A 137,879-nucleotide genomic window follows, 5' to 3' on the forward strand; every position below is an offset into this window, starting at 1 on the left:
GCTGACTGGTTGGTGGTGAGGTAATCAGGAGTCAACTTCATCAGCCTTCTGGTTCCACGGTCTGGGGTCTATGAGCTTGTGGGCAGCATAGAGTTAACTTCTTCCACCTGGTGAGGGTTTCGGTGTATGAAAAAACAGCTCAAAGGACATGGCTCAGACTATTATCTATACCCCTTGAGTGGGAAATAAGTTTCTTGACTTTGTTTAATGACTAAACTTATTTTGTCTTGCTTGACTCCTTTCTTCTGGCATTTTCTCAGTTCTCTGATTAAATGTATTCTTTGGAACTCAGGGAAAGCCTACGAGTGTTACTGAAAGCGGGGTCCAGATGCTTGCCACTCAAAAGCCAATAAACAGGCCAGGGTGGTGAAAAGGAAAATTCGCTATATTTTGGATGCAGCGGACATCTATCCAAAGGTGACTCCCCCCACCCCTGATAATCGAGGGTAAAAGTTTTTATAGCCAGAAGGAAAGGGCTACATGCAGAAGTAGTACACTCAGCTGTGACAGTCATCTTGAAATTGGTCATCAGTGGTCTGACCAGGGTCATCTTAGATTGTTTGAGGTACAGTTAATCTTCAGTTGTGATCCACACAGTCAAAGGCTTTAGCGTAGTCAATGAAGCAGAAGTAGATGTTTTTCCGGAATTCTCCTGCTTTTTCTATGATCCAGTGGATGTTGGCAATTTGATCTCTGGTTCCCAGTAGTCATGTACAAATGTGAAAGTTGGACCGTAAAGAAGGCTGAGCACTGAAGAATTGATTCTTTCGAACTGTGGTGTTGGAGAAGACTCTTGAGAGTCTCTTGGACTGCAAGGAGATGAAACCAGGCAGTCCTAAGTTAATCAGCACTATTCATTGGAAGGTCTGATGCTGAAACTGAGGCTCCAGTACTTTGCCACACGACGTGAAGAGCCGACTCTTTGGAAAAGACCCTGATGCAGGGAAAGATTGAAGGCAGGAGGGGAATAGGGTAACAGAGGCTGAGATGGTTGGATGGCATCCCTGACTCAATGGACACGAGTTTGAGCAAACTCCGGGAGATGGTGAAGGAGAGGGAAGCCTGGTGTGCTGCAGTGCATGGGGTTGCAAAAGAATCAGACACAACTGAGCAACTTAACAACAACTCTTCAGTTCTGGGGTTGGTTTGTTTCCATGAGGCCAGTTCTCAGAATTGTGGCAGCTTATGTCATAGGTACAGTCTAGTCATCATGTAGTTAACTTCATCATGTAGTTAATTCAGTATTTATAAAACAGCTCACCGGATATGGTCAGAATATTATCTACAGCCCTTGAGGAGGAACTAAAGATCCTTGACTTTGCTTAATGACAACATTATTATTTTTTTAATGACTACATTATTAATATTATTTGGTCTCCTTTGACTCTTTTCCTCTCTTTCTGCATTTTATCACTTCTCTGATTAAACTTATTCTTTGGCTAAAGTTTTTTCACGACAAAAGGCAGGCTGAGGACATGGGGAGCAAGGACCACAGGGTCCAGTTCTGTTTCAGGAGGTTAACATTTTCTACAGACAAGAGGCAGGTGGAGGACTGAGGGGGGTCTGTCCTTGGAAAGCCCCACAGGGTCCTGCTTGGTTAAACCTGGATACTTTGTCTTCTTTAACCTGGCTCTCGGTCAGTAAAGATGAAATATTATTTGCCGCTCTACTCACAGCCAATGAAATCCGACAACTTAAAAAGAAATTTTTATTGAAGGACTTCCCTATTGGTCCGGTTAGTACTGATGCTTCCAACCCAGGGGACACAGATTTGATCCCTGGTCTAGGAACTAAAGTCCTGCATGCCACACAGCGTATGGCATGTTTTTATTAAAACATAGTTGACTTACAATGTTGTGTTAGTTTTGGGTGTACAGCAAAATGATTCAGTTCAGTTATACATATCTATATAAATATATTCTTTCTTTTTTACAATCTCTCCCGTTACAGGTTATTACAAGATATTGAGCACAGTTCTCTGTGCTCTACAGTAGGGCCTTGTTGGTTATTTAATTTGTATATAGTAGCGTGTATATTTCAATCCCAAACTCCTAACTTATCCCTTCCCTCCCTCTCCTTTAATAGCCACAAGTTTGCTTTCTATGTCTGTGAGAGTATTTCTGCTTTGTAAATAAGTTCATTTGTATCGTCTTTCCACATATAAGCGATATCATATAATATTTGTCTTTTTTTAAAAGAATTATTTATTTATTTGCCTGGGCCATGTCTTAGTTGTGGCATGTGGGATCTAGTACCCTGACCAGGCGTTGAACCTGGGCCCTTTGCATTGGGAGTGCAGAGTCTTAGCCACTGGACCACCTGGGAAGTCCCTAATATTTGTCTTTCTTTGTCTGGGTTACTTCACTTAGTATGATAATCTCTAGGCCCATGCGTGTTGTTGCAAATTATATTATTTCATTCTTTTTTATGGCTGAAGAATAGTCCGTGTGTGCGTGTGTGTGTATGTAGATATCACATATTCTTTTTTCTTTACAGCCTTTTTTATTGGAATATAATTCTTTACAACATTGTGTTAGCTTCTGCTGTACAACAGTGTGGATCAGCCGTAAGTACACACGTGTCCTCTTGCTCTTGAGCCTCCTTCCCACCCTCCCATCCCGCCCCCCAGGTCATCACAGAGCACCGAGCTGAGCTCCCGGCGCTACCTACAGCAGCTTCCCGCTTGTCCATTTTACATGGTAGTGTGTATACGTCAGTGCTGTTCCCGCAGTTCATCCCACCCTCTCCTTCCCCCACCCGGTGTCTACACGTCCATTCTCTGCATCTGCGCCTCTATACTTGTCCTGCAGATGCTTTCATCTGTACCATTTTTCTAGATTCCATATGGATGCATTAACATATAATATTTTTCTCTTTCTGACTTACTTCATGCTGTATAATAGGCTCTAGGTTCATCCACATCACTACAACTGACTCAGTTTCATTCTTTTTGTTTTAAGGCTGGGTAGTTTTCCATGGTATATATATATATATACCACATCTTCTTTATCCATTCATCTGTCGATGGACAGATGGGTTGCTTCCATGTCCAACAAAGTTTAACTTTGAACTTCCATGTTCAAAGTTTAAAAACTGACAAAAACTGTGAACAATATAAAGTCAAAACAATAACATGTTTTTATCAATCAACTGCCTAACATTCTTCTATAATACCCTTTCCCTTACTTTTTTGGGCGGCACATCCTTTTATCCCTTCTATGACAACACTGTATGAGATTTTCCATAACAAGACTAGAAAGATAATTCAGTCTTTCCTTTAGCATGACTGATCAAAATCAGTTTTTTTATTTTTAATTAGTGATGATTTAGACTGTTTTTTCCTCAGCTTTGCAGTTCATTATTATTAGTAAGATTATTCTCTTAAGGATTGTTGTCAAACTTGAGATAACCTCTATCAAATTTCTTACCTATGTGAGCTTTAATATTGGCTTCATACAGTTCAAACCTTATTTCTCCTTCAATCCCCTCACACTGCGAGGCCAGGCACAATCACGACCTCTGATTCTGTACCTTCGTATCACAACACCGGGACAGAGAGCATACAGGGCATGAGGAAGATTCCTGGAAGGCATTCTGGGGCATTCAGAAATAATAAAACGACACCTGGAGGAGCCAGGACCCCTAATTATACCCTCTGCAAACCCAAGCTGCAAACCCACCTCCCTTAGCCAGATTTCAAAAATGCCCATGGCCATCTGAAGAGGGGTGTGATGGAGGAGACTGGGGTGGAAAGAGACAGTGATCTGAATTGATTGTGGTTAAAATAGCTCACTTTTGCAAATTTTATGAAATTATGAAATAATCCCATGCAAGTAATATGTCCTGATGCGCAAGCCTCACGAGTTTCATGACAGATCCACTCCTGCCAAAGGAGTTCCCACGGCCTGGCCTTGGACAACACACACAGCAGGGTACGCAGGTGACATCGAATGTCGGTTCTCGAAAGGAGAGCATTAGCAGTAGGGCCAACAGTTTTAACCTTCCCATAGAGTCCTCAGACTCTGAGGTGCTGTCTCAACGTCTGAGGGGGGCGTCTTGAAACACAGAAGATCTGTTTAAGTAATAACGATGGGAGTCATCATCCAGCCTGACAAGCGTTGGGCACTTTACTGCAGTGACAGACACTGTTCTAAGTCCCCCACTTGTATCAAGTTACTTTTCCTTTATAATACACCTGCAAAGTTAGATCTACCATCATTCCATTTCGCAGATCAGGAAACTGAGACCTGAAAAGTTTCAGTGTTATAGATTAAGGTTCTATGTATGATGCCTTTTGAAAAAAAACTGTCCCACTAATTATAATTTTTGAAAAAAGCCTGAAATGGTCCAAGCCCTTCCTTTTACACATGAAGAAGTAAAACCCAGAAAAAAGGAAGGTCATTTGTTCAATGCCACATATTAGATCTTTTTTCCTGGATTTTTGCTCTATGCCAGGCACTGTGCTATGATCTAGGGCTTCAGAGAACAATAAGACATGGAATTTTAGTTGGGGGGGTGGTCAATGGACAATACATATAACAAGATAGATATAAATAAGCAAAGTAATTCCCTTCATAGCTCAGTCGGTAAAGAATCCGCCTGCAATGCAGGAGACCCGAGTTTGATTCCTGGGTCAGGAAGATCCCCTGGAGAAGGAAGTGGCAGCCCACTCCAGTGTTCTGCCTGGAGAATCCCATGGACAGAGGAGCCTGGTGGGCTACAGTCCATGGGGTTGCCAGAGTCGGACATGACTTAGCGACTCAACCACCACCACCACCAAAGTAATTTCAGTGAGCACTGAGATAAATTCCGAGTGACAAGGAGGGAAAGCACTAGTTTAGACTGAGAAGTGTCGGGGAAATGTGATCTGAGCAGGTGACCGTGAGCTTGAAATCCGAATGACCCAGAGAAGCCAGCCATGGGCCACCGTATGGGGGAGGGGCAGTCTGGGTGCAGGAGCAGAGGGGGCAAAGGCCCTGAGGCAGGAACCCTTTGTAAGAGAGCCGAGTCCTGGGCCAGCGCGCCTTCGCCACCTGCTGCCCCTCTAGGCCCTCGGAGAGGCCCGTTTGGTGTCCTGGGCCTCTCCCTTAAGCTCGGCCCTAAGAGGCCAACTTCTCCAGGAAGGCGGCAGCTCTCTGAGGCTGTGGGACCCCCCTCCCAGAAGCCGTGTGGTCGAACCGGATCTGAGTTTCCTGGTTCCTGTCTGGCAGGGGATGAGCAGGCATCCTCCCCGCCTTCTCTCCCCAGGCTCCTGCCCCAGCCCCAAATCTCCATGGCAACCCTAGACACAACCCTGATCTGAAGAAGAGTCTGGAACCGGGAGTGCAAACATCTCTGGAGAGACCAGAGGAGCTGGTGTACTTGCTTCCTCTTGCTCCCTGAGTCCTGCCAACTCCTCCACCCCAGTCTCCCCAAAGACCCCAAACTGCGGATTCTGCCCGTCTGCCCCACTGCTGGGCACAGGACAGCCGGGATGGAAGTCTGTCCTCCGCAGTTGCCCCAGAGGCTGCTCCTGCTGGGGGCAGCCGCGCTGACTGCATCAGCTCTGCATACAGGTGAGTCCGAGGGGGCTTGGCTGGGCAGGCAGGAGACTCAGGCCCACCACCCTTAGAGCCTGTTTCCCCAGTCAGCATTCACCCTGATGGGCTGGGATCCCTTGGGTTGGGGGACACTGGGAAACTCTCAGTCTGCTCTTGCCTGGCACCCGCAAATCCACCCCAATCCCTGTGGGTGGCTGGAGCTCCAAGTCACCCAGAAGCAAGGGCCTGGGGGCAAGTGGACTGTGGACTTCGGAGTCAGATAACCCTGCATTCACACACTCAGTCTACACTTGACATTATTTTTTTCTTTTTTGGCCTCACCCCCAACCAGGGATCGAACCTGTGGCCCCCTGCATTGGAGGCACAGAGTCTTAACCACTGGATCCCCAAGGGAGTCCTGCCATCACTGTTTCTAAGTCTTCGTTTCCTCAGCAGTAAAGTGGGAAGAACGATAGGGTCTTGCCCCTTAAGGGACTGTTATTATTTTCCATATGTGATCAACCATGCAAGACACACAGACAGCACCCCACACATAGGGGGTGCTTGTTCACTCACTCTCTGAAACTCCCCCTGTCCCACGTCCCTCCAGGGCAGGTTCTGGCTTTAGTTGAGCTGCACAGATATGAGAAGATACTCCTACATCCTGAGCCCTAAAGGAGAATTTCTTCCCCACAGACCCAGATCCTGGCTTGTCCTCAAGCACCACTGGTGCCCCTACCATGCCCCAGAAAAGCCTCCTCCTGTTCTCCCTCTCTCCTTACAAAAACCAGAGATGGTTTGAATACTTGCACATTATCTCATTAATCCTCATAACAACCCAGTACTAATGAGGAAGTTTGGGACTGGAACAGATACCAAACTAAAGGGAGTGTTTAACATAAGGACATTTATTATTTCACTTAAGAAGAGAGGCCTTAGGTGAAACCAGAAATGGTTTTCAGCAGCTCACCTGTGCCAAGGCTCCTCCATAATGCTCATGACCTCATCCTTGCAAGGTGGCTGCTGCAGCTCCGGGCATCACATCCTCAGTCAATGACTTTCAAAAGCAGGAAGAAAAAGAGGTTCCTCATCACACAGCTCTCACTCCCTCTTTTTTTTTTTTTTGGTTAAATTAAGGAGGAAAATCTTTCTCAGGAACTCTCAGCAAGCCTCTCCTTAAATCTCATTGGCCAGAATCAGGTCAGATGCCAATCCCTAAACCTGGCAAATAGAATTAGGATTACAAGACTTGGATTAGGTTAATGACCAGGGGGCTAGCATGTTGCTCCTTGATAGCTGAGGGGAACTGAGTTTCTTTTAGCAAGGAGAAACAGGGAATGGCTGTTGGCTGGGCAGGTGCCCAACTGTGTCTCTCCCATCCTTCCTTAATAAGATAAAACTAACACTTCTGCAATGCTCATTAGGTGCTCCCCGAAGCACTGCACCCATACCCATACATGTCCACAATCCTTTAGTTTCCACTCCAAAATATGGAAAGGTCTGACAACCAATATTTGTTTTTTAACTTACTGGCAACACCTTGACCTGAACTGATAGGAGTCTGTGTGTTGTCTCTATTTGTCCTACTTAGGGTAAATGTTCTGTACAACTGCTCTAGAAAATGTGTTTGATCACAGAGGGATGCGGCAGACTCCATCTGGGACTGTATCGTATTATCTTTCTAAAATCTGGGAAATTCTGAAACCGCATCCGAAGATTTTTTGTTTTAAATGTGGACCATTTTTAAAGTTTTTATTGAATTTGTTACAATATTATTTCTGTTTTATGTTTTTTGGTTTTTTGGCCACCTGGCAGGTGGGATCTTAGCTCTGATTGCAGGGGTGGAACCCGCCCCCACCTCCACTGGAGGGGGAAGTCTTAACCACTTGGCCCCAGGGAAGTCCCTATCCTAGGGTTTCTGAATTAGATAATGAGGACTTGAATTACATCTTGTAGCCCTCACAAATATTCTGAGATGGATCAATCACCTGCCATTTCCCCAACTAGAAAACTGAGGCTCAGAGAGGGTGAGCGACTCGCTCCGGGCCACCCGGCGGGCAGACGGCAGGGGCCAGGCCGGGCACCTCGTCCAGGGCCGTGCTCTCCGTTGCAGCTGACCTGGTGGACCTGTGCGGCCGGACCCGGCAGGCGGACGGGCTGCTGTTGCGTTCGCACTCCGCGTCGCGCCGCTTTTACTTCGTGGCCCCGGACACCGACTGCGGGCTTTGGGTGCGGGCGGCCGCCCCGGGCGACAGGATCCGCCTCCAGTTCCGCTTCTTCCTGGTCTACAGCCTGACCCCGCCGTCCGTGCCGCCCCTGGCGCTCAACGCCTCCGCCCCGCCGCCGGCGGACCCCTGCGCCCCCGGGTCCTACCTGCAGTTGTACGAGGGGCCGCCGGGGACGCCCCGGCCCCTGGGAGCCCCCCTCTGCGGCCTGACCATCCCGGCCCCGGTGACGACCTCCGGGGACCTCCTGGGCCTGCGCCTGGTCACCAGGGGCCGCCAGCCCCGCGTGGACTTCGTGGGCGAAGTCACCTCTTTCCGGCTGGGTGGGTTGGGGGCAGTCGGCCCGGACCCGGAGGGGCCCGGGCCAGCGGGAGAGAAGCCGGTGGGGCGGTTCAGACCCAGAGCCAACCGCGGGGACTTGACTTCGCGCACCTCACACTCCAGCATCCACTCCCTCATACACACGGCGCAAGCACATACCTCACACCTCGTACACACGGCTCCACAGACCCGGCACACACAGACTGCCAATGCACGGCCCACCTGGCTCACATTCGGCACACTCCCTCGCACACACACTTCGCATCATGCACACCTCATGCACAGTACCACTTTGCACACTTCCAGGCAACTCACGCCCACCTATGTCCACACACCGGCTCCTCTGTCCCGAGTCCGCCTCTCAGACGATTGCAGAGGGGCGGAGAGCGAGGACTCCTGGTGATGGTAAGTGAGGGAAGCCTACTTGGGCAAGGAAAGGGAACTGATGGTGGTGTTAACAATAATTCCTTGTTGTCTCCTGCCCTTGGCAAGCCTCTGTTCTCACAGCAGCTCTGCTGGGTCATACCCTCGTACTGATGGATGGGAAACAGGCTCAGGGAGGTTAGGCAAAGTGCTGCAGGCCCCCCAGATCACAGGCTGAGCAGCGGGGCTATAACTGCTAGAGCTGGTCCTCTGCTCACATTGAATCGAGGCTTTAGTCCCTGCAGGTCTGACACCTACACATCTTGTGCGTATGAGAGCATTCACTTTCATTTTCACATGTAAGAAACCCAATTCGAGCTGGCTTAAGCCAAAGGAGAATTTGGGGGGCTCCTATAACTGGGATACTAAGGTGTTGGTTCAGGTATAGATGGATCCAAGAGCTCAAATGATGCCTCCTAGGCTCTCTCTCTTTATTCTTTCCCTTTGCATTGCTTTGGGTCTGTTTGGCTTTCATCTCAGGCAACTCTAGCTCCCTCTTTCTACTTGGCAGCAAGGTGATCCTGCAGCTCCAAGAACGCAATCTCTCTTATAATTCTCACCTCAATGAAAAAAAAGAGTGAGGACTTTTTCTCTATTGGCCACACCATCGTGTGGCTGGCAGGATCTCAGTTCCCGAAGAGGGACTGAACCCGAGCCCCCTACAGTGAAAATGCCAAGTCCTACTCACTGGACTGCCAGGGAACTGCAGGGATCTTAAGGTTCTAGCAAAAGTCCTCAGGGTCAAATATGATTAGTCACATGGGCCATGTGTCCATTCCCAGAACCAGGAATGGAATGCTCTGATTCCCATGCTCAGCTCTGAGCCATGGTATTGGTCAGTCCTGCCTGACTCAGCTTTTTTCCGCAGAATGGGGTGCTGTGTAAGCCAACCTGTCTGCCGCACCTGGGCACCAAGTCATCCCCTTTTCTCATCTGTGTGTGTGTTCATTCATTTAACAAGTATTGAGTAGCTGCCAAGTACCAGGTGCTGTTCTAGGTGCCAGGGATTCACTCAGCAATGAGTGAAAGAGAAAGTCCCGGCCTCATTTGAGCTGACGTTCTAGTGGGCGAGACAGACCACAAAGAATCAAGCAAATCTGTGTTCTGCAGAAGTGGTAAGTGCTGCAGGGGAACCGGAATCAGGATAAAGGGGTGGGGGGTGGGGAGGGGTGGTGTGCTGTTCTTGTGTGGGGGTGAGGGCAGGCCTTCGGGCAAGATGACATTTGAGTGGAGACCTGAGAGGAACAAGCCATAGAGTTGCAGGTGGGCTGATGGCAAGTACAGTGCTGAGGGTGGCGAGGTGCTTGGAGTGTTCAGGTCGCCAGGCATACACATGTGCACGTACACACTCACATGCTCACGTGAGCATGGGGCGGAATTCCTCCCCTGCCACTTAGATACAAGCTATGAGGCCTTGGTCTAGTGACCTAACCTCCCTGTGCCTCAGTCTTCTCATCTCTAAAATGGGGTTGATAACAGTAGTGAAGCCACAGGGTTGCTGTGAAAACTCAATGAGCCGGGATGCAAACCGCACCGGGTCTGGCATAGGAGCTCCGTAAATCTTAGCCACCATCACCCTCATCATCTTTATGATCACACCCCTGTCTCATCCATACTCTTATCTGCACGTGCCTGGAAACAGCCTCTCCTGCTCACACCTCCTACCTTCCCTCCCCGCCGGGCCACGCCTGCCCCGGTGCCCGGGGTCCTCATTGCACGCCTCCCCTCTTGGCTGCAGGATCCTGTGGTGCCTACTTCCCGTGTCGGAATGGCAGGTGCATCCCCCTGAGCCTGGTGTGCGATCGCTGGGGCATGGACAACTGTGGCGACGGCAGTGACCAGGCTTCCTGGCCACCAGCCAACTGTGGAGGTCAGTGGGGGGGGTGTGGCCTGGGCCCCGCCAACAGCTGGGATGGAAGCTGGAGGCAGGGCTGTGGCGGGAGAGGAAAAGGGGAAGCAGCGGGGACTCTGTCCAGACCAGGCTGAGGACCTGTAGCCTGAGGACCAGAGGGCGTTAGAGCTCGAAGATGCCGGAGGTGATAGGGTCCAGCTGCTTCCGACTGGTGTTTCAGTGGTGGTGAGGGTGCGTGCTAAGTCATTTCCAAGAAGAACTGACTCATTGGAAAAGACCCTGATGCTGGAAAAGATTGAAGGTGGTAGGAGAAGGGGGCGACAGAGGATGAGATGGTTGGATAGCATCACCGACTCAATGGACATGAGTTTGAGTAAGCTCCGGGAGTTGGTGATGGACAGGGAGGCTTGGCGTGCTGTAGTTCATGGGGTTGCAAAGAGTCGGACACAACTGATTTACTGAACTGAACTGAACTGAAGACATTTCCATCAAGTCTGACTCTTTGCGACCCCATGGACTATATTCTATCAGGCTCCTCCATCCATGGGATTCTCCAGGCAAGAATACTGGAGTGGGCTGCTATGCCCTCCTCCAGGGGACCTTCTAGACCCAGGGATTGAACCTGCATCTCTTATATCTCCTGCATTGGCAGGCAGGTTTTTTTTTTGTTTTTTTTTTTACCACTAGTACTACCTGGATCAGGGTTCAAACCCATGTCTCTTACAGTGGCAGATGGATTCTTTACCACTGAGACACCAGGGAAGCCCTCCATAATGACATTTCTGTCTATTTTTCTCACTGTCATTTCCCTTAGTCCCCAGAGCAATGCCTGGGGTATAGTAGATGATCAAAAAATACTTGTTGAATAAGTGGAAGAATGAACCTCCCTGTCCCTTCATTTGTTTACCTGTAAACTGACGATGACAAATCTAGCCTTTTAGATCTGTCATGAACTTTAAGTGAAATCCTGTGGGTGAAGAGCCCAGCGCAGAGCACATGTTGGGTGCACTGACAATGCTCAATACAGGTACTTCCTTCTTGAGAAGTAGCTCCATTCATCCACTGCAGCCCCTGGAGCTAGACTGTGAGTTCAAGTCCACCCCTGCCACTTCTAGCCATGTGACCTGGGCAAGTGACTTAACCTCTCTCTGTGCCTCAGTTCAGTTCAGTTCAGTTGCTCAGTCCAACTCTTTGCAACCCCATGGACTGCAGCATGCCAGGCTTCCCCGTCCATCACCAACTCCTGGAGCTTACTCAAACTCATGTGCATTGAGTCGATGATGCCATCCAACCATCTCATCCTCTGTCGTCCCCTTCTCCTCCTGCCTTCAATCTTTCCCAGCATCAGGGTCTTTTCCAATGACTCAGTTCTTCACATCAGGTAGCCAAAGTCCTGGAGTCTCAGCTTCAGCATCAGTCCTTCCAATGAATATTCAGGACTGATTTCCTTGAGGATGGACTGGTTTGATTTCCTTGCAGTCCAAGGGACTCTCAAGAGTCTTCTCCAACACCACAGTTGAAAAGCATCAATTCTTTGGCGCTCAGCTTTCTTTATAGTCCAACTCTCACATCCGTACATGACTACTGGAAAAGCCGTAGCTTTGACTAGGTGGACCTTTGTGACAAAGTGTTGTCTCTGCTTTTTAATATGCTGTCTAGGTTGGTCATAACTTTTCTTCCAAGGAGCAAGTGTCTTTTAATTTCATGGCTGCAGTCACCATCTGCAGTGATTTTGGAGCCCCCCAAAATAAAATCTGTCACTGTTCCCACTGTTTCCCCATCCATTCCTTATCTGTAAAATAAAAATACTAATACTTGCTAAGAGGTTTTAGGAGGATTAAATGAGACATAATCATTTAATCATCAAATCTCAGTGAGTTAGTGGTTATTTCCCCCTGCAGGTCCCTCTCCAGTGCCCAGCCTGGTGGGGAATCTGGATGATGGTAACTCCCAGACCCTGACTCCTTACCCAGCTCTTCAATCGTCAGGACCCCTGGGGACGGCAGCTGAGATGAGCCTGCCAGCACCCTGGGACCCTGCCCAACAGGGTGTAGCTCTGGAAGGTAGGTGGCTCTTGGTTACCACCCACTGTCGCTCCACCCACCAAGATCATACTTGTCCCACTCCAGGGGTGGGCAGGGGGCAGCAGGCCCAGGCCGAGGCCTGAGTGGACACTCTCTTTCTGCAGGGCCCTGGCTGCAAGGGGTGGCGCTGGCCTCCTCACTGTCCCTGGCCTCTGCTGCCCTCCTCCTGGGCCTCCTCTGGTGCTGTTGCTTCTCCGGCCAGCTGGCCTCCCGGGCCCGGGCCCGTGGCCTCTGCTGCACTGTCTGTTACAGGTGTCCTGGCCAAGTGGCCCCTGGGGGGCTGCGGCTGAGTGAGCCAGCCTTCCAGCATCAGGGGGTGCACTCCTAGAGAGGCTTCGGGCATCGGAGGGAAGAGAGTGTTCTCTGGGGTCAGATGGCCCCTGGGTTCTGCCCCCCACCCCGCCACAGGGCTGTTTACCTTTGGGCCCATCACATAATCCTCCGAAATTCAGTCTGCCCCTCTGGAAAATGGGATGATGCCTGCCTCAGAGGGTCACAGTGAAGGCCACTGGGACAGCTGACCCTGCAGCTTGTTTTGGCGGCTGGCACCCTGCTGGGTCCGTGGAGGGCAGGGAGCAGGGGCCTCACACGCCTGACGCTGTCTCACTTCACCCCTGGAACTTGCTGGTCCATCCTGCTTGGCCCCATCCTGACCCACCCTCAGGGACCACGAGTCCCGCTTGAATCAAAGACATAGGAGACGACAGCCCTGGCGGGGATAGCACCGTTTATTAAGAAAGATCAAGACAAAGACCACAGGAGGGTCCCTTCTAGGACACAGAGGCCAGGCGTCCCGGCCCCACATCTGGGGGGACTGCTGGCGGGGCGGGCCCTCGGGTGCCCACAGATGGGGCAGGACGGTCACGTCCTCTCCCTGTCCCTCCCAGTCGTGCGTCCCAGCTCCCCCACCCAAGGCACTTACTCTTTCTGACCACCAAGGCTTCCTCCCCCCACGTCCCCTGGGCCTTCACTTCCAGATCCGTGGGGGGGGACGCGGCCTGGCACGGGCAGGGAGCCCCTCTCAGTGCTGGGCTCTGCCTCTAGCAGCTCCTGGTACGAGTTGGGTGGTTTCCCTTGCAGCCCCTTGAGGGCTGGGGGCCCTGGGCTAGGTGTGGGGTTAGTGGGGAGGGGGGGCGATGCAGGCCAGGAGGGCTTGGTGGGAGGGGGAGGCTGCCAGGGGCCAGGGGCCCGGCTGGTCTGGTGGGGGTGGATCGGGGCTAGGACGTGGGCTGGGGGGAGGGTGGGGGTGCCCGCCCAGGGGTGAGCTGCCTTTTGCTCCACAGTTGGCACTAGAGAGCCTGCCCAACCCAGAGGAGGGTGGCCAAGGCCAATTGATGCCCTCCACTCCAGTAGCTGGTGAGGCTCCAAGGTGGCTGGCAAGGTGCCGGGCTGGAAGCCGAGGCTGGCTCCGCAGAAATGACGGCCGCTGCCCTGGGGCTGAACGAAGGGGCGGCCCAGCGCTGCCTTGGTGGGGCGGCTCCGTTGGTGGGGGCGGTTCTGACCCCACTGAGCCACCGCGCCTAACCCCGAGTCCTGGTGGCCCCCCGAGGCACCGGCTCTGGTGCAATCTGCTGTGCCCGCGGCCTGTGGCTCTGCCCAGGTGTGTTTGTGGGTGGGGGCGGGGGGTGACGTGCCCACCCTCCAGTCCAGCCCAGGGCAGTAGCAGCAAAGCGTGGCATCGCCTCAGTTTCTTACAAAATATTCATCATCATCATAATAATAATATTAATAATAATATAGTTGCCGTTGCGGGGCTGGGGCGCGGCCCGGGAGTCCGTGCAGGGCGGGCCGCGCCTACGAGGGGCAGGGGCGTGTGTTGGCCCCCGCCTGGGCACGGTGCTGCAGGTCCACTGGTTGTGCGGGGGGGCCGCCGGGCCGGGCGGAGTGCAGCACCAGGTTCTTGATGCAGCCCGTGACGCCCGAAGAGAACCTACCCCCGGTCAGCACGGCCACGTCGGGGGCTCCGCCTGCGGGGGGAGAGGGCGGACCCATCAGCTCGGGGAGCCCCGGGAGGGGGAGCTCCAGCTCTGCGGGGGGGTGCAGGGGCCCCCAGTCCCTCCCTCGCCCCCCTGGAGGAGCAAGGCCCCAGCCTGCCCCGAGGCCCGCCTTCAAGACTTACCAATGTAGATGCTGCCCTTGGTGTTGACCGCCACATTCGGGCCTGGGGACTGGCCGCTCACCAGCTCCTCTCCGTCCACCTGGATGGAGCCTTTCTGGCCCTCTCTGCATCGAAACGGGGGTCAGGCCCTCACCCCTGATTCCCCATCCTCCCCAGCCCTGTGAGGGTCCCCTCCCTTAATGACAGAGGTCCGCCCCCTGCTCCCCGAGTTCTTTCCTGCCCCCCCCACGCTGGGTGAGAGATCTGGCCCCACACACACAGCTTCCGAGCACCCCACCCGGGTTTCCCCCATCCCTTGGGGTGATCGTGCGCCCATCCCTGCCCCCCAGGAGTCTTGTCCCATCCTGGAAGTCTGTGCTCTGGGTGGTGATCTCCCCGCTGACCCCGCCCTCAAGTTCTGTCTCCCCAGAGCTCAATGCCTGCCCCCGACATGGGATGGGGGAACTCTGGCCCCTTGCTCCGGTGCCTGGGGGGGGCTCCCTTACCGCAGCGCTGTCACGCGATGCCACTCGCCATCGTTAATGGGGTCTTCAGAGACCAGGCGGGCCTCCCCGCTGCCCAGCTGGTAGCTGCAGGCACATGGGCCCAAGAGGGTGTGAGCGGGGGGTAGGACTGGGGGTGGGTAGTGGGGGGTGTGGCTGAGGAGGGGACCCGAGGGAAAGCTGCTGAAGGATAAGGGGGGTGAGGGAAGGGACAGGAGGGGCCAGGACCCACCTGAAGACGAGGTGCCCGTCCTGAAGCCCAAGGCTGATGAAGTCCTTGCCTCGGCCAGACTGTCCCGCCTCCTGCCAGGGAAACACAGCATCTCTGCGGCCCCAGCGGTGGTGACCGCCTCCTTTCTCTCCCCCACTTCCCCGGCCACAGAGAGGCTGGGGAGTCTGAGATCCCCGGGCCAGACGCCCCACACTCACCTCGCCCTGCCAGACCAGGAGGCCGCTGGCCGTGCTGGTCCGAACCTCCAGCTCGATGGTCTCAGGCACCTCGGGGAGGCTGCGGTGGGGAAACAGGGTGAGGGGCAGAAGTCCCACCCCGGGGCCCACAGACCCTCCCAACACTGGTCTCACCTCCTGGAGAAGACGCGGCCCGGGAGAGCAAGGAAGCCGTTGTCATAGAAGTAGGCTCCGTACTGCCCGGGGGCATCTGTGGAGGGGCAGTGGGAGTGATGCTGGGAGCCCCGTCCACCCCATGGAGCATCCATCCCGCACAGGTACCCCTGACCTCCATCTCCACCCCGGCCTGTACTGCTCCTAAGGGGCTCTGAACCTGTGGTCCCTGAGGACCCGCGGTGGGGGGGCGGGTGCCGTGGGCAGAATTCAGAGGCCTCTGAACTTGGCGGGAAAACTACAGTTCTGGTCTTGCTCACTTCTTCCTGAAGGTAGCCGCTCCTTCAATTAGGCAGGTAGGAGCCACTCTGAAGGTGACTTGGTCCCCAGTGGGAGATTTCCATACCCCTTGTGGTAGTTACAAGTACTTAAAAACATTGTTCATGCTTATTGCAACTTTGGTAGCTGTTGGGACTAACAACCCTAAATCTTGTATTTAATGGTTAATAAGAGAGTTCGACTGTGAAGAAAGCTGAGCACTGAAAAATTGATGCTTTTGAACTGTGGTGTTGGAGAAGACTCTTGAGAGTCCCTTGGACTGCAAGGAGATCCAACCAGTCCATCCTAAAGGAAATCAGTCCTGGGTGTTCATTGGAAAGACTGATGCCGAAGCTGAAACTCCAATACTTTGGCCACCTCATGCGAAGAGTTGACTCATTGGAAAAGACCCTGATACTGGGAGGGATTGGGGGTAGGAGGAGAAGGGGACGACAGAGGATGAGATGGTTGGATGGCATCACCGACTCGATGGACTTGAGTTTGGGTAAACTCCGGGAGTTGGTGATAGACAGGGAGGCCTGGTGTGCTGCAGTCCATGGGGTCGCAAAGAGTCGGACACGACCGAGCGACTGAACTGAACTGAACTGAAAGAAGCAAAAAATTTTAAACGTTTTGATAAAAGTGAAAGGGTGAGTCACTCAGTCATATCCAACTCTTTGCAATTCCATGGACTGTAGCCCTCCAGGCTCCTCTGTCCATGGTATTCTCCAGGCAAGGATCTGGAGTGGGTTGCCAGGCCCTTCTCCAGGGGATCTTCCTGACCCAGGGACCGAACCCAGGTCTTCTGCACTGTGGGTGGATTCTTTACCCTCTGAGCCACCAGGGAAGCCCTTTGATAACCTTGTTTCAGGATAATTGGTTTCCTTTGAAATCCTATGTGCTTCATTCATTCTTTGTAGTCAACAGGGTCAGGTAGGGTGATCACCCATCCCTATTTGCCGGTTCCTGTTCTGGTTCTTTTTCTGACTGTGATGGGTCTTCCTTGTGGCCCTCAGGCTCTAGAGAGCACAGGCTCAGTGGTTGCAGCGTGTGGGCTTAGCTGCTCCAAAACATGTGGGATCCCAGTTCCCCGACCAGGATTCGAACCCGCGTTCCCTGAATTGCAAGGAGGATTCTTAACCACTGGACTGCCAGGGAAGTCCCCTGTCCCGGTTTAGCTCTGCAAGTCCCTCATTCCCAGGAGCCTCTCAGTTCTGAGCAGACTGGGACAGCTGGTCACCCACGTCAGTAGCACATAAACGGTTCTGAACCCTTGAGTTCCCTCCATCTTACAGACGGGAAGGCAGGCTCAGGGGTGAGGGACTTGCCCAGAAGTGGGAAGCCTGGATGGCAGCCCAGACCTTAGGAACGCATCACCCAGACTGTGTGTGTGGCTGTAACATTCCCAACCCTACCTGCTCAACGCCATTCCGTACCAGCGCCGGCCCCTGGGGCCTGGCAGCTACCAGGGTAGGGGACAGGTCGCAGGCCTCCACCAGCTGGTTAAGTGAGCAGCTGACAGTTTCCGAGCACCTACTATGTGCCAGTTACGGGGCAGGAGGTTTCACATCATCCAGCTACAAACGTCATTTTTAACTGGATCCTTGTCATAACCCTGTGTCTTTGCTACAATTCACAAAAGCTAATAGTCTGCATTTTCTCGTACTCTTGAGAGTATCTTGGACAGCAAAGAGATGAATCTAATCAATCCTAAAGGAAATCAACCCTGAATATTCATTGGAGGGACTGATGAAGCTGAAGCTCCAATACTTGGGCCACCTGATGCGAAGAGCTGACTCGTTGGAAAAGACCCTGATGCTGGGAAAGATTGAGGGTAGTAGGAGAAGCGGGCAGCAGAGGATGAGATGGTTGGATGGCATCACCGACTCAACGGACGTGAGTTTGAGCAAGTTCTGGGAGGTGGTGAGGAGCAGGGAAGCGCGGCATGCTGCAGTCCATGGGGTCACAAGGAGTCGGACAAGACTTAGGGACTCAACAACAACAATGTTCTGTGTCCACTGTGGACCAGGCATTGTTTGAAGCGTTTTAAATACAGTAAAGGATCTTATTCTCACACGAAATTTTTTCCAAAGCTTTGTGGAAGGATGTTACTTCTTTCTATTTAATACATGAGGAAACGGAGGTCCAGAGAGGTTAAGTGACTCAGCCAAGTCACACAGGCAGGAAGGGGCAGAGCTGGGATTTGAATTCAGACCTTTACGCACTAGACCACTACCTCTCCTGTTGTGTTAGTGATAAATAAGATACGTATCTAGAAATCAGGGAGCACAAGCCCTGTAAATGATGTTCAACAAATAAATTTTTAAATTGGAGTGTTACTGCTTTACAGTGTTATGTTAGTTTCTGCTGTAGAATGCAGTGAATCAGCCACATGTACACTTATACCCCTTCCCTTTTGGACCGCCCCTCTCCCCCGTCCCCCCATCCCCCCACCCCCAATCCCCCCCATCCCCCCCATCTAGGTCTTCACAGAGCACTGGGCTGAGCTCCCTGCGCTATACAGCAGGCTCCTACCAGCTATTTATGTTACACGTGGTCGTAAAGTCATTATCACTGCCTTTAAACAAATTGTGGAATCCTTGGGAACGAGCGTCCTGCCTTATGTATATTTACTGTTCCCGGGGCAAGGATGGGCACACAGACACTTTTGTTGCTTGAATGCATGAATACAGAGCAGAGAACGGAAGTGGGAGTGCCGCGCGGTCACCCAGCCTGTAAGCCCCGGGCGGGACCCGGCTCTAGGCGGCTCATCTCTCCTTATCCTGTCTCTGCGCCCAGGGAGCCTCTCCCCCGGACTGGTTTTATTTAGAGGCCAGGATGGAGTGGTGAGGGGGGTGGGGGTCACTGGAAGAGGGGCTGAGGGACCCAGAGTCTGGGAAGGACAAGTCGGCTCAGCTCCTCTGGCTGCTCACGGCCAGTACATACCGTTGCCCCCGCTGCCTTCAAGATGCCAGTCGGGCTCCACCATGCCGTGTCCAGAGCCTGTGGGGAGGGGCAGGCTCCAGTTGGCGGGCTGTGTCCAGCTCCTGGAGCCCCAAGGGGGAAGGCGGAGAGAAGTCGGGGCGCTTACTGTGCTGGCAGCGTGGGCCCGAGAAGCCGGGGGGACAGAGGCAGAGGGTGCCCTGGCAGGTGCCCCCGTGTAGACAGGGCTCACGGAGCCGGCAAGGGTTCTCCTCGTGCTCGCAGAGGTCTCCTGCGGGTCGGGGCAGAGGTGAGCGGCCAGGGGCCGGAGCGGCCGCTGCCCACGCCGCACCCCCGCCCAGCACCAGCCCGGGGGCTCCCCCACCTTTGAAGCCGTCTCGACACAGACACTGGAACTCGTATTCGCCCGCGGGCATGCATGTGGCGCCGTGGCGACAGGGCTGGCGCTCACACGGCGAGCCGTCATAGCACTGCCCGACGCCCCGGCTGCCCAGGAAGCTGTAGGTGAGGTCCAGCCGCTTTCCGTTCACTGACACCTGTGGGGACAGGGACACGGAGGGGCCTGGAGAGCGCAGCGGGCAGCGGCGGGCAGAGGCGGGCAGCGGCACGGGTGCCCCAGCAGACGGAGGGGAGCGGGGCCCAGGCTCGGGCTTGAGCAGGGAGGTGGGAGACTAGGGTGGGGAGCGTGAGGCAGCCGCGCAGTCACGTCTGACTCTTTGTGACCCCCTGGACTATACAGTCCATGGAATTCTCCATGCCAGAATACTGGAGTGGGTAGCCTCTCCCTTCTCCAGGGGATCTTCCCAACCCAGGGATGGAACCCAGGGTCTCCCGCATTGCAGGCGGATTCTTTACCAGCTGAGCCACAAGGGAAGCCCAAGAATACTGGAGTGGGTTGCCATTTCCTTCTCCAGGGGATCTTCCCAACCCAGGGATGGAACCCAGGGTCTCCCGCATTGCAGGCGGATTCTTTACCAGCTGAGCCACAAGGGAAGCCCAAGAATACTGGAGTGGGTAGCCTATCCCTTCTCCAGGGGATCTTCCCAACCCAGGGATCGAACCCAGGTCTCCTGCATTGTGGGCAGATTCTTTACCAGCTGAACCACCAAGGAAGGAGGAACACCTTCCTCCTTCAGGGCCCCGGAACACCCATCACAGTGGTCCCGCCTCGGGACGAGCTTTGAAGGCAGGTGCAGTCATCCCATTTCCCAGAGGAGGAAACTGAGGCTCGGAGGGGGAAGTGTCCAGTCCCCAGCACCCGGGGCTGCCGGCAGACGAGGGGAGACCGCCTTGCCCTCCCCGTAGGTAGGCGGTCGAGGAGTCTGCTCACCTCACCCACACAGCCGTGGAAGTGGGCGGTCACGTTGGTGGCCGGGGGCAGCTGCACAGACGGCTCCACGCCACCCAGGTAGAGCAGGGTGTGCAGGTTGAGGCCCTGGCTCTTGCCGGGCGAGGAGCGCAGCACGGGCCGCCCGCCGTTCACCCGCAGGCTGCCGTCCTTGTTGAGACGCTCCGCAGACGCGTGATGCCAGCGGCCCAGGGCCAGCGGCTCGGCGCTCCGCAGGATGGCCAGGCCTGGGGAGGACGCCGGGCAGTGTTGGCAGATGGATGGGCCCCCCTGCCCTGGCTCACACCCCCCACGGGAATTTGAGCAGGCGCAGAACCTCCTTCAGCCTCTCTGTGCCCCCCGAGGAACCCCCCAAAGAGGTCTAGGGACTCGAATCGGGTCCCACGGAGAGAAGGAATGCAAAGATCAGGGGCCTCCTGTTGGTCTGACGTCAGAATTTATTCCTCCTGCCTCTTGGGGCCCCGGAGGGCCTGGGATGCGGGGGGCACGGAGCCTGGTGCCCATGGCCCGTCTGCGTTTGGTGTCCACACTCACCCGAGCCCAGCTCGTAGCGGAACTCCAGGTGGCCGCCGACCATCGCCAGGGACACGAAGTCCTCCACCGGCCCGCTCTTCCCTCCACTGAACAGCAGCACCCCGTCGGGCGCCAGTGGCTTGAACTCCACGTCCAGGCGCAGCTCGTGGTGTGTGTTGGTGAGAGCGGGCAGTGCCAGGTAGGAGTCCGTGCCCGCCAGGGAGGGGGTGGTCACGGTCACACCTGCGGCAGCCACGGCTCAGCAGGGGCAGTGGGAGCCCCAGGGCCCCGGGAGGGCTCCGACCAGGCAGCCTTCCTCCGGGACCCCTGCTCACCCCCACTGTCCAGTACCAGGGGCTGGGACCTGCTGGGCAGTGGCTGCAGCCGCGGCCTTCAGACTCCCTGGCCCCTGGCACTGCAGAGCAGGCCGATCTCCAATCAGATCGGGTTCCTCTCTGGGGCCCTTGCTTAAGGAATGCAGGCTCCGGAATAGCTGTCTCATGCACAGGATCCGTCGGGGCCTCAGGGTGCCCTGCCCGGCTCCCCCGGCCCCCCTGGGATCCCCGGGGTCTCAGGCCCCCGCTCTGCTTACCTTCCTCACACCTCAACCCCGAGCGGCCCAGGTGGCAGCGGCACGTGTAGCCGCGGCCGTCGGGCCGGTTCACACACGTGGCGTCGGGCCCACAGGCCTCTGAGGTGGGGGACACAGGGGGCGGTGAGTCGGGGGGACGTGGAGGTGTCCAGGGAGAGAGAGAGGGGTCCCGATGCCAGGGTCCTACCTACTGCACCCCCTTGGCTGGTTAGGGCCCGGCCAGCCAGGGGGCGCTGCGTGGGGAGACGGCGGAGGGGGAAGGGACTTAGGCCAGGGGCACAGCAAGGTGGGGAGTGAGCTCGTGACTCCGGGTGTTGTTCCTGGAAGGCTGCACCCGCCCGCACTAGTGTGGGGGTGAGGAGTCCCTGGGAGGCGGGGAGTGGGGTGAGCGCTCTGGTGACAGGTAGTAGGTACCCGGGAGTGGTGATGGGGGCCAGGGGCCATGCCTGGGTGCAGTGAGCAGGGTGAGGCCTTGGGTGGCAGAGACGCGAGGTGGAGGGGAGGTTAGTGTAAGCGGTGACGGAAGTCAGAAGCCAGGAAGGTGCTAAGTACTTGGGGGAGGACTCACGAGCCTGGTGAGTACTCAGCCGCTGTGTGGGCGGTGGTTGGGGGCGGGTATGCGGATGCAGCGACGGGCAGAGGGAAGAGAGAGGCTGGGGTGGCAGCCACGGCCGGGGCGGGGGGTACCCACCTGGGTGGCAGTGCAGGGCCTGTGAGTGCTCACAGCGGCTCCCGGTGAAGCCGGCCGGGCACACACACACGTAGCTGCTGCTCTCCGAGTCCTGGCACTGGCCCCCGTTCTGCGAGGCAACCCCAAAAGTCAGGCCAAGGACACCCGGGCCCTCCCCTACTTCCTGCGGGGTTGGGGGGTGTCTGTCCTGGCCGAGGGCAGTGGCTGGGGGCAGCCGGGAGGACAGTGCGGCCTGGGGGGTGTCACCTGGCAGGGCCGGTCCCGACAGGTGGGGCAGTGGGAGATGCCGTGTGCCGTGAGGTTGAGGTCGTGGAAGACGATCTCCTCGCCTTGGATGCGCAGCTCTCGGACACAGCCTGGGGTGGGGGCGGTGGGTGGGCAGGATGAGCCGAGGTGGGGGTGCCCGGAGGAGGCCCGTCCTCCCGGGTGACCACGGGCTCGGCCAGCCCGGGGGGAGGTCTGGCCAGGGCTGCAGGCGGGGGCGGGGGGGGCTCACCTACGAAGCCGCTGCTCAGCCCTGCCTTCGGGATGGCGCCGTAGTCGGGGTAGCCGCCCAGGTAGAGCTCCTCGTTCAGGTCCAAGCCCTGGAACTTGCCCTGGGCAGAGGGGACATCGGAAGTGGCAGCCAGGCTGGGCGGAGGTGGGGGAGGGGCTGGGCCCAGGGGGACGGGGCTGGGTCTCACCTGCGAGGTGCCATTGACCGGCGCCAGGCTGCCCACGATCAGAGAGCCCTGGGTGAGGCTGCGCAGCAGGGTCACGGTGTGGAACTGGCCCAGGGCCAGCGGCGTGGGGTGGCGGATGGTAGCCATGCCCGAGCCTGCGTCAAACCTGCTCCACGAGGCAGGGGTCGGGGGGCAGGGCAGGAGAGAGAGGATGTGGGGTCTGTAGGGAGGGCCCCAGGCTGGCAAAGGGGTCATTGCCCGCCCACCCCGCCCCTGCCCCTCCCCAAGCCTTCTCCCTGTTACACCGTTTCCCTGGGAACTTGTCCAGAGCCCCCCGGGGGCTCCAAGTGCGCCTGGCTCCAGGCCCCTGCAGCCTAGCACGTGGCCTCACTCCTCGTCTGAGGATCCTCTCTCTGTGATCACGTTTCTTTCCTTCTTAGTTTGCGGCTGGTCTCCCCCAGCCGGGACATCACATTCCCACAAGGGCCAGAACTTGATCCATTGTGTTTATCTCTATTGACGCCCGACACACAGTAGGTGTTCAGCAAATGACTGCTGAATGAATGAATGAATGAAGGAGCTCTGGCCTGCAGCAGCCCTGCCCCGGAAGGTCGCTCTCAGCATCCTTGAGTGTTCCTGCTGCACTTTTGTGCAGGTCAGAGGCTGTCTCCTCCAACACCGGCCGGTGGGCTGTGCTGGCCCCGGCAGAATGGACGTCATCGAGGATAACAGCCACATCTCCTTCTTCCAGAAGCCGGGGGTGGCACGCCCCTGATGGGAAGTCCTGCAGTCTAGTCCCCCAGCGCCCCCTCCCCCCATAAATGCGGAGGGTGAGGGTCCTCACCGGAACTCGGGCCTCCCGCCCACGAGGCCGAAGGAGATGAAGTCAGGCTGCCTGTTGGCCAGGTTGGCGGGGCTCCCTGGGATCCGCTTCTGCCCATTGTATAGCAGCATCCCTGGCGGGCATGGCTGTGTGAGGGTCTCTCTGTCCATGCCCACCACCCCACCCCCCGCCCCGAGCCGGGGAGCCCGCCCCTCCCTCATGCACACCCCACGCAGCCAGGGCGTCTCACTCTCAGGGCGGGGCCCGAGATAGAAGGGCCTTGCTGAGAGTCCCTAGAAAGAAGCTGAACTTGCTCCACTTACGAGGGAGGGTCAACCTGAAGGAGAGGGAGGCAGAGAGACTCACCAGAGTAGAGAAGAAGGCCTGGACAAGCAAGTCAGAGACCCGTAAGAGGAGGGAGGAGACAGATAAGAGAGAGAGAGAGAGAGAGAGGGGAGGAAAGGGTGAGGGGGGGAGGAGGGAGGCGGGGCAGGAGGGCAGGGGCAGCTGCATCCGTGGCAGACTTGGAGGCAGGAGGCTTGGGTGCAGGCATCTCAGAGGAGTGGATGGAGAAGCAAGGCGGAGGAGACAGCCAGAGAGGGGGTTCCCAGCAGGCCTGGGGGCCCCAGGATGGCGGGGGGTGGGGGTCCGAGGACCAGCGGCTGCCAGGGCTGGTGCCACGCTGGCAGGGATCGCGGAGATCCCCAGCGTCAACTCCGCTCCCGCGGCTCACCGTCCGCAGAGTCTGGCCGGAAGGTGATCTTGATCTCAAACTTCCTGTAGGCGTCCTTGATGGTGGGCAGTGGCAGGAAGGAGTAGGGGGTCTGCGTGAAGTAGGGTACCACGCGCTCTGCGGACAGAAAGCACAGTTGGAGACAACACTCCCCCCAGGCGGCGGGCAGGGTGCGGCCACTCCCCTGGCGGGGCGGGGGTGGGGGTGGGTGGGCTCACCTGGCACCTGCAACTGGGCGAAGGCCTTGACCTTGCCCTGGCGGTTGGAGGCGGTGCAGACGTATGTGCCCGCGTCCTGGGGCCGCACCGAGGGCAGCAGCAGCATGTGGTTCTCCAGGCGGCTGTCGGGCGGCAGGTTCCCGTCCACCTGCAGACACGCCAGCACCATGACCCCACCTCCTTGGGGCCTGCCCCTCACCGCCCGCCCGGGGCCCCCACCCTCAGACCCGGAGCGCAGACTCTGTGCCAAGCCTGGGGGTCCCGGGGACAGCGACACGGGGAAGACCTGGTCCCGGGCACTCAGGCACGCCCAGCGGCCCCCTGGCCAGCCGTTACCTTGCTCCAGGTGATTTCAGGAGCGGGGTAGCCAGACACCATGCAAGGGAAGACAGCTGTAGAACCCGCGGGCACGCGGACCTCAGGGGGCGTTGAGATCTGGGGCAAGGCTGAGAGGAAGGAGGGAGACGCAGGCCATCAGTCTGATGACGGCCACTGCCTGACTTTTAATCCTCACACCCTCCCTGGGAGGGAGGCACTGTGTCCCCATTTCACAGATGAGGAAGCTGTGTCTGGGAGGGAAAGTAGTCATTCACTCCTGGTTGCAGCGATGGAACCAGGCAGAGCCAGGGATCAGGGACGTGTCCAACTGACTCCACAGACCGAGCCGCGAAGACACAGCGGGCTGGAACATTGTGCAGCCCTCGGGGGACCTGAGAAGGGGGTGCTAGGGCAGCAGGGGTAAGTTTGGGGGTGAGTCAGAGGGCTTGGGGTAAAAAGGAATAGTTTTTGAAGAACACACAGATTATAACTGCCTGGCATCATCTATGCCCAGGTTTCACTTCTCTGTTTTAATTTTAATTTTAAATTTAATTTTAATTTTAAAATCTTTCATCTTTTTTGCCATGCCATGTGGCATATGAGATCTTCATTCCTTGACCAGTGGACTGAACCCTCACGCCTGGGAGCGGAAGCATGAATTCGTGACCACTGGACCACCAGGGAAATCTCATGTTTTACTGTCTGCTTTGCATCTGTGTTGTCTCTGCCATCAGTCTGGGCTGCAGAGCCCTCATAGAGCAAGGCTCTCCTGCAGATGAGGACTACGCGTCTGATTTTCTTTTGATGCCCCATGGCTCAGGTTTCCCTGCAAGTTCCAGCCGCCCCAGAGGACCACTCATGTCTATCCCCCGATGCACTTGCTTGTTAGGAAAAGTGAAAGTGAAAGTCATTCAGTCGTGACTCTTTGTGACCCCATGGACTATAGAGTCCATGGAATTCTCCAGGCCAGAATACTGGAGTGGGTAGCCTTTCCCTTCTCCAGGGGATCTTCCCAACCTGGGGATCAAACCCAGGTCTCCCACACTGCAGGTGGATTCTTTACCAGCTGAGTCACGAGGGAAGTCCAGGAATATTGGAGTGGGTAGCCTATCCCTTCTCCAGGGGATCTTCCCGACCCAGGAATTGGACTGGGGTCTCCTGCATTGCAGGTGGATTCTTTACCAACTGAGCTCTCAGGAAGCCCCGCTTGTTAGGAAACCCACTCCCTAAAGACACTGAGCTGAAAGCCCCCGCTACAGCGGGAGGAAGGAGGAGGGCAGGGCGGGCAGGGCAGGGGACGGCCGAGCACCCCCGGGCGGCCCTCACCCTGGACGAGCAGCAGCACGTGGGACTGGGTGCTGCCCGCGGCGTTGGTGGCGGTGCAGCGGTACTGCCCGGCGTCGGCCAGCTCCACGTGCGCGATCCTGACGACGCCTCCGCTCTGCACGATGCCCGGCCGCAGGCGCCCGCCCACTTTGCTCCACGTCACCTGGGGCTTGGGGTCCCCCAGGGCCAGGCACTCGAACTCCACGGCGTGGCCGACCACCACGGACTGCACGGAGGTCCGGATGTTGATGAGCACGGAAGGCAGAGCTGGGGAGGATGGCGGCAGATGGGGTGAGCCCGGCCGGCTGGGGCCTGGGCTCAGGGAGGCCGCAGATGCCCCCGGGACAGGTGGACACTGCAGCCCCAGGTCGCCAGCATTTCACTCGCCTTCGCCTGCGCCCACTCATTAGCACACGCACTTGTTTGCTCTTTTGTTCATTCGCTTCCTCACGGGTGCATCTGTCGTCATTTTCACTGGTTTGCCTAAGCACCCACAAACTCCGCGCATCTTCCTTCTCCCTCTCTCCCTTGCAAGATTCTTAAGCCCCCTTACGCTCTGCTAGTGAAAGTCACTCCGTTGTGTCACTCCGACTCTTTACCAGTCCCTGGATACTATACAGTCCGTGGAATTCTCCAGGCCAGAATACTGGAGTGGGTAGCCATTCCCTTCTCCAGGGGATCTTCCCCACCCAGGGATGGAACCCAGGTCTCCTGCATTGCAGGCAGATTCTTTTCCAGCTGAGCCACCAGGGAAGCCCAGATGCAAGCAAGATACAATTAAATAATTCTCTTTATTTGTACACATTTAAGGGGTTTCTTTGGAGAAGGAGATGGCAACCCACTCCAGTATTCTTGCCTGGAAAATTCCACAGACAAAGGAGCCTGCTGGCTACAGTCTGTGGGGTCTCAAAGAGCTGGACATGACTGAGCGACTATCACTCACTCACCCAAGGGGCTGCTTGGGGAATACGGTCCCTACACCTTTCCTCTCTGTCCCCTGCTCTTAGCAGAAGCCTGAAGCCACCCTCCTACCTTGGACAACCAGCTGGGCACTGGCCTGGGCCTGTCCCCATGGTCCCTGGGCCTGGCACACATAGGTTCCTTGGCAATTCTGGTCCAAGTTCTGGATTCTGTGAAGAAACAAATAAGACATCAGTGAATAAAAACATTTGCTGAGAATATGTGGCAACGGCGCAGGAGTTAAAAGCTGTCAGAGATCGGCGCAGGATGTAAATCTCTAGTCTCCCCAGAACCCTGGGAGACAGGCAGGCGGGCAGGGTGACTGTCACCACACCCATTTCACACCAAAGACCTTCTCGTCCAGAGCTCAAGACCACGCAGTTCTCAGGCCGCAGAGCTGTGATCTGGGCCACGTGTCTGTGTCTGGCCTCAGAGCCCGTTCAGCTTTCCTTTAACAACAGCACAAACGTGGGCCGCTGGGGGCTGCAGGCCCCTCCTGTGCTGAGCGCCGAGCTGAGCGCTCCGGGGTCTCGCATAACCCCCTGCACGACCGACCGCTCTGAGGCCCAGGGAGGTGAAGTCACGTCCCAAGGCCGTCGTCTCACGCTAGGCCCTCCCCGTGGGGCAGGGATCCTAACAGCCCCCCCGTGTGCCTCGGGCTGGCGCGCCCCACCCCCACTCACCGGAGCACCCCATCGTGCACGCTGTGGCCGGGAGGCAGCGGACCCCCTTCCTTGACCCAGCGGAGCTGGGTGCCTGGGTCGCTGGGCACAACACAGTGGAACTCCACGCTGGCCCCTATGCTCTTGGTCTCCAGCTGAGGCGTGACCTGGACCGTGGGTGAGGGCCCTGCTGGTGCGGGCGTGGCGGGGAGAGAGCCGGAGGGGCCTGTGGGGACAGGTACAAGGTTGTGAGAATGAGTGTGTGTGTGTGAGTGTGTGTATGTGACGTCCCCGATGCTGCGCCAGGACCCAGGAAGCACCCATCCTAACTTTCAAAGGACCTTCTTCTCCCGTTTGCCTCTCTGACCAGGGTAAAAAGACCTTTCACTGGCAGATTCATTCACCCGCTCACTTGGTTAGTCATTTAATCAACACATATAAGGGTCCGTGGGGACTTCTCTGGTGGTCCAGTGAGGAAGAATCCACCTCCCAAGGCAAGGGACGCAGGTTCAACCCCCGGTCAGGGAACTGAGGTTCCGCGTGCCGCAGGACAACTAAGCCTGCAAGCCACGACTGCAGAGCCTGGGTCACGACTAGAGAGATGACTGCCCGCTGCAACGAAAGGTCCTGTGTGCTGCAATTAAGACCCAATGCAGCCAAACAAATGCGTATGAAAGAAAAAAAGTCTGTGAAGTACTGGACTGCACTTTCACAAGCTCCTGGCCTTCAGGAGCAGGGAGGGCAGCCCAAGGTCAGAGCGGGAAGGGTCGGTCTTAGAAAGATTCAGACATTTGAAGGAAGGACAGCAAAGGCTATTCTGGCCCTAGTCTAAAATAGGAGGGGGCTTCCCTGGTGGTGCAGGGGATAGGAATCCGCCTGCCAGTGCAGGGGACACGGGTTTGATCCCTGGTCCAGGAAGGCGCTACTTGCCGCCAAGCAACTAAGCCCATGCACCATAGCTACCGAAGCCTGTGCTCTGGAGCCCAGGAGCTGCAACTACTGAGCTCGCAGGCCACAGCTACAAAAGCCCCTGTGCCCCAGAGCCTGTCTTCCGCAACAAGAGAAGTCACTGCACCACGAGAGAGAAGCCCCCACTCGCTGCAACTTGAGAAGGCCCTTGCAAAGCAGTGAAGACCCATCACAGCCAAAAATCAATCAATCAATAAGTGAACAAAAATTTACAGAAAATAGGAAGATCCCAGGTGAAGGCACCTACCTATTAAGGTAGGTGAGCGGGTCAAATGCACGTGACCACCATTTACCAAGTGCCTACGACCTGCTCTAGGCTCTACGTCTGTGTATCTTTCTAAGTCAGCTTATGTGCTAGACTTGTCCTCTCTACTCGACAGGATGAAAACTACGAAGCTTGAGGTCCCCTGACTTGGCCAAGGTCACACAGCATCAAGCAACAGAGATGGGGCATTGAACCCAGGACCTGGGCTCACTCTGGCCTGGGGCTCCCAAGGAGACCATGGAGATGCTGGATTCCCTGGCAACCTGCTGAGACCCTGGGCAGCCAGGGCTGGGTGCTACTCCATCATACATTCGTTGTAGTCACCGTCCGGCATTTACACAGACTATTCTGGATGCTGTGGGTGGACGAGCCCGGGGCTGCTAGGTCTGGATTCGGGCCCTGCCCTGATCATCCAGTCGAGGAGGTGAGGCAGGCTGGGGTGCTTAGTAAGCACAGTAGTGTGAGGTCAGTATCCAGGAGGGGGTGGGGACACAGCGGTGAGAGCTACAGGTGCTGAGAACAGTGAGGCGGGTCTTTCTGGAGGAGGCAGGCCTGCCTCGGGCCTTGGGGAACAGGGGAAAGGCAGGCGTTCCCGCTAGAGTAATCAGGGGGGGTCTTTATGCCCCAAGTGAGGCTCCAGCTGTGGGGTAAGTGAAGGGCTCCGACAAGCGCCTAGAGGAAAAACGGACCCCCGTCCTGCCCAGCCTGAGCCGGGGCCGCTCACCTCGGACGAGCACCTGGGCGAAGGCTTCGGCCAAGCCCACCTTGTTGGTGACCTGGCACCGGTAGCGGCCCGAGTCCTCGGGGGTCGCGGCCTCGAACAGGAGTAGCTCGTTTCTGGTGACGGCCCCTGCCGGGAGCCGGCCCCCCACACGGCTCCACTGGAAGGTCAGCGGGGGCGTCCCGTGAGCCAGGCACTGCAGCTGCACGGCCTCCCCGGCTCTCACCGAGGCCTGCTCTGGGACGGTGGTGGCGTAGGGCGGGCCTGGGGTCGGCGGGGGGACACAGAGGTCAGGGCGGCGGCTGGCCAAGAGACCAGCGAAGCTGAAGGACGCTGAGCCCCGAGGACAGGGGGTGAGGGAGGGCCAGGTCCCGGGTGGGGATGTGGGTGTTTGGGGAGGGCAGGCTCCCGGGGCCTGAGGGGCCTGCGACCCTCCAGATGGGGCTCCCGGGGTTCCGTCCGGGGTGGAGCCTGGCTGGGGGGTGGTGGGGGGTGCTCGGATCTCCATGCGGTGCAGAGAAGGTAGCCTGGGGAGGGTGGGCCAGGGCCTTACTCTCTACGTGCAGGACGACGGTGGCCTCCGCGTGCCCGGCTGGGCTGGAGGCGTTGCAGATGTACTGGCCCGAGTCCTGCTGGGCTACCCGCGGGATGATGAGCGTGTCTCCTTCCAGCCGGTGCTGCCAGGGCAGCGGGGAGCGCAGCTTGGACCACTGGATGGTGGGCTTGGGGCTGCCTGCGGAGTGGGACGGCAGAGGTCGGCATAGGCTGTCCCCCAGGACTGGCTGGGGGGGCGGCGTGGTCAGGAAGGGACCTGGGTGAGCTTCCTCCTTCATTGGGGCCACTAAGTGGTCCCCTCAGCCATCGCCGGGTGACTGTCCCGTCCCTGGGCATGACATCGTCTTTGGGTCTCCAAAGATGCCTAAATTCCGGGCCCGCGGCTCCGCCCGCCTCGTGGGCCCGCGCCCGTCCGCACCTGTGGCTGAGCAGCGCAGGGTGGCCGTGTGTCCGGCTTCCACGGTCAGCTCGACTTCTTCCACCTGGACCTGGGGGGCCCCTGGGGCCACGGCGCCCGTGTCTACAATCACTTCCACTCGCTTCTGTGCTGTGCCCAGTGCATTCTGAGCTAGGCAGACGTAGGTGCCCGCATCTGACGGTTTAGCTGATGAAATCTGAAAGAAACAAGGGTCTTGGTTATGGGGACCGCGAGGGGGTACCTTGGCATCGGCCCCTAGCTTTGGCTTGGTTTTAAACTCCTCTACTGTTCATCCGTTTTTAGCTTTCCTATTTGACTGGCTGCTTGAGGGATCACACTCAAGATGTCCCCCCAGTCCATGCATTTACTTGTCCATCCCCCACCCTTCTGTTCATCCATCCATATACCATCCACCCATCTACCCTCCCATCCATCTACCCACTCATCCATCCATCTACCTACCCACCCACCCATCCATCCATCTACTCACCCACCCACCCATCCATCTACCCACTCATCTATCCATCCACATACCATCCATCCATCCACCCATCCATCCACCCATCCACCCACCCATCCATCTACCCACTTATCCCCACCCCCATCCATCCATCTTACCCACCTACCCATCCATCCATCCACCCACCTACCCATCCATCCATCCCCCACCACACCCATCCATCATCATCCATCTACCCACTTATCCATCCATCCATCCATCCATCACCCACCCACCTACCCATCCATCCATCCACCCACCTACCCATCCATCCATCCACCACCTACCCATCCATCCATCCACCCACCCATCATCCATCCATCTACCCACCCACCTACCCATCCATCTACCCACCCACCTACCCATCCTCCATCCATCTACCACCATCCATATCCATCCATCCATCCATCCACCCACCCATCTATCCATCCACCCACCCACCCCACCACCCATCCTGCAAGCCGTTCCTTCCTCCTTCCCTTTTCCCCACTTTCCTTCTTTCTTCCTGACTGTCTTCCAATCTACCCATCATCCACCTAACCCTCCCTTTCTCCATCAATTCATCACCCGTCTGGTGACCCACCACTCTCTCCTCCAAGTATCTGCTCAAGGATGGGCTCTGACTGGGCCTCGGATCCAGAGATGAGACGCCCCTGGCCTCACCTGCAGCACCGTGTGACTGTCCAGGAGCCCATGTGCCCGCTGCTCCAAGTGGGTGGGGGCGCCGATCCGGGTCCAGCGAGCGGACGAGCGGGGCTCCCCGCCACTGACACACTCCAGGGTGACGTCCTTTCCCAGCTTCACGCGCACTGGACCCTCGGGGAGCACGGACACTGTAGGGGGCCCTGTCCGGAGGAACGACACCGCTGGTACACATGTGGGGCCCTGCTGGTCACGCGGACTGTCACAGGCCCTTGTGGGCAACTGCCAGTGGGCACTGGTCTCCCCACTGTACCCACGAAGAGACTGAGGCTCAGAGAGGGAGCACGCCCCAGAGAGAGGCAAGGGGCAGAGGCGGGATTTAAGCCTGGGGGTTCTGAGCTCGGAATTGGGGCTGGAAATGGGGAGGCAGAACCATGGGGCCGAAGGCTCTCACCGTGTACGCTGAGGTTCACAACACTCTGGGCCACGCCGTAGGCGTTGGAGGCCACGCAGCGGTAGGCACCATGGTTGCTGGGCCGGGTGCCCACGATGGTGATGATGGAGCCGTTGGGGCTGATGCGGACGTTGTCTGGCATCAGGGAGGGTACGGTCAGTGAGGGTGTCCTCCTGGCTGGGAGCTGCCAGGAGGCGCACCAGCACCCCCTGCCCCGACCCCTCCTGTCTGGGTGTATCCAGCTCACGAGGTCACAGATGGCCGATGAAGATGGAGACACTTCTGGGTCCGGCCCTGTCTCCATCCACATCGGGGCACCCAGACCCCAGGGGGAATGGCTTTACCCAGGGTCACACAGTGAGTCTGGGGCCAGGGTCAGCTCTGCCCAGCCTCCAGTGGCGGTCATCATGCATTCGTACCCATCTCCAGCACCCCCCGCACGTGGTCTGGCTCACCCTCCAGCTCCTGGTTCCGAGTCTTCCACTCAAGGCTGATGGGGGCTGCCCCGTCATGGATGAGGCACCTGAAGCTGGCATCCTGGCCCTGCTGCACGGTGCTGCTGGGCGGGTCGATGGAGATCACAGGGCTCCTAAGACCTGGGGGGGCAGAGGGCTGGGCTGGGCAGCGCTGTGTGGGTCCCAGGGTCCCCCCACCTCCCCCGGCCCATGGCGTCTGCCTCACTCACGGTAGGAGGACCCCGCAGTGGGTGGGACAGTGACGGTGAAGGAGGCTTCCTGCTCGGACCCGGACCCGCCAACCACGCGGCACACGTATTCTCCGGAGTCAGACTGGGAGACGTGGTGGAGCCGGAGCCGGGAGCCGTGGGTCTGTCGGAACGAGGAAGTGTGGCTGTCGTGCCAGAGCACTCGGGGCAGGGCAAGCCCCCAAGCCCAGCCGTGCCAGCGTGTAAGGAGTTCTCCCTTGGGTCTCAGGAGCTCAGAGCTCCAGCTGCGGGGGGCGGGGGGGTGGTTCATAGATGCCTACAAGTCCCACATATCCCCCTTTGTAGAGGGAGAAACTGGCTCAGGAGATGATTCAGCAGCAGAGCCAGGAGAAGAACCCAGGTCTCTTGACTCTCCAGCTGGTGACAACTCCTTGCGCAAAAGTATTTGATCTCCTGGGGTCCCCAGGCAGGCCGGGGTTTGTACAGAGAAGGTCGGGGAGGCAGAAGGTAACCACAGGTCAGACCTGGCCCTCTCTGGATTCCTCCCCATCCAGGGCACCCGTACCTGGTGCCGGGCGGGCAGGCTGCCCCCACGCTTATACCACGTGACCTGGGTGTGGGCCTGCCCGGGTACCACACAGTTCAGATCCAGGGTCTGCCCTTCGGTCACGTGAGAGGAGGAGGCCTCGATGTGGATGGGCTGGGCGAGTCCCGGGGCTGTGGACACAATGGGTGGTGGGTGAGAAAGGCGAGGCTCTGGGGGTGCAAACAGACACCGAAGGTGATGGGGGGGCAGTGAGCGCCAGCTGGTGTTCCTAGGAGGTGCGCTGGCTTGAGAGCAGCCGACGTGGCTGAGTGCCATTGACTTGAGAAGGGGGGCTGGGATGCCACGTGAGACTTTGGTCCCCACTGGTTGGGGGCCTTCCTGGAGCCAAGGGCTAGAACCCTGCAGGAGAGCAGGAGGAACAGGGCCAGGAAGGGGCCCCAAGCCTGTGCCCCAGCACCAACCCGCGGCTCCTGTCACTCACCAGGAATGGGACTGGGGCTGGCAGCCTCGATCGTGACCAGGACGGAAGCCTCCAGGGTGCCTGAGCTGCCGGTCACTTGGCAGGAGTATTCGCCAGAGTCAGCGGGGGACACGTGATTCAGCCTCAGCAGGGGGCCGTGGACCTGGCCAGGGTGGGGAGGGTGAACTGGGGCGGGGGCTGGCGGCCAAGGCTTTCAGCTGCCTCGGCCCTCTGACACCCGCACCCCAGAGCCGTCCCGGGCCACTGCGGAGGCGGTCTCCTGCCAAAGGCGACCCCCCTTCTGACATTGGACACTGCGGAGGATGTTTACTATTACATTTTTTCCTGGCGGGAGAGAGCAGCATCATGAGTAAGAGTGTCCCTCTCTCTTTTCTTTTTTTTTTAATTTTTGGCCATACTCTTCAGCATGTTGGATATTAATTCCCCAGCCAGGGATTGAACCCACTCCCCCTGCATTGGAGTCTTAACCACTGGGGAAGTCCAAGAGGTGTCCTTTCCTAATTCATACCAAGGTGCTGGACAGCCCTTGGTATGAAGGGTTTAGCACAACCATGTCCACCTTGCCCTTGACCCCCTGACTCCCAGTGATCTTCTGCTGCCGTTTTTCCTGGAGCCTTGAATATGCCAGGGCCACTTGCCCTCCTGAGCAGGGGACAGAGCGGGGAGGGAGTGCCCGTGCCCTGCTTTCTCCAGCCTCCGTACCTGGTGCCGAGCAGGAAGGCTGCCTCCACGCCTGTGCCAGGTGACCTGGGCGTGGGCCTGGCCGGGCACCACGCATTTCAGATCCAGGGTCTGCCCTTCAGCCACGTGGGAGGAGGAGGTCTCGATGCGGATGGGAGGCGCTCCGCCCGGGGCTGGCCCACAGGAAGAAGTCAATGAGCTGGGACTCCCTTCGTCCTCAGCCCCTGCCCCCGGGTGCCCAGGTGTTCAGACCAGAGGCTACGGGATGACAGTCCCCCCTCTTCCCGTTCCCCTGAGGCCTGGGGCAGCTGGGTTAGCCAGGGGCACAGAGGCGCCTCATTCTCTAGACGACGGCCTCCGTCTCCTGAGCTCGCAGCGTCGCTGGCGGCCGGGGCTCAGGGCCGGGCCCCTCCACACGAATCACTAATGTTTCCTGGACTTGCATAGTATGTGGCTAAGAACCCAGACTCTGGGGCCACACTGCCTGAGCTCAAAACCCAGCCCTGCCATTTATCAGTTGTGTGATCTTTGGAAAAGCTATTTTAAAAAAACAAAACAAAACAAACAAAAAGAAAACCTCTTCATGCCTCAGTTTACCCATCTGTAAAACAGAGAGAACCATCATACCAACCTCAAAAGTTTACTGCGAGGGTGAAATGTGTTCCTATGTGTAAATACACAAGGGCCCACCTCCTGGTAAGCGTGTATCATGTTCATTACCTAGCAGCTCAGGTACTGTTATCATGAATATCCTCTTACAGCCACATGCTCCCTGAGCTGTTAATTCCTTTCCATTTTCCTTTTTAAAGATGACCCTTAAATACACAGCCCCATTATAGGCAATGATTTCCACACAATTATGACAGGTCTGACATGTTGCTGTTTCTTGCCTAGTATACCACCATCAATATAAAAGATGTTTATCAGGGTACCACCTAAAATCACCCTCTCTGACCCCAGAGGTGCAAGCTGCTGCATTGTTGCAAGGGCTGTCCCAGCCCCGCTTTACAGAGGCGGAAAGGGACACACAGGAGTCCCTCGTGTAACATTTCAGAGTTCGGACAGAGGGGTGGGGGGCTCAAGCCACACAAGCCAGACTCTCCGCTCCGTGTTCTCGGGCCCCTGGGGACGAAACCCGCTGGGTCTGGCTCCTGACCTCGGTCCCCTCCTCTCCTCCCTCCTCCAGCCTCCCAGCCCCTCCGCAGGGATCCTCACCGGGGACGACAACGGTGCCAGAGCCGGAAGCTTCAATGGTGACCAGGACGGAGGCCTCCAGGGGCCCCGAGCCGAGGGCCACGCGGCACACGTACTCCCCCGAGTCGGCTGGGGACAGCCGGTGCAGCCGCAGCCGTGAGCCGTGGGTCTGGGGGGGCGGGGCGGGAAGGAAGCAGAAGTGAGGCGGCGCGGAGAGTCAGCCCTCGGAGGCTGGGGCCCAGGGTTCAGCCTCTGACCCCGGCAGGCCCTGCGTCCCACGGGGGAGCTCCCAGGTCTCCTTCCCGGGCAGGGCGTGAGGGACAGGCCCCCACATCCAGCCGGGGCCCCCACGTCCAGCAGCCCTCCTACTAGATCCTGCCCCCCACTCACTCCCTGACCTGGTGGTGAGCAGGGAGGCTGCCTCCACGCCTGTGCCACGTGACCTGGGCGTGGGCCTGGCCAGGGACCACGCAGTTCAGATCCAGGGTCTGCCCTTCAGCCACGTGTGAAGACGACGACTCGATTCTGATGGGCATAGTCCCACCGGGGCCTGGGGGCGCAGAGACAGAGAGCCAGGGCTTTGGTCCTAAGTCATGTTTGGAAGCCTTAACTGTAGAAACTCCCACTGCCCCCAGGTAGGAATGCTGCTGCTGCTAAGTCACTTCAGTCGTGTCCGACTCTGTGCGACCCCATGGACTGCAGCCTACCAGGCTCCCGTCCATGGGATTTTCCAGGCAAGAGTACTGAAGTGGGGTGCCATTGCCTTCCCCGGGTAGGAATGCTAGCTAACAGTTATTACACACTCACAGGATGCCGGGCACTGTTCTACATGCTTTCTGTGTATTATTAACTCATGTCAACCTTACAAAATTCACCGACTTCCTACGATGATGGGAATGTTTATCACCCACACTGCCTGATGTAGTTGTGGCTACCAGCTAGTGCATCTCCTGCAAACTTGGTTATTGAAACATGAAGGTGTGAATTTAGAATTTGAACTAGTTTAAGTGACCAAGCGTGGCTGGCTAGTGTCCACTGTAGGGGACAGCTCTCTGAGGCTGAAATGACCCATATCCCCGCTTCACTGATGAGGGTACCGAAGCCGAGAGGGGAGTCTCTCTCTCAAGGTCCTTAGTGGCGCTGGCAGGACGTGAACCCAGGCATCTTTCTGTGGAGCCCTCGTCCTGGACCACCACCTCATCTGAGGGCCCTGACTACAGAGCCCTTCCTCTTCAGGCAACACGGGTACCAGCATCTCCCACTCCCTTCCTGGGTCATTCATTGGACTCACCAGAGGGGCCACCAGTGCCGGGAGAGACTGAGACCACGATGGAGGCCTCCAGGGCATCGATGTTGTTGTTGGCCCGGCACACATACTCGCCTGAGTCCGCCACGGACATCTGGTGCAGCCTTAGGCGGGAGCCGTGGGCCTGAGGGTGCAGAGACGGAGGGGGTTGAGGGGCTAGGGGTCTCCATCAGACCGGCTGAGGCCACCCTCTGTCTGCCTCAGGCAGGAGGACGTACCGCCAGCTAAAGCTTTGGGCCGTTTGCCCTGGGGGCTGTCCCCGAGCTGCCCGCCCCACGGCCGGGCTCCACTCCATACCTGGTGTCGAGCGGGAAGGCTGCCCCCACGCTTGTACCAGGTGATGGTGGCCTGGGGCTGCCCAGCAACCACGCAGTTCAGATCCAGGGTCTGCCCTTCGACCACCGTGGGGGACGAGGACTCGATCCTGATTGGCGGGGAGACGCTGGGCACTGCGGACCGAGGGAAACAGACCACACAGCCAGAGTCAGATGGCAGTGACTGGACCAGGACCCCACTGCCTCCCCCAGCACCCACCTGCCTGACCCCCTGCCCCAGGAGTGCTCACCGTGGGAGGAGTCACTGCCCTGGATGGTGACGATGAGTGAGGTCTCCTGGGAGCCAGCGCCGTTACTGACATGACATACGTACTCACCCGAGTCTGCGGGTGTCACCTGGGGGATCCGGAGCCTGGAGCCCACGATCTAAGGCGGAGCGGGTGTCAGTGGGTTGGGGGGCGGCCCCTCCATCTCTCCCAGACTCTGGCAGCCTCGCTGCCTTGCTGGGCGGGCCAGCCCCCACCCTGGTCTCCTTCTGAACTCCGTCAACGGCCTTCCTGCGCTTCTGGGCTGGGTGCCCGGCGCCTCCAGCCTTTGCACTCTTTCTCAGCCGTCACCCCTGCAGCAAGCCCGCCGAGGCCCTCCGTGGGGACTCCTACTACACTGCCGTCCCCCGGCACACCTGCCTTCCCCGTTAGTCTCTGAGCCACCCGAGGCCATGCCCTGCTCTCGTCCCCTCAGAATTCTCAGTGGCGGGAGTGGGACGTGGCCTGGAGCAGGTTCTCAGGGAAGGGCCAGGAGTGAGTGAATCACAGAACGTTCTCTACAGGACCCACGGAGGTCAGTGGGACTCCTCTCCGTGTCCCCAGCACTGGCCCAGGGCCCCTCGGCAAGAACGCTCGGCATGTGTTGGATGACTCAGTGAGCACAGAGGGGGCTGTGCGGAGCTCCTCCCGATTCCCGGTGGGGCCGGTCATGCTCCCCCGGCGTGTGCCCTCCCCACTTGCTGGTTCCGTACCTGGTGCCGGCTGGGGAGGCTGCCTCCGCGCTTGTACCAGGTGATGGTGTGGGGGGCTTGGCTGGCCACCAGGCAGTTGAGGTCCAGGGTGCGCCCGTTGGCCAGGGAGTCAGAGGAGGACTCGATGCGGACGGGGTATACCACGTTCTGGTCTGGGAGCCGGGGAGAGACGGGAGTCAGGGCGTGGGAGCCAGCGAGGGTGGCGCGGCCCCTCCCAGCCCGTCTGCGGGGACCCTGAGACACTCACAGCGGGTGGGGCCGCGGCGCTGCTGGATGGTGACCAGGACTGAGGCTTCCTGGGTGCCTGAGCCGCTGACCACGCGGCACACGTACTCCCCGGAGTCCGCTGGCGTCATCTGGGGCAGCCGCAGCCTGGAGCCGTGCACCTGGGAGGGCGGGCGGGCTCAGAGCTGTGCTTGGGGCTCACAGTTCAGGCTACCTTCCCTGCCACCACCCCCCCAGCCTGATAGAGCCTAGGAGAGCTCTTCCTGGGAGAACCAGCATTCAGGACCCTTCAGCTCCCTTGATGGGGTTTTGGGACTGGGTCTAGTGGGAGGAAGTGGGGGACCAGCATTTGTGGATGTCTGATGGAGCAGGTGGATTCCCTAATAGCTCAGTTAGCAAAGAATCTGCCTGCAATGCAGGAGATCCCGGTTCGATTCCTGGGTCGGGAAGATCCCCTGGAGAAGGGAAAGGCTACCCACTCCAGTATTCTGGCCTGGAGAATTCCATGGACTATACAGTCCATGGGGTTGCAACGAGTTGGACACGACTGAGCCACTTGAACTTTCACTTTCACTATGGAGCAGGTGAGCTAGGCAGTGTGAGCCCATTTGACAGATGAGGACACTGAGGCTCAGGGAAGTCAAGGGACTGGCCAGGCAAGTAGGCAGAGCAATATCTGAACTCAAAGCTCCTCACTCCACAGTCTCGAGGGTCCTTCAGGCCCCCCTCCCCCCTTAGCTCCCTGCCTCCTACCTGGTGCCGGGCGGGAAGGCTGCCCCCACGCTTGTGCCACGTGACCTGGGCGTGGGGCTGCCCAGAAACCAGGCAGTTCAGATCCAGGGTCTGTCCTTCAGCCACGTGTGAGGAGGATGACTCAATCCGGACCGGGGGGGTGACCCCCAGCGCTGGGGACAGAGGCCAGAGAGTGAATCCCCAGCTGGGAGAAGGCAGGGAGGGGAGGGTGTGAGTGGAGGTAGGGGGCTTCTGGTCTCTGGGGTCCTGCCTTTGCTGGAGTGGGCAGCCCCCCCTGCCGAACCCCGCACCACTCACCAGGCACAGAGTCTGCAGGCTCGATGCTGACCAGGACAGAGGACTCCAGGGGCACTGAACCGCCCACCACTCGGCACACGTACTCGCCCGAGTCGGCTGGGGACACCTGGTGGAGTCTCAGCAGGGAGCCGTGGGTCTGGCCAGAACGGAGGTGGGGTCAGAGGGGGGTCTCTCGGGACCCTCACACCGATCACCTGCAGCCCTGCCTCACTCTGAGCCTGAGAACGGACTTTTAATTCCCTCCTGCTCAGAGGTAAAGTGACTGTCTCATCCCAGGACCATAGGGTGGCCAGGAAAAGCCATGGGGAACTGAGCAAATACTAACACCACACTCCATCAACTTCTGGACACATTAAAAAAAAAAATAGGATGGAGCTGGTAACATGCATGATACTTTTGCTTTATTATTATTTTTGGGTGGCACCGTGTGGCCTATGGAATCCCAGCTCTCCGACCAGGGACTGAAACCAGGCCTTGGCAGTGAAAACACAGAGTCCTGACCACTGGACAGCCAGGGAATTCCCTAGACACACTTTTACACGCCTCTGAAATCAATATGCATCTTATAGTGAATTACAATTACAAATGGCAGGTTTTTTTTTTTTGCCTCAGAGGTACACAAAATAACAGTGCATTTTGCAATCAGTGGCATCGTAAATCCTCTAAAATATATCAATACTAGCAGCTAATGATACTACGCTAATAACAGCTCACAGCACTCTCAGTGAGCCAGAACTCTGAGCTCTTTGCAGGTAAATTCATTCACTTCACCCTTAAGATAATTCTGTAAGGTTGGTATGATCGTTACGGTTTTACAGATGCTGAGAATGTGCTACAGAGAGATTAAGTGCTTTGCCCAAGGCCACAAGCGACTAGGTGGTGGAAGCGGCAGTCACACTCACACCGGGGCTGACCGGTCAGAGCGTCTGGGTTCTGAGCATCACCTGCACAGAGGGGTCCGGGGCCTCTCCGTCTCAGAGGAGGCTCCCGCTCTCCCGCCCCGACCTCCACTCCCGGCGGCCCCCATCCTGTCCCCTTCCCGGTCTGTCCATCCTCCAGGCCTGTACCTGGTGCCGGACGGGCAGGTTGCCCCCGCGCTTGTACCACGTGACCTGGGCGTGGGCCTGCCCGGGGACCACGCAGTTCAGATCCAGGGTCTGCCCTTCGGCCACGTGAGAGGAGGAAGGCTCGATGCGGATGGGCTGGGTGCCACCAGAAGCTGCGGGAGGAGACGGTCACTTGGTCACTCCAGTCCTCTGCAGCAGCCCTGGCCTTTCCCCCTTTTCCCTCCAAGCCCAGGCCGGCTGGCCCCACTCACGGTAGGCAAAGTTGGCACCCTGGGTCTTGGTGACCGTGACTGTGATGGAGGCCTCCACGCCGTTGCTGGCCCTGCAGACATACTCGCCCGCGTCCGCTGGGGAGGCCTGGAAGACGTACAAGCGGGAGCCACGCACCTGGACAGTCGTGGGCAGGGGTGTGAGCGGAGGGCTTCCCAGAGCCCGGCGGGTGCCCCGTACCCTGTTCCTCAGAGCTCAGCTCCCTCTGTGCCCCGTGGTCCGCCTCGTGGTCCTGACCGGCCCCCTCCCACCTTTCTGCCCCCAGGTACCTGGTGCCGGGCTGGGAGGGTGCCCCCACGTTTGTACCACGTGACTGGGGCGTGGGCCTGGCCTGCCACCACGCAGTTCAGGTCCAGGGTCTGCCCCTCGGCCACCGTGGGGGACGAGGACTCAATCCTGACGGGCGGGATGGGTCCCGGGGCTGCGGGGAGAGGGGGCAGGTCATAGATGCCTCCCAGGAGAGACGGTCAGAAATGTCCACCCTGGAGCCGGCTCGGCCTGATGCGTTTAGAGTTAGAGGCCTCCTGGGCTTGAGGTCCTCAGCGGTGCAGCCTCGGGGAGGGGGCTGGGGTAGGAGCCCAGGCTTGCAGAGGGGCATGAGGAAGAGGGAGTGATGAGGGTAACTGAGGCTGGGAGGGAGGAAGAGAGGCAGGGGCAGGAATACGCCCCAGTGGGCCAGACAGAACAGAGATGTGAAGATGGCGGGTTATTCAGGAACGTGGAGGCCGCCTGGGCCGGGCCCTGTGGCCCAGCCCCAGCCCCGATCTCCACGTCAGCAACAGGAGTCATGAGCCCTCGGGAAGGCCCTCGGGGCCCTGTCAGCCTGTCACTGATCGTCCACTCACCGGGGATGGTGCCGGCGTCGGAGGCCTCGATGGAGACTAGGACGGAAGTCTCGAGGGGCCCAGAGCCCAGGTCCACGTGGCACACGTACTCTCCCGAGTCAGCCGGGGACACCCGGTGCAATCGCAGCAGCGAGCCGTGGGTCTGAGCGCAACCAGGGAGGGTCAGGAGGGGGCTGGAGCCGCTCCGACCAGCCAGCCCCTCCCGCAGGCTGGCCTGGGGCCCGGGGTGGGGCGGCGGTGGGGGGGGTCACTGTTTTACCTGGTGCCCAGCGGGGAGGCTGCCACCACGTTTGTACCACATGACCTGGGCATGGGCCTGCCCGGGGACCACGCAGTTCAGATCCAGCGTCTGCCCTTCGGCCACGTGAGAGGAGGAGGGCTCGATGCGGACGGGCTGGGTACCGCCCGGAGCTGGGGCTCCACCGGGAGCTGGGGCACAGAGGAGCTGGTCAGCAGATGGGGCTCCTGAGCCGCCCCCCCCCCCGCCCTGCAGCCCTGGGGTCTGACCAGGCCCAAGCTTGGGAGGACGGATGGGAGGCCTGGGGGCTGGGACCACACTTTTCTGCCTCGGCAGAGCCAGCTAGACCCTTCTTTCCCCTCTCTGACCTTCAACTTGCCGTTCCAGGCCCATCTGCCTGCCCGCCTAGAACTTGACCCGTGACGAGCTGCTCTGGCTCGCAGGGAACCAGGGTCTTTTGGCACCCCGGGGTGGGGTGGGCCACAGGGTGCTGACAATCACTCCACAGCCCCTTTCTTCAGAATGCGTGCTCTGCACTTGCAGCGCACTAGGGATGCTCTCCCCATTTCACACATGAGGAAACTGAGGCCCAGAGGTACAGTAACCAGCCTGAGGCTGGTTGAACCAGGACTGCCGGGACTTGAACCCAGGTCAACCTGACTCCCAGCTCAGAGCTCAACCCTGACTCTGCTGCTTCCTGACGAATTCCGGAAACAGTACCCGCACCATGGGGGTCTCTGTAAGTCAGGTCAACCTGTCTCCACCCTCAGACCGCTCATCTCTCCTCGTGGGGAAGGACGGGATCGGGGCCTGCCGGGAGCGCCTCTTCCTGTCCAGATGGCCCCGAAGAGACCCCGGGGCACCATCCTCAGGAACACAAGGGGGGGTCGGAGGGCTCAGCCCTCACCCAGCCCCGCTGGCTCCTCACCTGGGGTATAGCCGGGGCCCGGATGGCGGCTGTGGAGGACAGAGACGATGATGGAGGCCTCCTTGGGGCCTGAGTCATTCTCCACTCGGCACACGTATTCTCCAGAATCGGCTGGTGATACCTGGGGCAGACGCAGCCGGGAGCCGTGCACCTGGGCCGGGTGAGGACAGAGGTTTGCAAGGATGGGAGGGGCTCTGGCCACCATGCCCTCTGCACCTGGCTCCACCCAGGACCGCCCCCCAGAGGGGGCTGCAGAGAGAGGGGAGTAAGGGCGGACCCTGCTTGTGCAGAGGGCCCTGGGGGCGTGAAGGACTGCCCCACCCCGGGGTCTCCTGCCACAGGGCTCAGGGACCCTCGTACCTGGGCGTGGGGAGGCAGGCTGCCCCCTCGCTTGTACCACGTGATCTGGGTGTGGGCCAGCCCTGCCACCACGCAGTTGAGGTCCAGGGTCTGTCCTTCGGTCACAGAAGGTGAGGAGGACTCAATCCTGACAGGTGGGGTGGTGGCACCTAAGACGGGAGGCGGGGTTGCGGGGGAGTGAGGCGACCTCAGGGGGGCCCTGGCTGGTCCTCCTACTCCTCCAGCCCCTGGGGGCCCCGCACCTGGAAGGACAACCACTTGAATCCGGGCCTGGGCAGTGCCCGCGGGGCTGGTGGCCACACAGAGGTAGAAGCCGGCGTCGGCAGCCGTGATGGCAGGGATGAGCAGTGTGGCGATGTCTGTGCGCTCTGCGCGGGCCTGCCACACGGGGAGAAGGGGTCAAAGGCAGCCTGGCAAGGGCTGGCCAGGGAGGGCAGGCAGAGGGGTACAGGCCAGCTCAGAGCCGGGACTGGGGCCCTGGGTGGGCACCCACGCAGCAAAGCGGGAGGCTGACAGCTGCCCCCTGCCAGGACGCCTGGAGCGGGACGTTTGATCAGGGCATCCTCTGGGAAGTGGAGGGAACTGGAGGAGGAGAGGGGAGGGGGCAGAGGGCAGGTGCTGGGACTCGGCCGAGCCGGTACCCTCACCTGCGGGGGTAGGCTGCCCCCTTCCTTCCTCCAGGTGATGGTGGCGCTGGGCACCCCCGCGGCCCTGCAGTACAGCCTGACGGTGCGGCCTTCGTGAACCTGGGTCCTCTCTGGGCTCACCTGGACCCTGGGCCCGCTGCCCCCTGCAGACAGAGCCCTGTGAGAACACCTCCCCAGGGCTGCCAGGGCCCCCCCGTCCTCCCCACTCAGCCGGGTCCTCTCACCGTGCACGTGGAGTACAGCCCTGGCCACGTGCTGCCCGGCGCTGCTTTGGGCGCGGCACAGGTACTGGCCTTGATCTGAGGCCTCGACGGCCGGCAGGCGTAGGATGCCACCATGCATCTGGGCTTTCTGAGGGAGCTGGCCACCAGAGCCCCCTGACGGCAGGGAGGCGGGGTCAGCACCCACTGGGGTGGGCATTGCCGGGCCCCCACTGCGTACCGAGAGGTTGAGGTCCTAGCGTCCCGCCCCCTGGCCCCCACCCCCGCCACCCCACATCCAGGAGAGCCAGGCTCTGACGGTTGTTCCCGCCATGGCCTCACCTGTCCACTTGAGGCTGGGCGCGGGGTGCCCCGTGGCACTGCAGCGGAACTCGGCCGTCTGGCCCGGCTGCACCGTGAGCTGCGGCGGGTGGATGGAGACCACGGGGGCGGACGGGGTGGCCGAGGCTGAGGGGCGAGGAGACACAGTGTGCAGTCAGGGAGGGGAGGGGCCCGCGCCAGCAGCCTGCTTGCTGCTCCCTTTGCCTCCACTCCAGCCCTTTGTGGCCATTTGTCCACACAGCAGGCAGAGGGAGTCTCTAAATTGTCAATGGGAGGGATTTCCCTGGTGGTTCGGGGGTTAGGACTCTGCACTTTCACTGCTGAGGCTGTGGGTTTGATCCCCGGTTGGGGAACGAAGATCCCCACGTGCCTCTTGGCCCCAAAAAAACCAACATCTGAACATAAAACAGAAGCAGTATTGTAACAAATTCAATAAAGACTCCAAAAAAAAAGTCAAAAAAAAAATAAATGTCATTGGCGGTGGGGGGGCGGTGGGGACTTCCCTGGCGGTCCAGTGGTTAGAAGTCTTTCCTTTCACTGCTGAGGGTGTGGTCAGGGAACTCGATCCCACCCTCGATCCCTGGTCAGGGAACTAAGATCCCACAAACTGCACGCGGCCAAAAAAAAAAAGAAATGTCAATGGGATCTTGCTACTTGCCCACTTATGGCCTGTTCGTGGCTTTCAGAACAAAAACGTCTGAATTCCCTGCTGTGCCTCAATGTGTGCACTCACCTGTGCCCACATCTTCAAGTTCCTCACCCACCCTCCCACGCTGGCCTCTCTTTCCCTCAAACAGCACGCGCCTGCCTCAGGGCCTTTGCACAAGCTGCTTCCTCTGTCAGATCTTGCATGGCTGAACACCTTCTCTTCCCTTCAGGTCTCAGCTGAGATGTCACTTCCTCCGGGGGGCCCTCCCTGACCAACCCATGGAGAAGAGCTCTCACCTCAGGCCCACCTCAAGCCTCACTTTCCTTTCGCTCCACTCCCATCCCAGCACCAGTGTGACTGTGTTGTTTGTCCACTGTTTCCCGACTCCCCACTGAACACGGAGGGTGGGAGGGCAGAGATGCTGCTTGTCTAACCTCCCACCCCCATTTCTTCCGAGTCTGGGACCTGCCGTTTCCAGTTCAGAGGCTGTCAGCTGAATGGAGAGACGCTCACTGGTCCCGGAGAGCGTGGAGGAAGGGCAGGGCCGCGTGGGTCGGGCGTGGACGTGAACAGCACGTACCTTGCACGTGCAGTGTGGCTGTGCCCTGGTCCATGGCGAACATGTTGGAGCCGGTGCACACGTAGGTGCCCGCGTCACTGGGCTGTACGTTGCGAATGGTCAGGATGCCGTTGAAATCCATGGCTCGGCTTGGCAGTTTCCCATTATGTAGGCGGGTCCACACCAGGGTATAAGCCGGAGACTGCAGGCGGGGGAGGCCAGTGAGATGGGCATGGGGCTCGGACTGCAGCTCGGAGACCCCCAGAGACAGACCCTCGCCAATGCCCACTCCCTGCCCCGCCCACCTTGCTCTTGGCCGTGCAGATGAAGGTGACGTCGGCTCCGGGGCGCACGCTCTGGCTGCGTTGCTCCTCCACTGTGACCGTGATGGGCTTGCCGGGAGCCTCTGTGGGGGCGGGAGTTTCCCCGGGGAGCTGGGTGCTGGCCAGGCCCCTGTCCTGGGTCCATTTTCTCTCTCACCCTCTCTCTCTCTCTATCACCCAAGTCTGGCTTAGCTTCCATTCCGCTCCCTGACATCTCCCTCCCTCCTCCTGGCTCAAATCCATCATCTCCTTTCTCCTCCGCGGGCACCGAGCACCCATCAGGCTGTGGCCAGGGAACGTCACACTGTGATCCCCTTGGCTCCGGTTCACCATCACAGACCACAGACAAGCTCTTAGCAATTCACACTTCACCCCAGCGGGGCTCCTCTGTCTGGCATGAGTTTCTATCTTCCTAAACAACCATTTCACACCTCCTCCCAACTTCTCCACCCTCCAGAATCCTCCTTCCACTTCCATGGTTTCAACTCAACTTCTGGAGAGAACTGAAATGGCTAGTAAGGAATTTTCCACGATCCCCAATCTCCCCACCTCCCTCCTCCCTGGTCCCTGAAGGGCGAGCCTTCTCCCCACCTCCAGCCCACCCTCTACTGCCCTTCCTGAGTGCTGGACCCTCCTGAAGACCCCCTCCCCCAGCTGTGCCCTCTCTGGCTCCCTCCCCGTGGGATCATCCCACTCCACAGACAAATGTATTCTAGAATTTCCCATATCTGAAAATGACCCCCTGACCCCACATGTGCCCTCCCCCCCCCCAGCTCCTGCCCTATTTCTTGCTCTCTCTTCAAAGGCAAGACTCTTGAAGCAGTCGTCTACACTGGTTGCCTCCCCATCCATTCTTCGCCCCAATCCAATCCAGTTTCTCCCCCTTCTCTCTACTGCAAACCGCTTCTGTCAGAGCATCATCTCCGAGAGTTATTTCTCTGCCTGGAGCTGACCTCCTGGGAGCTTCTGACGAGGGGGCCACTCTCTCCAGGAAGCCGTTTCCCCCTGACTTCCAGCCACCCCTCCCCCAGCCTCCTCCTGTCTGCGGGCTGTGCCCACTTGCTCCCTCTTCCATCTGACAAGCTCAAGTTGGGGGTCCCCAGGGCTCTGTCCTGGGTGACTTCATCCTGCCCCCACTCCTGTACCCACAGTTCCCAAATTCATTTTTCTGGCCAGGGCTTCTTTCCTGAGCTCCAGACTCACAGCTCCAAAATGCCCACCTCATGTACACACTTCAGTGTTTCCCCAAACATCTCAAACTTTTAACAGGGCTAAAACCAAACTTGTGATTCCCTGGGACCTGCTGGTGGCCGGGGCTGCCGGGGTCCCGCGCACACGCCCTGGCCCGGTCACTCCTACACCCGCCTGCCTGAATTCTGCAGCAGCTGCGTTTCTTTGCAGGAGGGTTTTCTCAGGTCACTGTGCCTGCCCACAGGGTGGGACAGAACGCAGCAGCCTCAGTGCTCCTGGAACAGGCCCCAGTCAGTGACTGACGGGAGCTAGTGCACGCGTAGCCCAGCTCCCTTGGCCCTGGGGCAGCGGGTGGGCGCTGGGGCATGGTGGGGAGGGCTCCGAGGAGCTTGCTTTACTCTGGAGTTCCCCGGTGCTGCCCCGGCTGTGTTCAGCAACACTTGCTCTAAGTGGTAACATGCTCAGGGATATGACACACGCTTTACTGGGTGCCTTCTCCTCTCCATTTCATTTCCCAAATAAACTACATGCACACAAATCTTCGTCTCAGTCTCTGCTTTTGGGGCAGCCCAAATGAAGAAACTGCTGTTGAGTCTCTCTCATCTCAGTAAATGGTGCCCTGTGTACCCAGCTGCTGGAATCCAGACCCTTGGGCATCTTCCTAGACTTTTCTCTCTCTTGGTATTAAGTCCTGCCAGTTCTGCCTGTATCAGTTCTACCATCTTGACGCCATCATCTCTTCCCCTCTTTCTGGCCAGTGTCCTCATCCAGGAGACCACTGTCCCCCTCTGGTAGATGAATGCCCCAGCGGCCTGGGTCTGCAGTGTGCAGCCCGGCCCCAGGACAGGCAGTGCTGGGGACAGGGGACGAGGAACTCACCAGTGACCAGCAGCTCTGCCCGGCTGGTGTTGGCATGATGGAGATTCCGACAGGTGCAAATGTAGACTCCAGCATCCGAGGGCTGGACGCTGGGGAAGTGCAGCTCTGAGCCTGGTGGCGAGGATGGGGGGAGTGCGGCTCATCAGTGAAGATGCAACCCTTTTCCGACCCAGTCCTGCGTGTGGGTCCCTACAGGATCTCAGTAGGGTAGGGGCAGGCCTGTGTCTCCCCTTCCACCTGGGTGGCTGAGGGGCCTGGGGCCACACGCACCTTGATGTCGCTGCTGGGTGCTGCTGGGCAGTGGCCGTCCATCTTCACGAGACCAGTAGAAGTAGTGGGGTGGGTTCCCACTGACCTGGCATCGCAGGGAGTGGGGGCCCCCCTGGGGTACCACACTCCGAGTTGGATGGACCTGCACCACCAGCGGGGCTTGGTCTGCTGGGAGAGGAACGGGGAGGACACTCAGGCAGGAGGCCCCCGCCAGGTACCACGGTCTCAAATCTCCCTGCCCTCCCAAAGACTGGCGCACCCCCCACTCACCCTGCTCCCCAGACCTAGTATCTCTCAGACTCCCTGGGTCCCCTGCCTTGCCCATCACCTCTGACCTAAAACCGCGGACCCACTTACTCTGCGGCAGGCACCGGCCCCCTGGCACATTGGGGTTACCCACGTATCCCGGGGCACACCTGTGAGGAGGAACAACGACAAGCTGTGTCAGGCCCCAGGGGACCCAGTGCCTCTTGGTGGACTTGGGGAGTCAGCTTGGCTCTCTGCCCACCACGGGGTGAGGAGACTCAGCTCAGGGAGGGTTTTCAGAGACCAGAAAGGCCCCAGCGCAGAGCCTCTGTGAGCTGAGAAGGTGGAGTGGGGCAGGGGGAAAGATCAGCAGGTTGGATTCAGGGAAACAGTCATTCAACAAACATTTGTGTCCATGGGGTCGCACAGAGTTGGACACGACTGAGTGACTAACAGACACACACACACGCTAAGCAACGTTATGGACGCACAACAGCAAACATGATAAAATCCGTGCCCTTAAGGAAGCACATAAATGAGAGTGAGGGACATGTATGGGGGCTGGGGGGGGCATGGTGGGAGAGGGGGCACCCGTCCAGCCCTGAGAATCAGGATGCTTCCCAGAGGACGAGACTCCTGAGCTGTTCTGTTCCCTTCGAGCAGACTGTACTCAGCAGAGAACGTATCCCCGTTTGTAACTATTCACTTGTAGGCTTACCCACTGTCTTGTCTCTCATTACAGGCAGTAGACTCTATAAGGGTTGGGACTGAATCTGCTTTGCTCATCACTTTATTTCCAACACATTGCCACACTGCATGGCGTACAGTAGAGTCTCAATAAAAATGCGCTGAACAAGGGAATATAGCTGAGCTTTGAAGGCCAAACAGGAGTTAGCCAGGATGAGAGGGGGTGTGTGGACGGAGAATGATCCATGAAGAGCAAAAACAGCACACGTAAAGAACTGAACACGAAGAAGTCAAGAAGGGAAGCCCAGCTAGAATATGGAGTGAGGTGTCAGAAGTGGGATGAGCCTGGTGAATGATAAAGCTACCACCTAAGGAGTTTGGGCTGGTCCCAAGGGCACCGGGGAATCTTGGCAGGGTTTTGGGCAGGGGAGGGACATGATCCTGGTTGGGACCTTTCTGAGCAACATCATCCAGGACTCTCACCTAGGAGTCTCCCCCAGGCCCCGCTCCCTGCATCCCTCCCATAGCAAACTTACTGCTCACAGTACTGGCCGGTGTAGCCAGGCTCACAGGCTGTGCAGCGGTACCCTCCAGCTCCCAGGCTTTCACAGGTGCGGGAGAACCTGGGGTAGGAGGCAAAGCTGAGGCTCTCAGCACCCGCCCCCCTTCCCTGTTCCCTCCACTTTCCCCCAAGAGTCAGTGCGACGCCCTCCACTCCCCAGGGCCTTGAGCAGGGGCACCCACATGTTCTCTGGGTTGGTCAGCGGGCAGGCGCAGGGCTGGCAGTCCTCGGGTGTTCCAGCCGTGGCATCTCCGTAGTAGCCAGGGGCACACTGCTCACAGAACTCCCCGGCAGCGTTGTGTTGGCATTGCTGCAAGGTGCAAGGATGTCAGCCACTTGCTATTTGGCAAAATTTATCCCAAATCATACTATTTGGTAATCCCTTGATCTGGAAATTCCACATTCGTGAGCTTATCTTAAAGAAATAATCAGGGAGGGGCACAATGAATTCACTACAGGATGTTCCATTCATCTCAGCGGTGTTTTTAAAAGCATAATGCTGGAAACATACCAAGAAAAAAGAACCGAGAAAATTAAAAAAGGAAATTCCATCCAAAAAGCTATCAAAAAGGATATTGATTGCATTTCTTACATTTTTCTATCTAAATACCTGGTATCACAGAAAAGTACCCACATGAGTATATGGGGGCAGAGTTTTGGAAATAAGCCTTAATTGTAAAAAATGTGTGTGCGTTTTATGTTTTTCTCCAAAGAGATCTATTTTTTCTTTAATTAGTGTAGCATAATCCTCGTTTAATATTTAGTTGGTGGTTCTGTCAACCACCTGGTCCTTGCCCACATATCCTGGAGGGTTATACATATATCACTCTGAGAAGTTCAGGTATAAAAAATATTGAAATATTGAAAGATGTCAAGAAGTGAAAAAAAGTTTATCATCAAACACAATGATCCTAGGCATATTTGCAAAACAAAAGGTATATTAATCTGTGTAAATATTTGCCCAGAAAAAAGAACTCCACAGTCTAATGTTGACAGTGATTACCTCCAGATGGTAGGATTTCAGGGAATTTTAACTTTGTTTTTAAGTTATCTGTACAGTCTGATTCTTTCACAGAAACATGTGTCACACTGGTGACAGGAAATAACAGGAACCAACGTTCTCTAGTTTTCTTGATTTTTGGGGCTGTATCACGTGGCTTGTAGGACCTCAGTTCCCCGGCCAGTGACCGGGCCCATGCCCACTGCAGTGGACGTGTGGAGTCCTAACCACTGGGCCACCAGGGAAGTCCTCTAAAGCGTTCTTTATAAAGAAGGATGCTAAACAGCTCTGTTCACCCCACCGTGTCTGCGACCCCTCAATGCCTCAGACCTGCTGGTCCAGGTACTCTGCCCCATAGGATGCGCCCTGTGACTTTGGCCCTGCACTTCCGTCTGAACACACCAAAGCCCACCCACCCCCCAGCCAGCCCCGATACCCCGCCCGGCCCCAGCCACGCGGCCCCCTGCCCTGGCCCTGCGTGCGCCTTACCGAGCAGGCCCCGGTCTCCGGGTGGCAGAGGTCTGAGTGGCCGTTGCATTCACACAGCTCACAGTGGCCAAGGTAGAGTCCACTCCCGGTGCGCGTGTAGCCCGGGGCACAGTCCTAGGGGGCAGAGGGCAGCGTTGGTCTCCATCTCCAACGTGGTCCCACCTGCAGCCAGCAGACCTGGAACTCCCCTCTCCTGCCATCTAGACTCCCACTGGCTCTTGGAGGGGAGATTCCAGGCCCAGCTCCCCTGCCCCAGCATCCCCTCTCAGGAGCCCTCCTCTCCTTTTCCCAGCTCTCCAGAGCTGGGACAGTGTCCACCCCTGTCCTGTCTAGCGTATCCAGTCACGCACATACTGAAATAATAGTTCATCCTTAATGGAGAGGACTCTTGAGAGTCCCTTCAAGAGCCAAGAGATCAAACCAGTCAATCCTAAAGGAAATCAATCCTAACTGTTCATTGGAAGGACTGAAGCTGAGGCTCCAATACTTTGGCTATCAGATGCAAAAAGCTGCCTAATGGGAAAGACTGAAGGCTGGAGGAGAAGGGGGCGACAGAGGATGAAATGGTTGGATGGCATCATTGACTTGATGGACACGAGTTTGAGCAAGCTCCGGGAGGTGGTGAAGGACGTGGGAGCCTGCCGTGCTGCAGTCCATGGGGTTGCAAAGAGTCGGACACGACTTGGTGAGTGAACAACAACAGTGCAGAACCCTTTTCCAGCCCCACGGCTTCGTTCCTAAAAATTCTTCTAGCAGGGTCTTTATGGAAAAACAACCCCTACATGGAAAAAGGCGGGCTCAGGAGACCTGGAGTTGGGGTGACTCCTTAAAGACCTTTATGACCATGTTTACATTTGCCCCATAAAGTGAAGGAGGCAGCACCCACGTAACCAAGGAGGTTTTTACACATCCTAAGTGAGTAATCAGGGGTTCTGAGAACAATGAATTTCTATTCGCTGCCACTTCTTTGAAATCTCTCCAGGCTCTCCCTCCCCGACCATTTCAAAGGGATGTTTATAAATCTGTTTTGTTTCACTGGGGAAAATGTGCACCAAGGATTCTGCCTTCTCTGGGAGTTCTCCTTCAAAATGTGTTGCTTCACACACACACACAAAAAGTGTTGTTTCATAACTTCAAGGGACATGAAGTTCATCTCCTTGGATGTGAAAGTGCTTGTGGCCACGGCAAGCGTGAACAGATACAAAACTGTAGGGACACAGGCTTCTCACCGGGACGTCCCGAGTTGGGTTGGGGGAGCTGGCTGTTCCACGCTTGACCTCCCTGGTGCCCACCTGGCTCCGCAGCCCTCCCCACTCCCCTCCCGCGGTCCCCCTGTCCCCCTTCCACACCCACTCATCCAGTGTTAAGCGGCTGCCTGCTCTGTGCCTGGGGATTCAGGGGTGAGCGGTCAGTGCAGGCCCTGCCCTTGCGCTGTCTCCAGCCGAGCCCTGTAGATGTTCTTGGAGTCCCTCCAACCGCCTCTCCTCTCTTCCACTCCCCACTGCCCTTCCCTCCCAGGCGCGCTCCCTGTCTCTCCCCTGGCCCCAGCCATCTCAGTCACGGTGGGCAGAGGAATTTTCCCGGGGCCCAGTTCCAACCCTAGCGTTCCCTCTGCAGCTTGGCAGTCATCCCTCCTGTGGGAGCCTTCAGGCCTGAAGAAGCAACCCCCCCATCCCACCCAGCTTCCCAGGGGCAACCCTTCTGCTTTGCAGGCTCTGTCCCCACACATTCCGCCTTCTGAGACTTCTGTGTATTCTGTCCTCCTGCCTAGAAGCCTACTCCCATCCACGCTGTTCGCCTCTCGGAGGCACCTCCAGGCTCTGCTTTGGGCTAACTGGTGTCTCCGTTTGTCACCCTGTCTCTGGCGAGCACCCTGAGAGCGTGAGCTGGGTCTTAACTCTGCGGGGTGTAGCCGTGTGCCCTTGGGTAAGTCACACACCTTTCAGAGTCTCATTTTTTAAAAAAATCTGTTAAAAGGGGACCATTGCACCTCTCCCAGCGCTGTTGGGAAGAACATACGCCATGCTGCCAAGCATCTTAAGGTTATGACAGTGATCACGTGTGTGTGTGCTCAGTCGCGATTGACTCTTTCAGACCCTGTGGACCACAGCCTACCAGGCTCCTCTGTCCGTGGGATTTTCCAGGCAAGAATACTGGAGTGGGTTGCCACGTCCACCTCCAGGGGATCTTCCTGACCCAGGGATTGAACCTGGATCTCTCACATCTCTCCTGCATTTGCAGGCGGGTTCTTCACCACTAGTGCCAGGTGGGAAGCCCCATGGTGATCACAGGCCATGGAAATCCCAGCTGACCTCTTGCGGATCCAGCTGTGCTGGTGCGGAGGCGGCTGGGTGGGCCACGCTCACCTGGCAGGACGAGCCGACGTAGCCTGGGGGGCAGCGGCATTCCTCCACCTCCAGGGCCCGGGGTCCCTCGGAGGGGCCGGGCTGGGCGACCTCAAGGCTGACCCCGCTGATGCTGGCCGCCAACGGCACGGAGGAGAAGGTGGCTCGGACCAGGACCTCGTCCAGGTCGGCCAGCGCCATCAGGAGGTGCTCGCGGGTGGCTGGCTGTCCGTCGGGCCGGCGCCAGAATTCCTGGGTCGGGGGGGACGACAGCAGATGAAGGTGAGGGGTTGGCCCTGCAGCACCCCCACCCCAACCCCTGCCTCCCCGGCACTGGCTGAGGACAGTGAGGTCAGGACCGGGGTGGAGTAAGAGGCAGGGGAAGCTGGCGTTGAAGCCGGGCTCCAAAGCCGGGTAGGGAGGGTCAGACATGGTGTGGCTGAGTGCCTCTCACCTCTCGGAAAACGACCTCGTAGCTCCTCCTCTCTGGGCCCTGCAGCGCTGGCTGGGAAGCTACCAGCATGATGTTGTTGCCCTGAGGAGACACCAGCAGGATTGGAGGGGAACTGAGGCATTCTTGGGGACAGTAGGACCTCCCCCAGTCCCAGCCTCCCATCTCTCCAATCTCCCAAGCTCCTATGCCCTAAGTAGTCAGGTACAGGCCCTGTAGCTGGGCCTCAGCCTCTGTAGTGTCCAGACACATGATGGGGTGGGGACACAGGCCTAACCCGTGGGTGGGTGCCGGGCCAGCTGAGCGCTGGACTGAAGGGTAGAAACATCAAGGATGCCCCCTGGCCTCCACTGTCCCCCTTCTTCCCACCTGGCGTGGAAGCCCCATGCTCACCGTGATCTGGACGTCGGGGTCAGACAGCGGGCTGCCCTGTGCCCCTGCCGTGTAGGACAGGGTGTATCGCAGCTTCCCGCCATAGGCCGCCACCTGCAAGAGGCAAGCCCTGCAGTCACGCCCTGACTCTGCCCTCCTCTGGGATCTGCGTGACCCGACAGGTGAGGGGGCGGAGCCTCGGGAGGCCTTTCTGCACCTGTGCTGTGCCCCCAGCCAACCAGAGGCCCATGGTCACCTAGGTGACGACACCCATCAGCCCCCTCACAGTCTCAGACCTGGGGGCAGCATGCCCCTGAGAAGCCTCTATTCCATTTTGTAGGGTTCCCCCTTTCCCACGGTCTCTGATCCCAGCAAACAAGCTCTAAGCTCCTTCCAATAACAGAATTTCTTATAAAGCAGACAGGGGTAATGACCGTGAGCACCACGGGGAGGTTGTAGAAGGCTCAGAAGTTCTCAGCTATGGCAGAGGCGGCAGGCGAGGCTGACAGCCCCTTAGAACTCCTGCCGTCTGGGTAGGCGGTTTCTGTTTGCTCAGGATCCATGTCCCCCGTTTTTGCACACTGCAGTCCTGGCTTCCTCCAGAGGAAGCTACGTCCTACAGACGGGCTGTGTGGTTTGAGGGGCCCGCCCCCTCCTCCTCTATAGGATCGGCCTGAGCCAGGTCTGACCAGTCTGCATATTCCACCACTTCCTTTCTCTGTTCCATCACTGATGAGCATGTGAACCTGGCATGTCTGCTCTACTGGAACAGAAAAACTCCCCTGACAAGTCAGATGGGAAGCTAGAGGATGGTGCCAAGTGAGATAAAGTCCTAATGAGTCGCTGGATCCAGCCATGCCTGACAGCAGATACCCTTGGGTTCTGTAGTTGCAAGAGCTGATAGATTCTTTGTTGCAGACAAGCCTGCTAGAGTTGGCCTTCCCACTGCTCACAACTGGAAGAGTCCTTCTGTTTGCTGCTGGGGGCTTCCCACGTGAGTAGCCAAGACCCCAACTCTGCCCCACATGACTTCCCTTTCTCTCTCTGCCTCCAGGGCAGAGATCCGGATCAATGCCACACTGTGTCAGGCCTACTCCATTTGTTCATTTGTGTTCATTCAGTTGGCGAGCATTTAATAAACGCCTACTGACGACATGCCAATCCCTGGGCTACACAGGCCCCGAGGACATTCTCCACAAGCTCAGGGTGAGGGAAGGAATCTATGGGCATAACCAGCAAACCATGAAACAACTGGTTTCCCATTTTCTTTGGATGCCAGCAAGCTCACTGCCATGTCCAAGGTCAGGTTACAGGTTGTACATCAGGGTAGCTAAGGGAGTGGACTCTGTAGTCTAATATGGGGGTTCAAGTCCAGCTGTGCTGTTTGGACAGCCTTGGACACGTCACTTAATTTCTCTGAGCCCAACTTGCCTCCCATGGAAATGGGAATAAAATTAACATTAATACCTACGTTAAAAGGTAGAATGAGGATTAAGTAATGAAGGCCACGTAAAGCCCTGCACTCAGCACAGAGCCTGCTGACTCCTCTCTGCACCAGCTCCACTTTGCTTCCAGCAGATTTTTCCTATCTTCATGGCCCCCTGGACCAAACTGTCTTGTCCTCCTCTCTGAACAATATTTTATTGCCTATTTTCTGTATTCTTAAAAGGCACTCTAAATCATTTTTGGAACAATACAAATACAAATGCCATGCGAGAACTTCCCTAGTGGTCCAGTGGTTAAGTATCTGCCTGCCAATGCAGGGAACATGGGTTTGATCCCTGGTCTGGAAAGATAACTGAGCCAATGCACCCACTACTGAGCCTGGGCTCTAGAGCCACTCTGCAACAGAAGCCCATATACAACACAGAGACCCTTGGAGAGCAAGGAGATCCAACCGGTCAGTCCTAAAGGAAATCAGTCCTGGGTGTTCATTGGAAGGACTGATGCTGAAGCTGAAGCTCCAATACTTGGGCCACCTGATGCGAAGAACTGACTCATTGGAAGAGACCCTGACGCTGGGAAAGATTGAAGGCAGGAGGAGAAGGGGACGACAGAGGATGAGATGGTTGGATGGCATCATCGACTCAATGGACATGAGCTTGAGCAAACTCTGGGAGGTAGTGAAGGACAGGGAAGCCTGGTTTGCTGCAGTCCATGGGGTCGCAAAGGGCACTTGGACACGACTTAGCGACTGAACAACAACAACGCAGCATGTGGTAAGTACTTAATGCTCCCTGAATGAATAAGTACAGCCCAAGAGCTAGGTCAGTGATCTGAATACAGGGTAAAGGCAGGCCAAAGAAGACGTGTCTTACCTCCCAGTTCAGAGAGGGGCCTGCGGCTCGCTGAAGGGTAAGGGCTGCGCTGGGTTCAACCTCAGCACCACTGGGACCTGAGCGTGGATCTCTGCTCTGGGATTTGGTCTACCCAACTGTGTCATGAAACGTCTTGACAAGGGGCCCTCTGACATTTCAGGATCTGATGACACCCCTATCCACCCCTCCGCAAATCCTTGTTACCTTGTTCCCCAGGAAGGTTCTGGGCAGCTGCCAATAATAGAGCCTTTCAGGAAGCAGAGGGAAGCCTTTGTAGGAGAGAGAGAACTAGGACAGAAGGACAGGTGGTGAGAGTGGATGGAGCTGGCCAGGGGGCCAAGAGGGCAGAGGTGGGCCCGACAGGGGGCGAGCACAGACCCTGGAGGGAAGCCCAGGAGGGCGGAGGGATGGAGACCCCACCCCCGCCCCCACAGTGCAGGCCCTGGCCCTGCCCTCTGGACATCCTGCTCCCCACCGTCTGGGTCCGGACACCCCGCAGCTCTCGCTGGCTGCGGCTTGGGTCAATATCTGCTTATATCTGGCAGTGCGTCCCCTGTGGACCCCAGGATGATTGACGGGGCACCCCAGAGAACGTTTTGAAATTTGGTGGCTGTTCTGGTGTGGATTTAAAAATGCAAAACTAGCATAAATGAGCTGGTACAGGCTTGGTATAAAGAAAAAAAAAATGGGAATAAATATCTGTCCAAGTAGGGTGCAGAAACGGGCAGAATTTGTGACGTTGGTTCAGTGACAACTGAAAACGTGGTGCTTGAGGGAGGGGTCCCTTGGTGGGTGACTCGGCACATACCTGAGCGCCCGCTGCAGAAGACAGGGAAGCAGAGAAGGCAGAGGAGGAGGGGGAGAAGGAGGGGGAGGAGGAGGAGGGGGAAGAGGAGGAGGGAGAGGAGGGCGGCGCTGCTTGCAGAGCAGCTGCAGGCTGAGGATGGGGCGAGAGTCTCTGGGGAGGGGCCGGGGGCTGGGCGGCAAAGCTGGAGAGGAGCTGCCAGATTTCAGCATCCATCCGCCTTTGGGCCTCATCCACCTGGGGGACCGGGAGAGGGGGGACAGAGGAGAGGAGCAGGGGGACAGAAAGGAGCCCGTGAGGCCCTGCCGACACCCGGGGGCCCGGGGCCCGCCTGCCGCCCACTGCCGTGGCCTCTGTTTCCACACGTGGACGCCTGACGCTCCGCCTCTCATCCCTACTGCCCCCTCGCTCCTCACGAGCCTAGGGGGGGCGCCACCTGGGAAGGGCCAAGGCTGTGGGGAGAAGCTCAGGCAACGGGTGACCTGGCAAGAGAGGTGCGGCAGACAGCTCTGGCCAAGCCTGGGCTAGAGGGGCTGGAGGCAGCCCCAGGGCCACGCGTACTGGGGAGATGGCTCCCCGGGTCTCACGCTCCATGCGGGCCCATGGTACCTGCCTAAGCCACTCGCAGCTCGGCAATGCCTCTCAAGGAACACTGCAGTGGTCCAGGCATCAGGCTGGGACCCAGCCTGGGGGAAAGTGACGCAGGAAGGCCAGGGGCTCAGCCCCAGGCTCCTACTTGGGACTCTGCTCTCAGGGTTCCTCCCCGGGGCCCCAGACGCAGCCTGTCCCCGGGCGGGCCTTGAGTTACCTGTGAGAACCGCTGTGCCCGGCCCTTGCCCTGTGGGGGCCCCGGGATCCTGCCAGTGGTCATGGCTGCCCGCAACTGCTCCTCTGAGAGGGACGTGCGGTTCTGATGGGCAGAGGGCACAGGCCAGCTCAGGACCACCGCCCCCCACCCCCAGAGCCCTAGAGCTGGAGCCCTGGGGAGCGTCCTCTCCCCATGGACGCAGCGGCCAGGAAGGCCCACCCGGGCTGGGGAGCAAGGCGCACGTGCCCCTCTGCAGGCTGGCACACAGAAGTCCACTCCAGGCCGCTGGAGGGCTGGACACACAGGGGGTTAACGGAGGCTGCTTGGGAGGCAGTGCTGGGGTAACCTGGCGGGCCAGGGACCATGACGTGGTTTAGCCTCCAGCTGGTGTCCCTGCCTACCAGCCAGCACTCTGGCCACAGGCAGGGTTGGCACTAGCACCCAAGCACACGGTACGTGAGGCACCCTCCCGGCTCTAACTCCTGGCATCACAGGGCGTGGGCGCAGCCCTGCCCCGGCCGTGGGCCTTCAGGCACCACCTGGGTCCATGCGCTCCCACATTGTCTGGGGTGCCGGGTGTCTCGCCATGCGGGGCGGAGGGCATCCAAGAACACACCATGCCCAGGTCACATCATGGTCACACCACTCAGATCGCAGGCCTACCTGGTGAGCCCGTCGCATCCGAGCAAAATATGCCTCCCTCTGTAGGACACAAGGAAATGCCAGGAGAGGGCGTGAGAGAGAGAGAGAGAGCAAGGTCTGGGAGATGCAGGGAGCAGACACCATGGCCAGGAAAGGAAGAGAAGGGAGAAGAGACTAGAAGGAAGGAAGCCAGTCCTGGGAGGAGTCTGGCATCTGTGAGTCTGTCCAAGGAGGAGGGACAGAGGAGCCTCAGAACCCTCCATCTGAAGTGTCCCTGACTTTCCTAGGACCCTGGGCTTGGGGACACATCTGCTTCAACGCTGGCCTCAACCAGCAGGCGACACCTGAACCAAGACCTGCTTTCCCTGGGTGTGGCCAGGTGGCCTCGACTGCTCACGGAACCCGTTTAGGTGGCCACCCTGGAGTCCACCCCAAGAGCCTGAGACCCACAGCACCTCCCTCACCATCGTCCCATCATCCCTGCACTAGACCATGACTCTGGAGGAGCAAAGCCTGTGAGCATCTGTGACTAGTGTTTAAGGGTGGCCTCTGAGCTGGTTGGGCTTCCCTTGTGGCTCAGCTGGTAAAGAATCCGTCTGCAATGCGGGAACCTAGGCTTCCATCCCTGGGTCGGGAAGATCCCCTGGAGAAGGGAAAGGCCACCCACTCCAGTTTCCTGGCCTGGAGAATTCCAAGACTGTATAGTCCATGGGGTCGCAAAGACTCGGACACGACTGAGCGACTTTCACTTTCACTTTTTCAGAGCTGGTTTGCATCCCAGCATTGCCATCTTCAGGCTGTGGGAGCCCAGGCAAGTTCCCTAACCTCTCACCCCAGTTTCCTCACCAGTGCAAAAGGGCAGCAGTTGTCCTTAGCTCCTAAGTTGTGACTTACGACCTATACTGGGTTGGCCGAAACATTCATTCGGATTTTTCCGTAACAGTTTACAGAAAAACCAAATGAGTTTTCTGGCCAGTCCGATACAAGGCCTCACAATCGCACCCAGCACACAGGAAGAGCTCAAAAAGCATGACCTATGATAAGAGCACCCAACACCAAGCAGAGGGCCGACAGCACGGAGCGAATTCCATGGGAGCCAATGAATGAAACTGAAACCGCATCTCGTTTGTCCAAGTGTTTCCCGGGGCCTCGCCCAGGACCTGTTGGTTGACTAATTGTGTGAAAGGTAATAATCATAAACAGGCGAGCACTTACTCTGCGCCAGGCACCAGCTCTAATTCTCCAAACTGCCCTGGAGCTGAGGTTTATCACCAGGCAGCCAGCTGGGAAGTGGCAGGGCTGGGTGGAGGCCTGTCTGACCCCCAAAGGCAGCAGCCACGACGCGGCCGTCGCCTGCCTGCCAGCCCACACTGCTCTGAAGCCAGCTCGTGTCTGAGTCCCTGCTGCCCGGGGCCTGGCTCAGAGCTGGTGATTGGGGAGGGTGGTCTGCCAGGCCCTGCGGTGCTTCCCACCTTGTCTCCCTGGAACGTCTCCGGGAGCTGCCAGTAGAAGGACTCGTGGCCAAGGTGGGCGAAGTTGCCGAAAGAGAGCTGGGTGCCCTCTGTCACGGGTTCCACAGTGAAGCCTGCGGTCAGGCGGCTGTTCCGCTGTGGGTTCACCAGGGCAAAGCCTTGGAAGTCCCCAGGGGCAAAGCGGGTGGTGATCTGACAGCAGGAAAAAGGAGGGTGGGGGTCAGTCTGGGCCCTGGGCAGGCCCCTGGGTGGGGGAGGGACACAGGAGGTCCCTGGAGTGGGGAAAGTGAAGGGGATCTGGTAAAATCGGGCCTGGGACAGAAGTCGTGGGGGAATGGAGACCATGGCTGGGGGGAGGAGGGAAGGCTGGGATCGGGGCTGACCTGAGCAATAATGGGGCGGTGGGGAGAGGGCCTGAAGGGGACTGGCGGGGGTGGCTGGGACCTGTGTTTACGTGGGCAGTGATGAAGGCACGGGAACAGGGATCGGGGATGCCGCTGGGCCAGGCGCCTCACCGGCCCGGCCCCAGGGATGAGCCAGGAGAGGCAGGCAGGCGGCCCCCCGGGCTAAGGGAGCGTTCGGGATTCTTACCAGGTGGCGAGTGTAGGAGGAGCTGGCGCACTGCTGGGTGACGCCCATGCAGAAGCAGGGCAGGCAGCCGTCCGGGTTGCTGGCGCTCAGATGGAAGTGGTGGGGACGGCACTGGCTGCAGGTGAGGCCTTCCACCTGGGCCTGCAGGACGGACCGAAAGGCGGGGGCGCAGAGCCTGGATGGGTCTTTTGCACGGCTGGCAGCCTTCGAGGCCAGTCTTCCCAGCCATTTCTGGGGGTTCTGGGGGGGCCCCTGCTGCACCCAGGCCTAGGTCCCAGCTCCCATCGGATGCTGCCTGACTTACCTCGAGGCCGCGAGCAGTGGGGCGGGGACGGGCCCCGCGAGGACAGGGGGGCAGGGACAGACCCGAAGGCAGGGCGGCAGGGAAGGCCGGGTGCCCGTCTCGGCCGCGCTTCGGGCCCCGTGCGGGCCGGGGCTGGGACTAACCTTGCACTGGCATTGTCCAGCAGCGTCACACTGGGTGCTGACGCTGCCCTGGGGGTCGCAGCCGCAACCGATCTGCTCCGGCGACTGGCTGTCGCCTCCTGAGGCGGAGGGAAGCCACAGCTGGAACCCCAAACCCACCACCAAGCATCCCCATTTCCACCACCCTCTGGGCATCTGACGCTCCACCCGAGCGAACAAGCGTTTGCTTCTGAACACCCGTCACGTGCAGGCATTGGACACATTCACAGACACCCTCTGGGGTTGGGTGGGCCTTTTACCACCCCCATTTTACAGGTAAAGAAGCCGAGGTTCGGAGAGGTAAAGTCACTTTCCCTATGTTGGAGGAGAACAAAGGCTCTGTCCTAGCTCCATCCCCAGGGTGGCCAGATCCCCAAAGCCTCCCCAAGCCTACTCACTTCGACAGGGCTGGCCCTGGCTGGGGTTGCCGTGGTAACCTGGTGCACACCTGCGGTGAGAGAAGGTGCCGGGTGAATGGAGGGAAGAACCACCGGGCTGTGCTGGGGGCCCTGAACGGGACTCGGTGACTTCCGAGTGCCGGACGAACCAATCAGCCTAACTCACCCATTGCACAGATGGAGAAGTAGTGGGGAGAAGAGGGGCAGGGACAGGCCACAGGCCATGGAACCAGTGAGATCAGCAGGGTCCAAGGCCTCAAACCCAGGACTTTCACCAAGAATGAGGGGTTTCTGGGAAGACTTTGGCCTCACTGGGGATTGGAGTGTTGGGAGTTGGGAGTGAACTGCAGGTCTAGATCTCTGAGGGTCTCAAATGCCAGGCGAAACGTTCAGGCTCTTGGGGGTGGGGTGGGGTGGGGTGGGGGACGCTGATTGTCCCCTGGGGGCCTGTGTGAGGCAGAGTGGGGGACTTCTGCTCCCACCTGTTCAGGAGGGCCGGGCCCAGCCCACCTCCAGGGGCAACCCCTCCTGCAAACTCCTCACCCTGCCCTCACCTCTCACAGTGACGCCCGCTGTGGCCTGGGGAACACGCATCACAGGTGGGGTGGCCGTCTGTGTCCAGAAAGCAAGTGTGGGTGGCTCTGCAGAGGTAGGGGGCGAATTTCCAGTTAGAAGGTCAGTGGCTCTTCCTTCAGGACCAGGGGGCAAAGGGTGAGGAGGAGGGGCCAGTGAATTAACACGTCCTGAGAGCCAGCTATGTGCCAGGGTCTGCGCTAAGAGTTCCGTGGCTTCATCTCATGCTCACAGTAGGGGCCAAGGGGTGTGTGTGGGCGGGGGTGGGGGGGGTTACTTCATTACCCCCATTTCACAGATGAGGAAGCTGAGGCCTAGAGAGGAAAGTGTATCTCATACAAAGTGACACAGTGAGGGAGCGGTAAGGCCACTGCCTCTCAGGAGGGCCTGGAGGAAGGGAATCTGGGACAGAGCACTGGGCCTTTCGGGAAGGGGCAGGCGCGGGCAGGGGCTGGACGCACTGGCCGGCAGCGGGCGCTCCGTGGCAGGGGCACGGCTGGCAGTCGTGTGGTGTCCCACGCTGGGCGTCCCCGTAGTACCCGGGCTGGCACTGCTCACAGCGGGGGCCCTCTGTGTGGTGCTGACATTCCTGGGGCAGGCAGACCGTGGGGTCGAGGCTGGGCCTGGAGGCCGCAGACCCCGGGGGCAGGGGGCAAAGGCGGGGGGCTCACCTGGCAGGCGCCCGTCTCGGGCTCGCAGACCTCGGTGTGGCCATGGCAGCTGCAGCGTTCGCAGGTGCCCAGGTAGAGGCCGCTGGGCATGCGTGTGTAGCCTGCGTCACAGTCCTGGGCGCAGCAAGAGGGGCTTTCCTCAGGGCCCGCTCTGGGTCGGGACCACCTGATGGCCGGGGTGGGCGTGGGGAGGTGGGAGAGCTAAGGGAGGAGGAGCCGGGGAGCACTGCCCTGGAGGGGGCTGGCTGGGCGGGTGGGCGGGGCCCAGGCTCACCTGGCAGGACGGACCGCGGTACCCAGGCGGGCAGGCACACTGCTCCACCTCCAGCGCAGGGTCCTGGCCGGTGTCCTCGGGCACGGCCACGTCCATGCTGATGCCGGAGACCCTGGGGGTGGCAAGGACCCCGGTGTGAACGGGCACTCCCGCTGTACCTATGCGCAATCCCTGGGGCCCTACACCTGATCACCTCATTAATCCTCCCAGCAGCCCTGCGGCGATGCTACGGGGGCCCCGCCCAACTCTCTCTACCTGGGTGTCCATCCCTCAGCAGCCACAAGGACTGACGAAAGGCTTATACCTGAAACTTTCTCCAGGGAATGAGCCTTCCTCACGGGGAGAGGTCCCACCAACCTACTCCCTTAGGGGGACCAATGACAGACAGGCCCAGGGTACAAAGGTCCCTGTGGCTCACACAGGATGACTCTGCAGGGCTCCATGGTGATGAGACCCAGGCTGGTCTCTCTCTGAAACCGCTCCCTTGCCTGGCCACTTCCTTCTCCTGTCTCCTTCCCTCCCAGGTTCTCCTTGCCAATGACTCAAATCCCCATCTCTGACTTTGCTCCTTGGGAACTCCACCTCAGACAAGCCCTATGATAGAGGAACTATTAGAATCTCCGTTCTGTTGTTGTTTACTTGCTAAGTCGTGTCTTACTCTTTTGCAACCCCATGAACAGTAGCTCCTCTGTCCGTGGGGTTTCCCAGGCAAGAATACTGGAGCAGGTTGCCATTTCCTTCTCCAGGGGATCTTCCCGATCTAGGGATCGAACCTGCGTCTCCTGCATTGGCAGGCGGGTTCTTTACCACTGAGCCACCTGGGAAGCCCTACCATCTACATTTCACAGGTGAGAAAATGAGGCACAGCAAGGCCGCAGAGCCGGAAAGCGGCAGAGCTGGCAGTCCGCCTGCCCCACGTTGCACCGCTAAGCCTGGAGCCACCGCCCAGTCCCTTCCTGTCCTCCCGCCCTGGCCCCGGACACCTGCTCTCAGCTGGCCGCTGGGTGTAGGATGCCTGGATCAGGAGAGTGTCGACGTCCGCCAGGGCCATCAGCAGATGCTCCCGCGTGGCCGGCTGCCCGTCAGGCCGCTTCCACGCTTGCTGCCGAAGAAAGAGCGTGTGGGCTGCAGTCCCTGACGTCCTGACGCCCGAGTGAGGGGCGCAGGGAGCCCCCCGGGAGGTCTCCTGGGACGGCGCTGCTCACCTCCCAGAAGGGCACAGTGAAGGTGCTGGGCTGGCCGGAGCTGGGCTCCTGGGAGGTGTGGTGCTCCAAGACGATGTTATTGCCCTGCAGGACCACCAGCGGCTGCCCATGCAGGGGCGCGGAGCCAGGCTGGGGCCGCTGGGTCACCGTAAAGCGCAGCTCTCCGCCATAGGAGGTCACCTGGGACCCAAGGGGGACAGGCACTCAGCTGGGGCCCCCACCGTGGGGTCCTGCCGCGACTCGGACCGCCTCCTCCTCCTCAAAGGCCCCAGGCAGCCCCTGCCCACCTTGTCCCCCAGGAAGCGTGAAGGGAGGCTCCAGAAGTAGGGCCCAGGCGGCAGGCTGTGGAAGGAGGAGAAGACCAGTTCCCCGGGCGAGGGCGATGAGATGCCCTCGCTGGCGTTGTGGGTGCCCGCGGGGTTGGTCAGGCTGAACCGAGTGGGCTCCTCGGAGGCCCCCAGCACCTGATAGAGGCGGGAGAAGAGGCCGGGATGGGGGCCGTGGCCTGCCCCTCGGCCCCGGGTCCACCCATCCCTGGGCTCGGCGGTCCCGCCCGTCTGGCCAGCCCCCCTCCTCGCCTAGGTACCTGGGCACGGCGCCAGGAGGAGCTGGTGCACTGGCGACTGACGCCCATGCAGAAGCACTTGAGGCAGCCGTCGGGGTTGCGGGCGCTCAGGTGGAAAGAGCCGGCCACACACTCGTTGCACAGGCGCCCGACCACGTTGTTCTGCAGGGACAGAGCTGGGAGCTGCAGGCTGGCCCACGGGAGGCGGGGGCGGGGCGGGGATGGGCGCTCCCTGCAGCTTCCGGTCTAAACTACCCACATTCCGGACAGGAACCCAAGGCCAGGGGGAGCCCTGGAAAGAGCACGCTTAGGAGGGCTGGCCGCCGTGTGAACAGCAATTTGCAATTAATGGAGCTTATACCACCAATCATTTTCCTTTTTTCTCTGCGGCTGCTAGGAAGCTCACGAATAAATTTTAGACTTGAAATATAGCAAGTGGTGAAAATAATTGTTGTTGTTCAGTCACTAAAGTCGTGTCTGACTCTTTTGTGACCCCCATGGACAGTAAGTAGCTGATCAGGCTCCAGTGTCCAAGGGATTTCCCAGGCAAGAATGCTGGAGCGGGTTGCCATTTCCTTCCCCAGGGCATCTTCCCAACCCAGGGATCGAACCCAGGTCTCCTGCCTAGCAGGTGGATTCTTACCAACTGTGCCACCTGGGAAGTCCTGCTTAAAATATCTCCTGCTATTATTAATGGTCTGTTTAATGCACCGTGCTAGTTTCTATTCAACCACCACCTCATTTAATTTCTTTTATTTTTTTTCCATTTAATTTCTTGAAGTCCCTTGAGAGGGATGGGCTATTTCCATGCTTCATGCAAGGAAACCAAGGCTCAGGGATGGGAAATGATTGACATGGGGTGACCAGCTTGCTGATCCACTCTGGGATGGAAGGTGGGAGTAAAGTGCCTGATTTCCAAATCTGTCCACTTCTTTGTTCTGTAGACACCTGAGGCTCCGGATCTCAGGCAAACCATTTCCCTCCTCTGAGCTCCTATCTCCTCACCTTTGAATTGGTGATGCTAATAGCTACGCCATCGTGTCAACGTGGACTGAAAGCATGGTCAGAGCAAAGGTCTGATGGTCACACAAAGGATAGACCTGAGCCTGGAACCCAGGTCACCTGCCTGTCAAACCAGTTGCTTCTTCCTGACACTGGGCCACTTCTCATGAAGGGTGGGGGGAGTCTAGCTGGCCAGACCTATCGGCCTGCAGCGGAGGCCACCACCCACTGGCCAAGGAGCCAGGGAGAGGATGCAGCCTCCTTCCTCCTCCTCCTCCCAGCTGCGGGCCGGAACCCAGGGCCCCCGGGGTGCGGGGTGGGGAGGGCACGCGTACCTTGCAGAGACAGGCCTCCCCGGAGGACCCAGTGCTGCCTCGCTCATCACAGCGCACGATCTGCTGGGCTGGAGACGCAAAGTTGGTGTTGGCAGGGAAGGTGGGAACAAGATGGACATAATCTGGACAGAATAGGGGGATGTGGGGCACTCCCCAAGGACCAGGGGGAGTTTGTGCTGGACCAGGGCCTCGGGCCTTGGGGTGGGTGGCCTGGGAAGGTGCTGCAGATGGCGAGTGCGATACTCACTGGTGGGCCTGCACTTCCCATTGGGCTGAATGGGGTTGCCCTCGTAGCCGGCGGCACAGCTGGGAGAGACAGAAGGTGGTCAGAGGCGCTCCCAGGCCCCCCACCCACTATGGCCTGATTCTCCTGGCCCCTACGGGCTCTCGCTCACCTCTCACAGCGGCGGCCCGTGTAGCCTGGGGCACACGCGTCACACGTGGCTTGGCCGTCCGTGTCCAGGAAGCAGGTGTCTGAGAACCTGTGGGAATGAGGCGGACAGGACGTGGGGCAGGGCTGCAATGAGGGGCCGGGCCAGGGCTCACAGACCCGCTCTGGGAGTGACCACTGTCCACAGGGACACAGCAGGCCACGAGGCCCATCTGCCCTATTTTTACTTTTTTAAAGATATTTTATTTATTTTGGCCACTCTGTGAGGCATGTGGGATCTCAGTTCCCCAGTCAGGGTTTGAACTCAGGCCCCTTGCAGAGGAAGCACAGAATCTTGACCGCTGGACCCCCAGGGAAGTCCCGAGGCCCACCTCCTCTAGATCTGAAGCACTGGAAAGAAAGAGGGGTCCGTTGTACGGAAAAGGAGGCAGGCCCAGAGAGGTCAAGGGGCCAACAGTAATTTATCGACCAGGGGAACCTCCAAAACCAGGTCTCCCCGCTCCCTGCCCAGAGGATGCCCCAGGCCCACTCCCCTGTCTGCGCCCCCTGCCCCGCCTGCCCCTCCCGAGCCGGGTCTGACCTGCGGGAGGCGTCGATGTACGGGCACGGGCAGGGCCGGCAGGCCGTGGCTGTGGCTTTGGTGGCGTCCCCGAAGAAGCCCGCCTTGCATTTGTTGCACTGAGGTCCCTCTGTGTTGTGCTGGCAGTTCTGGGGGGGAAGGGGAAGGAGGTGCTCAGGTTGGGCGGAGCAGTCCTGTGCCCCCGCCCCCCACAACGACGTGGGACCACACCGGACCAGACGGGGCTCCGTGAGGGTGGGCCTCTGAGGCCGACTGGATCACTGTCCCTGGTTGTGCAGGAATCACCCCACAGCTTTGCACACAGGGGAACATCAGCTCTATCCTGACGGGGCGTTCATCACCCCACATCACAGCCAGTCCCACAGATAGTTCCAAATACCTGCTCTGTACTGACTGAAACCCACATCCTCCTTCCAGTCCGCACCCATTGGCCAGTTCTGCCCTCTGGAGGCGGATCCTCCTAGCCCTGACAGCTGTTCGGGGACTTGGAGATAATTGTTCTCCCTGCTTAAACCTTCTCTCAGCTCCCAATTCCAGCACCCTCCATCATTCCTAAGAAACAATGTAAGATCTATAGGCTCCTTCCTCTTAGGAATGGCCTGCTTAGGGCCATGTTTTACACCATACTCTCCAGGATTGATTGGTCTGACCAGAGTGAAGAGTAGGACTTTCACCTCCCTTATCTGGACATAATATCTCTGTTAATGCATCCAGAGGTCACGAGAACTTGTGTGGCAGCCACAGCAGTCATTCTGGAGGCTTGTGCTAAGCATGCGGGCACAAGGAACTCTCAGCCGGAACCTCCCACCCTGCCCTCGCCCCTAGCCAGTGTCCAAGTGCCAGACAGCATAACTCACCAGGCAGTGGCCATACACAGGGTCACAAGAGCTGGCGTGGCCATTGCAGTTGCAGCCAGAGCAGGTGCCCAGGTAGGGCCCCCCGGGCATGCGGGTGAAGTGGGCGTCACAGCTCTCACAGGACAAGCCGGAATAGCCGATGGGGCATCTGCGGGGACAGAACCAAGACTGTGGCTGCAGGGACCGCGAAGCCTGGCGGTTTCTCCCCGACCTCTGCCAGGGCCTCTGCGGTCCCCGGCCCGGCTGGGTCAGGCACCTGCACTCCTCGACGCTGTGGGCGCGGCCGTGGCTGGTGGTGTAGGTGACGGTGGTGTCCATGGCGACATCACTCAGCCCCACGCTGGCCATCTTGTGGTCGTACACCGTCTGGATGAGCACCGCCTCCAGGCTCTGTAGCACCTGCAACATCTCCGCCCGCTGCACCGGCCGGCCGGACTCGTGGACCCAGTGCTCCTGGGTGGGGAACAGAGGCCGGGGGGCAGGGGGGCGGGTCGTGCATCAGAACCTGCCCAGCCTGTACCCCCGTCACCGCCAGCCCCGAGGGAGCGGGCCCCACGTACCTCAGAGAACTGGACCTGGCGCTGGTTCGGAACCCCCGGCTGGGTGGGCGTGTGGCCCCGGGAGAGCAGGCGGTGGCCGGCGCCCACAAGGACCACGTCCGGCCGCTGCACCGGCTCCAGCGAGCCGCGCGCCAGCTCATAGCGCACCCTGTAGCGCAGGGAGCCCCCGTAGGAGTCCACCTGGCCGGGACGGGCGGGTCAGGGCCGGGCAGCCGTGGGCACACGCGATGCCCGCTGGGTGCCCCCTCCTCCCTCACTCTGTATCACCTGTGCCGTGTGCCGGGCACGGGGGTGGGCACAGGGAAGCAAAAATGATGGCACTTGGGCTCTGCCTTCGGGGTGCTTAGCCCAGTTTGGGGGAAGAGTCTGATGATACTGTGTAAAAGGTGCCCAGGGAGACCAGAGCGGGGCCACTGAGCCCAGCTTAGACGTGGGGAGTGGTCCAGGAGGGTTTTTCCAAAAGCTGCATCAGCTCTTCTCCCATCCTGACCACAGCGGGCAGAGACTCTGCCCTGAATGAACGAGGGCACTAGGACACCTCTCCCAGACAGAGACTGCCCCGATGCCCCCCTCCCAGCTTTAGAGGGAGCGGAGCCCAGGCAGGCTCCGAGCATGGACGCGGGGGGACTGGGCCCCTCCCCACCCAGGGCGGCCCCTTCACCTTGTTGCCCAGAAACTGCTCGGGCAGAGCCCAGAAGGAGTCGTGGACCAGGAAGCGTCGGGACAGGTCGACCAGCTGGAACTCCTGCAGAGCGGTGTCGATCTGCAGCTGGGTGGAGGAGACGGGTGGCATGCCGGGCTGCGTGGGCATCGTCACGTTCACGCCTGGGGGGCACAGGGGAGGGATGAGCACCACGCATGTGCCTGCCCGAGACAGCCACCCGGGTGGTAGTCCAGAGAGACGGAAAATTCTGGGAGAAGTGTGATTTAGAGGGAACGTCAGTCTCTCTCCCAAAATCAAATAAAAGCCAAGTTGTTTTTTTTTTCCCCTCCTAAATTCCTGGAGCAGCATTTCCCAAAGCACTCCCCAGCAAAGCCAAAGCTGCCAAATGATGGGGGGACCATTTGGGAACCCCAGGGTCAAGGAAAGGGCAAGGGGACTCTCTGCTGCAGGACTTCTCAGAGCCTTTGCTTGCCAATAGATCTGCACTGTCAGGGCTGGAAGAGCCCTCCAGGGGTAGCAGAAAGCTACACAGCACTGAAGAATGGATGCCCAAGTTCTGGTTCCACCACCCTCCAGGTGTGTGAGTCTGAGTAAAGGCCTCAGTTTCTCTATCTGTAAAATGGGGGCAACAGCGGCTTGCATCCCAGGGTTATCAGGAAGCTAAAGTAAGCAAACCGATACAATATGCTTAAAACAGAGTGGAACACAAAGGGAGTGCTCAAAAACTAGATAGCTGTTATTGTTCCTGTGACTATGATGGGTCCTTGGATCCAGCTGTGTCCTACACACACACACACACACCCACACACGGAAATTCTCTCTGCAGCATGCTCCCGGATCTCTAGGGCAGCAGTAACAATCCAGGAGAACTTTCTGTGATAATGGAAATGTGCCTGAACCCAGGTCTGTCTGATGTCTAGGCTCCTGCCATCCTGCCTCTCAGAGTCCGAGAGAACTGAGTCCAGCTGCCTGACTTTACATTCGGGAAAACAGGCCCAAAGAAGCCGAGAGTCTCAAAGTCACACGAGCAGTAGTAAGTGGTGCATCAAGAAGTCAGCTCCAGGCTAAGACGATGCCAAAGCCTGGGCTCTTACGCTCGGGGGTCACTGGTGCCTCTCCATCCTTCAGGGTGAGGACGCGGGGGGCGGCAGCAGGGAGCTGGGCACTTCCCTCGGACCGAGCGCTATTCTGAGTGGCTTACGCGTGTTAACCCACTAGGTCCTTATAACAACCCGGGGGGGTTATATTTTATCCTCGTCTTGTAGACGAGCAAACGGAGGCACTAGGTAGTTAACTTGGCCAAGGGCCCACGGCAGTGAGGGTCAGAGTCAGAGTCTGAACCCGGATGTGACTCCACGGCCTGCCCTCTTCGTCACCTAATGCAGACAGGTATCAACTGCAGATTTCACTTCTCCTAAAAGAGCTTGTTTTCCCCCTGAAACGCTTTTCCTACAGGGCCTGGCATTTCTTCAGCAGCCCCGTGTGCCTCCCTGGACTGGCTCCATCTGTCCAGGGCATATGCTGCGTTCCCGATTGTCTGCCCTCTGAGCCCGCGGGAGCCCGGTGCCCGCCTCCCGCCCACCAGCGCACCCTTGAAGTCGTTGGGCTGGTCAAAGCGCAGCCGGATCTGGTCCCGGAAGCGGCGGCTGCTCTGGCAGACGTTGGTGATGCCAAAGCAGAAGCAGGGCAGGCAGGAGGCGCTGTGCTCCAGGTAGAAGTGCCCGTCGGGGCAGGGACCTGCGGGGCGGCACGGGAGTGGGCTACAGCCGGTCCCCGGCGGACAAGCCTGGCTCCCGCCCCGCGCCTGCTGCCCGCCTGCCCCGGTGCGCCGTACCCCGCTGCGGGATGAGCTCCAGGACGCCGTCGGGAATGCCGAACACCATGCCTCGGGCGTTCATGGCCTCGCAGGTGTAGGCGCCCTGGTCTGCCTCCTTCACGTCGTGGATGGTCAGCGTGCCGCGGCCGCCCTCACTGGTCACTGTCACCCTGGTGGGCCCCCCCAGAGACAAGAGGCAGGGGTCGGGCCGGGACCGCTGGCCGCACCTCCCCTCCAGCCCCAGCCCCCTGCCGGGACCCAGAGCCACACCTGGGATGCGAGGGGATGTGGCCCCAGTTGAGTCTCCAGTTGATGATAGGGGTGGGGACGCCAATGGCCACGCAGGTGAAGGTCACCGTCTGGCCCCGGGAAGCCTGGATCAACTCCTGGGGAGGGGTCACCACCTGGGGAGGCACTGGGGGGAGAAGAACAGGAGTGAGGGGTGGGAGGCACTGAGGGGGGAGGAGGAGGGGGCCAGGGGGAGACTGCGGGGAGGGGCCCAGGGCCCAGAGCTCGCCCCCCAGCTCCCCGCTCACTGCAGCCAAACTCGTCGCTGCGGTCCGGACAGTCGCTCTCCTCGTCGCAGTGGAAGCTGGCCGGGATGCAGGTGTTTGTGGACACGCAGCGGAACTTGGTGGGCCCACAGACATCCTCGGGGCGCTTGACAGCTGGGAACAGAGCCGGGTGGTGTGGGCAGCGGGCACTGCCCTCAGGGAGGACCGCCCCCCCACCACACCAAGCCTGCCTACTTATGCCCGGCAGCCCAGGCTGCCCACCTTCCCTGGGTGTTCCTAGGATCACACTCTCATCCTGCCTGCAAGACAACACAGGCCCCCTGACCAGGCCCAGACTCTGCCACCACAACACTGCCCACAGTGTCGTGGAACCCAGTCATCCGTCCAACACAGTCCGCCTGTATCCCCTGAAACAGTCACCCCTGGTGCGGCAGTCACGCGGCTCCTCCCACATCCAGCCACCAGAGACGCACAAGATCCAAGGCACGGCCCCAGGAGCCAGTACCCTGGGACACCGGCTGCTACCTGGGCACTTCTGTCTACTGGAAAGGCCTTTAGCAAGGGCCTGCTGCAGCCCAGATCTCGCTGCTCTGCACCTCTCTAAGGGGCCCAGGGGTGCCACCTGACCCGAGACAGCCGTCCATGGACTGGCCGGTCAGCCATCCAGAGGCCTGGAGCTGACCCGGCCCCAGGGTGGGGCCCCAGCTAGGCATCTCTAGTAGAAGCTAACTGACATTCTTCTTCAGGGAGACGGAGCTTGAGACAGACACACAGGCACGGCAGAGGGGTGTAGGAGCAGAGGCCGCCCGGCCACAGAGGGGGAGCTCAATGGAGCCAGGAGGACCCACCTACTGCTACTGCCAAGACCCCGCCAGCCCCCAGAGCCACTCCCTTTTCACGTCCTCTGTTCTGCACTCGGTCAGCAAGGACGTGGCTTGCCTTGGACTGTTGCCCTGCAGAGGCCTCCGAGAAGGGCTTTTCAACTAAAACCCTCAATTACTTCTCCCTCTCAAGGGACTGTGTTGTCAGGCAAGCTTGGAGTCACAGAGGGGTGGCATAAAACTCTGCCAGTCTGCGGCACCACGCTGCCCGTCTCTCTCCAGGGTTTGCTGCGGAGCGGGGACAGCAGGGGAGGCGAGGAGGAGAGGCTGGACCCATGGATGTTTGGAATGTCAGCCCGCTCAAACTGTGGCCCGGGGTCATAGAGCAAGGCTCCCATTAGCCTCAATCTGGGACTACCAGGCCCCAGGCTTCGCCTCATAGGATCGGACACACAAGATGCTACCTGAGGTGGTCCTGACTCTCCAGGCTCACCCACTTAACTGTCACGGTGTCTATCACACTGACTAGATGGATGGGTGGCCAGTGGAGAGAAGGGTGGCTGGACAGATGAACAGGAGGCAGGAAAGATGTTGGCTCCATGAATGGCTAGCTGAATGGGGAGCTGACAAGATGGATAATGCATGGATGGATGACAGATGGACAGATGGAGAAGAGATTGATGGGAGGAAGGATGCTGGACAGATGGGTAGGTGGACAGATGGATTCATGATAGAATTAATGGTGAAGTGGACAGGAGGAAGGACACTGGATTGACAGGTAGATGAGGGGCTTTGCAGCTCAACAATGGATGAATAGATAGGTGGGTGGTAGGTGGATAGGTGGATGGGAGGAAGAAGGGATGTCAGACTGATGGACAGATGGCGGATGGCTGAATGGTTACATGGATGAAAAGCTGCAGACGGAGGAACAAATAACACAGAACCAGCTCTAGATGAAAAACCTCCAGGGCCTTAAAGGGAAGGCTTTGTCTCACACGTCCATCATCAAGGGACCCTGGTTTATCAAGCCTACTGAGCCACTCATCTGACCCCCACCCAAGCATACATGGCAAATAAATGAAGAGACAGTAACCACCAGCTGTCTAGCCACAGTGCTTGCTACAAAGGTCAGCTCAGCATCAGAGAGAGACCTTTCAAGTCTGTCCCCAGGGCCTCCACCACTCAGCCAGGGGACGGTGCACAAACCCGTCTGAGAAGGGTCAGGGCTCGGGGAGCGCGGTCAGCGGGGCGGACACTCACGGCAGTCGGCCTCGTCGGTGTGGTCCTCACAGTCAAAGTCGCCGTCGCAGCGCCAGAGCTTGAGGGCACAGTGCCCGTTTCCACAGGGGAACTCGTTGGGCTCGCAGGGCGGGGTGGGGCCTGGGGGACCACGGGGCCCGGGTTCAGCTGGAGGCCTCCGGGGCCTCTCCCCCCACCCCAGCACCCCGCCCCCGCCCCACGCCCCGCCCGGCCCGCACCGCAGTCCGCCTCATCGCTGCCATCCGCGCAGTCCTCTTGCCCATCACACACATAGTCTTTGGGGACGCAGTGCCCGCTGTGACACGCGGCCTCGTGGGGCCCGCAGGGCACGGGCCTGCCTGGGCTGGGCAGTGCGGCCTCGGGCACCGGGGTGGCTGGGCGCTGCTGGTCGGGGAGTGCCTCCGGCTGGACTGGTGCTGGTGGGGTGGCCACCAGAGGGGGCGGCTGGGAGCTGAGCGTGGGCATCGGCTCCTCTGTGGACAGAGCCCGCTGGGCGTTGGCACGCAGGGGCGGCTTCTCTCCTCTTGTCCCCCACCCCGTCCCCAGGCCCCTGATCCTGTTACCACCCCTCCCAGATCCCTGCCCACCTCCCCCTTGCCGGGAGCAAACCCTCCTGGCACCCGCGCCCCAGGCTGACGTGGAGGCCACCGTGTGCCCAGACAGCCCCTCACCACAATCGAGCTCATCAGACATGTCCCTGCAGTCAGGCCTCCGATCACAGCGGAACTCTAGGGCCACACACTCATTATAGCGGTGGCAGGCGAACTCCGCCTCGGTGCAGGCTCTGGGGACCTGGGGCACTGTGGGGAGCAGGGGGGGCTGTCAGAGAGGCAGGCAGGCAATGTCGGGGGGACATGGGCACTGCAGAGCCGGGACGGGGTTCTGGGGCTCCGCGTTGGGCCCGGTGGTTTCTGGCTCAGCAAGGGCCCAGAGCACGCACGGTGGACGCATCACAGCACACCTGGGACGTGGGCTCTGTGGCAGCGGCCTCACCCATCCCCCGTGCGGACCCCACACGCAGCTGGCATGCCACACCATGCAAGCACCAGAGCACACGTGGGCAGGCCACAGCCAGGCCTAGTGAGGATGAAGAGGAAGGGGCGGGGGGCGGCCAGTGTGTGGTGCCCAGCCACCACGCCCTCATCCTGCCTTCCCCTCCATCCATTAGCTTCTCTAGGGCCCCAGCTTGGCCTGGGTCTGGCTTTACACGCTCACCTGGTGTCATTGCGGCCGCCACAGCGGCCGGAGGGGGCGGGGGTGTCTGTGCTGGAAAGGAAGGTGTGATCAGTGGCCGTCCCACCTGGGAGCTGGGGGCTTGCAGGGCTGAGCCAGCCCCATCTTACCCTCCCTAGCCAGCAGGACTCATTAAAAAGTGGGGGGAAGAGGACGAGGCCCCCAGAAATCTTGATCTGGGCCTGGGGATGCCAAGGAACAAACCTGATCTTTGGGCACATTAATTGAGGTGTGATGTGCAGAACAAGGGAGGTGATGGTTTCACCATGTGTTTTTCTGATGGGGGTCACACCACGGTAGGGGTGGAGTTTGTTCGGTTCTGGGTTCCACTTAGTCGGGGAGGAGGGTGACATGTCCCAGGAGAGGACTGAGATGCAGATGGGGCTGGGAACTCCCAGCCCGTGAGGAATGAACTGGGACTGTTGGGCTCAGAGAAGAAAACACTCCGGGAGTTGGAACGTGAGTCAGAGGGTGCAATGAAAAGAAAGCTGGGCCCCACGGAAGGTTCAAAGGTACAAAGCTGTGCGTCTAATAACAGCTGTGTGCCTGGGGCCAGTTTCCTGTTGTCTCTGAGCCGTGCGTCTCACAGGTTCTGGCAAGACCAGCACAAACACAGAGTTTGGTTTGCATCCTGGCTTTTGCACGCTCTGTGTAAGTGGTTTTGGAGCAACCATTTTCCCCTCACTGGGCCTCAGGGCCTTTGTCTCTAAAACAGGAGAAATAATATCTACATCACAGGAATTACTGGGAAGTCTAAATGGGAGTGGCGTGCATACAGTCAGGCTCAGTGAGTAATTGTTGGTGATTAAACAGAAAGTAGTTTGGACCCGAAAGCACTGTGTGAAAAAAGGAATTTACTACCTATTGTCAATGTAGAGACGTTAATAGAGAGAAAAGCAGAAACCGGGTCTCATGGGTACCCTCTGGAGGAAACGGATGTTGCTCAACCCGAGATAAGATTGCACAACGATTGATGGGGAAGACTCACAAGGTGGTGAGCTCCCCGTCGCTACCAGTGTGCAAGGCCAAACTAGGAGAGCCCGTGGTAGGGACACTGAACGGGCGGGGGCGCGCACGTGAGTCTGAGAAGCCGGAGGGGGTCGCCCCTGCCTCCAGGATGGGCTCACCTGTGCCCAGGCGTCGGAACTGGAATCCCTGGGGAGAGGTGATGTAGGAGGCGATGGAGCCGCTGGAGATGACGCCGTGCAGCACCTCCTGAATCTGAGCCCCGTCGGCATTCCCTTCGGAGCCCACATCCAGCTCCACGAAGACCCAGCCGTCCAGTTCTCTGGGGGTGGGTGTGGGGTGGGGTGGAAGGGGGAGGAAGACACCTGTGGTCTCAGCTCCTGCCCGGGGGACCCTGCCCGATGCTCAGGCCTGATCTCAACTCTCCGCCTGGCTCCTGGACAGCCTGCACCCCATGCGGGGCAAGTGAAGGTCCAAACTGCCCCTCCACCAGTCTTCACATTTCCACCAGGAGTGGGGCCGCCCCTTGGGCCCCTCCTGCTGCCCACCTGCCACTGGGGCTCCTCCCATCCTTGCCTGCCCCACACCAGCTGCCCCCCCCCCCCCACCGGGGCCCCGTCTCACTTGATGAACACCACACTGACAACCTGGTCTCCGGGAATCTTCAGGTACTCTGACTCCAGCTGGAGAGGGACACGGCATCATCAGCCTCCAGATCCCCTCACCCACCTTCAGTCCTGTACCCTGCCACACTTGGGGAGCCCCCCCAAAAGCCCCTTCACCTCACCGTGTCTACCACAGCCTCCGACACCTCTCGGAACTCCTCGGAGCCTGCGTCCTCCAGCTGAGGGCTATAGTCGATGGAGCGAGTGAAATTCACCAGCGCTCGGAAATAAACTGCAAAAGGGAGTTGCGGGTGGGGGATGGAGTCACTATGAGGGGCCCAGCCCGGCAGAATGGGGGCCTCAGGCAGCTGGGCCAGTGGGTGGAGATAGGAAGGTGGTCCCTGGAGGCCTCCAGTTGAGGCTGGCACCTGTGTGCCCACAGCTGTGCCCAGCAGGACTGCCCAGAGCTCAAAACCCAGGCCTTGCACTTGAGTGAAGGACTTAACTAACAGGGAAAATGGCCCAATCCAGATCCCAAGTGATGGTGCAGAAGAGGAGGCCTCCTCTGGCTCAGAGGAAGGCTGGGTGAGAAGGGGGATGCTCCAAAGGAGGTGGCCTGGCAGAGAAATATTTTTTTCTTTGGTTGCACCACACTGCTTGTGAAATATTAGTTTCCAAACTAGGGATCAGATCGGGGCCTCAGAAGTGAAAGCGCTGAGTCCTAACCACTGGGCGGCCAGGGAATTCCCTCCACCCCCGCCCCACCGCTTTTTATTGGTACAGAAATTACTCGAAAGTGACCGTGACATGTTCCTCCTCCTCCCTCCCCCAACTCACGCCAGTGCCTACTCATCCTTCAGGGCTTGGTTCAGCCATCACCTCCTCCAAGAAGACTACTTGAACTGCCTTCCCTTCCCAACCCTTGCTGATAGAGACCCCTCCTCCGGGGTCCCCCAGCCTCTTGGTTTCTCCCACGAGTTCCTTCTACCCACAAAGTGGCATAGCTCCTATGCAGTTACACAGGGCCGACAGAGCACCGTCATAGAGATTGTGGGTTCTGAGGTCAGCCACATCTCAGGCACGGACCTCACCTCTCTGAACTTCTGTTTCCTTTTTGCAGACGTTAATTACATTTACTGCACCGGGTTGCAGCGGGGAATAAATGATAGCATGCTTAGAAGGCCATCCCCCTGTGTACGAAGATGCAGCCCCGGGCAAGGAGCAAGTACTAGGGAATCAGAAGATGCTCTCACTTTTCTCTCTACTGCTAGACGATAAATGTGACAGGGGGGAACCTCAGCTCTCATTTACCCTGGTACCCCCAGTGCCTGCACAGTGCCGGGCACACTGGAGGTGCCTAATATGTGATGGTTGAATAAATTCACGGCAGATTGGTGTGAGCACACACTTACAACTACTGTTTACTGAGCAACTGCTATATATATTTAATGCACATTAAATCTCGTCATGTTCATGAGTTCATAACAGAAGTCTTAAATATGAGTTGTAAATGAGGCATACATGTGTACACACACACACACACACACACACACACAGTGCTTCGATGAGAGTCTGGCACGTAGTAGAAGCAATATAATCCAAACTATTACTCTAGAAGAGGCCGTATAGCTTAGTGCTGAAAATCTCAGTCTCTGAGCAAAACTGCCACTTATAATTAAAATAATTGAAAACTGCCCTGTAACCTTAAGAAAGTTACTTAATCTCTCTGAGCCTCGGTTTCCTCATCTATAAAACAGGGACAAGAGTAGTGTCCACCCCAGAGGGCTGTTGTGAGGATAAAATAAGATAAGGAATAGAAAATGCTTCCAACAGCATCTGGCACACACCAGGGGCAGCAAGGGTTAGCTGGATTCTCTCTGGTCTTTAAGACAAACCGAAGGAATGGACTTGGTTTTATTTCTTCCCATCTGAGAGAGGCATTCATGGCTTTATCAGATCTATATTGAAGGTCTTTAATAAGCTAGGCCAATACTTTGGCCACCTGATGCGAAGAGTTGACTTATTTGAAAAGACTCTGATGCTGGGAAAGATTGAAGGCAGGAGGAGAAGGGGACGACAGAGGATGAGATGAGTGGATGGCATCACCGGCTCGATGGATATGAGTTTGAGTAAGCTCTGGGAGTTGGTGATGGACAGGGAGGCCTGGCGTGCTGCAGTCTATGTGGTCGCAAAGAGTTGGACACGACTGAGCAACTGAACTGAACTGAATAAGCTAGGCATGTTTTAGGGGTAGGGGATAGAGCGGTGAACTTCATAAGCGACGATTTCTGTCCCCCCAGAGATCACTTTCGAGGGGGAGAAGAAAGGAAATAAAACACATGGGTGGGGAATATCTGGACCATGGGCGGGGAAAACAAGGGTGGGGGAGTGGGCGCGCAGGGGTAGGGTAGGGCTGCTCCTCTCCAAGGGCGGCCAGCAAGGCCTCCGCTCCCAGGGGACGCTCAGAGGCAGAGAGCGAGGTGCCGGGGGGCGGCCAGGAGAAGAGGATTCCAGGCGGGAGGAACCGCAGCTGCGGAGCCCCTGAGGCAGAAGGGGGCCCAGAGAAGTGACAGATGAGCCACAGGCGGGCGGCAGAGCTGGGCCCGTCCTCCTGCCCCTTCGTGCTGTCTCTCAGGCCCCCGGGTGCGCACCCCAACTCCACGCCAGGACTGCCCCCCCACCTTGGCGGCTCACTGAGCAAGCCCCCGCCCAGGGAATGGGGATGGCAGCCACGCGACAGCAAGAGTGGCCGGGGTGCCCGCAAGGGAGGGTGCCCGTGAGGGCAGTGCTGGACCACGGGGCTGGGCTGGGCGGGGCTGCTGGGGGCCGGGCGGGCGGGGCCCCGTGGGCTGGAGCGTGAGGGCCGTGAGCTCGGCCACAGAGGCCTCTTGTGAGCGGCCACAGAGGCCCATTGAGAGTCCCCACCCCGGCCTCTGGCCTCCGCCCCACGGCCCAGCGCGGGCTGAGGAGGCCAGGCCTCTGCCCAGGAATGTGCCTGCTGTCGGGGGGGGGATGGGGGTGGGAGGGGGCCGGGCTCCACAAAAGCCCCTTTCTCCCAGGGCCTGGGAAGGGCACGGACCCTCCAGCCTGCCCCCGCCCCCGCCTCCTCCCAGACCAGGGGCAAGGTCGGGGTGAATGCCCTCCCTGGCGCAGGTAGCGGAGGGCCTGGGCACAAGGTGAGGCTGCGTCTTCTCCAGGAACCGACCACCCAGGCCGAGGGGGCTGCTGCGGGGTGGCCCGGGGCGGGAGTGCTCTCTTGGGGCGGGGAGGCCTGCCCTGGCCAGCTGTCTGCATGCTGGCCCTCATCTGACCCCATCTGGATGGCTCAGCTCCAGCCTGGAGGGGTGGGAGGCCCAGAGTGGCCTGGCACCCCAGGCGGGGGTGGGGACCACCCCCAGGGCCTGGAGCCGCCCACCCCACTTACTGTCCATACCCAGTCCCTGCTCAACAGGATTTCCTCCCCGCACCCTGGGGCTCCGAACTGCCAGGCTAGTCCTTTGGGGTCCCCTGGGTGGGCCCGGGATCGGCCAGGCCTGAGGTGGATCCAAGTCATCTCCAGATTCTAGGGCCTTTGCCCCGAGGGGTTCGTTGCACCCACCCTGCCTCACTGGCACCCCAGGGGAGAACAGCAGGGGCCCGGCCCGCTAAGCCCAGATGGGGAAGGAGCAGGGGAGCACGTGGGGCCCGCTGGGGCAGGGGCAGCGGGCGAGCCTGGCCCAAGACTCTAGAGGGAGCGTGGGGTCTCCAGTGGGACAACGGGCAGCCTGGGTGGGGGGAAGAAGACCCAGGAGAAAGGAGGGAGTGGACGAGATGGGAGAGAGGTGGGCGGGGCAGAGAAGGGAAGCGCGTCCCCACGGCCAGAGGAGACTCCTGGTCATCACACCGGCCGTGGGAGGGGGTACCCGGGCAGGGGAGGTCCCCAGGGCCGGCAGAGAGGAGCAACAGAGGTGAGGAAGGGGCAGAGACACAAGGAGGGGGAGAGACCAACGGGAGAGACAGAGGCGGAGGTGATAGAGACACAGAGATGGAGACAGAAAACAGAGATGAAACAGACAGAGAGATGGGGTCGCAGACACGACCATACAGAGACGCAGAGACAGCGTGGTGGGGAGAAGCAGAGAAAAGATGAGACGAAGGCGGAATGGAGGGAGGGAAAGACAGAGACATGGACGCGGAGACGGCGTGTCCAACAGACAGAGGGAGGAAAAGCCGGAGAGGGGACGAGGTGCGGATGAGACAGACACAGACAGCGGGAAGGACAAAGCCCAAGGCAGGGCAGGCAGGGTGCGGAAGAGACACGTGGACAGACTGTCGCAGGACGGATTAGAGCCGGAGAGACACAGAGGCTGTCGGAAGACGGGAAGCAACGGGGTGAGGGGAGCTGGGCCGGGTTCCCAAGGCCGGGGGAGGCAGAGCCAGGGGCCGTCCGGGGTGGGTACTGGCATTCAGGGCTTGGGGAGTACGGGGCTGGGACAAAGCCAAGGGGAGCCACAACCCTGCCTGAGGGAAGAGGAGAGGGAGGAGGCATCTCAGATGATGCTCTGTGGTCCGGGAGTGGGTCAGCTTATGGTCAGGACAGCCCTCGCTTACCGGAGGAAGGAGGGAACAGCCCTTGGGCAAGGCCGAAGCAGGCCCACAGACCCTGGGAGTCGAGGAGACTTATCTGCGGCCTCTCGGGCTAAGATTCAGCCCAGCTGCCTGGACCTGCCCCAGGGGCACGGTCTGGAGCCAACATTGGGGCCTGGAGGGCCTATGTCCCCACACCTTCCCGTAGATGAGCCCCACGCGATAGGAGAGGCTCCTGCCCTTGGGCCCTCCCCGCTGCCTCCTCTGGCTCACCCTGCCCCCGCCCCTGCTCTCTCCTGCCCCCCTAGCTTCTCAGGGGAGCAGGAGGGCGAGCAAGGCCCACTCAGAGCAGCCTTGTGGGAGGGGTCCTAGACATTTCTGAAGGGACAGGGTGGACGGGAGCAGGGTCCCAGCAGGCAGGCTTGGCAGGAGGCAGCTTGAGGTCAGCACAGGTCATTCTAGGGGTGCCTTGTGTGCCTGGGGCCCATCTGACACCCACACTCCGACCCCACCCAGATCCTAGCAGCAGCTGTAGACCTGCAGAGACGGACACGGGGAGCAGCTTCAGACGAGGTCTGAGTTCCAGGTGCCGGGAGGTCACAGGCAGGATCGCGCCACCCAGGGGCCAACCCTCTGGTCTCTACTGGCCCAGTGAGGACGCCCCACCCTCCGGCACTGGACGGCCCCGAGGCAGCAGGAGGAAGGGAGGCGACCCCACCAGCCCAGACTCATCCCAGCCCCTGGGGTGGGCAGTGCTGGGGACGCAGCGGGGCTGCCCAGCAGCAACTCCAAGCTGAGCTCCGTCCTTGGTCCCGATCACCCTGTGCCCAGGCACTCCCGGAGAAGACAGCAGGAACCATACGGTACCCTGGGTCTCATCCCGGCTCATCCCTTCTCTGCCCAGAATCCCAGGGTGGGAGAAAACAGAGACTCTGAGCTGCCTCCCCACTCTGGGCCAGCCTCTGCTCTGGCTGAGCATGTGGGGTGTTGGCAGAGTGGGCAGTTGACCGAGGCCTGATTCCTTCCCCCCTGTGAAGCTAGCCCCCTTTCCCCCCAACCCAGGAACCCCGGCCTTCCAGCAGGTGACCCAACATGAGGCAGGCTCCCTTCCGGGCCCGGCTCCTGGCCTGTCAGGATGCCCGAGCCACAGAGCGCCTCGGTCTGCCCTTCCCTGCCTGCTCTGCATCAGTCACCCCAAGCAGGCCCTGGGGAAGGACTCCACGGCTGAGCTGCCCTGGGAGGTGAGATCCTGGCTTTGAATGCTGAGTGGCTGACGCTCAGTCCCATTGGAACTGGGCATTTCCCAACACAGGCAGGCAGAGAACCCGGACACCCCCAACCTCGTAGGGACCGGCCAGTCAAGGCACACAGCTGTCACTCAATGGGGAGGAGGCCGCCCCCATGGCAGGTGCAAGGAGGCCTCAAGGCCCTCAGCCCAGGAGATGGAGCCTCTGCGGCTGGGATTCCCCAGGGGGCAGGCTGGGGGCCGGTGTGCTGTCCCCAGATACTTACCCATCTGGAAGTCCCCGCTGCCCAGGTCGCCGCTGCCCACACCGTCTACAAGCAAAAGAAAGACTTTTTCAGCAACAACTAATCTTCACTGACTACCTACCGGGTGTCAGGCGCGGCTCTGGGCAACCAGTACATGGTGGGGAGGATCACGAAAACACAGCTGTTGGGACTTCCCTGGTGGTTCAGGGGTTAAGACTGGGTGCTTCTAATGCAGGGAACCCAGGTTCGATCCCTGGGCGGGGAAGTGAGATCCCACAGGCCATGCGGCTCGGCATAAAAAGTGAAAGTGAAAGTCGCTCAGTCGTGTCTGACTCTTTGTTTGACCCCATGGACTATACAGTCCATGGAATTCTCCAGGCCAGAACACTGGAGTGGGGAGCCTTTCCCTCCTCCAGGGGACCTTCCCAATCCAGGGATCAGAGCCAGGTCTCCCGCACTGCAGGCAGATTCTTTACCAGCTGAGACACAGGGGAAGCCCAAGAATACTACAATGGGTAGCCATGAAATAAAAATGGGTAGACATGAAATAAAACACAGCTGTTGTCTCCTCTCCACACCTAGGGAGGGTCGCCTGTAAAAACTAGGAAATCCTCCATCAGAGAGGGTGTGGTCCAGGCTGGATGGAATGGGCGGGGCCAGGTCAGACCCGCCTCTAGGTGAGGACGGGAGGAAGTGGAGTAGGGGGGCTTCAAGGGCCATAATCACCCTCTACAGTGCACTGCCCGCCACCTTCCCCTTAAGTCCAGCTTATCCTGGGCTGTGAGGGGAAGCAGCCGCCAGCCCGGGGTCACACAGGCGTCAGTGAAGGGTCCTGGGCTCACTGGGACCAGGGCTCAGAATGCACACAGCTCTTAGCCCATTTCTTTTTTTCCTAAATTTTTTAAAAAATTGAAGTATAGTTGCTGTACTATATTATACAGTTACTGGTATACAATATAGTGATTCACAATTTTTTTTTGGGGGGGGTTTGTGGTGTGTGCTGCAAGATCTCAGTTCCCTGACCAGGGATTGTACCCAGGTTCTGGCAGTGAAACCACCAAGTTCTAACCAGTGAACCGCTGGGGAATTCCTATAATTCACAAGTTTTAAAGGTTATACTCCACTTACAGTTCTTATAAGATATCGACCATATCTCATGCGGTACACTGTATCCTTGTAGATTGCTTTATATCTAACAGTTTGCACCTTTTATTCTCCAACCCTTATACTGCCCCTCCCCTTTCCCCACACCCACTGGTAACCACTGGTGGGTTCTCTACACCTGTGAGCCTGTTTCTTTTTTGCTATATTCACTGGTTTGTTGTATTTTTTAGACTCCACATATGAGTGATATCAGGCAGTATCTCTTTCTCCACCCGACTTATTCCACTTACAATGCCCTCCACGTCCATCCATGTCGCCACAAAGGACAAAATTTCATTCTTTTTTTAATGGCTAAATAGCTGCCTGTATGTACCATCAGAGAGGTCATCATCACCCAGTCCTCTGCTGACGGACACTTAGGGTGCTTCCCTGTCTTTCTTAGTCCATCTCTAGAGGGGCCACCTTGGGCAAGTATCTTGGGGCCTCTCTCAGGACCACTGGGAAGCGTTCAAACTCCACCCTGACCCCCTCCACTCCCGGCCACCAGAACAGCCTGCTCACCTCCGGAGGCCTCATCAGCCAGGAAGTCCTCGTCATCAGAAAGGTCTGAGTAGCTCCAGCCAGCCCGGCCGGCTGTGACTGTTTCTGCATCCTCCGGCACAGACAAGCCATCATACGCCCTCAGCCCATGGGTCACCTGCGGGACACCACACAAACAACTGTGTCAAACTCTCCAATTCCTGCCAAGCCAGGGCCCCTCTTCTCAAAGGGGGACCCAGAGTCCCACCCCATGGCCCTCCAGTGGTCAAGTCAGACGTGGTTTGGCAAAGACAGTCAGGCTGAGGCTCTACCACTGTTTTTGACTCAGTTTCCCCAAATCTCATTAGCCACTGAATATAAATCCTCAAATAAACAAATAGTAAACTTATACTTTTTTTTTTTTTTCTTTTGTGGCCACACTGCAGGGCTTGCAGGATCTTAGTTCCTCGACCAGGGATCAAACCTGAGCCCACTGCAGTGGACGCACAGAGTCCTAACCACTGGACCACCAGGGAAGACCCAACAATACACTTAAAGCCGCTTTGGTAAGTGACCACTCTTCTTCCCTCGGGAGAAGGCAGGGGATATCCAGGACACGAATTAGTGGGCTGGGAGATACAGGCAGGTAGAGGGTGACCGGGGCCGGTGCAGATGAGGGGTGTGGGCAAGTGACGGGGCGTCAGGGCCAGCACGAATGGGAGACAGAAGCAGAGATGGAGGGGCAGTCAACCGAAGCTGCGGTCTCCAACAGCGCCTCTCCCCCGCCGCCCCCGCCCCAGCCATCTTGGCCACTTGTGTCTGCCTCAGTCTGGCCTCCGAGTCTCCAGGCCACAGGGGACACATTCCGGCCACGTTGGAGATCAGCTCTGGCACTCGTGGCCACACTGACCGGCTCATCTGTGCACCCAGGGGCGGGGGTGGAGCCCAGCAGCTGGGCTGAAAGGGGGCAGGTCACCATGGTGTCAATTCCACGTGACCTCGGGTGGCGCTGAGCCCAGCACAAGCTGCAGCTCGGTTTAACACGGGGGCGGCTCGGACCCCGCACCCCGAAGGCTGGCGCAGAGGGGCCCCCGCGGCCGTGACCCCTGCCGTTCTCAGGGGTGGGTGTGGGCAGTGAAGGCCTCTTTCCCCTTAGACAATATTGTGTGTGTGTGCACGCTCAGTTCTCAGTTGTGTCCGACCCTTTGCAACCCCATGGACTATATAGCCCGCCAGGCTTCTCTGTGCATGGAAATTTCCAGGCAAGACTACTGGAGTGGGTAGCCATTCCCTTCTCCAGCGGATCTTCCTGACCCAGGGATCGAACCTGCATGTCCTGCATTGGCAGGTGGATTCTTTACCACTGGGCCACCTGGGAAGCCCCTAGACCAGACTGAGGCATTTCCAAAGGAGTTTTACAAGATAACGGAGAGGAAAACAAACCAAGCGGAGCCTAAGGAACCGCAGTGTCTCCAAGCACAAGAGCGCAGTTCCAGATGGCCTGGCACGAGTGTCTTGGCCTCAGCCCTATCTGGGGAGCCCAGCCCGGCCAGAAGGAAATAGGCTCCCTTGTAAAAACCAAACCCAGCTCTCACTGGCTAGACAAGGAGAGACACCCAAGGAGAAGGAAAAAACCAGACAGTCCCTTTCCCTCGCACCGACCACGTCCCTAGAGCCTCTGGCCTTTTCTCATGCTGGTCCCTCTGCTGGAATGCCGTTCCTCCTTTTGTTTATCTGGCTAACTCCCATCCATCCTCTGAAACTCAGCTAAACACCACCACCTCCTCTAACTACTCAGTCACAAAACAGAACACATTCCCACAGGCCTGGAAACAGGGATGAATCTCAAACACTTTGTGCTGAGCAAAAGAAGGCAGACAGAGAAAACGCCATACTGTACGATTCCACTTCTACAAAACTCCGGGGGCGGGGGATAAGTCTAGCCTATGATGACAGAAAGATGGGTGGTTGCCTGGGACAGGGGTGGGGTGGGGCCGGCCGGGAAGGGACACAGAAAACCTTTTGGAGTAACGGTCCCCCGGGTATATAATCGATACATCTCATTCCCATTACTGAACTGTACACTTAAAATGGGTATGTTTTATTGCATGTAATTTATACCTCAATAAAGATGACTCAAAAGAAACTCTCTTCTGGGAGGAGTAGTTGACTCCTCTGCCCCCAGGCTGGGTTCTGGACCGTCCGGGGCTCACGGTGGAAGGGCTGTACCTGCACTGGCATGACAACACCTCGAAAGCAGGGACTGTGATGAGCTCATCTCTGCCTTCTCAGCACCCCATGTTCAATAAGCGCTTGAACGAATGGACAAAAGTGTCATCACCTATTCATTCCAGCTGCTTCCTGAGCATGACTTTGCTCTGAAGGTACCACTCAGCCCCAGGCAGTCTGTGTGTATGTCCCTCCTTTGGTCATCTTTTTTTTGTCAGCGCTACCCAGCCTTGTGTAAGGTCTACACTGACCGCGTCTATCCCCTGCTATGGCCTTAAGCCCCTTCCCCTCACAATCCATGGGCAAATCCCTCCTCCCCTTCTTCTCCCTTTGGTCAAGTGCCCATTCCTGCCCTGGGTGGCCAGTGGACTTCTGGGCCGTGCCCATGAGGTCTGCATCCAGGAATACGCTTTAGAACGTCCAGGAGCTGGTGAGAAATAGATTCCTGGGCTCTTCCTCAGAGACACTGAGTCACCTCCCCACCCCAGGTGGGAGGGTTAATGTCCCGCCGGCTCAGGCATTCTGACACTGGTTAAGAACCACAAGCCTGGTCCAGCATCAGGGATTCTCCCTCCTCTCCTGGCTCGGGGTGGAGAGCAATGCTCCCTATCCCTTGGGTGGGCCCTACGCAGGCCCTGATGGATCTAAGGGGAGTGTGAGGCTAGGGCTGGTGCAGGGGCACTGACTCTGGGCAGAGGAGGCTGGCGGGGCAGGACCCTCCCCACTTGGGGAGGGCTCTCTTTGTGTCACGGCCAGCCCTCCCCCTCCCCAGGCAAACGAGGCCGTGGATGGCATACCTGGGGCACAGAGATTCCTGGCACCCCACAGATACTAGGCCACTGTCTGGAAAGGAAAACCCTGGTGGTGAGCGAGGTCCAGGGCTTTTTGCAGGGAGGCAGAGGCCACTGGGGCTTGGGACTGGACAGGAAATAGCAGCACGAGATTCATCTTGGAAAAAATGTTGGGAACACACATCTGCAGTGAGAGGGGAGAATCCAGAGCATGTCGGGCCCTGGACCGGAGCCCCCCCCACCCCAGGGAACCTGGGGAATGGGCTCGTCACATGCCAGCTTGCCCCCACTTACAGCCCCTACCCCACAGTCTAAGGCTTTAGGGTCAGATAGGGGCCTGCAGCGAGGGACCAGTCAGCAAGAGCAGAGACTTCACTTGCGAAAAGCTGAAGACCGAAAGGTTTTAGCAGCTGTATTTCACATCTGGAAAGGGAGATGCCGCCAGACCGGAAAGTAGCTTCCAGAAAGAGACCCAAAGAGTCTGAGACTTGATCATTGAAGGGAATTTCGATTCAGACCTGGAAAGTCCAGGGTCTACGTGGGGAATAAAAAGAACCAACATTTATTGAGCACTTCCTACGCACCAGGCACTCTAAGGATGCTGTAGGTGTTAACCCAGGTTAGGGGTCAAGGAGCCCCACCATAAAGACGGGGACATGTAAGCAGAGTCAGGAATGTGGGCAGAGCTGGGATTTGAACCCTGGTGGTCTGGCTCCAACATCTAAGCCCTTACCACTGTGCCACACCACCTCTGCAGCCAAGGCTGGGGAGGGAGCGAACCCACCCAAGTCACCGAGGAGCCGCTCCCACAGAACCACTCAGCCACACTGCAGTTCACAGTTACAGAGCGTTTCCTTAGCTGCGGTGTCACTTGACCCTGACAGTGACCCGAGAGGGATGAGCGGGTGTGAATGGCCCCCACGGGCTGGCAGGCTTAGACCCAGGGCCTCGGAGCACCCTACCCCCAGCCCCTGCTCCCCAGGAAAGGAGGTGGGGCTGGAGCTGGGCCTCCAGGCTGGCCGTGAGGGCAGAAGCAGCGGGCAGAGCCAAGAGGTTGGCCGGCCTCCATCCCCAACGGGACCAGCTCCCAGGGACGCCTGAGCCGGCAGCAGCCGGGACGCATACAGTGGGTGCTTAAGGTCCCAGCGAGGGCCGCCAGTAGCTCCAAGGTCACAGGCAGAAATAGAGCCCAGGTTTCCTGCCCCCAAGCCTGTCTCCGGCTGGAGGGAGCCCTGCTTCCTCCCAGAGGAACCCAGCACTACGGGCGGGCATTGCAGCCGGATGGCGGGGCCCGAGAGGAGGGGTCCAGAGGGCAGAGCTGGGGCAGAGAGGAAGGAGGCAAGCAGAGAGGGGGATTTTCCAGACTCTGCAGGCGAGGGGAGGGGGGCGCGCAACTGACTCATACCGGCCAAGGACTATTCTGGAGGGTTGGGAACAATTTCACGGGGTGGAGGTGTGGGCAAGGTGCATCCCCCAAAGGCCAGGCACTCCCCAAACACAGGCAGGGTGAGACCAGACAGGCGGTGCATCAAACAGGCAGAGGACTTCGGGGAGACAACCACCCCCAGAGGCAGGCCCTCCCGTGAGGATGCGGTCACACGTGGAGCTCCAGGTCCAAGTCCCGCAAAGGCCCTGGGGGACAGGGGACAAAGGCTGGGCCTTCCTCTCCTGGCCTGGGTGAGGATGCCAACCAAGGGAGGGAGCCAAGGATGTCTGGGAAGGGTGTGGGAGTGAAAGGTCAAGCCATGGCAGAGGGGTACCGAAGGCAGAGATTTGGGGCGCCAGGGCAGGTCCTGATACAGATAGAGGATATAAGGTGTGGGGGGTTTAAAAAGGAGTTTTTAAGTGAGGATTACAGGATCTCACAGAGGTCACGTGTATAGAAGAGTTTCTGGTGCTACTAAAATCAAAGCGGTAGGAAGCTGGGGGACGGTAAAGAGATGACAGTCAGAACGGTTATTGTCCACTGAGGGCTTTCTTGATGTCAGGCCTTGTCCTAAACACTGCCTGTACCACCTCAATTAATCTTCACAGCAACCCAGGTTTCGGCGGTGGGGGCTGAGGTTGGGGGGGTGGGGAGCGGTGGCTGGCATTACAGGGCTCTTATCCCTCATCTGTGATAATCCAAGGAGTTCTGAAACCCATGAGTGGGGTTATTTTTCTTTTTTAATAAGTTAATAGCAAGCTCTTTTGGTGTCAAGTCCTGACCTAAGTCGACATGAGGCTACGAATAGCTTATTCACTCCACGTAGAGTGAATAGTCACAGGTTTTGCTGCAGCAGTATTCATGTGTTTGAGTATAGGGTAATGCCCCAAACTCTACTGAGGAAGTCACACCCCAGCTGAATCACTCTGTTACCTTTCTCGAGTTCATAGACTTCTGAATTCCAAAACATGGCTGACCTCATGGGTCTTGATTAGGAGACTGTGAACTTACAATTGTTATTTCCATTTTGCAGATGAGGAAACTGAGGCTCAGAGAGGATCATTTGCGTAAATGGGATCAAGCAGGTAAGGCCCTCTGCCTGCTGCCTGGTATACAGTAAGTGCTCAATAAGCACTAGAATTAGCATCATGCAGCGGGTTCAGGGTAGAGGTGAAGAGCTGAGAGGTGATCGGGGATGCACGGGAGTGTGGGACGTGGGCTCAGGCGCAGGGTCACCTTCAGGTCTGGGATGAAGGGAGGAGTCTGGCTCCTCTGCCCGGGCCCTGGGCTGGCTAGCTGGGCAGAGCCTGGCTGAGCGGGAAGCTTGCTTTGAGGGTTCAAGTTGCCTGCCTGTTCTGAGGTTGACTCTGGGAGGACTGGTTGGGGGGAACTTCAGGCTTCTCCAGCGACATTCTTCACAGGTCTTGGGCAGCCAGCCCACCTCCCACCCACTCTCTCCGTGGTCCAGGCCTGGGGCTGAGCTTTCCACTCCCCCACCCCAACCCCAGCTGGGCAGGAAGGTCTGAGCACCGCAGTCCCCAGGGAGCCTGTAGCCGCCTAGGGCAAGGCTCCAGGCATCTGGGCTGGAGTGAGCTCACTCCATCAAAATCCAGAGACAGTGGGTGGGGGGGGGAGCGGGGGGGCAAACGAGCCACCGCCTGCCCACCTGCCTTCTGCCAGCGCAGATTCTGCCCCCTCCCCCATCTACGGAGGAGGGACCAGCAGATGCTGTCCCCCAAGCCCCTCCGAATCTCCAGCAAGGGCCCCGAACTCAGACAAGTTCCCCCCCACTCTGCTATGATGCGGGCTCCCCAGGAACCCCAGAATGCGAGCACCTCCCACCCCCAACACTCTGCTACAACCCTGGCCCCGGACGCAGGGGCCAAGGTGCCATGCCCCACCCCCAGGCCACTGGGTACCCTGTCCCCGGGCAGCAGACGGCAAAAGGGAAGGAATCTGTCAGGGCAGCAGTTTGTTGTGCAAACTGCCAGGGGCGGGAGGGCCCGACACAAAGGCCAAAAGGCCTTTAATCCCCTGGCAGGCTGAGAGGGGCGCCGGGCCGGAAAGGAGGTGGCCGCAGCCTCCTCAGGCATGCCTGCACTGCCCGTGCCACGCGGGAGCCCTGCCAGCTTCCCACACTCGGGCTCCCAGGGCAGCAGGACGTTCGCCAGCCAGGTGGCCAGGAAGAACACCGATGTGCCAAGCGAGGAGATGCTTTCCTCCGCTCATCAAGGGCCTTCCTGTGCAGGAGCTGAGGGGAGGCCCATACATGGCTTATTGCACACAAACCCACAGCCTCATAGGCAAGATATTCATGACTCCCCCACTGCAATAAGGAAAGAGACTCAGAGAGGTGAAGTCACTTACCCAAAGTCACACAGCTCAGGCAACAGAAACCCAGTTTGAAAGCGGGGCCCCTGTGCTAGCTCAGAGGCACGGCGGCCAGCAGGCCTCTCGCTCTGACCCCTGCCCTCTGTACCACGGCGGTCCGGAACCTAGCAAGGCAGCATTCCAGCCAGGGCCCCCACCCGGTCAGGGCTTTCAACAGAGGCCGGGGGAGCGGGAAGCTGCTGCCTGGGGCTTCTCATTCCAGCCCTGCCCTGAGCTCGCCATGTCGCCTTGCACAAGCTCTTTGACACCCTTCCCTTTTAGCAAACGGCAACCATCTAGGTCAATGTGAATGAATGTCTCGATCACTGGTGCATCTTCAAAACAGATAACACAGAGGAGGTATTCAGTTAATACCTAGTGATTGAGTGGCATGGTGAATCAATGAATGAATGAGCAACCTTGCCCAAGAAGCCTGAGCTAGGAATTAGCCCATCTGACAAAGGAAGGCAAAGTTCAGAAAGAGAAAGTGAGGGGACTTCCCTGATGGTCCAATGGTAAAGGATCCACCTTCCAGAGCCGGGGTGAGGGTTTGATCCCTGGTCAGGAAGCTAAGATCCCAAATGCCTAGTGGTCATATAGGCCAAAACACAAAACAGAAGCAATATTGTAACAAATTCAATAAAGACTTTAAAAATGGTCCACATCCAAAAAAAAAGTGAAAAAGAGAAAGCAAGGACTTGCCCAAGAAGACACAGCTAGCATGTGCCAGGATGATCGCTGGGTTTCATATTTCTCCCCTGGTAAAACTGAGGCGCTAACACCTCACCCTGAGGGAAGTAGGGGACTGAGTCTCACACCCTGAAACCCATCCTAGGACACCTTGCCCTTGGTTGACAATCCCTCCGGGTCTCAGTTCTCTGCTGAGGGGGACACAAGCGGAAGGAGAGGTGACCTGCTTTGGGAAGTGTGGCCGAAGGCCCTGGATCTGTCTGGCCCTTTTCCAAGTGGACCTGACCTGGGCTCTGCCTTGAAGGCCCCTGGAGAGTAGCTGGGGCGGGCACCGAAAAGGACCTGAGGCTGCCACAGCTGAACAAGAACACTCTATGCCTGAGTCTCAGAGAGAGGTGACCGGTGCGGCGCAGAGGGTGGGCACCCCCGACTCCAGGCCACCTCGGTCACTTTCTGGCTGGGTGGCCTCAGCTTCCTCCTCTGCTCAAAAAAAAACAACCAAGAATCATCAATCAGACCTGCCCCCTAAGGTGCAGTTCAAGTCACTCTGACCTCTACCTACTGAGCACCAACTAGGCGCTGGCCCTGAGGATAACAGGAGGAAGCAGATGGTCAGGGTGCTGTGTGGAACACAGACCATCAAACCGAGTGATGTCAACACAGTGAGAGGAGACCTCTGCAGAGGAAGGAAGGAGGCTGGGGAGAGCCCAGAGAAGGGTCCCTCCACTTAGAGCAAGGCTGGCGGCGGATGGGGGGAAGCTGGGGCAGGGAGGTGGGGGGGAGACTGGCGAGGGTTCCCCAGGGGAAATGGCAGTTCAGCTGGATTTAAAGGTGATCGCGCCTAAGCAGGATGGAGAAGGGACAGTGAGCGTGCACCAGGCGGAAGAAAGGTGGGCTGGGGGCCGGGAAGAAGTCTGCGGCAGTGGGACATGGTGAGCCAGGCGGCAGAGGATCCGAGGGACCAGCCTGCGAATGGGCTTTTCCACTTAAAGAGCGGTGCCTGTACGTGTGCCGCCGTTACGGGGCAGCTCACGGAGCCTAATTCTCCCGGTCCCCCCGGCCCCCAGTCTCTCCTCCTGCTCCTACACCCTGAGTCCGAGCCGGGCAACGTCCCTGCCTCACCTAGTGGCAGATGGGGCCAGAGCGGAGGGCGTGGCCAAGCGGGAGCAGTTTCCGGGCTGGGTGGCCCAGCAAGAAGGTCCCTAGGGGCTGAATGTCATCCACCAAGCTTCTGTTGCTGCCAGCAGCGCCTGTGGCGTCCACGTGCCTGCCTGCTGCCCACGGCCTGGCTCGGGCCTCAGATTCCCTGGCTCCTGGGTGGCCCTGCTGCCATGGAACACTGGGGCATCTGTGGGCCTCCAAAGCCACACCAAGTGCCCATGCCTTCCGGGGTCACGACCCACGGACTTCATGAATGAAGTTCATAGCACAGTTCCAGAACTATGGAAGCATGGGGGAAGTGCTGCACGTATTTTTGATGAAATGAGATGCCACTAATAAACGATGAACCTGAACCGATGAGGTTGGGCCTTTCCACGGCTCTCAACTCATCAAAAGTGAAAGTGAAACTGTTAGTCACTCAGTTGTGTTTGACTCTTCGCAACTCCATAGACTGTGTAGCCCACCAGACTCCTCTGTCCTTGGGATTTCCCAGGCAAGAATACTGGAGAGGGTTGCATTTGCTTCTCCAAGGGATGGTCTCAACCAAAGGATCAAACCTGGGTCTTCTGCACTCGGGGCAGATTCTTTACCATCTAAGTCACCAGGGAAGCCCAAGAATTAGGGGGGTGAAAAAGCCCTGATTATGGCCAACCAGGTCCTGTGTGACCTACGTACACACACATGTATACTTACGCACATCTCTGCATCTCACCTCTTACTGGGTCCTCCCCACTCTCTGCCGCATTTGTCTCAACAGTTCTCAGACACAGACACACCAAGCACCCTCCTACCTCAGGGCCTTTGCATTTGCTATGTCCCCTGCCTGGGATGCCATCCTCGGGTGTACACTCTCCTCTTCCTCTGGTTTTTGCTCAAATGTCACCTTTAGAGAGACCCACCCTGCCTATACCCCAGGTCCAGAATCCATCATAGTTGGCCGTCACTTTCTTTACCTTGCTTCAGAGCACCTCACCACCTCAACTGTACATACATTTACATGTTTACCATCTGTCTCTCCCAGTGGAAAATCAATCAGCTCCACGAAGGCAGGGACTCTGTCCATTTTACTCACTGCTGAATTCCCAGCCCCTAAAAGTGCCTGGCATACAATAGATGCTCAATAATTCTGTTAAATTAATGCATGAATACGATTTACAAATCAAGAGACAGGCTCAGAAAGGTGACTTGCCCATGGCCATAGAGTTGAAAGAGCCAATACTTTGAAGGCAGGCCCCTGGTTCCAGAGTGAGAACTCTGTTCTACCTGAGCCCTCCTCCTACTCTCTCTGACGCCTAGAGCTTTCTAGCCAGGAGACCCATCTCTGGGGGAACAAGAAGCTGCCCATGGTCACGGGTGAGAGACCTGCCCGTTGCCCAGACCAGCATCCCAGGGAATGGGTGGGGGGTCTCAGAGGGAAGCAGGCCCACAGCAGGGCCTTGTGCAAGGCAGCCAGGGAGCCAGGCCACAGTGACTCCATTCCTGCTTGCTCCCGTGGGCATCGGCAACAGGAAAAAACAGGCTGGAACGGGAGCCCAACAGCTGCAGCCAGAAAGGCTGGCTCCCCCCACCCCTAGGGCTTTCCTCATCTGTTTCCTGGAAGGGGGAACATGTTGGGGGATGGGGGGCGGGCAGGCAGGGCCGAGCCCAGGGTTGAAGACAGGCCTGTGGGCAAGAGAGCTGGAAGCAAGAGGAAGGGCCCCTTCCTTCTGAAGGACCCCAGCCCCTCTCCTTATGACTAACGTCCATCCCAGTGCACAGTAATTCTGGACAGGAATAGCTATGGGGGAAGGTCGTGCAGACAAAGACATCTGGGAAAGGCTGGCTGCACAAACCTTAGCTGGTTCCTAAAGTCCTAAACGTCCCAAACACCACAATGAGGAAAGGGGGGAGGGGAACAACTATTGAGTGTTGCTCAAACTTGCTTAATTTGGAACCCTTTCTCATGCAGACCTGATGGGACTATCACAGAACTCCCTTTGGGAATATCCAGCCCAAACATTCACCTTTCCCTCAGCTTAGCTGCCAACTAGCTCTGCCCAAGGGAGGCTTCAGATGTAAGCTATAAGACACCACAGGGGCTTCAAGAAGGGGGTTCCTGAAGACAGAGAAGCCCCAAGGCCCCACAAGATGTGCCAACAAAGGAAGCGCAGAGGTGACCGCTGGCTGGGGGCTGGAGGGTACGAGAAAACCCAAACAGGAGCTGCCCTTGCCCGCCCCGGCCATCAGCCGCCCTCTCAGAGGACGAATCCCTCAGAGGGGACCAGGAGGGTGGCCCACCTGACCACGGCCAGCGGCCTAGGACGGAGGAGAAGGTTCCAGGTTCCTACGCCCAGAGATAAAGGGAGCTGAGCGTTCAAGGGAGGGCCCAGCCACTGGGTGCAGAGATGGGGTTGGGGGATTGCTGGGGGCAAGGGGAGGTTGGAGGGGCTGGCGGTCCTCCAGGTGGCAGGCAGGCTGAGAGGGATGCAGAATGGATTTCCAGCTCACCCCACTGTTTCAGGCAAGCCCCTTCCCTTTCTGGGCCCCAGGCTCCCTTCTCAAATGATGCAGCAAGCCCTAGATCGCCAGTTTTCCAGTCTGTCCTCAGCAGACTCGGGGGCCCCTTTAGAGACTGGGTGAGGCAGTGGTGGGGGACAGGGACAATACTCACCTCAATACATAACAAATCCACCTTTTCCCATTTTTATATTCTGACCTCCTACATAATATGTCTGGGGCAGTCCCTGATTAGCAAGTCACTTCACCTCTCTGGGCCTCTGTTTCCTCCTCTGTAAAATGGGTATGATCATTTATATTGAGTACCTACCTCCATAAGGTTGTTGCAAAAATTAAATAAGAATGCAAAATGCTACATACGGTAGGTACTAGCACATGGTGAAGGCTCTGTGTTTGTTATTTATAAAATAACAACAAATTTTATAAAATTTATAAAAATAGAAGAGTATTTAATCAAAATTCTATTATTTTGCCCAGGAGGTGCTAGGTTCTTAGTCACTCAGTCATGTCCAACTCTTTGCGACCCCGTGGACAGTAGACTGCTAGGCTCCTCTGTCCATGGGATTTCCCAAGCAAGAATATTGGAATGGGTTGCCATTTCCTTCTCCAGGGGGTCTTCCCAACCCAGGGATCGAACCCGCACCGTGGCAACCCACTCCAGTATTCTCGCCTGGAGACTCCCCATGGACACAGGAGCCTGGCGGGCTGCCGTCCACGGGGTCACAGAGTCGGACACGACTGAAGTGACTTGGTTTGCGGCACATCACTATTATTCTGACTGAAACAAGGGTGTCACTGCTTCATAATAAGTTTAAAAGTTTTCAGCTTAGATGATCCCAAACGTTCCTTCTGGCTTTGTCATTTTATGACATCAAGATCCTGAAATGTTAGGATTTCTAAAATTCTGGACTGTGACTCCCCCCAGCACAGAGGGGGGGGCTCGCGTAGGCAATCACAAAGTCAGAACCAGTCAGAAGGCGCAGACGTCAGGGAACTGACCCGCAAAGGGTTACCATCTTCATTATCATCGTTTATCTGTTTATACCTCCCCCACCACCCTGTTCCAGAAAGACTGGAAGCAGCTTACAAAGATGTAAACAAGAGAAAAGTCAACTCAACATGCATAAGAAAAACCTGGGGGCAGCAGACAGGGCCCAGAAGGGAGTGAGTGAAGAGGGAGAAAGCATGTGCTCATTTCTGGACATCTGGGAAAGTGACAACAGATTTGGTTCTAAGCTTTCCAGCGGCCAGTGGGAAGAAGGAAATCTGACCAGTCCTTGGATTCTGCGCCCCAGGAGGGGAAAACAAACCTGTTGCTTAGAAAAAGCACGACTATTCCAGATACTGAGACCATGAATTTCCCGAGGGTAAAGGTTTATCTGTTATCTGGCACCCTTCTTTGCCCTTGACAGTGGGACCAGCATCCCACCCAAGTCCACTGACCCTTTGAGGCTGAGGCCAGGGGCAGAGGCTCCAGTGATCAAAGATGCGAGAGCCTGGAACGGAGGTCCAGGGAGTGCCCCCAGCATCCTCGGTCTGGGCAGGATTACCCATCCCTCCCCATCCCTGAACACAGCCAGTGCCCGAAATAGCCAGAGCAGGGGAGGGTGCCAGGAGGCCCGGGACAGGGGACCCGGCTAGGCCCGCCCACGGCAGAGGGCCCCCGTGGGCCAAAGCACACATATCCCTGGGGCACGAAGGAGCACCTCCACTTGGGCACCCGGCCCTCTCCAGGAGTCCCCCACCCGCCAGGCTCCCCCTTCGCTGCACGTTGCTCACGCAAGAGTCCAGGCAGCTGCCCCACCCTTTCCACAAGGCAGGCCTTCCCGCAGGAGCCAGTGGAAAAGTCTTTGCAAAAACACTACCCGCACCATACAGGGAAGTGCTTGACGACCTCCTCCTGCTCCCCCACCTCCAAGACCAGCCTCCCTTCGGGAGTCTCCTGGACTCCCCCAGGCGCAAGCCAAGACAATAGGGGCTATTCTGGGCTGCATGGGGGGTATTTTTACAGCTCTGGCTGGGCCTCATTCCTGGGGAACAGGAGGCCGTGACCTCCGCAAGACCTTCCTGAAATTGTTGCTGCTCAGACTGTGGTGGCTGGGTCCCAACCTCTTCGCCAAGGCCTTCAGGCCCCAAGGGATGCCCTACAAGTGCCTCCTCCTCCAGGAAGCCCTCAGGGGCCACTGCCTAAGCCCCTTGGAGGGGCTGGTTCTTGGCCTCTGGTCAGCCACTGATCTTCTCAGTCTGCCCTTTTTGCACTTTTGCAGTTTTCTCGTCTGCAGAACATGGATAATACCACCAGTACGTGTAAAAGTACCTGGAGGCTTCTGTGGTTGAAAGGAAGTTGTGTCTTCCCACCTACCATGTGGGGGAGAAGGTAAGCAGGGCGGGAATCTTTTCTGCTTTGTCACTGCTCTTTTTTTCCTAGCACCTGGCACACAGTAGGTGCCAAATAAATACTTATTGGCTGGTATAAATATTTGTGGAATGTGTCTGGAACCCCGACAGAACCACCCACAGTGCTGAGTACACAGGTGGCTAATACTCTTTGGTGATAATACTGCCAGATCTCATTTTGGGCACTTGGCCCATGCCAGGCCTTATGCTAAGTAACTTTACATTGATTATCTCATTTAATCTGCCAAACACTCCCAAGCAGTAGGTACTATTGTTGTTTTACAAGCAAGAAAATGCGAGTTCCACTCCAAGTGGTTCACGAGCTGGCCTGGGGTCCTAAAATTATGAAGCAGCCAAGTTGGGAATCAAGCCCAGGAACCCTGAGGTCTCTATCATCCTTCACAAAAACACCACCCCCCCACCCCCCCGCCCGCCAACTCCAAAAGGCAGCGAAGTGAGCACTGAGCTGGGAGCCAGGAGGCTGACTGCAGCTGTGTGGCTTCGAGCAAGTCCCTTGGCCTCTCTGGGACTGTTTTCTTTTCCATGAAAATAGGAGCATTTATTTTGACTCCTTTGGGTCGCTGGTGAAATCAAAGAAATTCAGGGAAGTGACCGCGTCCCCCCAGTCAGCCCCTCCCCAGGGTCATCAGCTATGGAGGACAGTGGGAAGATGTCCTGGAGAGGGTTGGGGTGCCCAGTACTGGCTCTGGAACAAAGCTCGGCAGCTGCTGACAACAGCTGGTGAGAGTTCTGGGCCTGGCCCAGCAGGGAGAGAGGGACAGGCTGAGAGGTCACCTCTGGCCCTCCTCTGTCACCCTTGCCTGCTGACAGCTGCTGGGGCCTCGGGGCCAAGGGCCCCGCAAGCAGGAGGGGTGGGAGCCGGCTGGCTGGGGTCATCTCAGTTCTCCTGCGGCCAACGGCGAGAATCCCAGGGTGCCTGGCCCCCACTGGCCCTACTGGCCAGGACGCAGGCCTGGCTGCCCCACCCCGTAGCCCTTTCCCCAGTTGCTGGGGGAAGGCTGGGCTGAGGGTGGAGGGGCTGGAGCAAAGGTCTGCGGGTTGAACAAGTCTTGCCTGGAGCCGGGGCTGCCCCAGAGACCCTGGTGGGCCGGGGATGGGAGGGGCTGGCTAGGAAGGGGGTCCGAGGAGAGGTCTCGTGGTTTTCTTGGCAACTGGCTGGGGCTGCAGGCCCTTCGGGGAGCCTTCTTGGAGCCTGTGAGCTCAGCCTTGGCCGGCCGCACCCCAGGCCCCCCTCAGCCCCTTCAGCTCCCCCGTCAGCTCAGTGCCAAGCCCTTCCAGCCTGCCGCAGCCCACGTGGTTCTTGTTCCTCTGAACTCCTGCACACCCATAATTACCACTGACCATATTTTCCGAAGCAAACAGGGAGCACATTTTAGCAAAGGATTCTTAGGCCACTTCCGGGAGTCAGAGGCAGCCTGGGAGATGTAGTTTGACTTTCAAATTCTAGGACATGTTCATGGTGTTTCAGAAAGACTAACTTTTTTTTTTTTGGCCCCCCCTGCACATCATGTAGGATCTCAGTTCCCCAGCCATGGAGTGAACCCACATCTCCTGTGGTGGAAGCTCGGAGTCTTAACCACTGGACTGCCAGGGAAGTCCCTGGCAAGACTATTTTTGTATTATTCGATTCATAAATCGAAGCTATCCTAGGAAATGTGTGCTGGCCATAGGCCACCTCACACAACTTAGAGATGACTGGAGACCTTTAGCCTGGCGACTTCCTATCCGTGCAGCCCCGAGCAAGTCACTTGACCTCTCTGAGCTTCTGATGCCTCATCTGTAAAACAGGAATAAAAAGGGCTGCCTCACAAGGCTGCTGCGAAGATTCGGCAGGACAACCCTAGAGCTTAAAGTCCAGAGTCAGGCATTGAAGCAGGTACTAAGTGTCACTTCTTGCCTTTCTGCCTCTTCCTACTCCTACCCATCCAAGACCTTACACGCCAAGAGAGTAAGCGCCTCAGAACCCCAGCGAGAATAACCTCGGTTCTGCTCCCTCACAGGCGAGGCAGGGCTCAAGGAAGAAGAAAGTAGAAAGAAGCGGCTCAGTCGTGTCTGACTTTTTGCGACCCAATGGACTGTAGCCCGCCAGGCTCCTCTGTCCAAGGGATTCTCCAGGCAAGAATACTGGAGTGGGTTGCCATTTCCTTCTCCAGGGGATCTTCTTGACCTAGGGGTCAAACCCAGGTCCACTGCACAGAAGGCAAACTCTTTCCCATCTGAGCCACGAGGGAAGGGCTCAAGGAAACCTACCTACAAAAGGCTCCAGCAGAGCCCTGGGTCCTGGGCTGTCAGGGATCACCTAGCCCAACAGGCTTACTGATCAGAAGGGGAAACCGAGGCCCAGAGAGGGAAAGTAAGACCATCAAGGAGGCCCCGCCAGTGCTGGAGAGGCTGGAGCTCACCCCACCTGTGCCAGACTGCCGCTGGGTGACGTCACCTTGGCAGCATCGTGACAAGGAGTGGCTGGACTATGTCCATAGAGTTCTGAGAGCGGTGCCGGGTAACTCAGAGAGGATGTGGCACCTTGAAGAAGAGAGGAAGAAATCTCCCTGCAAGGTGATGGCCGAGGCAGACTCAGGACCCAGGCATCCTGGCTCCTAACACGGGGGTCCTTCACAACCCATGATGCCCCTCCCCGAGGCTGGGGTCCAGGTCACACAGATGAGGACTCTGGGAAGGCGGTGACAGGCAGGGTCTTTGTGATGGGCTGATCAAGGCCTGAGACTCCCGTCTCAACCCCTGGGACTGAGAACTGGCCCCTCTGGCCCATCCCAAGCCCCCAGGCAGACAGGCCCAGCAGAGGAAATGCAAGACAGGCTGGCGAGCCAGCGGGTGCGTGTCCTTGGCGGGGAGAATTCACCTCCCAGGGACTTGGGTTACCGGGTTACCGGAAATGATAAATCTCCCGCTGCCTGCCACCTCCGACCAGGAATGTCGGCTGCCCGGGGCGGGAGGAACATCCTGTCCACCAGCCCTCGGACAGCCAGAGACAGCCAGGACCTGGCCCACTCTGCTCCCAGCCCCGCCCCTGGGGCCTCGGCTTGGGCTCCAGGGCTCCCCAGACAAAGGGCACCTGTCATTCTGAGGCAGTTTTAACTGACCAATCACAGGAGGAGAAGAAAGGGCTGGACAGGGGACCCCCAAAACATTGAGAGCCATCCCTAAACCTGATCCATTCGATCCTGTCAAACATGGATCCTGAGCCCCAAGCTTAGACGAAGGCGCCGATCTTGTTAACCCAACATAGGAGACGGCACAACATGAGCTCTGGGTTAGGGTTAACCTGGCCGGAGGCCCTGCTCTGCTACGTGCCAGCTGGGAGGCTTTGGGTAACTGGCTGCAGCACCTCTCGCCCCTCATCTCTGATACGGAGGTGACAAGGCCGTGGTGGGAGCCCTGTGACTTTCTCGGGGCTCAGCTGTGATACTCAGCACAAGGAGGGCCTGGCACCAGCAAAGGCCCAACGAAGAGGGGCCATCAGGTGCCAGGAAGGAAGAAGAAGGCAAGATAACCAAAAATTGTCCTGAGAGCAGGTACCATGAGCCAAGCATGTTCTCTGCCCTTATGGAGCAGCCGCATCATAAACGAGCACTCGTTAAACACTGGAAGTGCTGGAAGGGAAACTATAGCAGGGGGATGGGGCCAGGGAGCGGCTGGGTGGAGGCTGCTATTCTGCACAGGTCATCAGGGAAGGCGGCACGGATGTGTGAAGGGAGCTGGTGCCCGTGTGCATGGAAGGAGAGCTCTCTGAGCAAAGGCAACAGCAGCTGTCAAGTCCCCTTCGGATGTTCTGGAAACATTCAGGAGGCCAGTTATCTAATCCTCATGATTGCCCTGAGAGTGAGGTATGATTATCCCCATTCCCCAGAGGAGGAACAGGAGGCTCAAAGAGGCGTGCCAGGATCACAGGGGGAGTAAGCGGCAGAACTAGAATTCCAAGCCTCCTTCTCAGCAAAGGGGCCAGGGGTTACTGCCCTCGCAGCTCCATGGGGAGGGACAGAGCGGGAGAAAAGAATGCACGCTGCTCAGTCGAAGACCGGATCCCTCCAGACTGGCCGTGGATCTCAGACAGGTTTCACCTCCTGCCGGGGGGCCCCCCTGTCTGCAGCACTCATGGACCAGCGATGCCTGTTCGTCCACCTCCCAGCTGATGAGGGAGGGGGCAGAAGTAGGGCGGGGGGAGCGGACGATGCTGGGAGGTGACTCCGAGCTTTCCTGGCACCTCTGATCCAAAGCTCCTCCCCACAGGTGTGAATGCTGCGTACAGGCCTGGCCCTCCCAGAGAGACCCTCCTCCAGAGTGTGCCCCCTGCCTATGCCTGCCCAGCCTTGTACCCACTCAGCCCCCAGGACCCAGCCCATGAAGAGCTCCCGGTGCTCCAGACCAGGCAGAGGCCCAGGACGGGCCTTGGTAACCGGGGGTGTCAAAGCAGGCCAGCCCTCGCGGGCACCAGGCCAGACCCTGAGGCCCGGCCAAGTGCAAACAGCATGCTTGGCGCCCAGATACAGGCGCGTTAGAGCGGGCAGGCTGCCCACTGCCCCCGTCACAACAAACTATCATCTCCGCCCTGCTCGAGGGGCCCAGGCAGCCGGCACCTCCACTGGGAGCTGGGGACTGCCAGGGGAGGCCTTCCCCCACCCACCCACCCCAGCAACGGGCAGTGGGAACCTCCGAGGCGGGACACGGAGGGGCCAGAGGCCAGCAGCTCAATAGGGAGCTAAGCAGAGGGGAGTGGGTGGGAAATTGAGTGGGGAAGGGTGGGCTGGATGGAGCCAAGTCACGAACTTTCCAGCATGACGCGCAAAGTCGGGCAAGGGAGGGTGAGACCTCCCCAGTGCCAAGGAGAAGGTGGAGATGGCAGCGTGGCAAGAGGCGCAATCCTGTCTGCCTCCATCAGGGGCCCCAGGGGTCTCCCAGGTCTCCACTGACTGGGGCTTCCAAAGTGGCAACCGTGATTCCTTCCTGCCACAAGCGAGTACCTGGAATGTACTGGTGTCACTGAGAAACTTTGATTTGCTTTAATTATGTCTTAAATTTAGGGCCACCTAAATTTGGCCACCTGATGCGAAGAACTGACTCATTAGAAAAGACCCTGATGCTGGGAAAGATTGAAGGGGACAACAGAGGATGAGATGGTCAGATGGCATCACTGACTTGATGGACGTGAGTTTGAGTAAGCTCCGGGAGTTGGAGATGGATAGGGAAGCCCGGCGTGCTGTGGTCCATGGGGTCACAAAGAGTCGGACACGACTGAGTGAACTGAACTGAAATTTAGGGACTTCCCGAGTGGTCCAGTGGTTAAGAATCTGCCTTGCAATGCAGGGGACGCAGGTTTGATCCCTAGTCAGGGAACTAAGGTCACACCTGTCACGGAGCTATGCCCACAAGCCACAACTAGAGAGTCCATGTGCTGCAATGAAAGATCCCGCATGACGCAACGGAGATCTCGTGTGCCACAACAAAGATTCGACACAGCCAAACAAATACACATATTTTTAAAAATCTTAAATTTAAACAATTACATGTGCCTGGCGATCACCAAATCGGGCAGTACAGATTTAAACAACATCACCAATCCTTAAACCAAGCCTGGAGGGAGGGTGGTTTTCATCCGACACAGGAGGAGACTGAGGCTTGCCTAAAACCACACAGCGGGTAAGCTGCACAGAAGAAATCAGAACCCAGGCCTGGCCCCTCCATTGTGCTCCCACCCGGGGTCATTGTCAACCCCGGCACAGACTAACGGAAATCATATGTGCGTGGGCGATAAGGCTGCCCAGTTAATCAAGACATCAATCTCTTGCTTTTGGCCCGAATTCTGTCAGCTACATCGGTTATCACACGCTGACCAGATGGGCCATTTATAAAAGTCTTTGATTTCTCGACATAAAGAAAAGGAAGAATGACGATGGAATATCCTCGGTGGTTGAGGAGCCAAGTCTTTGAGAATGCTGGGACTCTTCAGTGACAGGCAGCTGGGCTTGGCCTTCCCGCCTCATCGCCCCAGACCCCGGGCAGCCCCCCGAGGCTCCCGAGACCTGGACGACACTCTCACGCAGCATGTCCTCCTGCCTCTGAACCTCTGTGTATGCCGTTCCCCTCTCTCAGAATGCTGTTCCTGTGTCTCCCCATCTAAGCTGCTCAGCCTTCCTTCAAGGCCTGGCTTAACTACCACCTCCACTCTGAAGTCTTCCTGGACCCCCCACAAAGACATCTTTCTCCCCCACACATTTGTAGGACTTAATTTCTAACCTCTTAGAGGGCTAGAGATTTGGTCTTAATTATAGGCACTTGAGTAAAGGGTTCTACTCTCTTGTTAGAACCAAAGTTCTTTGGGGATAAACACCAGGTTGAATTTTTTCCATCATATTTATATATGATCAACTATATATATAGATATTTAACCCTTAGACACTTCCCAATACCAAGCAGAAGCTAGTGGATAATAAACAATATTTACTAAATTGAATTGAATAAGTGACTTGCTGCTGCTGCTGCTGCTAAGTCACTTCAGTCGTGTCCGACTCTGTGCGACCCCATAGACGGCAGCCCACAAGGCTCCGCCGTCCCTGGGATTCTCCAGGCAAGAACACTGGAGTGGGTTGCCATTTCCTTCTCCAAGGCATGAAAGTGAAAAGTGAATGTGAAGTCGCTTAGTTGTGTCTGACTCTTAGCGACCCCATGGACTGCAGCCTACCAGGCTCCCCCGTCCCTGGGATTCTCCAGGCAAGAGTACTGGAGTGGGGTGCCATTGCCTTCTCCGGAATAAGTGGCTTAGGCTCCCCTCGTGGCTCAGACAGTAAAGAATCTACCTGCCGATGCAGAAGACCCGGGTTTGATCCCTGGGTCAGGAAGATCCCCTGGAGATGGAAATGACTACCCACTCCAGTATTCTTGCCTGGGAAGTCCCATGGACAGAGGAGCCTGGAGGGCTACAGTCCATGGAGTCACAAAGAGTTGGATACAACTTAGCAACTAAACAGCAACAGCATAGTGGTTTAGAATTCTGGGGACTCAGTTTCTTAGGGCTCTGCCCTAATCTGTGATCCCGACAGGCAAGTCCCTTCCTTGCTCTGGATCTCAATTTGTACAACTGTAAAGTGGGGGCAACGATAGTGCCCATCTTTGGGGGCATATTTGTAATTATTACACTTATTTGACAAATACTATGCGCCAGACACTTGACAAATATTTTCCTCTTAACAACCCCATGAGATAGGTAATACTATCAATATCACTCTCCCTATTTTACAGAGGAAACTGAAAGCGAAATCACACAGATAACAGAGTAATGCAAGTCGGGTGCTTAGCCCAGCAAGCGGCACATGGTAATTGCTAAATTGTGCTTCCCTGGTGGTCCAGTGGTTAAGAACCTGCCTGCCAACCACGGGTTCCACCCCTGGTCTGGGAAGATCCCACATGCCATGAAGCAACTAAACCCGTGTGCCACATCTACCGAGCCCATGCTCTAGAGCCTGCGCGCCACAATAAGAGAAGCTGCTGCAAGAAGTCCGTGCACACAACTAGGGAGCAGTCTGCGCTCGCTGCAACTAGAGAATACCTGCACAGCAGTGAAGACCCAGCACAGCCAATGATCATTAATTTAAAAAAAAAAAGGAAACTCTAGCAGTGCTTCCCCCCCACCCCCGCCCTGTATAATGAAGACTCTAAAGAATTGGGAGAAATTTAAGGTATTTTCCCAGGGCTGGGAAGTTGGTGATGGACAAACTCCGGGAGCTGGTGATGGACAGGGAGGCCTGGTGTGCTGCAGTCCATGGGGTCACAAAGAGTCAGACATGACTGAGCGACTGAACTGAACTGAACTGGGTGCATAGATGTTCCTCCAAGTATTTGCTGCTAGATTGACTCAGTCCCAAAAGAACCAGAGATAGAAGGGGTGACCCTAACCAAGCCCAGGGAAGCTCCGACCCTAACCCCCCTGCTCCCCAATCTGCCAGGCGGTGGCCACAGACAGCAGAGAACCCGTTCCTGCTCTCACCTTCCTCCAAGGACGGGAAATGTAGAATGACTCTGGGGAGATGACTCAGGGCCAGCAGAGCTGACCCCATGGGTGAATGGATTAAGTCTCAAAGGCAAGTGACCTTCTCCAGTCCTACTAAGAGCTTGGACACCCCATTCTTCTCCCCAGGTCCAGCCCAGACCAAAAGAGGGGAAGGGGGAGGAGAACAGAAAAAGAATCCACACTGATAAGAGTTTTTATGTTGGCCATCTCTCCAGGCCCCAGTTTCCACAACTGTCAAATGATAACTCCTATATCATGGGGGTGGTTTTCAAGATAAAATGAGACAATGCATGTCAAGTGGAACTTTTTCCATCTCTAACACGCAGGGGGCTCACCAGGGGATCTTGTTAGTGTACAGACTGGGGTTCAGTAGTTAGTCTATGGCCATACCACCCTGAGTGTGCCCGATCTCGTCCGATCTCAGGCTCAGTAGGCTTGGGTGGGGCCTGAGACTCTGCATTCCCAAGAAGCGTGCAGGTGAGGCCCAAGCCGTGGGTTCCGTGGACCAAAAGGGCCTAGAACAGCACGTGCACACAGCAGGCCTCAGCGAAAGCTAGCTGTACTTTCTCTTCTAAAGACGCGTTCCCGAGGGCATCGGGGCCGTCGCTTCACCCCGGGGACCCTGAGGTCCAGCGAGGTTGAGAGACTTGGTCAAGCACAGAAGGCCTGGGCTGCAGGCAGAAGCCGGAGTCAAGATCCACCCTTCCCGTGCATCACACCATCCCAAGCCCCCTTACCCCCGCCTCGGGGGCAGCGAGAGAGACCTCGGGTGAGGACACACCACCCTGCCCTCCGCCCCTTGGCCGGCCCCTGCTGGGCCAGCCAGGCCTCTGGACATAAGCCCAGGCTCCCCCCAGAGAGGCTTTGGGCCATCGCCTCCACTCCCCCAGCAGCAGCCTCCAGCAGCCTCCCCCTCCATCGCCTTATAAAGCGGCCCCGCGCTGCTCTTTTCCAAGCTGCAGTTTCATTTTATATGGAGTGAACCAACTGCGTTCTCCCTGCAGCCGCGGCCTGACTGCTTCACACATTCCTTCTGGAGCAACATTACCTAATTTAACCATAGTCCCTGCTCTCTGGACTGCTCAAAATAGCAGCTGCCAGTGGGGGGAAAATGCCCTAATGTTATCAAAATAAACAATTCTCCCTCCTCCCCCACTCTGGGCCGGCACCAGCCTTGGGACCCAGCCCAGGGAGGAGGGAGGGCTGGGAGGACCGAGGTGGGCCTGGGGTAGACAGACGCCCCCTTCTCCCCATCCTTCCAGCCCGCTCACAGATGATCCTCGGACACTCTCCTACGTGTTCTTGGGACACTCTGTCACGTGTGTTCCCGGGAGCTCCCCATTCCTTTCCCTGGCCCCAAGCCTCCAAATGTTGCCGTGGTTACCCAAGACTGGGATTCAACTTTCACTTTTTCCTAATAATAAAAACTATAGTTGGAAGGATTGTGATCATTCCCCAGGTATTTATTACGAGCTCAATACTTCCCACACCTTGGCTCGCTGACACCTGCAAAGTAGGGATTTCATCTTCTATTGTTTCGGAAGAGGAAATGGGAGCTCAGAAAGGCGCAGAGACGGGCCCCCCGTCACACAGCCCGGAAGTGGCAGAGGAGGGACTGGAACCCAAGCCCAGCCACCCCAGAGCCCTAACCATCTGCCGCCTTCTAGCTGGGACACCTTTGCAGGGTCAGCGCCCGGGAGAAGAAGAGCGAAGGGGGTTTTTGGTGCTGGACGGGGCCTGCTAACGTGGCTGATGCCAAACCACAGGGGCCGGGTATACCCTGGCTCACGTTCCACCCAGACTGTGTGAGCCCTAAATCCATCCCTAGAACTCCAGGGGCAGAGGCTGCCCGTCAAGCTGGGATTCCAAGTCCCTACTGCCTGCTCCTTTAACCCCACGTGCCCCAGAGCAAGGCTGCCACCTTCATGCAGGGGACTCCCAAGGGCTGACATACCTCAGGCGCAACCAGTGGTTAAGGAGCTGGGAGGGTGGGCCTCCCCCCACTCCCCCCTGCTCTTAACACACAGAGCGATCATTAACCAGGGCAGAGCATCGCACCCCCAAAGGCCAGGAACTCCAGGCCCCTTCCTACCTGAAGAATTCTGGGGCCACTTTCCCAGCCACAGTTCCAGGGTACTGAGGCTCCTGGTACAGGGCAGGGGTGACTGGGATAAGAAAGACCTAATCTGAAGGCACTAGGGCAGGGGGCCCAGCAGGTGCCTGGGGGGGCACTTAGGAGCATCTGGGGCCTTGTCACTCCGAGCCCCTCTTGTACTGCTCCTCACCCTAAATCACGAAGATCCATCAGTGGAGAGCATTGGACATCGGGATGGACCTGGGGCTGGAAGCCCCTTCGAAGGGCAGGGAGAGGCTGAACAAAACCAAGCCCCAAGGTTTACTCAGGACAAAGTAACAGGGGAAGTCATGGAGGGAGAAAAAGAAAATTCACAAAATAATAATTCCTGTCATACACCAACTGCCTGATCTGGCTGGAGGTGATTTACACAATGTCTAATCTTCACTAAAACCCGGCAAAGACGGTTATTACCGTTCCCAGCTGATAGCTGAAGGCTAGAGAGGTTAAGTCACCAGCCCAGGGTCACAGAGCAACAAGTAAGGAACCAGGACAGGACTCAGGGCTGTGCCTCCTGCTCACGACAGTGTCTCAAAGCATAACCTGCAGAATTATTTTGGGGGACGGAGGCAGGAATAGGGTGGGGTGTGCTCTTAGCGTGGCATGTGGGATTTTAGTTCCCAGATCAAACTCATGCCCCCTGCAGTGGAAGCTAGGAGTCTTAACCACTGGACCACGAGGGAAGTTCCTCACCTGCAGAATTAACTGATGGGGGCCACATAGGGCTTCCTGGTTTGATTCCTGGGTTGGGAAGATCCCCTGGAGAAGGGATAGGCTACCACTCCAGTATTCACGGGCTTCCCTTCGTGGCTCAGACGGTAAAGAATCCACTTGCAATGCGAGAGGCCTGGGTTCCATCCCTGGGTTGGGAAGATTCCTCTGGAGGAGGACATGGCAACCCACTCCAGTATTCTTGCCTGGAGAATCCCCATGGACAGAGGAGCCTGGAGGGCTACAGTCCACGGGGTCGAAAAGAATCAGACACGACCGAGCGACTAAGCACACAGCACACAGGCCACGTAAAGGAGACTCTGAGTCCTGCTCGGAAACCCCAGGGGTGAGAGAGCAGGTGGGGGTGGTAGGCAGGGTGGCCCCCGTGTCTGGAGGTGCCCCTGGGGCTTCCAGCACCTGCCTGTGTGAGGGTGGGGGGTGGGACCTGCACGCCCCCGTCCCCAGGAGGTCACTCAGAGAATTCCCTTCAACTACTCAGGTGAAACCTAGGTGAGGCCCCGGCAGGCTGGAAGCTTTGATCTTATCACACATTCCTGCCCCAGCCTTCCCAGTCCTGGTCCCCTCCCCACCTCCTCCCACCCAGGAGGTGAGAAACCAGGCCGACTTAACCCTTTCCTCCCATTGTGTGCTGGTACTCAGTCGCTCAAGTGTCCGACTCTTTGCAACCCCCACGGACTGTATAGTTCGCCAGGCTCCTCTGTACACGGGGATTCTCCAGGCAAGAATACTGGAGTGGATTGCCATGCCCTCCTCCAGGGGATCTTCCCAACCCAGGGATCGAACCCAGATCTCCGGAATCGCAGGCGGATTCTTTACCGTCTGAGTCACCAGGGAAGCCCTTTTCCTCCCACTGCTTCAAATCAAATCCAGGCTTGAGCTGATCTCTGCCTCCTTCCGGTTGCCCAGAAGAGTTGGGGGAGAGAAAAGAGGATGGAAAGTGGAAATCAGGAGGTTCAGCCCTACTCCTCTCACTCAACCCTTCAGGACCACAAAGCTGAACTCCAGTGGCAGCTTCCATCTCTCCTAAATCAAAATAACCAGGCACTTCCCCAGTGGCCCAGTGGCTAAGACACCAGGCTCCTGGTGCAGGGGGTCTGGGTTAGATCCCTGATCAGGAAACTAGATCCCACACGCTGCAAGTAATAAGGGTTCGCACACTGCAACTGAAAGGTCCTGCTTGCTGCAAACAAGACCTGGCACAGCCAGATAAACAGACAAAAGTAAATGAAGCAATATAACCAGGCTCAGTATAAATAAGCCTAGCTATTCCCACCAGCCATGAGCTCAGCTGAGACTCATGGCAAAACCAGTCTGCTCCCCTCTCTGCATCTTATCCCCTGCCTTAGCCCAGGGGCAGGGGTGGGGGGGTGTCTCCCCAAGACCCCTCTTCCCACAAGCTACCTGGAGAGAAAGAGACAATAACTAGAATAACAAATGGGGACAAAGACAAAGTCACAAAGACCCCCGATGTCCCCTAGAGGGGACTAGAGGTCGTGTGGCCTTGAACAGCTGCTCCTGAGCTCTTAGAAGACTCTGCCTTGAAAGCAGCCCCCTTTATTGACTAATCTCCCTGATCACACTAGAAGCTCCTTCCAACCATGCTTGCTGTTCACACCTAACACAAGGCTGGGCATAGGGCTGGCACTCCATAAATGTTTGCTGAATGAATGAATGAAAAGTCCCATGTTGCATGGGGAAATCAGGCTCAGAGAAGTTACATGACTCACCCTGGATCACACTGACAGGGCCAGCAGTATGGCAATCCTATGACTCCGAGTTGAGTGCTCACTGGCTAAACAGACATTGACAGGGTCCCTGGATCTCAGCTCAGCCACAGCTGAGCTAAAGTGGGCTGAGCATGGCAGGAGGAACCCCAGGCCCACAAGTGAGGACAGGAGAGGCATCAGGAAAGTCTAAGGGAGCGGGGAGCCTGCTCCTCCTCCTAGCCCAGGGCCCGGCACATGTGGGCCCTGGAGTCAGTGAAGGGAGACATGAGATGGGTAAGATGGGGGGCTTTACATGGTAGCTGCCACCAAGTCTTGAGGCCAAGCTAACCGTTTTCTCTAAGAACTCAACTTCCCCTTCCTCTGAGTCGGCAAGTGGCCCAAAAACAAGAAAGGAGCCCATTTTATAGGTAGGAAGAGTGAGATCCAGGGAAGAGGGTCAGTAGTTGGCTGGCAACCAAGTAGAAGACCAGGCCTTGACCTCTTGCCTCCCAATCTGACCAGTCACAGGCAGTAACCTGGAAGGCATGTCACCTCAGCTATCTTGGTGACTTCCTCGCATTCTTTCCCAGCGTTAATGATTCCAGCAGCAGGCCGGGGCCTTCCTGCTCACACATTGGACAACAATGCGAACCCAGGGACGATGGGGACAGCTTCTGGCCCCCTGCCCCGAATGCTTTCCTCCTCCACTGGCCAAATCCTCCTTGCTCTTAAAGCCCCACTTCCTCCAGAAAGTCTTTCCAGAGAACTCATGCCAAATTGATTTCTTCCCTGACAATCCGCTATTGTCTAGACTGGAATTGAGCTGGGTAATTGTGACTCGTGAGCCCTACCTCTCCAACATGACCCGGAGCTGCTGGAGAGTAGGGATCACGATGCTAACCTCTTCCAGGGGGATCGACACAGCTGGCTTCAATGCCCACCTTCCTCTGCGCCTGGCTGTGTGATCTTGGGCAAGTCACTGCTCTCCTCTGGGCTTTTTCTCATCTGGAAAATGGAGGCATAATCCCAGCTACACTGGAAAGCTGATAATGCAGACAGAACACCAGCACCATGTCTGGTGCACAGTTGGTCTTCAGGCAATGAATGGGTGAATCAGTGAATGCATGGATGAATTCTTGATTCCTCTGCTGCGAAAAGATGGTCAGACGACACAGTTTGGGACTTGTCTATAGATTCTGCTCCTGGCTGCGTCCCTAGAGACGTGGGCACAGGGTTGGCTGAGAGCAGGCCCCACTCAGCAAAAATCTACCGAACTCCAAACAGAGTGAAACCTACAGATCCCAAAAGGAGCTTGGGACCCAATTGAGGAAGACCCAGGCTCCAGAGGGTCTCAGTCCCCAGGAAAGTCAAACCCACCTCCTTGGGGAATGTTGTCACTAAACTGAGCTGGAGGCTCAGGGGCAAAAGGCACCCAAGTCCGAGAATGGGAAGGAGGTGGATAAGCCCAAATGGCAGATACGCTGCTTGCTGTACCCTCTACCAAGGCCAGCACGGTCCACCTCCTCCAGGCAGCCTGCCATGACTATGCCAGCCCTCCCAGATCATCCACTCTCTCCCCAGAACAGGCCAGACCCTCAGGAAGGGGCAACAAGTCTGGAGTCACACAACCTGAGCTCTGTTCCAAGCTGGGCCATGTACTGAACGAATGACTTGGGCCAGCCATGCTCCCTCTTGGTGCCTCAACTTTCCCTTCTGCAAAATGGAGAGAATAATGCTAACATCAAAAAGACTGCTGCAAGGGGACTACCCTGGCAGTCCAGTGGGTAAGACTCCACACTCCCAATGCAGGGGGCCGGGGTTCAGTCCCTGGTTGGGGAACTAGATCCTGCACGCTGCAACTAAGACACAGCGCAGCCAAATAAACTTTAGAAAAAGATTAAAAACTGCTGTGAGGATTGGATTATATAGGATAATGTCAGAGACAGCCCGGCCTTGGCCAAGAGAGGCTGGTGACTTTCAATTAGAAGGTGCGCTGGCTGATGACCTGGGTGACTGAGGTCCCTGGGGAGGGCACCCTGGAAGTCCCAGGGCACAGAGACTGGTCTGTCCTCAGGAAATCATCAGTCTCTGTTCCTCTGGCCGAAGGGTCACAGGACAGCAAACGGCAGCAGGGGAAGAAGAGCTGTTAAATGACAGAGGCCACTGGGGCTGCGATTTATGGGGCCAGAGTTTCAGAGCATCCAGCCCAGCGAGGGATCCAAGAAGAGATATGATCCCAGTTCCCAACTATTTGAAAACTGGAAATGCCAAACAAGGAGATGGATGAGTCAGCTGGGGTGAGGAGGGGAGGCCAAGACCTGGGGCGGTGGAGCGGGGGCGGGGAGGCAAGGCTGGCTTTTTGGGGGTGAGTTTGGGGAGGCGGGGGACAGAGAGGTGGGGGCAGGCACTCGGAGGTGGGCTGGGAAGGGGCCAGAGGCAGCTGGGAATTCCCAGCCCCACCCCAGGAGAGCATCTGTGGGGTCATCTTAGGCCACCTTTCAAGTTCCCCCACCCCTCCCCCTGCCCAGCCCCAGCCTGTCTCCCCACCCCCATAGCCTGGGATGGGGGAAAAGACACCAATGGTAAAAAATAAAACACCTGGATGTGCGCCCCCAACCCCCTCCAGTGTAGAAGGGGCAGGTCTCTACCCAGCAGCCCAAGGCTAAAGGCTCGGGGAGGCGGGGAGAGCTTCCCTTTAGTCCTGCTATTTCCAAGAGGCGAGGGGAGCCAGATTTAAAGTTGTGCAACCCCAACCACCCCACAACGGACCTGCTACAGGATTCCCCAGGGCTCCCTGGGCAAGGTCCTGCCTCCTCCAGTGGGTGTGGGTGTGGGTGGGGGTGGGGGGTGGGAGATGGAGTCCCAGGAAGCCCCCCTCCACCATTCCCATTAAGATGCAGGAACATCTTTCCGCTCCCATGGGAGCTGCTTGGCCACACCTCCTGATGCTCAGAGCCCACCCACTGCACACATCTGTGAAGGGGACACGGCGTCCACAGGCTCCAGCCTTTCCCAGGCCACACCCTGGGGCGTGCCCCCCTCCCTCTGCCCTCCAGGAAGGAGCAATTAGGGTGAACTCTGTCCTGCAGCTGCGGCCTCAGTGGGGGAAGGGGGGGGCCGGTGACCGATCAGACACAGCTACATCCGGGGCTCACGGACTGAGAAAGACAGGCAGAGGGAGCAGGGATGATCCCTTAGCCTGGTCATTCATTCAACAAGTCCAGAGCAGGCCCTGGCTCAGACGGCAGTGATCAGGAGGAGGTGTGTCAGGCTGGGCACTGGGAACCCCGAGTCAAATAGCACTCTGGCTGTGCCCTCAGCAGGAACTGGGCTAACAAAACAGCCACCAACTGTCAAACACTGGCGCGTTCCAGGTAGGCATCTGCTTGGTCTCATATACACCTGGGACACAGACGTTGTGATCCCTATTTCTGACCTGAGGCTCAGAGAGATGAAGGAACCTGCCCAAGATCACACAGCCAGGTGGGGGTGAGCCAAGACTCGAAGGCAGGATGCCCTGAGCCCACATATTTCCCTTGACCATGTTGCCCAGAGAAAGGGGCTCTGAGTCCAGGGAGGGCGCAGACAAGGGAGGATGGCCGGGTGGGCACTCTGGCTCGTCCTACACGTTTCAAGTCTCAGCTGAGAGCAGCAGCTGGAAAGAAGAGTTCTCCTGTGTCCAGGGACCAGGAGCAGCCCCTTCCCAAGCCTAGCAAGGAGCTTGGGTTTGCCTGGCCTGCTGACTTCTTCAAGGCCATTCATTCATTCACTTGACAAGTGTTCACCTACTATCACCCAGCAGCCTAACACCAGGCAAACTGCAGTGAGCAAAACTGAGTGCCTGCCCTCATGGCGCTTCCATTCCATGTGGGGAAGACCATGAGTTCTAATTAAACACATAAATATACAAGCTCTGAACTTAGGCTGGGGGGTTCCCAAGGATCAGTGTCTGTAGCTTCGTTCAGCAAGAATCCCACTCCTGCCCCTACAGGCCAATGCAAAGGCTCCAACTGGGAGTGGGGGCAGAGAGATGCCCTAGCTGCGAGTCCAACACTGTCCTCACCCCCCAGGTCCCCTCCAATTTCCTGCCGGTCTCCGTCCTCCTCCCAAGCCTACTCCTGCTGGAGTCCTCCCACCTCAGTTAGTAGCAGCTCCATCTTTTCGATGCTTAAGCCAAAACTTATAGAGACATCCAACGCCTCTCTTTCTGCCCCCTCCCCTCACGCCCAGTCCATCAGTAAATCCTGTCAATCTTATTTTCAATTTTAGTATATGTGCTGCCGAAGCGAGCACAATCCTATTTTCAAAATACACTCAGGATTCAACCCCTTCTTCCCACCTCCCTGGTACAGAGCTCTCATCGTCGAAAGGCATCACTGAAGGGCTGGGTCACGGCCTCCCTGCTTTTGACCTTGATGCCCCATGCTGTCTTCACATAGCAGCCAGAGGGATGGCTCCTCTCACCCAGAAGCAGATCCAGAGCCCTTCCAGCGGCTGCCCTGCCTACCAACCCTCACTCATGCTGCTTCAGCCATGTGCGTGTGCAAAGTCGCTTCAGTCGTGTCTGACTCTTTGCAATCCTATGGACTGTATAGCCCTCTAGGCTCTGTCCATGGGATTCTCCAGGCAAGAATACTGGAGTGGGTTGCCATGCCTGCCTCCAAGGGATCTTCCTGATCCAGGGATCGAACCTGTGTCTCTTATGTCTCCTGAACTGGCAGGCGCCACCTGGGAAATTCCTCAGTGTTTTGTGCAGATATGCCCAGCACACCTCCGGGCCTGTGATCACCACCCCATATTCCTCTAGATACCTTCAGAATCACAGCCTCTGCACAGTGATCTGCAGATCACTCTGTCCTCTCCCCTACTGTATTCTCTCTTCCAAACACATCGCCACCTGCCATATATAGTTATTGTCTGTCTCCCTGCACTCATAGGGAATGCTCGTAGGGAATAACAATGCTAGTTACTCGAGGGGAGGGAAATGGACTTTTTTGTTCTTTGCTACAACCTCGGCAGGTACAGGGTCAGGTACTTAGAAGATGCTCAATAGATATTTGTGCAATGAATTTTGAATCTAACACCTAGGGATGTCAGGTTACAGAATACTAAATCGCATACATCAGAGTCCATTCATTCATCAACATAGACTGCCAGATTCTGTGTGCCAGACATCCCCGAAAATCCAGCGCAACAGAGAAACGGGGTTCACTCCTCTGTGGCTCAGCGACTGGGCTCCAGCAGGTGGCCAGGAGTTGATCCTCAGGACCTCTCACGATGTCACGGGTCCCCCAACCCGGGGTGATCTGGGGATCCCTGCAGCTCTGGCACAGGTGGGAAGGGAGGGGAGGGTGGGTTCTAGGGGCGGCTGAAACTTGAAGGCCCTACATGCCCTGGCCTCAAAGAGTCGCCTTGTTCCCAGGACTTTCATGACGGTGCCCCTGGCCCAGCCACCCCCAGCAGCCATGAGCCACTCCCTGCTCAAGGCCGCTATTGACATGGACCTGACGCCACCAGGCTGGGCAGCGAAGCTGGCGGCTCCCCGCGAAGCGAGTTCCACACATTCTTCTGGGTTTCAGTCAGCCAGCTCTGGGCGCTGGGGCGGCCAGCAAGCCCCAGCCAGGCCGTAGGAACAGGAGGGGGCTGCAGGGGCCAAGACCGGGCTTAGGGCAACATTCCAGCAGGGCCGGGACCCTCAGCCCAAACTCCTGCTTCCTGGTGGGAGGGAGAAGAGGGGAAGGCCAGAGCGGGCCAGGGGAGCAAGGGCGGTGGACTCTGCAGATCCCTGCGAGGCTGCTAGGGGACGGGGCCACGTTCGCCCCCTCCGCCTCTAGCCTGAGCCCTGGGAGTGGGCTGGGGTGGGGGCAACCGGCCAGCGCTGGGAGTCAGTTCTTCCCACATGCCCCCAGTGGTCTGAGGGTCCAAAACCCACATGCCTGGCCTCCAAGTGGCTTCTGAATCATCGCTCCAGATCTTTCCACATCTTGGGCGGCCCCACAGCCTTGACCTCCCCCAAGGCCAGGCTGCCCTGAGGCCTCTGCAGACTCACCCAACACCTTCAGCCCCCCAGGGAACAGCCAGGGGAACCCAGAGAGAGCTCCATGCAGGGCGCTGAGGCATTCTCCCCCTCACTTTCCACACAGGGAAGGGCCCGGCCTGGCCCACTCGAGGCCTTAAGGCCTCGGGCTTAATTCAACTGTAGGGCCTCAGGGAATACTGGTGGGGAAATTAATTAACAAACCTACGGAAAAAAAAACAAAAAACAAACCTATGAACACACAGGTAAGCCCACAAATGACTGTCCTAGAGTTAAGTCTTTCTCGCTCCGGCCAGGACAGGTGTCCCCAGGAGGCCCCGGGGACACTCCGGCACACCCACCCTGAATGCCTCTGTCCCCAAGCCAGACCTCGTTCTTCCTTGCCCGAGGAAGCCCCCGCACCACCTAGGACCTGAGTCCTTTTATCAACATCAGTGATGACAGTTTTATCAACACCTACTGCCTGCCTGCCTGCTCCAAGCGAGCAAGGGCGCAGGCAGGGCGTGTGGTTTCAAAGCCTGGCTCGTGGGGCCAGCAGGAGAGGGTGCGTCCGTGGCGGAGCAAGTTACACAGTCTCTCTGCCTCAGTCTTCTCTGCTTAGCAAACGGGGGCTGTACTAGTAGCTCCAGCTTAATTCATTCAACAGATGTATTTACTGCATATTTACTACCGGCCAGGCGTTAAGGATCCAGCGGCAGTGAACAAAAGCAGAGAAGGCTCCGCTCCTCTGACGATTAACCCGGGGGGAGAGGGGAAGGTAATCAGGTAAACAGATACATATCGGATAGTGAGGAAGAGAAGCAGAGCAGAGCACTGGGCAGGGTAGTCAGGGGCTGGAGAGGCGCGAGGCACAGGGTCACAGATATCTGCAGGACAAGCATTCTAGGCAGAAGGAACAGCAGATGCAAAAGCCCTAAGGTGGGAGTGTGTCTGGCACGGTCCAGAAACAGAGACTGGTGCAGTTGGAGGGAGCGAGTAAGAGCGAAGTGGGCAGAAGGAGAGAGTCAAGAGGCAGCAGCGGAGGGTGCAGGTAGGGGCTAGATCTGTAGGGCTGTGGGGGCCAGATTAAGTCAGGGGCTGGGGTCTGACGTGAGCAATGTGGGGAGTGTAGGGAGGTCCTGACTGAGGGGATGACGTGCGAGGATCTGTTGAGAAACTTCATGCCTGGCGCACGACAGCGGGCGTGGACAAACACCAACGATATCCGTGTGATTTCATCTGGCCTGGTAATAACCCCCAGACCACCCTCCCCACCACTGCAAACCCAGTCACCTCCTGCCACCTTCCTTCCATCCGTCTCCCGGGCCGGCCTCAGGCCCGCAGATCCCAACTTGCCTGCGCTCAGCCTGCGAACAGGCCCGGGCTGAGCCAGTCGGGGGCCAGGATGCCCCAGACACCAGGAGCTTGGCCGGGACATGTGGGGTACGGGGGCGTCCATCTCTGCCTCCCGCGCCAGTCTCCGCCTCCCTCTGCGGACAGACTTGCTCTGGAAATCTCCAGGGCACACTCACAAGCCCCTCCTGGTGGCAGATCTGGAGCAAGTGGGGGAGGACAGGGCAGCTGGTTTTGTCCAGGGGAGGGTTGAGGTAACTCAGGCCCTGAGGGCGGGGGAGGCTCCTCCAACCCAACGGAGGCAGGAAACAGGTATCTCAGAGACTTCCCTCCTGAGCGCTGGAAAACACCACAATCACCCTCAAGAATCCTGTCTCTTGGCAGGGCTGGCCCCACGAAAGGAAAGGCTAAGGTCCCAGGAGGAAGGAAGGGGGTCAGCAGGCCAAGGCAGGCCCTGAGTCACCGGGGCCTGGCCCCCTCCCCCAGCAAGCCTCCCCCACTGCTCTGAACTGAAATTACTCCCACGCTTAATCACAGACCACTGCTTCCTCCGTCTCCTGCCCCCAGTGAGGTCCTGAGCTCCTTAAGGACCACCTCCCCCTCCCCCTGTGTCCTACCTCACCCACTCACTATGGCTTGCAGACAAAACCTGAAAGGCGCCGGGAGAGATACAGGGCAGGAGACAAGGAGAAGCCCAAGGCTGCCTAGAGCACAGGGCTAGGAACCTGCCGTTGCTTTAAACTTACAATAGACTTCTTGCCCCCATTTAACAGATGTGGACACTGAAGCTCAGAGAGAAGAACTTGTCCCAGATCACACAGCTATGAAGTGGCAGATGTGAGATTCAAACTTGAGTCCATCATAAGACTCCAGAGGCCAAGTTCTTTGAAGTCATTCGACCTCCAGCCTTGGGTGGGACCATGAAGATTTCCGTGTGGCTGCTGAGGAGACTGTAATCTCACAGGATGAGAGAGCTGCCTGTTCACCCATCTCGGTTCTGGGGAAGTGCAGACAGCACCTATTTTTGCTCACCCGTAAACCAGTGCTCCCAGTTTACGGTGCACTGGTGCACAGGAGGTGCTTAGCGAGAATCTACAGAATGAATGAACCCTGAACTCTCACTCCCTGTCATGGAATGTTTAAAGAAGATGTTTCAATGTTTAAATGCTCAGAGAAGACGTGGTGAATGAACGAGTGAATGAGCTCTGGCTGCAATCAGTGAATTTCTGTGGAAATTCCTTCCCCTCACAGCAAACAGTTCCTCCCCACCCCCACCCCCCCACCCCCGCCATCCCCACTCCTGTCACAGTAGAACCGCTGATCGGGGGCAGAGTTGGGCAAGGGTCAGAAAAGGAACATTCCTTGTGCTAAGCTGGTGCCTACTTTTTTGGAAAAGTAAAGGTCAGTGTTGGGAGGTGCAACCTCAGGTCAGGACTGGGGAGCCACCGGATGGGCCCTGATGGATGTTTGGGGGTGAGAGGCTGAGACAGAAAATTAAGGAAGATGCCCGGATGGGGATGGGGGAGGTGAAGTGCTGGGGGTGGGGTGGAGCAAGAGAGGTGAGGGGTCAGGTTTGGGGTGGGGGTTAACGAGTGACTCAGGAGGGCAGAGGTGAGAGGGAGCCAGCAAGGTGGGGACAGGGAGTCAGTTGCTGGGTAAACATGGGCCAGCTTAGAAAAGTCCCTCTCTTGGCTCTGAGAACAGGGGACAGGGATAGTTTGGGACCACCTGAAAGAGGCTGGGTTGGCTCTGCGGGTTCACCACTCAGGCCCAGCTCCCCAGATGTGTCCTCAACCACCTCTGCCACCAGCTCCCTGCCCAATGACCCCGCCCTGCCCTTCTCAGGTTCACTGGGTCCTGAGAGCCGCTCTGGGCCAAGTGTCCTCTCTCCCTCGGCCTGCGCCCATCCAAGCTCAGAACAGGGCAAGGGGCTGTAGGAGCAGGCCTCCCCTTTACCTTGAAGATCTGGGAAGAAAGCTGGGGAGACAGATCCACTGACTGTCCACCAAAAACTGGCCCAGCAACAAGCACTTCTGCACCTACTCCACCCAGGCCTGCGCTCTGAGGCCCTGGATTCTGAGTTCCCCTTAGGCAGTGGGCTGGTCTCAGAGAGGTTAACAGCTTGCCTGGAGGTCACACAGTTGCTCAGTGAAGAGCAGAGATTGATTCAAATCCCTGAGCTCTGGGACTCCAGGGCCTGTGGGTGTTCCGCAGAAGACTCAGTGTCCAGACTGGTTCTTTACTTGCGCCTGCCTGGTGACCAGCTCCCAAAGGGACAGACGTCGTGGTAAAAAAAAAAAAAAAGATCCCGTGAGGATGGATAGAGTCCCCATCACCACTGAGTGCCCCTGTTCCAAGTTGGCACAGAAAGGTGTGTCCTAGCCCAGCCAAGTTCCCACTCTGCTCCAAGTTCCCCTGCCTGCCCACCCCACCCCCCAGGAATGGCAAGGCAGGGCCATGCCTAGCGCGACTCTGAGACTCGGCAACGTGGCCGGGCGACCCACTGAACTCCCACGAGGGCCGGTCCCGTCCCCGGACCCTCGCGGGGTGCCCTGGGTGGCCCTTCGGGAGAGCGCCACGGAGTAGGGTGGCGGTGGCCTGTGCCAGCCCGGGGTCCCTGGCGGGCGCCGCCGTCCTGAGCCAGAGTCCCCAGCCGCGCAGCCTCGGCGCCCCCGCCAAGTTGGCGGGCGCGGCGAGCCGGGCCCGGGGCGCCTCCCGCCTCTCCGACCCGCACACTCACCGCGAGCAGCAGCCCGTGCAGCAGCAGCAGCGCCAGCAGCAGCGCGCCCGCCGCCCGCCGCCCCATGGCCCGGCCCGCTCCGCTCGCTCAATCCCTCGCTCGGCGCCCGCCCGCAGCCGCCCGCTCGCCAGCCGGCAGAGACCTCGGGACGGCGCGGCCCGCTCCAGCCGCCCAGACCCCTCCCGCGGCAGCCCCGCCCCTGTGGCCGCCCCGCCCCGCCCCCGGGTCGAGGCCACGCCCACGGGACGAGGCTCCGCCCTCGGGGCCATGGCCCGCGCCCCGGGACCAGGCCCCGCCCTGGGATGAGGACCTGCCCCCGAGACGAGGCCCCGCGCCCTGGGACGAGGCCCCGCCCCGGGACGAGGCCCCGCCCCGAGACGAGGCCCCGCCCCCGGGACGAGGCCCCGCGCCCTGGGACGAGGCCCCGCCCCGGGACGAGGCCCCGCCCCGAGACGAGGCCCCGCCCCCGGGACGAGGCCCCGCGCCCTGGGACGAGGCCCCGCCCCGGGACGAGGCCCCGCCCCGAGACGAGGCCCCGCCCCCGGGACGAGGCCCCGCCCCCTGGACTAGGCCCCGCCCCCGGACCGCCCCCGGGTTCTGGGCTCCTCTCTCCCCAGCCGGCCGCGCAGCCAAACCCGGCCTTTGTCTGGGCCCCCAGGCCCCCCCCCCCACTACTCCGCGCGGGCTGCAGCCCAGCCCGGCTCCCCGCCAAACCCGGCCTGGAGTCAGGGATCGGACCAGGGCCGGCGCCCTGCGCTCGGGATCTCCCTCCCTCCACGTGCACGCCTCTCTCGCAAGCCCCCACCGACCCTGGAACTCCCAAATCCATCCGCTCTCGCAGTCTTTCACACTCCGCAGACGTGACTCCGCGCAGGCCGCTCTCTGGGACCTTCCAGAATGGCCAGCGTGGCCTCCCGAGGTCACCTGCACACTCACAGCCTCACGCACTAACGCGCTGGGCCACTGCCCGTGAACGCATGTGCACGCTCACTTGCGTCACCCAACTTTCAGGCACTAACAGTCCTCACCGACTCAAAAGATCCTTCTCTCCCCTGAAAAGCCACACCTCTACAGGTGATGCACTGGACACAACTCACGCTCTCAGTCACTCACCTTCACAGCCACATTTTCACACACGCACATACGTGAATCCCAGTGTAGGAAGCTAAATGCCGTCTTCACGCTCAGGTTCCCCTCAAGGTCTCACAGTTCACATACAGACCAACATTTCTCACATGCTCAGTTCAGTTCAGTTCAGTTGCTCACTTGTGTCTGACTCTTTTGCGACCCCATGGACTGCAGCATGCTAGGCCTCCCTGTCCATCACCAACTCCCGGAGTTTACTCAAACTTATGTCCATCGAATTGGTGATGCCATCCAAACACCTCATCCTCTGTCATCCCCTTCTCCTCCCGCCTTCAGTCTTTCCCAGCATCAGGGTCTTTTCCAGTGAGTCAGTTCTTCAGATCAGGTCCACAGCATCTGCATTTTTTACACTTTCTCACACACTAAGCACAGTGCCTTACAGAGGACACTGTATGAAACTGAGTTTCCCCTGACACACCATTTTCCTGTCATTCACAGATCAACTTTGATTCACATAAATCATAGCCCTGGTACCAGAGACACACCAACCCAGGCCCAGACACAAACAGACACTGCCAAAGCCCCAGTCACAGATGCTTGGGACTGACGGCAGTCCCTGATGACACAGACCCACAGACAGCACACACGGCCCTGACACCAGGCCTCCCCAGGCCGTGGGCTCCTCTGCCTGAAAATTTCCAGGGCAGCCCAGGCTGATGGGTGGAGAGAATACTGGGATGTGTGAGTGTGTGTGTCACACAGAGGAAAACACTTTGAGTAATGATAGAGGGAGGAGAATAAACCCGAAGTTTCCATTGTTTCCTATGAGAGTTGCTAGGTTCCAGAGACTCGTGGCTGGGTTTGCAGCCAGGATCGAGGTGAGTTGTGGACAGAAGGAAATGTCCAGCTCCCTGGGCAGCACCGGGCCTGGCTCCGGAAGGCGTGTTCCCTGTGATAGGGGCCTGCAGGCTTCCAGCCTTCTATCCAGGAGGTGAAAAAACACTGGCATCCTGATTGGCACCTGGGGGATTGAGAAAATATCGGCATTCTCACTGCCAACCTAGATAAATGCCCATCTCCAAAAGACTAGGTTCTGCTCCACCCTGTGGGGTGTATCCTGGAGACCGGCTCAGAGCTGTAAAGAGCAGACTGGACGTCCACAGTGGTCTGGCCAACTCCCTGGCCCCAGCCCAGATGCCAGACACAGCTCTGAATAAAGTGTTTCTGCTCCAGATAGGAAGGTAGAGGTGGACAGAAGAGGGATCCCGGATCTTGGTGCTCTGTGTGTGTGTGTGTGTGTGTGTGTCTTAGTTGCTCAGTCTTATCCGACTCTTTGCCACCCTATAGACTGTAGCCCGTCAGGCTCCTCTGTCCATGGAATTCTCCAGGCAAGAGTACTGGAGTGTGTTGCTGTTTCCTTCTCCAGATCTTGGCACTTGGTGAACCCCCAATCTGCTGAAGGGAAAAAGGAAGATCCAGTCCCTGTCCTCAGATTGTTCTCAGTCTGATGGAGAATCCTGTCTGTACTGCCTTGCTGTGCAGTCTTGAACAAATTCTTCTACCTTTCCGTGACTCCATTTCATCATTTGGACAAAAGGCAAATGATGTTAAGACCTCTCTCAGTCACCGTGCTGTTATGAGGATTCAAATGAATTAATATATTTATTTTTTAAAAAAGAATGGTTTCCTGGGACTTGCCTGGTGGTCCAGTGGCTAAGAATCTGCCTTCCAATGCAGGGGATGTAGGTTTCATCTCTGGTCGGGGAGTGAGGATCCCACATGCTGCAGGGCAACTAAACTTGCACGTCACAACTAGAGAGTTGGTGTGCTGCAACAAAAAAATGATTCCATATGACACAATTAAGACCCCATGTGCCTCATCTAAGACCCAGGGCAGCCAAATAAATAATAAAATTAAATACTTAGGAAAAAAAAAATCAGTTTGTGGCACATGGTAAGCCCTAAATAAGCAGTGACCATTTCTCTTACTGGTCTTTCTGGGGGAACTCCCAATCTGAAGAGGGAGACATGACTCTGCCCTCAGGCAGCTCCAATCTGATGGAGGCGCAGTCTCTGCACCCAGTGTTACTCTCAGTCTGAAGGTCAGATGTACCTCTGCCCCCAAGGACTTCTAGTCTGATGGGGGAGTCCAGCCTTGCACTTGGGAACTCCCTATCTGATGAGGAAGGCTACAAAACTTCAATGACTTCAGAGCTGGCAGGTGGCCAGCCTCAGTGGCAGGATTTTTCCAAGGCCTTGCCTGGTCCGTGGAGGGTCAGCACCCATGACAAATCCCATTTTGTGAGCTGCCTCAGTCTCTGTTCCCTACCTCGGGCCCTTTAAGTCCCAGAGCCTTGGCTTCGTGGGTGATTTGCTCATAAGCAGAGGAAAAGGAGAACAAGTAACTCTTTGTAGATGTGCAGTCAGGACTAAATCTCAGCTATAAGTCTTGCTTCCTAAAAGAGGCTGGGGAAGGAGCTGGTAAAGCTGACTAGACTGCAGGAAGGGGGCTGACGTGGAGGGCAGGAAACATGGCTTGTCGAGAAAGTTCCAGGGTAACTCCACCTACCGGAGGATTGGTCATCCCCCTATTTATTCTGCATCCTCTCCTTCCCACTAAGGGATTTGGCCGGCTCTGTTTTATTTTTGCTGTCCTTGGTATCTTTAGTAAATGTTCTCAAGTTGCTTTGTCTACAGCCTGGCTATCTCCTCATATGGCTTAGAAGAAGAGCAAAGGCAAGGCCTTGCAGACGCTAGTTGAGCTGGGGAGGCACCTATAATCGCATATGTATGTACTCATAACTCTGGGCACTGGCCGCACTCTCTGGGACGGAAACAACTCAAGTCTTACACAAAGTTCCTTAGATAAGGAGAGACTACCAGAGTCTGGAGAAGGGAGACCAGCCAAACAATTTGGCTTCTGAAAAACAGGAGTCTGATCTAGGATCTCTAGTCTGATGGAGGAGTACAGACTTTGTGGGTCCCCCGTCTGCCGCTACAAAACCAATAGGACTCAGCTTCCCCTGGCTACCTCTCCCGCTCCAAATCTTTTCTCTGCCTCAGAGCTTCTTAACTCCTCCTGTATCCCTTTATTCATTCAGGGCTGCCGTGGACGGTGGGGCGGGTTGTTCACTGAACAAGTGTATGCAGCCAAGAGAGGCCTGTTGTCGTGCTACATCTGCCCAGAGTGGGTACCTTTTGAGAATGTGACTAAAGGCAGCATACAGCCTAGTGGTGGTGCCTTTCATTCAGCAATGAAAGTAAACATCTACTACGCACAAGTGTTATAATGCCGGTGTCAGAAAGCAGATGCCAGCAGTGTAAGGATATGTACTTGGGTGAGAATGTAGAACTGGAAATTGGTGTGAAAGGGAGTGAGGATGGAAGAGAGGGGATAAGGAGATGATGTGGAGAAGAGGAAGAAGACGGGGGAGGACATGGTCCTAAGCAGGCAGTGAAAGATCACGGAGACAGAGGGACACTTGCAAGGTGGGAAGATGCAGTCCAGGCCAGCTCTCCAGCCACTTGCCTCCCCCATTGTGGTCATTGCACATGTCCCTTCTCCTCCATAAGTGCGACTCTCACCCAAAACCTACCCTCTTTCACCCTGCTGCTCTCTCTCTCTTTTTTCTTTTTCTTTTAACTTTCTTTTTTTAAAAAAACATTTATTTTTTAAAATTTATTTGGCTGCATAGAGTCTTAGTTGTGGCACGTGGGATCTAGTTCCCTGACCAGGGATCGAACTCAGCCCCCCTGTATCAGGAGCGCAAAGTCTTAGCCACTGGACCACCAGGGAATTCCCTTAACTTTCTTTTAGTGTTCACCTCAAACCTCATGTCACCATAGAAGCCTCCTCAACCTCCCAGACTAGATCATTCTGCTTTCCCACAACCTCCCTCCCCCATGCTTCTCCTTCTTAACCTTTTTGACAACTGTGATCACTTGGAAGACCATCTAATATGAAGAGTGAAGAGACATAAGGAAGGCAGAGAGCATGACTATCTGGTCTCCATCTTGTTCCCAACTGTATCCCCGGTGAAGGGCACAGCTCCTGGCTAAGTTGGCCCTTGAAAACTTCCACCTGAATGAAAGAACACATTGGTTCAAGCATGCCACAAGGTGTAGATGTCCCCTTTCTGGTTGTGCTCGGGGCAAAGATCAACTCCCTTCACAGTCTGATCAGCCTTGAATCACATTGAATCAAAGTCCCAGGCAGTGGGCAAGTGAGTGTATTTTATTACTGCCCTTTTCAGACAAGGAAACTGAGGCCCCAGGGATGAAGCAGCTTGCCTGTATCACATAGTCAGTACAGGATGGAGCCCGGAGTCGCATCTGTGTCTGTCTGACTCTAGAACCCGCATTCTGAACTGTTCCCATTTCTGCTTCCCACTGAGTTGTTCTAAACTCTGTCCAGGCAGAAGTGTGAGGCTTCTGAAAATGACCTTTGGGTTTGACCCCTCTTTCTTCCTCCTAGTATTCCCCCACCACCCTTCATCATTATCAATTGCTTTGTTTGCTAGCCTTCCACCCTGGGGCCCAGGCCCAGAGGAGGGTTCCCATGCTGTACCTCATAGATCACTGGCCCTCTGAGATGCTCTTTGGAAAGGGGGTTCCCTGGTCAAGAAGTTTGGGAACTCTGTTCTCTTTCCTGCACCATGGCCACCCCAAGGGACCCCAACAGAGGAAAGTTTCTGAGCAGGCCTCCAGAAAGTCTCCTGTCCAACTCTGCTCAACTCAGCATTCCTCAACATGTTTGAGAATGGAACCCACGTGTTTTTTTGAAAAACCTTTCAACATCTCACAAGACGGGTGTTTCTCAGAACACGCCTTGCAGTTACTGCCCCAGAGTCTGGCTCCTGATATGACCATAAATGGTCTCTGTAATTTGAATTTGTCCCCGGAGCCCCCACACCCCTCCAGCCAGGCTGGAATTCCTATGGCCTCCATACACCCCCTCACATTCCTGCCAGGCACCCCTGCTTCAGCTCTAGTGTCTGTGCGGGGGCTGGAAGTTGGAACTCCATAAATGTTCATTTTTCTTCCTTTGTCACTACACATATGGGTGTTTGCACCCTCTGTGATCGACATATGCTAAAGATTTCCGGTCTTGCTTTTCTCACTTAACATTTTCATTAAACACAGTTCGATGTGTCAGTCAAGACCAGGGCTACTTAAAAATGGCTCTGTGGACCGGAGCCAGTCCCCAAATTGTGTATTACCAGTCTGAAACAAGATAAGGAGCTTGCTCAGAGTCTAAATTGACTATGTCAGTAAGCACTTTGTTTAGCTCAGCTGACACTTTTTTTTTCTTGGAATACTTGGTCCATTTTGGAAGTGGCACATAGATTTACAGTCTGGTACAAGCTCTTCATTGCAGATGGTAACTGTTAGCAATTTACGGGCCAGCAACTCTGAATTGACTTTGCACATAATATTTCTAATAATTATTTGGCATCTTGTCTCATCACCACACCATCATTCATTAACCCTATCCTATCATTGGACATTTGGGCTGTCTCTGGGTCTCTTTAGGGCTTCCCTGGTGGCTCAGATGATAAAGAATCTGCCTGCAAGGCAGGAGACCGGGGTTCAATTCCTGGATCAGGAAGATCCCCTGGAGAAGAAAATGGCAATCCACTCCAGTATTCTTGCCTGGAGAATTCCATGAACAGAGGAGCCTGGTGGGCTACAGCTCATGGGGTCATGAAGAGTCGGACATGATTAAGCGACTAACACATAAACACCAGGTCTCTGTGATTCATAAAGCATTACTTTGAGCAGATACGTACACATCTGTGGGTTTACTTTTTGCAGTTCCTTCAGGAGCTTAGGGACCACAGATCTGAGGCCAGAGAGGTGGGGTAACCTCCGCAGGGTCATGAGTGGCAGAGGCTGGCCTCCCCCTCAGGCCTCTTGACCCCCGGCCCCTCGTTCCTTCCTCCAGCCCACACTGCCCTTCCTACTGGGCAGATTTTCCATCCCTTTCATGCTTTTCTTTGCTGGGCTCTGCGCCTTCTGCAGTGTTCCCACATGTTGTCTTTTGGAGCTTGAGAGAAATCCTTTTGGAATGTCCTGTGCCTTCTCCCTGAGTTCCCGGCTTTGTTCAATTGTTCATGAGAAATTCCTGCCTTGTTGGGAGGGGCCCAGGAGGCTGTTAAAAGAGTTTGCCAAAAATGGTGGTACCAACTCGGGCAGAACACACATTGGAGGCTCTGCCTCTCCCCATATTTCAACTTAAAAAAGGGCCATGTGGATGCAACTGGTGGGGAGGGTGTTGCCCACTCCTGTTTCCTCTGTAGAGCAAGCGGCAGTTATGCTCAGACAGAAGAGATAGGGAGGGATAAAGCAGGCCTCAGGAATGAGGGGTGGGGTGGGCCAAGGCTTAGAGGGTTAGCTTCAGAGATGAGGAAAGATAAGGGAGGGGTGAGGGTTAGGAGTAGGATGAGTGTGTCTCTCCTACACGCATCGTGGTAACACAATGCATTTATTTTCTAGAAGCATAGCATCGTTCTATCAAATGATCTGTTTGAAAAGGGCCACATAGGATTGTTTTAAACAAACAAAAGGAATTCTAATATCATGCCACTATACTTGGTGTTACCAAAGGATGCAGGGACCAGTGGATTAGGCAATTGAGACCACAGGTGGGCTTTCAGGAAATTTCTCCCTTTACTATTCCCTGGGGAGAGCAAGTTTCAGGTGAATGCTCCCCTGTTCAGAACATTGGTGCTGGGAGCAGCCCAAACCTCTGGGTTAAATACCATCATTGCTTTGTCTAAATTTCTACATACTCTGAAGGCTATGATTTCCCCCTCTTTCTCTTGGAATCTGTTCCGTAAATACTAAGAAAGAAACTATACTTTGGATGGGAAGGGCATTATGTTGAAGGGCTGAGCCCTGGGGTGGAATCCCAGCTCTGCTATTTACCAGTTGCTAGGGTTTGGGCATGTCGCTTTCTCTCTCTGAACCTTAGTTCCACCCTCTATCAAACGGGTACTAACCTAGGCTCTCAAGGAAAAGAGTTCTGTGAGTCTATGTCTTAGGCCTTGGCAGCATGTCTGACATACAGTGTGGGTGCTCAATGATAGTGACATACGTCTATAAGGTGTGAAGAACTTTCCTGGGCCACCCTCGGCCTCGGGGACACTTAGGCTGCTCTGTACCCAAACTGGACAGCACGGCAGGCTCCTACGTTGTTCTGCAGCTGGAGTGCGGCCTCCTGTGTGCATGGGTCCTACAGAGCGCGGCTTGAACAGTGGACCTGGGGGACTTTCTGCGGCCTCTGCGTGACCACGCAGAGCAGCGGACCTTGTCTAAGAGCCTTGTTTTCTCCGGACTTGGGCTGAGTGACTGCTGGGATAGAATCCTGAGTACTGAATTTCTAGCCTGAGTGACAATGAGGCCAGTGCAGAGATCCTGTCCCTTTCAGGTACCATTCAATCCTGAACCATCAAACTTGAGCACCCACTATGCACTGTGCTCTGCACTGACATCTTTCATTCATTGATCACCCATTGTTTTTTTCTGTAAGATGGTTTTTCTGTAAGATGTTAATGCAAAAAAACCTGAATGAATTCTGTGGCCAACCTAATATTATTATTGAGTGCCTGCTTGGCACATAGGACCCTATAATGAAAATGTTGATCATTTTTTGAAGAGCCCCTGTGTTCTATAACTATAACCATCTTCATCATAATCATGTGTACCTGACCATTCTGTGCCTCAGCTTCCTCATCTATACAATAGAGACAACTCTTCCTTGAAGGATCGATGAGATGATTGAGTTAATACACACAGAGCCCTTAAAACGATGCCTGGAGTATATCGAAGAGCTTAATAAATGTTGGCTGTCATGATTAATATTATCAGTTGTTGAACATTAATTATATGTGGGACAGTGTCATTGTTCTGAAAGTAATAATAGTTAAGGTTTTCAGTTTCAGTTCAGTTGTTCAGTCGTGTCTGACTCCGCGACCCCGTGGACTGCAGCACGCCAGGCTTCCCTGTCCATCACCAACTCCCAGAGCGTACTCAAACCCATGTCCATCGAGTTGATGATGCCATCCAACCATCTCATCCTCTGTCGTCCCCTTCTCCTCCTGCCCTCAATCTTTCCCAGCATCAGAGTCTTTTCTAGTGAGTCAGTAGTAATAATAGTTAAGGTTACTGAACACCTCTTGGGCATGAGGCCTTGTTGTTGTTGTTCAGTTGCTCAGCCATGTCTGACTCTTTGCGACCCCATGGACTGCAGCACACCAGGCTTCCCTGTCCTTCATCATCTCCTAGAGCTTGCTCAAACTCACGCCCATTGGGTACATGATGCCATCCAGCCATTTTGTCCTCTGTCGTCCCCTTCTTTTCCTGCCCTCAATCTTTCCCATCATCAGGGCCTTTTCAAATGCCTTTTCAATTACAAGGCCTTGTAATCAATGTTAATATAAGAACTGAGGCCCACTTGCGAGCCAGAACTGGGCTAGATACTGGAGACCCCAAGAGCAGTGTCCTGGGCAAAGAACCTATAATCTGATAAGGTGAAATTGGACAGTGTTGAAGGTGGCCATCTCTGGGAGAATCAGAGGTGACTTTTAGGCAAATATGGGCTTACAGCAAGAAGGGGATGCCTTTGAGTTGCCAGAGGGATGGTTTAGGAATCAGGACACCTGAACTATCTCTTGAGCTGGACCAAAATGGAACCCAATGAGCTGTATTCCCTGTGAATGTTCACCTGGGGAATGGGTCACTGGGGGCCTGCGGACCCACCAGACAAAGGCCAAAGTCTTCTTCCTGGGGAGAGAAGGGATGCAAGAGCAGAGGAAAGAGTGGCTGCCCTGCTGAGCTTTGCAGCCCGGAAGGATCTTCCCGGTCCTCCAGAGATGGAGCAAAAGTGGAGGTGAATTCAATGGGCTAGGGGTTTGGTGCCTCCTTGCTTCCTCTGCCTTGGGACCACTGTGTCAGTCTCATGGAGATTCACACTTGCTGCCTTCTCTGCCTGCCCACAGGGCTAGGCCTCAGCCAGCACCTCCTCTAAGAGTCATGGAACCTGGTCGATCGCTGGGTTCTGCATTATTTCAAGGCCAGCCCACTCCATATTCTGAGTTGCCTTTATTGGCCCTCAATTCCTGCAAGAAGGGACTGGGCCTGAAATCCAGAGCCACAAAGAAATGGGGCCTAAACAGCCCCTGGGCAGCCTGGCAAGATGGTCAGGACTGAGGAAGCTTGAATTCTTGGGTAGAGGCACCCTCAATTCTCAGCTCGGGAATCCCCAGGCCTGGCTTGGGACTAGGAGCAGAGACTCAGATGTATCTAAGTCTGAGGTCCCTTAGGGACCATCAGAACAACCCCACTCATGTTACAGGAGGCGAAGCAGAAGCCTGGAGAGGGGAAGTGATGTCCCCAAGGTCTCAAGGCAGGCGGGTGGCAAAAAGAGTTTGGAATCCAGTTTCTAGAGTCCTTTATGCAGGAAGATGGTGAATAACTGGGTGCCTTGTGACGCCTGATTCTTCAACACCCAAATGAGTTGAGTGTCTGAAGGTCTGGAGCCCTCAGTGGCCCAGAGAATGTTTTCCCAGACAGTGCCACCAAGAAATTTGGGACTACCTCATTCTGACCCTTCCAGCCCTTAGCTGGCCAGGACAGATCGCTCTCTGCAGAGTGCCCCAGGGAGGGCCGTCCATCCACCTGCAACCATCCCTGGTTGCCTTTCCAGTGCAACTCACATTCACCATCAAGGTTTTCTCTACATCCACCCTGGGCCTTGGTCATTGAAACCTCATCTTTAAGAGAACAAAAATAGGGGCTTCTCTGGCGGTCCAGTGGTTAAGACTCCATGCTTCCACGGCAAGGGGCACAGATTTTAGCCCTGGTCAGGGAACTAAGATCTCACATCTCGCATGCCTCAGTGCAAAAAAACAGAAAAAAAAAAAAAGACATAAAAGAACAAAAAGACAAAAAGCGCTTAGAACAGCATCTGCCACGTTGTAAGTATTCTACGAGGGTTTGCTATCACCGTCCTCATCTCATCATTACTACTTCTACCTTTCTGCTCACATGGAGCTGTGCTAAAGTCAATAACAATCCTGAAAGAAAAAGAATATGAATAGGGAATCAGTAACAATCCTTTAAAGAAAAAAAGGAAAGAATGTGAATAGTGGTTGGGAATGAACAGCCTCAGCCAAGGCTAGGAAGCTTCCTAGCCTCACTTCAGGTGATTCATTCAAGATACGAGTTAGAGATCCCAAACTCAGATCTGTGGGCCTCACACATTCAGCCTGCAAATGCTCTTGTTCAGCCTTCAGAACACTATATTTTTGTTTTTGTTTCGTTTTGTTTTGGCCGTGCCACACAGCATATGGGATTGTAGTTCCCCAATTAGGGTTCGAATTTGTGCCCTCTGCAATGGGAGCGCAGAATCTTAACCATTGGTGAAAGTCACTCAGTCGTGTCTGACTCTTTGCGACCCCGTGGACTATACAGTCCTTGGAATTCTCCAGGCCAGAATAACAGAGTGGGTAGGCATTCCCTTCTCCAAGGGATCTTCCCAACCCAGGGATTGAACCCAGGTCTCCCACATTGCAGGCAGATTCTTTACCAGCTGAGCCACCAGGGAAGCCCAAGAATACTGGAGTGGATAACCTATCCCTTCTCCAGGGGATCTTCCCGACCCAGGAATTGAACCGGGGTCTCCTGCACTGCAGGCGAATTCTTTACCAAGGGAGCTATCAGGGACTCCCCTTAACCACTGGACCACCAGGGAAATCCCAGCACCATGATATTTTAAAATCTGTTGCTAACATATAGAAAACCAGATTCCTGGGTTCTCTTGAAAAGCAACCACCTGTTTGAGAGCTGGGTTTAGATGAGGTATGCCCCTCTCCACCTAGTGGTGGGTGGTCTCTGCCACTGCCTACCACCCACCCCCTTCACCCATTCACCTTGACCTGCCCCACCTTGTAGGTCCTTAAGTGTATATCCCCTCCATCTAAATGGCTTCCCCCGCTCCAGTGGAGGCTTGGAAGGAGCATTTTGCCACAGACAATTTATTTTCCGCAACCGCGACCTGATGGACATGTGCCCTCTTCGCGGTTGGTGTCGATGTCACCACCAGCTGGAGGGTTTAGAGATGGGCTCGGGGGCTCTGCAGCCCGAGCGGATTGCTTCCCAGAACTTGGGCAGGCGACCCAAGGAAAAGATCCCGTTGCCGAACAGAGGGAGCTCAGGCAGCTTTATCCCCGGCCTCTGGGGCAGGATGGGAGTGAGGTTCCGGCTCTGAAACCCGCGAAGGCAGCTCGTGTTGGCGGAGTTATCCACGTACTGCGCGGCGTTGACGGGACTGCTGGCCGGCACCACGCAGGTGCTGCCGCAGGGGTAGTCGAAGGAGGCCGCTCTGCTGCTGCGGTTACAGCAACTGCGGGGGGAGGCGTGGTCCGGGTGGTCCAGGTGGATGGAGTTGGCGGCGCGCTCCAGGTAGTTGGCCGCAAGCTTCGGCAAGATCAGGGACTTAGGGTAGTTGCTGTAGAAGGCATTGGTGGATCTGTCGAGGTAGCTGATGCCTTTGATGAGCTGATCCAGGAAGGTGGGGTTAGAGGGACCCAAGGGGCGATCTGTACAGAGCAGGCAGTGGGGGTTGCCGCGACACGTGGGCTTCCTGGCCACCTTGGGGCCCTTCGCCAGGTGGCTTGTCTCCACGCACTTGGAGTTGTAGGGCCGGCCCATGCAGATTCTCCTCAACGGCAGTCTGGGGGAGCTTCGCCTGTCGGTGGGCTCCGAAGGGTTGCTGCTGGCCTCGGAGCCGCTCGGGGTCCGAGAGCGCTTGAGGTTGCTCGCCCCGGTCGTGCTGGGGCCGTGGGGCCAGCCTGGAGTCTGGGCCATGAAGGATGCGTTGCGGTTACTGGGGCTGGGACGGCCTCCTTGGTGTCCAGACATCGTCCCGGTCAGGCGGACGAAGCTTCGTGGTACAGAACTGCTGAAATCTCACCTAGAGGCTGGTTCCCTGGGCCTGGCGGGGAGAGAGCTGGGTCAGCTCTCCTCGGCTCCCAGCCACCTCCCGCTGGGTTCTCCAAGTGTCCTCTCCCCATCTTCCTCCCCGGCCCAGGGATTTTTCCAACGGGAACGCAGGCCCCTTGGTTCTTCAGAAAGTGCAAAGGGCAGGAGATGGGGAGGGAGGCAAGACCCTGAGAACAATGGAAGTCAGAGGACCCCCTAGAAAAAGTGGGGCAGTCTCCTTTTTCCTTTCGCTGTAGCCCACATTCTGAAATTCCCATTCACCTTTTAAGCAGGGACTCCAGAAGACCACAGAGTCAAAGGGCTAAATCTCTAATGGTGAAATCTGAGGCACTGAGACACACATTCTTTGGATTAACATCAGATAGTTAATCACCCACCACACCATACACCCTGGTACTGAACAATACGTCTTAGAAACAATGCAATATAGATGCTTTTTCTTTGCCAGTCCTTTGCTTGTACCTTTACTTGTAAGTCTTAACTACAAATCCAGGAGGCAGTTATTATTCTATTCCTATCTGACAGATGGGGGAAACTGAGGCTCAGAGGGTTGACGTGACTTGCCTCAGATCACATAGCTTGTGAGTGGTGGGGGCCAAGGTACTATCCTGAGTGTATCTGATGACCCCTAAAAGACAATGCCGTGTTGTTGGGGTGACTTTATCCTGACCACCAGTCTACTGAGGAGGAGTTCTCATCTCAACTGTTTGATAGGGGCACCGATGGGGAAAACCAGATGGGGAGTGGTGCTTGCTAACCCTGTAACTAAGTTGATCTTGTCTTCACGAACCCCAAGGGGAGAGGCCAGGAGATGCTGTATGTCTACTAATGGGGCTGGACTTGTGAGACAGAAGTTTCTAGAGTACAGTATTTGGTCTTCACCTTCTCTGATGAAGGGAGATGGTCTCATCCACCCCACAAAAGAAGGATTCTTGGGGTTCCTCCCGGTCTGAAAGCGGAAACTTCTCAGGGACTAGGGCCTGTCCATGCTCTGGCCCAGCTCACCCTGCTTCCTGTCCTGGGCCCGCCCAGGTGGCAGGAGCCCCAGCCCCATTCCCTTTGTCCCCCAGGTCCCCCGTACTTCCCCCTTTCCAGAAGGAAGGCTCTGATTTCTGTCCCCCACTACTGCCAGACTGATGCTAGTTTTCCACTTCTGCCTGCTGAGAACGGAGCCGTATTTGAGCCTGTCCCACCCAGGAAACAGCTGCCCGCTCCTCTCCCGGCCCACGGCCCCTCAGCTGCCCTTGTCCTTTGGGTCTGAATCGCGTGGAATGCCCAGACTCTCGCTCTTCCATCCCTGGCCGAGCCCCACCCCAGCTCGTCCTCCGGATATAGGGGAGACGCCAGCGGGCTGCCCCCCACGGGCCCTCCCTTCCGGGCGGGCTGGGCCCTCTCCCCGGCTCCCTCTACCTTCAGGAGGTAGATGACTTAGCCCTCCTCTTGCTCTTCACTGGGGAATACCCTGATGCCGCCATTCCAGACTCCTGGCCATGTCATAGAATCACAGAACCCTGGAGAGAGGAGGGCCTCCGGGGGTCAACCTGGTCAGGCTCCTGCCTTAGAACTAGTGCTGCGTTAAGCTCTCCAGGACAGATGGGCCCTATTTTTAAAGTGAGGCTGGGGTGGACGTTTTCCAGTGTCCCCTGTTGTTTTTCTAGCATTTAATTATGCTGAGAGTCAGGGAGTTCTTTGCTGGGCCTGATATAACTCTCGTTGGCTGTGGTCAGCATCAATTTTCTTTTCTCGTTGGGTCAGCAAACATTTGTTGAGTTTCCCTAAAGAGCTGTCCCTTTGAGTGACCCAGAACACGGCAGCACTTGCTTTTCTCCCTTCTCGCTGGTCCTCACACAGTCAGCAGTTCCGCGCTGAGTCCCTACTATGCAGTGGGCTGCAGCCTAAGGATTCCTTTCAGAGCTCCTGTGAGCGCCCCTCCCTGGGCCATAAGGGGTATCTTGTACAAATCTGTCGGATGCATCAGTGAGATCCCCCTTTGAGAGCTCCTGGTGTTCCCCTACATCCTTTCCTTCCTGCAAGTAATGAAAATACACTTTTACTTTCTGTTTTGAAAAGCATTCAAAATATTCAAACTTACTGAAAACTTACAAAATAATAAAGTCCCGTATACTCTTCACTCCAATCTACTAATTATTAATTTTTGTCACATTTAGCACCACACACACACACACCTGCGCGCGCGCGGATTATTATTATTTTGAGAGTCAGTTGCAGACAACAGCAGCCTTTACTCTTGAATACTTCAGCCTGTATCTCCTACAAGCTGGGAGAACAAGGATACCTTCTTATGTATCCAGTTATCTTACGTACCCAGGATAATTAACACTGATACAGAGCTATTAGCTAATACACAGTCCACAATTTACCAATTATTTTCTCCGATGGTCTCTATGGCAGCTATGTCCCCAGTCCAGGAGCCAATACATGATCAGACATTGACTTTAGTTCTCAGGTCTCTTTGGTGTCCTTCAGCCTGGAAGTCCCTCAGTCTTGGTCTTTTATGACATGAATAGCTTTGAAGAGCGCAGGCAAATTGTTTTGGAGAATGTTCTCCCATTTGGGTTTAGCTGCAAAATGGCAAAGCACATACACACAGAAGCCTCCCCGGGACAGTCCCCAGCTCATAACTTCTGAGAGTGAAGGGCCTTTTGCCCTGGAGGGGGGTGGTTATAGCCACTGCAACAGGGAGCTGGGAGGAGGGCTCAGAGGGACCCCCCAGAAGGGGAAAGAGGGGTGTAGGGAAACTCAATGGGCCAGAGAAGCGGTGGCAACTGTTTCCTTGTGGGGCCTCAGCCAGATCTGGTCCTGTCCTGGGCTGGGGGCCGGGCAGGTGGGCAGATGGCCAGCAAGAGGGCTGGGCCTCTGCGTATTTGTCCTGAAGGTACCCAGGCGCCGAGATCACTGGCCATTTCTGGCCTGGGCACGAAGAGCCTCTGGAAATAGCTCCAGGACAATTATTTCAGGAGGAATGTGCTATTCCCCCATCTTCTCAGAAAGCCAGACTGGGTCCCATTAGATCAGGAATGTCCGTCTCTGGACTCCCGGAACTCCAGGGGATCCTGAGGTCCCCTGGGGGCCACAGTGGTCTTCAGAGCTGGGGAGGCTGGGAGGCCAGGATGGGGTCAGGAAGACAAAAAGCCCCCTTCCCCGTGCAGGGAGGGGTGGTTCTGTCCTCAGATCCTGGGCTCTCAGGGCCCAGCCTGGAGTCAGGCTTGGCCGGCTGGGGTCCAGCTGACTCCAAGCCCGGGGACACAGGAACGGGAGGGGAAGGGAGGGAGGGGAGGGGAGCTGCCCGCCCCACCTCCTGCCCAGACCCACCCCTGAGAAACTGACGTGGTAGAGCACTTACTATGTGCCAACAAACCCGACATTGTCAGATTCCCAGTCATCGCATCCACCCTCTCGTTTAATCCTCGTAGTGCCCCTGGGAGGTAGGTGCTTTGCTTTTCAGATGAAGTCCTTGAGGCTCAGAGAGAGCAGGAGACTTACTCAAGCTCACCCAGCAACCAGAATTAAGACTCAGTGTTTGAACCCCAAATCCCACAGGTTTGAGCACTAAACAAGGAAGAGGGTGGGCACCCACTCACTCAGTGAGGACTCGGTAAGTCACCCTGAGAACTGAGAGGCCTTGGGAGGGGTCCAGCCTGAAGACCCAGGCTGGAGAGATGCTTAGCCCTGTCTCTGTGAGCCTCCGACGTCCACCCCCAGCCAAGGCCAGCTGCCTCTCCCTCCCTAGCACTGCAGGATGGATGCCAGGGTCTCAGAATATCCTGCCCCTCCCTGCACCGTCTCTAGCCACAGTGGCCCCTACCCTTGCCCCAGCTGGGCCATCTCCAACTTT

General features: G+C 57.3%; 4 protein-coding genes across 11 annotated transcripts; 1 reads left to right on the forward strand and 3 right to left on the reverse strand.

Annotated features, from left to right (window-relative positions):
* Window positions 1–5,473: 5,473 nt before the first annotated feature.
* LDLRAD2 (low density lipoprotein receptor class A domain containing 2) lies at window positions 5,474–12,752 on the forward strand. Its single transcript, XM_043445888.1, has 5 exons — window positions 5,474–5,555; window positions 7,633–8,067; window positions 10,227–10,358; window positions 12,242–12,403; window positions 12,529–12,752. Exons 1-5 carry the CDS (start codon window positions 5,474–5,476, stop codon window positions 12,750–12,752), a joined length of 1,035 nt encoding a protein of 344 aa, XP_043301823.1.
* A 382-nt stretch (window positions 12,753–13,134) lies between these two features.
* Window positions 13,135–121,090, reverse strand: HSPG2 (heparan sulfate proteoglycan 2). Of its 6 annotated transcripts, none has more exons than XM_043445976.1 (98): window positions 120,935–121,090; window positions 84,692–84,827; window positions 83,048–83,092; window positions 77,152–77,261; window positions 76,989–77,047; window positions 76,526–76,686; window positions 75,381–75,431; window positions 74,837–74,965; window positions 74,384–74,638; window positions 74,166–74,285; window positions 72,106–72,237; window positions 71,840–71,984; window positions 71,588–71,739; window positions 71,344–71,490; window positions 69,751–69,914; window positions 69,090–69,269; window positions 68,786–68,982; window positions 68,530–68,677; window positions 67,673–67,800; window positions 67,097–67,183; window positions 66,949–67,007; window positions 66,702–66,769; window positions 65,386–65,526; window positions 65,087–65,263; window positions 64,800–64,979; window positions 64,578–64,696; window positions 63,595–63,706; window positions 63,321–63,434; window positions 63,111–63,238; window positions 62,631–62,717; window positions 62,077–62,126; window positions 61,661–61,758; window positions 61,214–61,354; window positions 60,623–60,814; window positions 54,599–54,691; window positions 54,209–54,289; window positions 53,776–54,006; window positions 51,410–51,523; window positions 50,103–50,230; window positions 49,895–49,981; window positions 48,783–48,841; window positions 48,426–48,590; window positions 48,156–48,266; window positions 46,068–46,168; window positions 45,784–45,964; window positions 44,555–44,680; window positions 44,237–44,389; window positions 44,013–44,155; window positions 43,608–43,743; window positions 43,366–43,514; window positions 43,006–43,156; window positions 42,099–42,268; window positions 41,840–41,981; window positions 41,264–41,415; window positions 40,976–41,111; window positions 40,725–40,876; window positions 39,658–39,793; window positions 39,361–39,512; window positions 38,630–38,768; window positions 38,383–38,534; window positions 37,655–37,790; window positions 37,387–37,538; window positions 37,075–37,213; window positions 36,182–36,333; window positions 35,805–35,952; window positions 34,611–34,762; window positions 33,909–34,050; window positions 33,446–33,597; window positions 32,902–33,043; window positions 32,672–32,812; window positions 32,217–32,351; window positions 31,784–31,965; window positions 30,622–30,817; window positions 30,202–30,381; window positions 29,652–29,912; window positions 27,715–27,919; window positions 27,104–27,201; window positions 26,072–26,338; window positions 24,764–24,873; window positions 24,428–24,575; window positions 24,210–24,326; window positions 23,498–23,609; window positions 22,675–22,819; window positions 22,488–22,587; window positions 22,238–22,347; window positions 21,992–22,100; window positions 21,301–21,399; window positions 20,730–20,951; window positions 20,178–20,422; window positions 19,212–19,383; window positions 18,996–19,118; window positions 18,851–18,907; window positions 15,608–15,683; window positions 15,455–15,533; window positions 15,258–15,328; window positions 15,029–15,112; window positions 14,544–14,647; window positions 13,135–14,391 (listed from the first exon to the last, which is right to left on the reverse strand). In XM_043445976.1, exons 1-98 carry the CDS (start codon window positions 120,998–121,000, stop codon window positions 14,219–14,221), a joined length of 13,254 nt encoding a protein of 4,417 aa, XP_043301911.1. In that variant the 5' UTR covers window positions 121,001–121,090; the 3' UTR covers window positions 13,135–14,218. The 6 variants fall into 6 exon arrangements, with proteins under 6 accessions (XP_043301911.1, XP_043301910.1, XP_043301909.1 ...); XM_043445975.1 differs by having other exon boundaries at window positions 15,258–15,325; window positions 48,426–48,593; XM_043445974.1 differs by having other exon boundaries at window positions 48,426–48,593; window positions 120,935–121,089.
* LOC122426806 lies at window positions 56,684–60,613 on the reverse strand. 2 transcript variants are annotated; one of them, XM_043445981.1, is made up of 4 exons: window positions 59,172–60,613; window positions 58,509–58,610; window positions 57,704–57,937; window positions 56,684–57,183 (listed from the first exon to the last, which is right to left on the reverse strand). In XM_043445981.1, the coding sequence occupies exons 1-4, from the start codon at window positions 59,292–59,294 to the stop codon at window positions 57,052–57,054; spliced, it is 591 nt and encodes a 196-aa protein (XP_043301916.1). In that variant the 5' UTR covers window positions 59,295–60,613; the 3' UTR covers window positions 56,684–57,051. The 2 variants fall into 2 exon arrangements, with proteins under 2 accessions (XP_043301916.1, XP_043301915.1); XM_043445980.1 differs by having other exon boundaries at window positions 56,684–57,937.
* A 12,024-nt stretch (window positions 121,091–133,114) lies between the features above and the next one.
* LOC122426648 lies at window positions 133,115–135,526 on the reverse strand. Of its 2 annotated transcripts, none has more exons than XM_043445733.1 (2): window positions 135,434–135,526; window positions 133,115–134,015 (listed from the first exon to the last, which is right to left on the reverse strand). In XM_043445733.1, the coding sequence occupies exon 2, from the start codon at window positions 133,940–133,942 to the stop codon at window positions 133,115–133,117; it is 828 nt and encodes a 275-aa protein (XP_043301668.1). In that variant the 5' UTR covers window positions 133,943–134,015; window positions 135,434–135,526. The 2 variants fall into 2 exon arrangements, with proteins under 2 accessions (XP_043301668.1, XP_043301669.1); XM_043445734.1 differs by lacking the exon at window positions 135,434–135,526 and adding an exon at window positions 134,782–135,002.
* Window positions 135,527–137,879: the final 2,353 nt, after the last annotated feature.

Source organism: Cervus canadensis, chromosome 24 (genome assembly GCF_019320065.1).
Source record: "Cervus canadensis isolate Bull #8, Minnesota chromosome 24, ASM1932006v1, whole genome shotgun sequence".
NCBI lineage: Eukaryota > Metazoa > Chordata > Mammalia > Artiodactyla > Cervidae > Cervus > Cervus canadensis.

What these genes read in the sequence shown, in the direction of transcription:
- LDLRAD2 (XM_043445888.1), top strand. Translation starts at nt 5,474, where the DNA reads ATGGAAGTCTGTCCTCCGCAGTTGCCCCAGAGGCTGCTCCTGCTGGGG. An exon ending in AGTCACCTCTTTCCGGCTGG is followed by an intron (nt 8,068 to 10,226) that starts GTGGGTTGGGGG and finishes TCTTGGCTGCAG; the next exon opens with GATCCTGTGGTGCCTACTTC. An exon ending in ACAGGGTGTAGCTCTGGAAG is followed by an intron (nt 12,404 to 12,528) that starts GTAGGTGGCTCT and finishes CTCTTTCTGCAG; the next exon opens with GGCCCTGGCTGCAAGGGGTG.
- LOC122426806 (XM_043445980.1), bottom strand. Translation starts at nt 59,294, where the DNA reads ATGGTGTCTGCTCCCTGCATCTCCCAGACCTTGCTCTCTCTCTCTCTC. An exon ending in GGATGCGACGGGCTCACCAG is followed by an intron (nt 58,611 to 59,171) that starts GTAGGCCTGCGA and finishes TCTGCCCATCAG; the next exon opens with AACCGCACGTCCCTCTCAGA. An exon ending in GGGCACAGCGGTTCTCACAG is followed by an intron (nt 57,938 to 58,508) that starts GTAACTCAAGGC and finishes CCGGTCCCCCAG; the next exon opens with GTGGATGAGGCCCAAAGGCG.
- HSPG2 (XM_043445974.1), bottom strand. Translation starts at nt 121,000, where the DNA reads ATGGGGCGGCGGGCGGCGGGCGCGCTGCTGCTGGCGCTGCTGCTGCTG. An exon ending in ACCCCGACGTCCAGATCACG is followed by an intron (nt 54,290 to 54,598) that starts GTGAGCATGGGG and finishes GTGTCTCCTCAG; the next exon opens with GGCAACAACATCATGCTGGT. An exon ending in GACGGGCACCTCGTCTTCAG is followed by an intron (nt 15,113 to 15,257) that starts GTGGGTCCTGGC and finishes ATGTGCCTGCAG; the next exon opens with CTACCAGCTGGGCAGCGGGG.
- LOC122426648 (XM_043445733.1), bottom strand. Translation starts at nt 133,942, where the DNA reads ATGTCTGGACACCAAGGAGGCCGTCCCAGCCCCAGTAACCGCAACGCA.